At 41.2% G+C, this 113791-nt stretch overlaps 4 protein-coding genes across 4 annotated transcripts; 3 read left to right on the top strand and 1 right to left on the bottom strand.

Moving 5' to 3' along the window:
* Positions 1 to 39207: 39207 nt before the first annotated feature.
* On the bottom strand, positions 39208 to 49410 carry LOC124505217 (oocyte-secreted protein 3-like). Its single transcript, XM_047071092.1, has 5 exons — positions 49332 to 49410; positions 44623 to 44801; positions 42230 to 42327; positions 40084 to 40225; positions 39208 to 39282 (listed from the first exon to the last, which is right to left on the bottom strand). The coding sequence occupies exons 1-5, from the start codon at positions 49408 to 49410 to the stop codon at positions 39208 to 39210; spliced, it is 573 nt and encodes a 190-aa protein (XP_046927048.1).
* Positions 49411 to 58626: 9216 nt separating this feature from the next.
* OOSP2 (oocyte secreted protein 2) lies at positions 58627 to 66137 on the top strand. Its single transcript, XM_047072082.1, has 4 exons — positions 58627 to 58690; positions 62934 to 63112; positions 64016 to 64119; positions 65939 to 66137. The coding sequence occupies exons 1-4, from the start codon at positions 58627 to 58629 to the stop codon at positions 66135 to 66137; spliced, it is 546 nt and encodes a 181-aa protein (XP_046928038.1).
* A 15143-nt stretch (positions 66138 to 81280) lies between these two features.
* LOC124505484 (membrane-spanning 4-domains subfamily A member 3-like) lies at positions 81281 to 95414 on the top strand. The gene is made up of 7 exons (XM_047071448.1): positions 81281 to 81449; positions 85987 to 86158; positions 86808 to 86942; positions 89629 to 89685; positions 91851 to 92009; positions 94257 to 94358; positions 94980 to 95414. The coding sequence occupies exons 2-7, from the start codon at positions 86003 to 86005 to the stop codon at positions 95007 to 95009; spliced, it is 639 nt and encodes a 212-aa protein (XP_046927404.1). The 5' UTR covers positions 81281 to 81449; positions 85987 to 86002; the 3' UTR covers positions 95010 to 95414.
* A 9525-nt stretch (positions 95415 to 104939) lies between these two features.
* LOC124505741 (high affinity immunoglobulin epsilon receptor subunit beta-like) lies at positions 104940 to 111951 on the top strand. The gene is made up of 7 exons (XM_047071766.1): positions 104940 to 105091; positions 106147 to 106270; positions 106806 to 106940; positions 108967 to 109023; positions 109795 to 109950; positions 110296 to 110394; positions 111258 to 111951. Exons 1-7 carry the CDS (start codon positions 105030 to 105032, stop codon positions 111354 to 111356), a joined length of 732 nt encoding a protein of 243 aa, XP_046927722.1. The 5' UTR covers positions 104940 to 105029; the 3' UTR covers positions 111357 to 111951.
* The last annotated feature ends 1840 nt before the right edge of the window (positions 111952 to 113791 follow it).

The following is a 113791-nucleotide window of genomic DNA, read 5'->3' on the forward strand; positions in this document are numbered from 1 at the left end:
TCTGTGCTGACAGCTCAAAGCCTGGAGCCTGCTTCGGATTCTGTGTCTCCTTCTCTCTCTGCCCCCCTCTCTCTCTCTTTCTCTCAAAAATAAATACACACACACACACACACACACACACACACACGCACAAAGAATAAATTAAGTGAGTATTTTCCTCTTTTCCATTCCAAGTTGGTGGTGTTTTGTTTATATCTCTTGAGACAGTAGATTTGATGGGGCAAGAACTTGAAATGTGTAAAAATGAGAGAAGTTGTAACTCTGAAATTGGATCAGACAAGATGGTGGAGCCTTGTACCTGAGGATCTTTGGGATAGTAGTTTTTGATGTACAGTTTTCTTCTAAGTAGGTGCTCTGAGAGTTTCATAACCCAGGAGAAAAACCACAGAGATACACATCAAATGTGGATTTTTGCTATGCCAGGAAAGATGCTACAAGTTACACGTAAGAAGTGTTGTCTATGAGTTCCTCCAAGAACTATCAGAGAATACGATCAGTTTGTCCTTAAAATGTTTGCTCTGGGTCAGCAAGATGGCAGAATAAGAGGCCCCCTACTCATATCCCCCCACAGCAGCAATTTTAATAGCCATCTGTGGACAAAAGTTTTTTTATGTGGGAGCTTTGGGTTCCAAGCAAGAGGTTGTGAAACCTCAGTGGAGCCACCGAGGAGAGCTTATTGAAAAGGCACAACAAAGAAGAAAGACTGTATCCACACAAGCTAAAGCACAGACTTTGCCAACTCTCATTTTTCTTTCTGGCCTTTTTCCCTGTTGCACCCTGAGAAGCCATGCTCACTGTCCATGGTCCTGGATACAGGCCAGAAAACAGCCTTGTCCCCTTGCGGACTTGTCTACAGCCCTGTTTGGCATTGGTCCTGCGAATAGTACCATCAGCCAAGGGACCCAGGAAGAGTCATGCCCATCTGAGCCTTCGGTGATAGGCCTGCTGACTTTGTTTAGGGCTATGGACCCTGAAGTAGCTGTGACCTGGCTCCAACATCACTTATGATCTGGGAGCAGTCTTGCCCACCCAGGGACCTAGCAGGAGACCCATCTATCAGTGCCTAGGAGATAGGCTGTCTGACCTTGATCCAACTATGGATCCTGAAGTGACCCTGTGACCTGGCTCCATCTACTCTCAGCTGTGGTTCAGGGACAGTCCTGCCTGTGCAGGGACCTGTACTATGACCCAGCAGGAGCCAGGACCGTCATGCACCTGATAACAGGCTTGCTGTTTGCAGACCCGCTGGGGACCCAGCAGCAGCCAGATGATCCAGTTCCAACCCTGCATGACTATGATCCCAGAGGTAATCCCATCAGTTCAGGCGCCTGACAGGAGAAGGTCTTTACCTGTCAAAAACAGTTTATAAAGATGGAGAGGTGTTTGCTCCTTCAAACACGCAGACACAAACGTAAGGCCATACAGACCACAAGAAGCAGATAAACATGACATCACTGAAGAAAACTAATAAATAGACCTAACAGACCTATGGAAGGAAAACTTAGCAAAGAAGCTCCTTGACATTGGTCTTGGCAAGGATTTTTTTGGATAGGACACCAAAAGCACAAACAACAAAATCAAAAATAAGCAAGTGAGGCTACTTAAAACTGGAAAGCTTTTGCATAGCAAAGAAACAGTAAACCGAATGAAGAAGCAACCTATAAAATGGAAGAAAAATATTTATCAGATGCCACATATCAAACAAGGTATTCATATCTAAAATATATAAGGAAATCCTACAACTCGATTGGAAAATAGGCAAAGGACGTGAATAGACATTTTTCCGTGGAAGACACACCAATCACCAACAGGCCCATAGAAAGGTGGTTAGCACCACCAGGGAAATGCATATCAAAACCACAGTGAGATATCACCTCACACCTGTTAGAATGGTTGTTATGAAAAAGTGATAATGAGTGTTGGCACTGGTGTGGAGAAAAGGGAACCATTATGCGATGTTGGTGGGAATGTAAATTGGTGCAGTCATTATGGAACACGGTATGGAAGTGCCTCAAAAATTAAAAATGGAACTACCGTATGACCCAGTCATCCCACTCTTGGGTATCTATCCGAAGGAGTGAAATCAGTATCTCAGATAGCTACACTCTCATGTTCTTTGCAACGTTATTCATGACAGCCAAGATATGGAATCAATCTAAGTGTTTTGTCAGCAGATGAATGGATGGAGAAAATGTGGTATGTATGTACAGTGCGAGATTGATAGTCTATCTAGCTAAATCTGACACATTTGCTGACCCATAGATTTGTGCGAAAATGTGTTAAGCTGCTAAGTTTTGTAGTGGTTCATTTTGCAGCAGTAGATAACATAAGTGATATTGAGAATTTTTTTCCAGTTATATATTATGAGCAATACTTTAGTAAGCTGATCACCCATTTCGTGCCTAGGTACCTCATGATTCATTTAGCTGATGTCAGAGATCTCTGTGGGCTAAAATTATTCAGCCATGAGAAAGAAGGAAATCCTGTTATTTGCAACAACATGGATGGACCTTGAGGATTTTACGCTAAATGAAATAAATCAGAGACAGACAAATACCATATGATATCACCTATACGTGGCATCTTAAAAAAGTCAAACTCATAGATGCAGATGTTGGAATAGTGGTTGCCAGGGGCTACAGGCTGGAGAAGCTGGGGAAATGTTGGTCAAAGGGTACAAATTTTAGCTCTAAGATGAGTAAATTCTGGGGATCTAATGAACAGCATCATAGTTATGTTTTATTTATGTCTCCTGAGAGATTAGATTTGATGGGGCAAAGGCTTAAAACATAAAAATGGAAGTAGAAGTTGTAAGCCTGAAATTGAACCCTTCCACTAAAACTGATCTTATCAGGATCACTAGTCACTTGCACACTGCTGCTTTCAATGTTGCTTTAAAATTCTCATTTATCTTGCCTGACATTCATAACTCTTTTCTCCTTACTTACTTACTTACTTACTTTGCTTGGCTGGAACACCATCCTCCCATGAAAATTTTTTTGTTATTTTTTATTTCTTTTTCCTTTTTTCTACTGTCCTACTGATCCTTTTCGGTGTTCTCTCTTGCTGGTTCCTCCTAATGCATCTAAGTTTTCTAAAAGTTGTAATATTTGAAGATTCAATCTCTAAAACTCTTCTTTCTCCTTTAGTAATCACATTAAGTTTCAAGACTTAATTAAAAAAAATTTTTTAATGTTTATTTATTTTTGAGAGCCGAGAGAGAAAGAGAGAGACAGAGTGTGCGTGGGGGAGGAGCAAAGAGAGGGAGACACCGAATCCAAAGCAGGCTCTAGGCTCTGAACTGTCCGCACAGAGCCCGATGCAGGGCTTGAACCCATGAGCCATGAGATCATGACCTGAGCCAAAGTCAGATGCTCAACTGACTGAGCCACCTAGGTGCCCCAAATCTCAAGACTTTAAATGATACCTACATGCTAGTGTTTTTTTAAATTTATATCTCCATACAGGACATATCTTTAATTTTAGTCTGGAATTTGGCCTTGGTCATGTGATTTACTTGGGTCAATAGGAAGTTAGCAAATATGATGTAAGAGGAAGTTTGAAAATTGCTTTTGCATTGAATTCTGTGGTTTGAATCCTGAGACCCATCACATGTATGAACCTGAGCTAGCCTTCTGGAAATGCCACACAGAGAACACAAGCATTCTAGTTGTCATCCTGATGTTGTGTGAGGAGATTTTAGATCGTTTAGCATTGGTTGAACCCCAGGTGAATAAAATAATGTGAATGACCCTGGTCAAGATTGATAGACTATCTAGCTAAATCTAGCCCAAATTGCCCACCCATAGATTTGTGAGAAAATGTGTTAAGCTGCTAGGTTTGGAGTGGTTAGTTTTGCAGCAGTAGATAACTGATATGTGATCCTTAGAATTTTTTCCAGTTATATAGTATAAGCAATACTTTAGTAAGCTGATCACCTATTTCGTGCTTAGGTACCTCATGATTCATTTAGTTGATGTCAGAGACCTCTGTGGGCTAAAATATTCCTATTGTTATGCTGATTCTGTTGTCAATTACAGTCATTGCTCCAAGCTTGTCTTGGATGATTAAGTACTGTTATCTAATCTGGCTAATTTAGGGTGACATTTATACTGACTGAGATCATTGTAATGACCAAATCTCTCACTATTATTCCCAACCATTTCCTCTCACTCATTGTTTTCCTAATTTCATCGTGGAGAAAGTATTCTCTGGACCTTCATGTAGGTCACTTTTGAGTCCAGGTTTCATATGATCAACCAAGAAAAATGTTGGAGCCACTTGCTGTTGTTCAAGTTAGCATATTTCATAGTCTCTGGTAACGGCATCTATATTGACAAGTTTGGCATCATCCAACATTATATTCTGTTTTCTTCGGTCTAATATACCAAGAATCCAATCCCACACGTTTTTTAAGTTTATGCAAATGTACACTAGGAAGGTCTTGTAATTATTTTTGTGTTTAAGACTCTGTAATTATTTTGTGTTTAGACTCTGTTGGGTCTAACTTTGCCCTTGTCTTCTTGGGTCACACTGGGATCTGATAATAGTGATGGTTCTTGAGGCAATGAATGATCACAGGCCCAGGCTTTAAAGAGAACAGGGATGTCCTTGCAAGAAAACTGCATCAAATTAGATTAATACAGGATCTTCAAGCAAAGGAAGATCAGTCAGGATAGGAAATGCTAATTATACTAAAAAAAAAAAACCCAGCTTCAAAGTGATTGGTCCAAGATTCTCAGATTCTTTGAAGTATATTCAAAACACTCATCTTGATTCTCAGAATCTCACTCCTTGCTAGTCAATGACCACATCTTTACAACAGGGATTTTGGTGGGTGATATGCTAAACTTTCATTGTGATTCTGCAAGCTGTACAATTACATTTTAGCTTTAGTTCTCCAATTCCCCTGGCCTGTGGGCATAATGAATATTTACATCTAGTCAGGCTTGTATAGAAGCTGTCTGGTTTTCTGACCATTAGCTGAACAGAGAGGTGAAGATATTGGATTTATAATTTTATCCCTGTAAGCTGACCCATGATGATAGAAACAGCCATCTTACCACATATTCCCTTTAATCATAATTACTGCAACCACAGCCAACTGCAGAAGCTGACTGATCTCCAGAAATCTTGCCTTCAATGGGCCCATCACCCTAAGAAACAATAGATGACAGGGAAACCGATGTAATGCCACCATATGCCACCGATTATTAATGTGTCATTTTCTACTAACAACGAGGCGGTACTGCAGTCCTACCAAAATAAATGAGCATTCAATTCCAAAATTCTAACTTAAGGCTTTATTTTGTAAGACCACTCCTGCTTTGAATTGTGTCAGTCAGGGTCCAGTTAGGAAAGCAGAAAACACACCAGGTAGTTCAATAGACTGATTTAATATGGGGGGTTAGTTTCTAAGGTTTGTGGGAGCCGAAAGAGGAGATAGGAGAAGATGGGGCAACTCAGAGTTTAGCAACTGCAGAGAGACACCATTCCAGCTGTGGAGGGGCCAATAGAGGCGATGGACCCATGGAAAGGAGGGCTGCCTGTCAGGAGGTAGACCCACTGGAGATATCTCAGGAAAAGAGATTCAGGGGGAGAAACACCCTACATCCTCCTCCTCTCCCAGCCTCCAGTCTCCTGTCAGTGCCTCAGCAATGTCTCCTCTGTTCTTCCAGCAACAGAGAGGTTGAATGTAAATTTACAATCAAACTCATGAGGCACAACAGACTTCAACCAGGATCAAGTTTCCTGAGCCATAAGAAAGGATTCAGGGCGTGCACAGTATCAACACAGAGATGTTATGACTCCCAGGCACAGCTTCTGATGTTCCCGTCATTCTGCACTTGAGAGTGCTGGGTCTCATCACCTTTTACACCTACCTAGTTAGTTACACAGCCCCTCAGGTATATGTGAAAAGTCCTCCTCCTCTGGAACAGCAGCAACAAAACAGTGCCTAGTCTTTCTCTAGATTGTCATTTATTTTGCATCTGCTGTAGGTAAATTCATAACAATTCCGAGTTAATGTTAGGAGAATTGACCGAGGGGTCAAATCCCCAGGCATCCCTGAAAGCTAGATTACAGACCATGGAACCAGCTGTAAATGCCCACCATCCAGCCTTATTTCCATTACTCTTCCATAGGAGCCAGTTAACAGAGGGGTCTGGGGACGAAGTTTACAGGGATCAGTCCTCTGATTCAGAGCGGAAGAGAGAAAGGGTGGGGAATAGCTCTTACACTAGTCAAATGGCTGGCAGACTTTTCTAAACTTCTGTAGTTGTCTTCTACCTTCCACCGTTGTATCAAACTCCTCATGTGACGTTGCCAACCAGCTGTTTCCAAATGTAGTGGACAGCTCCTGGTTTTCACCCTCACTTTTGAAGAACCAGCTTTGGTGGGATATAATTCACATTCTATACGATTTAGCTGGATAACATGGTTTCAATGGGTTTTGGTTCAATGGATTTTTGTGTGTCCACAGATAAGAGCATTCACAGATACGTGCAACCATTGCTGCAATTAGTTAGGGCACATTTTCATCACTCCAAAAAGATTTTTGCCCATCTTTAAATTGGGTCATTTCTCTTTTATTTCTCTTCTATTATTTATTATTTATTTCTCTTCTATTGCTGAGTTATAAGAGTTCTTTATATATTCTAGAGCCAAGTCTCTCATTGGATACGTGATTGGCAAATATCTTCTCCCACTCTGTGGGTTGTCTTTTCTAGCAGAACTCTTAAGAGCACTTAGTGTAGTTAATTCTCCAATTTGAGACACACTTTCCCCTTCTGTGACAGTACCATCAACCTTTACCCCCTGATAGTTTCCCCAGCTTTTTTGACTCCTCCTTTGTCTTCACTACCAATATATATATATTTTAACTTTAGATGTTGTATGTCTTCAGGACTTTGCATTAAACTATTATTGTTTCTCATGCTACACAGTCTAGGTGTTCTCCAATCCAGTTTGAAGCCTACAAATATACCAACATTTCCCACATTTTTACTACTAGCATAGATTTCCTTCTGAGTCCCAATGTATAGCCAATGGCTTCCTCTATATTCCTACTTGGATGTCTCATAGGAATCTCAAAATTAGCATATGCCAAATTCAAAGCTCTTCCTTCTATTGCTAACTTGCTTCATTGGTGATTCTTTGCTATTTAATAGCTGTGTGACCTTAGGGAAGTCACTCAACCTGAGTCCCAGTTTATTAGTAAAATGTACATACAAATAATTCTTAACTCCTAAGTTTCTGTGAGAGTTTGATGAGTTACCACAAGATTGTTTAGAGTAGGAACTGGTCCATAATAGGTAGTTCATAATTTTTAACTTGTAGTATCTCACTAATAACCATCATTTCAGTTGTATCTACCTGAAGTCTGGTTGTCAGTCCTGATACCTCTGTCTCCCTCCATCACTGATCTAAGTAATCACCAGTGTCAAGCATTCTACCTTCTGGAACCAGTCTGCTTTTTTTTCTGCATTTACTGCTACTACTCTGGTCTACATTACCAGGAGTTCTGCACCCCCATCATAACTTCCAAATCTTTGTCTTGGCCCCTTGGACCCCTTCCAAAGCATTCTACATGCAACTCTTAGAGCAGCATTTCTCAAACTTGATTAATACATAGACCCTATTTAAAGAAAAGGAATTCTCAAGGAGCCGAGTTTGACATAGACTGCTCTAAGACTTTTAATCTCTAAAAATGTCAGTTTGCACTTTCCTTGCAGAAGAGGTATTTCACTGTTGTAGCTGGTAGTGTTTTTAACGATTTATTGAAATCCTCATAGAATTGAAAATATGTCTGTGACTCTTGGGGCTGAGTATTCAGTTCTTCTCCTACAGTGATCTTCAAAACCATGCTTATGATTTTTTGCTTCTTGGTCAAAACCTTGAAGGCTTCCATTGCACTTTGAAGAAGACTCCTTATTTTATTTTATTTTATTTTATTTTATTTTATTTTATTTTATTTTATTTTTTCTTATTATTACTTATTTATTGTATTAATTTTTTTTTTTTTGAGAGAGAGAGTGAGCCAGGGAGGGGCAGAGAGTGAAGGGGGACAGAGGATTCAAACTGGCTCTGTGCTGACAGCAGAGAGCCTGATGTGGGGCTTGAACTCACAAACAGCGGGATCATGACCTGAACCAAAATTGGACATTCAACCTACTGAGCCACCCAGGCTCCCCAAGAAGACTCCATATTTTAAATGTGATTGCTCAGGACCTGTACCCTTTGATCCTTGCCTGTGTGTCCAGCGTTACCTCATTATCTTGTACATTATGCTCCAGCCTCACTCATTCTTATTCTTCTTTTGTGCAAGTTTCTTCCCCCCCCCCCCCCCAAGGCTTATGGGCACATATGGTTTTCCTCTTGAAGGCTTGCTTTGGAGTGGTGCCATTTCACGTCCCCTGGGACGTTCTATCTGCACCCCCCCCCCCCAGACCAGGTTATTTTCCCCTGTTATCTACTTTCTTGACACCCTGTACTTTCCTTTGTAACACCTGTGAGAATTGCAATTCTCTACTTGCAGAATTATTTCTTAACTGTGTTTGTTTAGCATACTTGTCCCTGCCAGATTGTAAGTTCCTCAAAGGTAAGGATAAGTCTTTCTTGTCAGCTGTTGTATTTCCTGCCATATCATGAGGTCATCAAATATTTGCTGAAAGGAACCACCTCAGATCCTTAAGGCAAATGATAAATTGGTAACACATTTTGGTAGATAATCTCAGAATAAATATTAGAAGTTTAGACAGGAGAAAACCAGAAACTAAAAGTAAATAATTAGCATGACTTCCATTAGGATTGAGAGTGAATTCAAGATTTAAGCATCTGGGTTTGGAGTCAAGGTCGCCCAAGTACTAAGTATGCTAGAATCATCTATTTCTTTATCTAATCAAGCAGATCCATTTTGAGATAATCTCTGTTTCTTTTGTTTCACCTCTTTCTGAGCCGATAAGCAAAAGTTATGTCATTCTGGTTATTTGCTGGATTTATTGAAGGTGAACATTGAGAAGTGAACCAAGAACCATGATGTCTAGTAAAGCCCAGTTCCTTCAAGGCTTATCAGCAGAACAAGACAAGGTTCTAAGAGCTTCCATGGAGATCAGAAGATATGTAGCACAAGTCACTCTGAGCTGGGCACCAAGGGCTGCAGGTCTGTTTCTACCTAGCATGTTTGGGGATGGGGGCAAGGGTACAAGGGGAGGCATATCTACCATATCTATAAAAGTTATAAATCAATTGAAGAAACTTAATCAAGATAAGTTCTGCCCTCCTGTTTTGACAAACCAGCTTTCATAATGAGATAGAACGATGTTTAATTTAGCATCCTTAGCCCTTAGAGTTCCATGCTGGACCACTGCAGTGTGGTACAAGATACCATCTCTCACCACTCTACTTCACTCCCCATGGCCCATGGCCTCATTTCTCCTCTCTTTCCAGCCCCACTTTAACCTGCATTGTAAGGAGCATCCAATTCATGGAGTACATGTGTGTGGATACTACAGATGACTTTTCTAAGCTCTGTCCATATTACCAGTAGACAACTGCCCCTTGGCCACCCTCTGGGCCTGGTTGTATATACACCTGGGAAGGTAGACTCTGGAAGGGACTCACGCAGATCTTGGATGTGACCTCAGGGCCATTTGGGCAGGTAATTCTGGAGGAGTGGGTTCTGGGGGGCCTGTCCCCTTGGTCTCACAATCTTTTGCTCCAGTCAAGAGGCACAGTGGAGAGGACCAGAATGAGGTTGTTCCCTGAGCGGAAATCCCTCCTGGCAGATCTTGGGGTGACACAAAATGCCATGTGGCAAACGAATTTATCCCATCTCTTTTCCCTTGTTATAATGTGATGTCTAGAAGGAGCTAAAGCTGAAAGGGAGGTGTGAGATCCTACAATGGGTGAAGGTTTCCCCCTCCTCTTTTGGAAAGGCTTTGTTCAGACTGCTGGTTCTAGCACTTGGCCCAATGCCATGCTTGTTGGACTTGGTTTCTCTGTTTTCCTTTAGGTCATTCCTGAGTCTCAAAAGACCTCAACCACCAGCACAAATAGCATCAATGTTTTACAATGTTTATATTATATAGTTGCTGGAAAGACCAGGAGAATATATGAAGAGAGGCAGGATTTCGATTCATTTTTGTATTCCTCATTGATTTGGCAAAGATGATGTTTATTGAGTAGTTCTTAGATACATCTGATTCCTTATTTATTTATTTTTAATGTTTGTTGATTTTTGAGAGAGAGAGAGAGGGAGAGAGAGACAGAGTGCAAGCGGGGGAGAGGCAGAGAGAGAGAGGGAGACACAGAATGGGAAGCCGGCTCTAGGCTCCACAATGTTAGCAGAGAGCCTGATGTGGGGCTCGAACTCACCAACCGTGATATCCTGACCTCAGCCAAAGTTGGATGCTCAACCGACTGAGTCACCCTGGTGCCCCAATTTCAGATGATTTTGATAAAGTTTGGGAGCCATTGAACAGAGTGCTCTCCAAAGTGACTGAGAGTCAGTGTTCTGAGTAACTGAGTAACTGAGTCAGTGTTCCTGGGATCAGGAACAAAGTGTAGTCCTGGGATCAGCTGAATCAGCAAGACCTGAGAACTTTCAGAAATGCAAATTCTTGGGCCCCATAAGAATCCAAAGAAGAATCTCCTGGAGCACAAGCCCAGTAGTCTGTAGTTGTGCAAGCCCTGGGGGTGATTCTGATGCCACTCAAGTTTGCAAAACACCCTAAATGCCATTCCCCAACAATTCGGCAAGCACCCATCGACACTCCCTGAATATTTTGTTTTCCCAGGAACTTCAGAGGGCCAGGAGAAGTCATGGTTCTCAAAGAGACTTGCTGGGGGCACTTGATTTTCACCCCCGATGTCAGTACTGGAGTGATCAGGAGCATGTCAGGGTTCATGAGGCAGAATGAAGTTTTTCTTTGAATACAAAAATAGTGGTTTGTATAGAGTTTTTCTTTTGTTCTTTGTACTTTTTATATTTTTCCAAATATGAGGCAATTTGGATCAGCAATAACACAATACATATATTCCTGAAAAGTAAAAGCAATCAGCAGAGCGATTTGTAAGTGCACCCTGTGGGTGCTGACAGTGGCTGTAAAATTCCCTGCAACAGGTCAGGTGCTTCTGGGATCCCGTGTTCGGAGTGGACATCACGAAGGATTTTGTGGGGTCACAATCATTTTTAGTTTTGTGCATGATTTTCGCTTTTATTGAACAGGATACAGGTTCAAGAACAACCCTCATGCTTTGTCGTTTGGAGGTTAAAGGTGTAGTTTCTTACAGGTTGCTGGCCCTTTTCTTGTTTGCTATTTCGAGCAGAAGTGACTTGTCATTCTATTTTCTGACTTCTGTGGTGATACTGCTGTCTCTCTTTTGCCCTCTCCTTCCCTCCAAAGCAAGTGCTTTATCTAGTTTATCCTGATGCTTGGGAAAGAGCTGCTTTCTATTCTTTCTTCCAGATGTGGGTATTTCCCATTGTGTCCCTCCCCCTACCATCCCCACTCACCCTACCTGGGGGAGAAGATTTCCCTACTTACAGTTTCAGCTGGCTCATCCGTGTCCCACGCTGACCTACTGGTCTACTCCTAACCCAGCCATCTGCCTCTGGTCGTCTCCTGTGCCCTCCTGAAGTGACTGTGTCATTTTTTCTCTTCTCACTTATTTTCCTGGTCATAAAGCTAACTTTTAACAGCTGTTGTTTTATTTGCCTTGCTCGTGTGTCCATCTGTGGCTTGTTTTGCGGCAATCTTTTCTCACCAAAACTACGTATATTTTTCCTTTTTAAAAAAAGTCACCGGATACTATGTAGAAAGTAAACACTTTGTTACTTCTAGTATTTCCTTATCATGAAAACCTAGGGATGGATAGCTTTATCTGCAGGACCTATCTTTGCATATCTATTAAAAACCTTCCTTGGGGGGTGCCTGGGTGGCGCAGTCGGTTAAGCGTCCGACTTCAGCCAGGTCACGATCTCGCGGTCCGTGAGTTCGAGCCCCGCGTCGGGCTCTGGGCTGATGGCTCAGAGCCTGGAGCCTGTTTCCGATTCTGTGTCTCCCTCTCTCTCTGCCCCTCCCCTGTTCATGCTTTGTCTCTCTCTGTCCCAAAAATAAATAAACGTTGAAAAAAAAATTTAAAAAAAAAAAAACAAAAAAAAAAACCTTCCTTGGGATCTAACCCTGGTAGTCGCACGAATGAGGCACCACAACTGTGGATAACAGACTCACGAGACATAAACAGGCTTTAATCTAAGATCTCTTCCTGTCACTGTCTAGGAGGACACAGGGCAGGGGACACAGTAGGTACAGATCTTTATGCCATCGGCAGATCCAGACGCTGCTCAAATATGTGGTTTCCTTTGTCCCTTCATCCACAAAAGGAGTGTCTGGCTGCTATGGAGGAGGGACAGAAGCTACAGAGAAGCTGCGGCTTTGGTATTCCACTGATGATTTACACTGGCCTGGTCATGCCGACCCAAGGCCGCACCCCTGTTTGAGGCTCCCCCAGTCCAGGAGAACGTCCACACGGCAAACAAAGCAGAGACAACATCCCACATTTAACTTAACTCTGTAGTTTTTTTAAAGTTTATTTATTTTTGAGAGACAGAGAGAGAGAGAGAGAGAGAGAGAATTCTGAGCAGAGCCCCACACAGGGGCCTCAATCTCATGTACCATGAGATCATGACCTGAGCCAAAATCAAGAGTCAGATGCTTAACAGACTGAGGCATCCAGGAGCCCCTTAACTGTGTAGTTTTTAAGGAAGTGCTGCTGGGAGGAGGAGATGATGGAGATTGTCCCCAGAGAGGCCTGCACAAGCCTAACCTGATGTTAATTTTTCACTCACAACTGTTATGACTTCATATGAATGATTGCATTGCATCTCTCAAGGATGTTCTGGTGTGTGTGTGTGTGTGTGTGTGTGTGTGTGTGTGTTTATTAACTAGCTAACTAATTAGTTTATGAGATGCTAAGCTCAAATCTTCTCTGAGTGCCCTCTGGGACAAAACTTTCTTTTTTTTTTTTAATTTTTTTTTTCAACGTTTATTTATTTTTGGGACAGAGACAGAGCATGAACGGGGGAGGGGCAGAGAGAGAGGGAGACACAGAATCGGAAACAGGCTCCAGGCTCTGAGCCGTCAGCACAGAGCCGACGCAGGGCTCGAACTCACAGACCGTGAGATCATGACCTGAGCCGAAGTCGGACGCTTAACCGACTGAGCCACCCAGGCGCCCCATGGCATCCTGACTCTTGATTTTGGCTCAGGTCATGATCTCAGGCTTCATGAGATGGAGCCCCACATTGTGCTCTGTGCTGATAGTGTGGAGCCTGCTTGGGATTCTCTCTCCCTCTCTGTTTGCCCCTCCCTTGATCATACGTGCATGCTCTCTTTCTCTCTGTCTCTCTCTTAAATAAATAAACACTGAAAAAAATTTAAGTGTACAGTATAGTGGTTTAGTATTTTAAGACGTTGTGGGGTATCTGGCTGGCTCAGGTAGTAGAACATGTGGCTCTTGATCTCAGGGTCACAAGTTCAAGCCCCATGTTGAGGGTAGAATTTACTTTAGAGTATGTGCTGCTGAAGCAAGCATTAGAACTTACTTCTTTTTTTAATGTTTATTTTTGAAGGAGAGAGAGAGACAGAGCGTGAGTGGGGGAGGGGCAGAGAGAGAGGGAGACACAGAATCCGAAGCAGGCTCCAGGCTCCGAGTCATCAGCACAGAGCCCGATGCGGGGCTCGAACCCACGAACCTTGAGATCATGACCTGGGCTGAAGTAAGATGCTCAACTGACTGAACCACCCAGGCACCCCTAGAATTTACTTTTTAAAAAGTTGTGGAACCATCTAATTATGTGATTGTAGGACATTTTAGTCACCCCCAAAAGGCACCCCATACACATTAGCAGTCACTACCTAGTCTCCCTTTCCCCTCGCCAGTGGCATCCACTGATCTAATTTCTCTTTCTATAGATTTTCATATTTTGGACGTTTCATACAAATGGTATCAGGTAATACATGGCCTTTTGTTACTGGCTTCTTTCACTTAGCATGTTTTAAAAGTTTATCCATGTTGTAGCATGTATCAACACTTAATCCTTTTTAGGGCTGACTAATGTTTTATTGTACGGGTATACCGCGTTTGGGTTGTTTCCGCTTTATGACTATTATGAAGAGTGCTGCTCTGAACAACTGTGAGCAAGATTCTAGGTTTCCAATTGTCTTGGGTAAATGCATAGGGGTAAAAGTGCAGACCCATACAGTAACTCTATATTTAAAGTTTTTGAGCAGCTGCCAGACTGTTTCCCAAAGTGACTGTCTCATTTTGCATGCAGTGTAGGAGGGTTCAATTTCTCCACAACCTTGACAATGCCTGTAATTTTCTTTCTCTTTTATGCTAGTAATCATGGTGGGTGTGGAATGGTATTTGATGGAGTTTCAATTTGCCTTTCCCTATTGACTATGGTATTGAGCATCTTTCCATGTACCTGCTGGCCATTTGTATATCTCTTTGGAAAAAGGCCGTTCAGATCTTTTACCTATTTTTTTTTTAATGTTTATTTATTTTTGAGAGAGAGACAGAGACAGAGTGCAATTGGGGTAGGGGCAGAGAGAGAGACACAGAATCTGAAGCAGGCTCCTGGATCTGAGCTGTCAGCGCAGAGCCCAACGCGGGGCTTGCACTCACAAGCCGTGAGATCATGACCTGAGCCGAAGTCAGACGCTCAACCGACTGAGCCACCCAGGCGCCCCTCTTTTACCTATTTAATTGGGTTATTGGGTCTTTTTTTTATTGACCTGTAAGAGTTCTTCTTCTGTCTGGATACAAGTCCCTTTTCAGATAAATATTTTATACCATTATATGGGTTGTCTTTTCACTTTATTGACAGTGTTTTCAAAAGCACAGAACTTTAAAATTTTGAAATGCAATTCATCTTTTTTTTTTCTTTTCTTTTCTTCTTTTTTGCTGTATCTGCTTTTGGTGTCCTAAGAAACAATCACTTAATCCAAGATAAGAAGATTTGTGACTTTCCTGTTTTCTTTTTTCTTTTTAATTTAATTTAATTTAATTTAATTTAATTTAATTTAATTTTTTTTGAGAGAGAGAGTGAGAGTGAGTGCACAAGCAGGGGAGAGGGGTAGAGGGAGATCTCACCACCCTGAGATCATGACCCGAGCCACAATCAAGAGTCATATACTCAACCAACTTAGCCACCCAGGCGCCCCATGACTATGCTAAGAGTTCTATGGTTGTAGGTCTTTGCATTAGCAATTTGAGAAATTTTTTTTGTTACTTTCTTTATTGAGATATAATTGACATATAACATTCTATTACATTTAAGCAAAAAAAAATCTAACAATTTCAAATTTGTCTCTGTTGTGAAATGCTCACCACAAGCCTACTTAATATCCATCACCATATAAGGTTATAATGTGTTTTTCACTTGTGATTAAAACTTTTAAGATTTATGCTTAGCATCTTCCAAATATACAGTACATTATCATTAACTATAGTCACCATGCTGTGCATTACATCCCTATGGCCCATTTATTTTATAACTGGAATTTCGTAGCTTTTGACCACTTCTACCCATTTCACTCTCCTCACCCCTGCTTCTGGCAACCACCAATCTGTTCTCTGCATTTGAGTTCACTGTTGTTATTTTAGGTTCTATGCTCAAGTGAGATCATACAGGACTTGTCCTTTGTCTGACTTATCTCATATAGTGTTATACTAAGTGCTCAAAGTCCATCCATCTTGTGAATGGCAAGATTTCCTTCTTTTTTACGGCTGAATATTATTCCAGTGTGTGTGTGTGTGTGTGTGTGTGTGTGTGTGTGTGTGTGTTTATGCGTATATCACATCTTCTCTGTCCATTCATCCCTTGATGGATACCTGGGTTGGTTCTAAATCTTGGCAATTGTAAATAATGCTGCAGTAAACATAAGTGCAGCTATCTCTTTAAGATATTGATGTCATTTCCTTCGGATAAGTACCCAGAAGTGGGATTGGGTCATATTGTAGTTGTATTTTCAATATTTTGAGGAATCTCCATACTGTTTCCCATAGCAGGTGTACCAATTTGCATTCCTACCAAGAGGGCACAGGGTTCTCTTTCTTTTTACAAACACTTGTTATCTTTTGTTGGTTTTTTTTTTTTTTTTGATAATGGCCATCCTAACAGGTGCTAGATGATATCTTATTGTGGTTTTGATATGCATTTCTCTGATGATTAGTGATGTTGAGCACCTTTTCATATGCCTGTTGGCCATCTGTATGTCTTCTGAGAAATGTCTTATCAGGTCCTCCACCCATTTTTAATCGGTTATTTGTTTTCTTGCTATTGAATTGAGTTCCTTACATAGTTGGATATTAACCTTAATCAGATACATGGTTTGCAAATATTTTCTCCCATTCTGTAGGTTTTCTCTGCACTCTATTGTTGATGGTTTCCTTTAATGTGCAGAAGCTTTTTAGTTCAATGTAGTTTGTTGCTTTGTACTTCAGGGGTCCTATCCAAAAGATCATTGATCAGACTAATGTCAAGGAGTTTTTCCCTGTTTTCTTCTATGGTTTTATTGTTTCAGATCTTACATTTAAATCTTGATTCCTAATACATTTTGAGTTGACTTTTATATATGGAGTGAAATAAGGGTCTAGCTTCATGTTTTACGTTGAAAACCAGTTTTCCCAACACTACTGGAGACTGTCCTTTCTCAACTGTATGTTCTTGACAACTTCATGGAAAATCAACTGACTATAAGTGGGTGGATTTATTTCTGGGTTCTCTATTCTGTTCCTTTGGTCTATATGGGCCTGTTTTTATGCTGGTACCATACTGTTTTGATTACTGTAGCTTTGTAGTATATTTTGAAATCAGATAGTTTGACTTCCAGCTTTGTTATCTCTGTTGCTTTGGCAACAAAGCAATATCATATGGTATTTTGTGATCCCATATGAATTTTTAGTTAGCTTTTTCTATTTTTGTGAGATACCATTGGAATTTTTATGGAGATTGCACTGATTCTGTAGATTGCTTTGGTTAGTATGGACACTTAAATAATATCAATTCTTCCAACCCATGAACATGAGATATGTTTCCATTTATTTATGTCATCTTTGATTTATCAATATTTTATAGATTTCAGTGTAAAGATCTTTCTGTCTTACTGATTAGATTTATCTGAGTATTTTGAATCTGAAATACTGGAGTATTTTATTATTTTTTATATGTATATATTCAGACAGAGGATCTGAAGCAGGCTCTGTGCTGACAGCAGAGAGCCCAATGTGGGGCTCAAACTCATGAACCATGAGATCATGACCTGAGCTGAAGTCAGACACTTAACCAACTGAGCCACCTGGGGCCCTGCATATTTTATCAATTTTGATGCCATTATAAATGGAATTCTCTTTTCTTTTCTCTTCTTTTCTTTCTTTCAGAGAGAGAGAAAGAGAGAGAGAGAGAGCGCAGAGGAGAGGGACAGAGTGAGAATCACAACAGGCTTCACACTCAGCACAGAGCCCACAACCCTGGGATCATGACCTGAGCCAAAATGAAAAGACGCTTAACTGACTGAGGCACTTAGGCACCCCAGAATTATTTTCTTAATTTCTCTTTCAGATAGTTTGTTGTTAGCGTATAGAAACACAATTGAATTTTGCATGTTGAATTTGTACTCTGCAACTTTACTGAATTCATTTATTTGAACAGTTTTTTGGTGGAGTCTTTAGGGTTTTCCATATAAAAAATCACGTCATGTGCAAACAGAGACAGTGTTATGTCATCCTTTCTTCCTTCTATGTGCCTTTATTTCTATTCGTATGCTACTTCCTGCAGGGGTGAGCTTGAGCCTGAGTCTCAGGGGGTTGGTATGGAGACTGGGGTGGGCTGGGAGCCTGGGTCCTTGGGAGCCATCTTGGAGGCTGGGTCTTCAGGGGCTGTCCTGGTGGTGGTACGGACATGGTGCTGGGGTCCATGGTAAAGTCTGGTTCTCACTTCACTCTCTCTTCCCCAAAGGGAGGGTGCCTCTGTGCTGGCTGCATGGGCTTTATGGGGTGGGTAATGGGGTAATGTGATATTGTCTTCTCTACTCTCTTAAATGCATCTTCTTATTTCTGTGTTGCACACAGGTGCTATACTCCCTATCTGGAATCTTTAGTTCTTGTGATAGCATTTTTGCTATTATACATGGAGCTGTTTTCTTACTTTCATTCCCAGATTGTTCAGTTACACAAAAATCAATTGCATTTCTATAAACTATCTTCTACCATGCAACATTTGTGAATGTGTTTATTCGTTCTAATAGATTTTTTGGTACACATCTTACAGTTTCTTATATACAAGATGTGCAAGGATTTTGCATTTACTAGGGCTAAAGGTGGTTATAGTTTGTATCTTCTCTCCCTCATATCTAGCATTCATTTGAGATGAATCCATTGCCTTCGTACAAAAAATATTTCTACTTACTATTTCCATCATTCTTTAAAAGTCCAAAGCCCACTACCTCCTGAATGGGAACCAGAGGCAGACAGTAGTGATCCTGAAATGAAAATGAAAAAAAAAAAAAAAAAAGCTTTTCCGTGGATTTTTTTCCCCTCCCCAAATGGTCTGCTTTGTCAGGAAGTTGTCTAAATCTTATACATTTCCTTACATATTTTTTAGTTTTTGGAAGATAGTGTTATAAAAGAATACAACTTTTATAAATAAGTAGGGTCTAGGTAGGTAACATAAATCAGTAAGTAAGGAATGATGAAAATGGAGTCATCCTGGAGAGCCTAACCTAGTTTTTGAGGGTATATTCCATACTTGACCCAAACCCAAATGTTGTAGATCTTTTGGTTTTCAAGAGAACGCAAAAGTTTTCAAGTTTAACATGAAGTTTCCTGCTTTTTAATGTTGGCTACTAATTAATACATTAAAAAAAAAGTAATAGTATCCAGATCAAGCCAAGTTAATCTCAGTGGGTCACCAGCATTTGATCTTTGATCTGCACTGCTTTCCCCCACACTCAGCTCCACTCTGGGAATGTTGGCTTCTTTGGGCATCTTGAAGATTCCATTTCCCTAAGGAGCTCTAGGAGTCTATGACCTTTCTTAAAAGAACATGTAACACACAACATCACATCCCTTGCCAATCATTCACATTGTAACTTGCAATTTCTAATGCATAATTCTTTTAAGAGATTGGTCATGTATGGAAATGGAATTCGGTTTGTTTACTTTTCCTGACCTATTACCCCAAATATACATATAAGGAGCTCTAAATACTACTCCAGATAGGGCTCACCTTTGGAATCTTCCAGGAGATTGGAAGTCCCCATGCCATTCTGGCTTGTAGCTTGCTCATAAAGGACATTGCATTACTTAGGGAAAAATGTAGTCAGGCATACTTCAGAAGCATCTGATTTAGGTATCTAATCCCTCCAAACACTGGCTGACAGAGTTTAGTGACAGGAAGCCATCAGCTAATATTTGAGATAATGTCTCTCTTAAATTTAAAAAGATGGGACAAAATAATTTTTTTCTGGTGGTAGGCTTAATATCTGAACCCTTCAAAGGAATTGGCTTTGAATAAGTAAGAGAAATTTAAATTAAAAATCGTAAGAGAAATCAATAAGTTGTCCTATTAAAAGTAATAAAACTCACTAAAATTAATATATTTAACATATATCCGTATGGTCAGTCCAATCAGGCTGCCATAACAAAATGCCATAGAGTGGGTGGCTTATAAATAACAGAAATTGATTTCTTACAGTTCCAAGGCTGGCAAGACCAAGGTCAAGGTGCAGACAGAATTGGTCTTTGGTGAAGGTCCAATTCCTGGCTCACAGATGACCCAGATGTGTTTTGACAGTGTCCTCACATGCGAAAGGGGGAAGGGAGTTCTCTGAATCTCTTCTATAAGGGCAGTAGCCCCATTTACGTGGGCTCCACCCTCATTTACCTAATCACCTCCCGAAGATCCCACCTCCAAATATTATCATATTGGGGATTAGGTTACAACATATGACTTTTGGGGGAACACAAACATTTATTTATGATACATATTAGACAAAATACACAATATGCATGATATTTACTATATATAGTATGCCAATACACAAAATAATCATAGGCATAATAAATACATATCCTGTTATCAGGAGTTACAAATAGCAGAAGTTCTGGTCACAATAGCAAACAAATACACAGTGGAAAATAAATATGCTGCACCTTTAATCAGGAAATCTTGAAAATCTGTAGAATATAACATGAGGCTTGATTAAAGAGAGAATGCGTTGCTACTGGATAAGAAACTGTAAATATGCCAATTTTCCTTTAACAAATCTGAAAATTTTGTGCAATTTCAATCGAAATACTAATAGGATTTGGGGGGGGGAATCTAATAACATGATTATAAAGTTGATCCAAAAAAACAAACATGGTAGAAGTTCCAGGAAGCAGCCATTAAGGAAAGGAATGGGCATGCCTGTGTTTTGATAACATTTTACTTACGGGATATAGATTGCCAACCCCTGATGTCTTTTATTTTTTAATTTTTTTTGACATTTATTTATTTTTGACAGAACACGAGTGGGAGAGGGGCAGAGTGAGAGGGAGACACAGAATCCGAAGCAGGCTCCAGACTGTGAGCCATCGGCACAGAGCCCGACATGGGGCTTGAACTCACGAACCGTGAGATCATGACCTGAGCCAAAGTTGGCCACCTAACTGACTGAGTCACTCAGGCACCCCTGCCAACCCCTGATTTCTATCTTTCCTTATTTCATGCATATTTCTGTTAAGGATGAAGCTTGGCATTACAAATTGAGAAATTAGGCCAGGAAAGAATGCTCTGAATTCAGAAGTCAAAGAAGTATTGGTTCCTGATGCTGATTATTTTTACTTAATGTTTAAATTGCAAAACATTAAAAAAATGTTTTAGAGAATTAAATTCTCAAGACACATTTTTAAAATAAAATCCAAGGATGAAAATTGGATGAGATTTTATTTTTGATTGGTGTGCTAATAGTTAAAAACTATTTTATCAAACCATGTCATGAATAATTCAAAATGTAGTCAACCCTTATTCTGTCTTATAAAGTGTTTAACAATTGTCTCTTCTACTTTGCCAGAGATTGCTCAAATGCTTATTAATCTCGTTTGTTCTTTTTTTTTTTTTAATTTTTTTTTCAACGTTTATTTATTTTTGGGACAGAGAGAGACAGAGCATGAACGGGGGAGGGGCAGAGAGAGAGGGAGACACAGAATCAGAAACAGGCTCCAGGCTCTGAGCCATCAGCCCAGAGCCTGACGCGGGGCTCGAACTCACAGACTGCGAGATCGTGACCTGGCTGAAGTCGGACGCTTAACCGACTGCGCCACCCAGGCGCCCCTAATCTCGTTTGTTCCTGTTGGCCATACAAGAAAACCTTATTTTCCAGTTTTGGGATTACATGACAAATCTAAGTATGTGCTATGGGCTGAATTGAGCCATTTCCAAATTCATATATTCAAGGCCTAACCTCCAGTATCTCAGAATGTGGTTGTATTTGGAGATAGGGTCTTTAAAGAGGTAATTAATGGAAAATGAGGTCATGTGGATGGGCCCTAATCCAATATGACTGGCATCTGAAATGAAAAGGAGAATAGGACGCAAACATACACACACACACGCAGGGCCAAGTGTGAACACACAGAGAAGATTGCAAGCCAAGGAGAGAGGCCTCCAAAAAAAAAAAAAACCCAATCTTGCTGACACTTTGTTGTCAGAATTCTGGGATTCATTTTTTTTTAATTAAAAAAAATTTTTTTTAATGTTTATTTATTTTTGACAGAGAGAGAGAGACAGAGCGTGAGCTGGGGAGGGGCAGAGAGAGAGGGAGACACAGAATCCGAAGCAGGCTCCAGGCTCCGAGCTGTCAGCACAGAGCCCGACGCGGGGCTTGAACTCACAGACTGTGAGATCGTGACCTGAGCCGAAGTCGGACACTCAACTGCCTGAGCCACCCAGGCACCCCTGGGATTCATTAAAAAAAAAATTTTTTTAATGTTTATTTTTCAGAGAGAGAGAGAGAGAGAGAGAGAGCGCATGTGCAAGTGGGAAAGTGGGAGAGGGTCAGAGAGAGGGAGACAAGGGATCTGAAACAGGCTCTGCACCGAAGGCAGTGAGCCCAATGTGGGGCTCGAACCCATGAACTGCGACATCATGAACCCGTGCCCCCCGAATTCTGGGATTCTACAGGATAGGCCAATAGAGCTGTCTGTGGTGAACATGTGTTATCCCTTCAAGAAAAGGGAAAAATGACCCTGAAGGTGGTTTGGAGTTTGGCAGGGCTGACACTGCCACCACAGGGCCCAGGGCCAATGAGCCAGGCTCATTGGCCCTACTCCTGGTAGGCCCTGAGTACAGAGCATAGAGCCAAAGAGGATTATTCCTAGGCTTTAAAATCTAAAAGGATTTTTTTCCTGCTAGCTTTTGGACTTGCTTGGGACCTGTGATCCCTTTCTTCTTTTCAATTTCTCCTTTTTGGAATAAGAATGTAAATTAGGTACCTTGGGCCAATTCCTGTCTGTGTATAAGTGTGTGTATATAGGCTTCTCCATGCCAACAAGCAATTCTTGGACACCACCAGGATGTCCGAGAATTCAACGCAACTCTGACATTCTCTACTGGAGATAAAATCAGATTCCATGGGTAAAGAAAGGACTCAGTCCCACAGGCCTGTCCTCCATTTCAGGTACCAATTGCAAGCCCGGGGTACCAGTGTTTCTGACCAACTGGCTACAAATTGGAGGCTCTAACGACCCCTTCCTTGTGTTTGATTAATTTGCTGGAATGGCTTTCAAAACTCAGGGAACCTGTTTACTCACTAGGTTACTGATTTATTACAGAAATATTAAAGGATTCAAATCAGCAGCCAGATGGAGAGCTACACAGGGCTAAGTCCTGAACAAAGGACCTCTGTTCTTGTAGAGCCCGGCTCAGTGAGGTGGAATAGGGAAGCGTTTTAGTTCTTCAACCCAGTAGCTCTCTAAACCCTCTCCCTTTAGTTTTTTATGGACGCTTCATTACATAGGGATGATTGATTAACTCCCTGGCCATTGGTGATTGATTCAACCTCCAGACCCTCTCCCTTCCCCAGAATTCAGGAGGTTGGACTGCAAGTCCCAATCCTATAATCATGATTGTTTCCCCTGGCAACACACCTACATTCCTAGGTGCTTTGCAAGTCACTTCTTTAACAGGAACCCAGGTATGGTGGTTAGGGGTTTTTTATGAATAACAAGACACCTATGCCACCTTTCCTTCTCTGAAGGGATTTCAGAACCCAAGGACCAGAGACCAAATATTATAACAAAAGATGCTCCCATTGCCCTTATTGTTCAGGAAATTCCAAAGGTTTGGGGAGCCGTGAGTGGGTAACTGTGGATGAAGTTCAAATATATATGAGAAGTATATTTTGGTCATCTGAATGGCCAAATATATAATTCTTCTAATCACATTATTGCAGAAGGTCTATCCTATGCCTGCCCTACTATTGTGTTTTGGAAGCAGATAACTCGTTTGGTTTCACAGGTTTGAAGCTGGAGAGGAATTTTGCTTCAGGATCAATGTACCTCAAGTCTCACCCACACCAGATTTAGATGATGGTCAGATACAATTTTGTACTTAGAGCTGATGGTTGAATGGTTTAAGATTTGGGGGGGGGTGGCTGTTGGGCTGGGATGAATGTATTTTGCATGTGAAAAGGACATATACTTTGGGGGTCAAATGCTGAAGTGTTACAGCCTGAACTGGTTCCCCCCAAATAATATATTTGACTGTATTTGGAGATAGAGTTTTAAAGAGGTGATTATGGTTAAGTGAGGTTGTTAGGATGGCCCCAATGCTCTATGGCTGGTGTCCTCATAAGAAGAGGAGATTAGGACACACACACACACACACACACACACACACACAAGGGCATGTGTGAAGATAGCCATCTACAGGACAAGGAAAGGGGCCTCAGGAGAAACCAACCCCGCCCACACCTTGATCTCAGACATTTAGCCTCTAGAATTATGACAACATAAATTTCTGTTGGTTAAGCCACCCAGTCTACGGTACTTTGTCATGGAAGTCCTAGCAAACTAATACAGTATGAGACTAATATTTGCTCTGCTCTGGGATATTTGGCTCTATTATTATGTCCACGGCTCAAAACATCTTTTTTTTCCCCTTTCTATTCTGATCCATAGTATGTATGTATGTATGTATGTATGTATTTAAAGCTTATCTATTTTGAGAGAGACAGAGTGAGTGGGGGAACAGCAGAGAGAGAGAGAGAGAGAGAGAGAGAGAGAGAGAGAGAGAATCTCAAGCAGGCTCCATGCTGTCAGCACAGACCCTGATGTGGGGCTCGAACTCACGAAACTGAGATCATGACCTGAGCCGAAACCAAGAGTCAGATGCTTGACCGACTGAGCCACTCAGGTGCCCCCTGATCCATAGTATTTAGACAGGGGGGTAGTGAAAGATTTGAGGAATCCTGGAGAATGGGTGAAATGGAGCTATGTATATTATAGTGAACAAATGATATCTGGAAAGGGTTCCAAATACTACATATGATGGGGCATATCCTAAATTCAGAACCAGTTCTGTTCAGAGAACATTAGAAAGATTTTAGTTTAATTGTGGGCTTGTTGGTCATGTTGGACCAGTAGTCAACAACCCAGCTGATAGCACCGGCTTTGATAGTCTAGGACTAAACCTTCCTCCTTCTTGGCCACCAGGAGCCCCATTAGTAAAATGAAAGCACTTGCAATGGTTTTTCCTCTCCTTTCTTTGGAATGGAGCCATGTGAGCTGAAGTAGGAAACTTTCCACCCACAACACTAACTTCATTCGTTTCCAGCAGTTCTTTAATTTACTCTAACAGTCCCAAATAGATTAGCTGGATTTCTAGGCTCTATTATTCAGCCTCACTAGCATTAACCACCGACTACAGACCCTGAACAACCAATGCACACTCAGCTTGCATGTAACAAGTTTTAAGGATGATGAGGCACCATAGCACCGTGTATTAAGAAATACTTAATCCACGAAAAGAAAACACATTTTATTATGATTCCTTCTGAAGTTAAAAGCAGAGGCAGACCCTTCTAAATAAGGGATCGTAAAACAACAAAGGGCCATTCCATTAAAAACCAAGCCCTCTAAAACATTTAAAAATGTATGAGAACACACAGGATCCTCAGACAGGATTCCAGCTGCTCCCATGCAGTGTCCCCGGCACAGCTATAGGGATTTATATCTGCTTCCAAGTTCTCGGGTGGAGAGAGACAAGCTGTGTGATTTTTTAAGCAGCAAAACTGCACATGAAGGTAGTTCTGCAAAGAGAAAAGGAGCCAGAATCTGCTCCAGTGTCATTCTCTACCATTTGCCCCAAAAGGCCTAACATTCCCAAGTCACAGGGAGGGATGGTGAGGGTAGGAAGAAAAGAGGTAATGTTTGGGGTCATGTCCTAAAAAAATTAATATAGGAGTTGTATATGTCTAAAGATGTAAGTATTTTTGCTTTTTTTATCAGTGGAATATATCAGAGAAATGTGGTATATATCTTTTTTAAAATAGCATCTGTAACCTATCCCATTAAATTTTTTTTAATGTTTATTTGTGAGGGAGAGAGCACACACGTGAGAGTGTGGGGGAAGGGCAGAGAGAGAGGGGGACAGAGGATCCATGATGGGCTCAGCTCAGTGCTGACAACAGAGAGTGCAACGCGGGGCTTGAGCTCATGAACCGTGAGATCATGACCTGAGCCGAAGTGTGACACTTAACTGACTGAGCCACCCAGGTGCCTATCCCAAATTTTAAAAAGTGCTCACCACCTCTAGCTTATAGCTTTTTCTCTTCATGGAGAGCTACATCCCAGGTTAGTAACACATACTAATGTATATATTCAGGATTTTCCTCCTCTGCTGTCTGGGAAGGAAAATCCATATAATTTAGGAAATGTCCTCCCTGACAGCCATTTAATCCTTTCAGGACAGAGTCCGAGCTTAAGATATTTCTGAGTGCACATTCTCATGGATTATCACCTCATTAAATTCCACATTCTATGATTTTCGTATTAATTTTAAAACATGTATATTTAAAATTCTATTAATACTGATTTTGGTAAGGATGTTTCCTCCATTGCCTCATCCTGCATGGATGAGTCACATGGCTAATGCCAGTTAATATGCCAGTTAATGCCAGACAGACAGCGGCTGCCAGAAAGATCAACACCTCTAGTAAGCAAGGAAGCATGAACCAGCCTTTCCTGAACTGGAAGCACAGGCATTTACACAATTTCCCTGTAAAAATCTTATTGTTTGTGGTTACAGAATATCCGTGGACAGCATTAATCTATGTGCTTTAAGTAAGCTCACCTTCCCTTTCCTGTTGACTGTCTCTCCAATGTATAAATTTGCTATTCCTGATCTTTTCTTGAGGCCACCTTGTTTATTTGCATCGTTTCCTGTGGTTATTCCTCTAGGAGCTGGGCGGCTATAGAAGGGAAAAGCAGATAAAGAGAGAGGGATGGAATTAGGGTCCTTGCAAGTCCTGGTGACTGAGGTTGAGAACCTGAAGCCAGGCCCTTGACCCTTACTTTTCCTCCTTTGGCATCAGTATCCTTATCCCCTGATGGGCGAAACAGTATGAAATGTTTACATCCTGTTCCGTTTTAGAAAGTGAATTATTGGGGCGACTGGGTGGCTCAGTTGGTTAAATGTCCAACTCTTGATTTTGGCTCAGGTCATCTCATGGTTTGTGAGTTCGAGCCCCTCATCAGTTCTGCACTGGCAGTGTGGAGTCTGCTTGGGATTTTTCTGTCTCCCTCTCTCTCTGCCTCTCCCCTGCTCACATTCTCTCTCTCTCTCTCTCTCAAAAGTAAGTAAACGTTTTTTTTTTTTTTTAAAGAAAATAAATTATTAGTTTAAGGACTGAACCTAGTAAGCTTTATATAAAAGAGGGCCCTCCCAAATATGCCACCACATTTGCTATTACCTGATGAATAATCACTAATTCAAAACTTAACAATCTTAGATGATTGTAAATAGTAGAGTCTCAATGAGCCAATAGGAGTCCTATCCCACAGGTCACAGAGACATTTGAAATATTTAACATTTAAAGTCAAAACGAGTATTCTAGTAAGCTTCCCTTCTCTCCCCAGCCCATCAGTGTTCAGTACTCCCATCCCCTGTGGGTGAATCAGGACCTCTAATATTCCCCGTTGGTCTTGGCTAAGAGATAACATAGTTTGTAATTCGGACTGTAAATATAATGAGAACAAATTGATTTCTCAGTCTAAGAGCTTCTGGGTAGATGGTGAAGTCAGACCTAGTCCTACACGCAGCTCTACACACACTGTAGAGAATGAACAGATACAGTGATGGCACCAGCCACTGTGTCCTGCGTTCGTCTTATGAGCAAGAGATTTATGTGCATCGTCTCATTTAATCTTCCCTATAAGACGAGGAGGCTGAGGCACCGAGTTATAAAGTAACTTCCCCAAAGTCACACTGGTAACAAGTAGCACAGCTGAGAGGTCAAGAGCACAGAATAAGAGGGCATCAAGGGGGTAAGAGTCTCACGAGGGTCTGGTCCACCATGTCATAGTAACTTGGTCTCTCAGCTTCAGTGCTCCCACCCTGCCTCCCCTAAGCAGATAAAGGCAGTTGAGAGAGCCTGAAACCACTTGGGCATTCTAGACTTACTGGAAGACAATGCAGGCCACAGGTATGGAAGCTTCAAGATCTGAGAACTTTGACCTAAAGATGATTTCAGATACAAAAAGGATATGCTTTTCTGGGAGGACCTGAAGAGACAAAGAGAGAGTGTAAGTCAGCTTAAAGATCTTGTTAGGAATTCATGGCTCAGTCAACAGCTCTAAAAAGCAGACACATGCACGCAGAAAGGCATCTTCCCAATGGGGAAGAGGGCTTTTTCCTAAGTGGCCAGAAGAGTTAACACCTGGTATAGGGTTTGGCTCATAGGAGGCGGGAGCACCTGCTACTTGAATTTGAACCATATTGCCTCAAAGTTATTATCTATAATTATCAAGGAATGGTTTATAGAGGCGCCTGGGTGGCTCAGTCAGTTGAGCAACCAACTCTTGATTTTGGCTCAGGTCATGGTCTTGCGGTTGGTGGGATCAAGCCATGTCAGGCTCTGTGCTGGCAGGGCACAACCTGCTTGGGATTCTCTCTCTCCCTCTCTCTCTTTGCCTCTCCCCTGCTCGCATGTTTTCTCTCTCTCAAAATAAATAAATAAACATTAAAAAAAGGGTTTATAACCTCTTTTCTTGAGAAACTTTTCTCTAGATTCTAAGAAGCTTTGAGTTGCTGAGCATGAGTTGTGAATAGATGAGGAAGAGATACATCTAATTATAAAGAGTATTTTATGTATTTAAAAGTTTTTTTACATGTTTATTTATTTATTTTTTTGAGAGAGAGTGCATGTGCGTGAGCAGGGGAGCAGCAGAAAGAAAGGGAGACACAGAATCCGAAGCAGGCTCCAGGCTCAGAGCCCAATGTGGGGCTGGAACTCATGAACTGTGAGATCATGACCTGAGCCGAAGTTGGATGCTTAACCAACTGAGCCACCCAAGTACCCCTAAAGAGTACTTTAAGTAGGTTTATAGGTTCTTAACAAATAACTTTTTTCAAGAAAATATGAAAAATGTAGTATGGACAATATAAAGATTTAATCTCATCATCTAGAGATTGCTACCATGAGTATTTGTGCATTAAAAAAAAATGGATTCTCAATATTCATTTAATGTAATTGAAACTCTCCCATTAGCTTACCTGGACCCACCACTAACTGTCATCAACATCTTCAGATTTTTGTCAGAACATGAACATAATATCAAAATTTTTTTAAAAAAAGACACTAAGTCTTAGTTTCTTGGTTTTTGTTTTTTTAAAATTTTTTTTTTCAACATTTATTTATTTTTGGGACAGACAGAGACAGAGCATGAACGGGGGAGGGGCAGAGAGAGAGGGAGACACAGAATCGGAAACAGGCTCCAGGCTCTGAGCCATCAGCCCAGAGCCCGACGCGGGGCTCGAACTCACGGACCGCGAGATCGTGACCTGGTTGAAGTCGGATGCTTAACCGACTGCGCCACCCAGGCGCCCTAGTTTCTTGGTTTTTGAATGGAGGAGAGGACCTTCCCTCAGGGTTTCTCACAGGGGTTGGGTGGAATGAAAGGAGTTATGTGTGGTGGCAAGGCATCAAAGTTTTCTATGAGGCTTTCCAACTCTCCACACTCGTCCTTAGACTGATGCTCTTGTTCTGCCCATCCTGACCGCCCCCTCCCCCAGGTGGGGGGCCAGATTCTCTTGGGGGAGCTGAGACATCAGGAGATGGCTTGGGCAGTCATTTGTAGATACCAAATGTGTCAACCACTCACACCTTTCCTCGATTTGCCTGCAGCCAGGAAAGACTGGCTGTGTCTTTTTTTTTTAATTAATTAATTAATTAATTAATTAAAAAATTTTTTAAAATGTTTTTATTTATTTTTGAGAAAGAGAGAGACAGAGCATGAGCAGGGGAGGGGTAGAGTGAGAGGGAGACACAGAATCTGAAGCAGGCTCCAGGCTCTGAGCTGTCAGCACAGAGCCCGATGCGGGGCTCGAACTCACAGACTGTGAGATCATGATCTGAGCTGAAGTCGGATGCTCAACCGACTGAGCCACCCAGGCGCCCCTAGACTGGCTGTGTCTTAAGGCTATAAAAATGTAGAGGCATCTGAGGCCTCTTGGTTAGCTTTTATACTACAGAGCAGGGATGGACAAACTTCTCTAAAGGACCAGATAGTAAATCATTTTGGCTTTGTGGGCTCTGTGACCTCTGTCCCAGTGATATAGTGCGAGAGTAGCCAGAGATAGTAAGCAAATGAAAAGAGGTTGAGCTGGCGATGTTCCATCTGAATGTTCCAACTGAATGTATGGATGCTGAAATGTGAATTTCATATACTTGTTGCCTATCACAAAGTGTTATGCTTCTTTTGTTATTTTTTAATCATTTAAATTTAAATCTATTCTTAGCTCACAGACCACATAAAAGTAGATAGTGGGCCAGATCAGGCCTTTAGGCTATAATTTGCTAACCCCTGATATAAGGAAGGAGGGAGAGGAGGGAGAGAGAGGAGGGAGAGGAGGGAGAGAGAGAGGAGGGAGGGAGGGAGAGAGAGAGGAGGGAGGGAGGGAGGGAGAGGAGGGAGGGAGGGAGGGAGGGAGAGGAGGGAGGGAGGGAGGGAGGGAGAGGAGGGAGAGGAGGGAGACAGACGGGGGAGGGAGACAGACGGGGGGGGAGGGAGACAGACGGCGGGGGGAGGGAGACAGACGGCGGGGGGAGGGAGACAGACGGCGGGGGGAGGGAGACAGACGGCGGGGGGAGGGAGACAGACGGCGGGGGGAGGGAGACAGACGGCGGGGGGAGGGAGACAGACGGGGGAGGGAGACAGACGGGGGAGAAGAAAAGCCTGTCTCTAAGCTTAGGACAAATTCTATGTCTTGTTTAGTCACTGCTGACTGACAAGTAGAAACCGTTCCTTCTTCCCTTCTTTTACTTCCCAGGGCCTAGGTGACATTTGGCAAAATCAGCTCAGCTTATTAGTAGGGAAAAACTAAGAAAAATCCACAACATGCAGTTTGTGAGGCTGAAAGTCTTTAAGAGATTTAGTTAAGTAACCAGATACCTAATTACCTCAATCCTTATGTTGCAGTCCTTGGGATGGTATCGAAACTCATAAAATCCTGGATGAACTGAGGTGACAGGACATCGATCTCCCAGAAACACTTCATCAGGGGCCACAGGTAGATCGTTATGAAATGCAGTTGACTTAACCCTGGCCAAGAACAAAGAGGGGCTGCATCGTACATACACTGTTGAGAAGTAGAAAAGAAAAAGTGTCAGATGATATAGTGGTACCATGGAAGGTCAGGGAAGCTCAGAGTCAGTTAACAGTATACAAGGCATCCCTGTTGGTCGGGGAGAATATATTTTAGAGGGGATGATCATAGTCTTACCTTCTCCCTTGAAACACTACCACCAAGAAGAGTCCAGGTGATCCTATCCATGGATGAGAATTGACCCAAACAAGATTGTAGATGCCCCCTTGTGCAGTTCTAAATTAAAGACCATTTCCACTGTGGCATTTATATTAGTAATTACGGGCAATGGTCTGCCTACCCTAATTTCCAATTTAAAGTTCAAGAAAGCAAAGCCTATGTTCTAAATCTTAATATCTACATTTAATCTTGGTATTTTCTGAACCAAATACAGTTATTTGATCAAACTAAAACTAAGAAAATTGGTATAGAAACGTAGTGATTGTAGCTTAACCAGGTGTAACTTTTTGATACTACTTTTCTCTTACTACTAATTGGATCTAGTAATTATAATTGTTTCAAATATTGTCCTCTTTGCATAAGAATATAAGCTCCATAAGAATGAAGCTTTGGTCTGTTATGTTTACTGTTGTATTACTTAGATCCAAGAACAAGCCCACAATCAATTCTCAATATGTATTTGTTGAATGAATACATGAACAATACTACCTGTTACTGAGAAAGAGGGAGGATTGTGCAGACCCTCCCTGATCACAACGGGCTGTGTTTGTGGAGAACTGAAACGGAAGTAGAACTTAGGACGTGTGGTGAAGAGAGGTCCCCAAAGATGAAGTTGCCTGGATGTTGCTGATAAAGGATTGGAAAGAGCTGGTGACTTCAAGAGGTATTATGCCCAATCAGCCAAAGACAATTGATGCTATAATATTATTAGTTGAAGCATTAAAGGTCGCTAGCAGTCAAGAAGTTGGGTGGTGAAATATAAGATCTGGTAGTTAAATCCCAGAGTAATTTGAGACTGCTGATAATTTAGAGGATTAATTGGAAAATCTGAGAAAGGAATTATGTGCTTTCTTCAGGAGGCAAGCATAGAACCACTGGAAAGTTAACCTATAGTTAGGTTATAGTTATAGTATAGTGGAGTAAATTGTTCATCGTCTTAAAGCCATCTTTAGCTGCTGGCCATTTCCAACCACTGGAGAATCTCAGTACTAAAATCATAAACGTGAGTTAACACAAAACCATTGGCCTGTCCATTCTCCCTTTTTGGTTCATATATGGTGGGTAGACTAGATATTCTCTTTTTAACAGAGGGTGACTCAGGCATTAAGTCATTTGTCATTCTGGCCAGTGAGATTATTTCAGTTTTTTGGTTTTAAGTTGTCTATGTTCTTTATATATTTTGGATATCAACCCCTTATTGGATAAGTCATTTGCAAATATCATCTCCCATTCGGTTGGTTGCCTTTTTGTTTCGTTGATGATTTCCTAGGGAATATGGTCAGTGATATTGTAATAGTGTTGTATGGTGACAGGTGGTATCTACACTTGTGGTGAGCATGGCATAACATATAGAGAAGTTGAATCACAATGTTGTACACCTGAAACTAATGTAACATTGTATGTTAATGATATGTCAATAAAAAAAACAAAGAAATGTAAAGACACTGGTTGGTGACTTCCAAGAACAGAAAGATCAGTGTGGTTAGAACATAATGAACCATGGTGAGCACACTGTGGGGTAAGCAGGATCTGATTTATGATTTTAAAAGTTCATTCTAGTGGGTAGAAGGAGAGGAGGTTGTTGGAATGGAGTGTCATCAGGGAGAACAGTTACAAGGATATTCAAATAGACCAGGACTAGCTGCTGGCAGCTTGGACTTGAGTTTTTGTGGAAGAGATGGACAGAACCAGTGGGATTCTAGAAACATTTTGGATGCATGTGCATGTGGGGCTAGGGAAGGAAAAGTGAGAGTTCTAAGGGAATCTGGATAGATGGTACTACTATTAACTAAGATGCGGAAAACTGGAGAGAGGCAAGTTTGAGATTTTAAAAAAATGTGTGCATTTCATTTTAGATGTAAAAAATTAAAGATAAATATTGTATATCCAAGTTAATATGTTGTATAGATAGTTGGAAGAGTTCAAGGGAGATAATAGTAATAGTGGGAAGATCTCAGAGAGCTTAGCATATGGACGATATTAAAATGAACTCATGTGGTAGGAAAGAACTGAAGGATCTTGCCAAATTTTATGAGAGTTAATTTTGTCCACTATGAACATGTACATAAAGTGACTTCACATTGAGTCCCAATTGTGGTTAGAATCAGGTAGTTATAAAGTCACTGGCTCTTTACTAAAATGTTATTGTGGAGTCAACTACAGCGATTGTTAAAAAAACAAGTTCCTTGGCCAAATTCTCAGAATGCCAATTCTTTAAATGTGGAATGGGCCTCAGATGTCTACATTCTTATGTCCCCCTGATTCTCCCTATATAAAAACTCTTAAAAAACAACCGTGGGAGGGGTACCTGGGTGGCTCAGTTGGTTAAGCATCCGACTCTTGACATTGGTTGAGGTCACGATCTCATGATTTGTAAGATCAAGTCCTGTGTCAGGCTTTGCACTGACAGCATGGAGCCTGCTTGGGATTCTCTCTCTCCCTCACTCTCTCTGCCCCTCCCCTCCCGTCTCAAAAAAAAAAAAAAAAAACTTAAAAAAAAACTACTGTGGGATACAGGATCTGTGTCTATCAGAATTTTGAATTAGTCTCTGCAGCTGTGAGAGATCATTTATTTTTTCTCTAGAAATAGCACTAAGAATCTCCATCCCAAAGTCCTTATGTGTATTTCAAATAATTGGATTCTAGGGGTAGACTAGACTCTGTATCTTGAAAATGTATTGGGATATAACTCTCTTGGCCTCATTGTCAAAATTTCTGCTACAAATAATTCCAATTACTGGCATCTTGGTTCACCAAGCTGAAAAAGTAAAGGTCCCTCTGAAATAGCTAATGAATCCAGAGATAAGCATTTGATACGTATACATATACTGTGAATGTGTTTCTCTTTTCCAGGGTTCTGTCCAGGCATCTTTCTCCATGGCTAAAGCCAAGATAACCTTTCCATCTCAGATACATTGGAAACCTCTTCTATCTAATCAACCAACCCCATTTCCCTTATAGTATGATAAGGATCCTTAAAGGGGGAAAGGGTGTTGCAGGGCAAAGGACGCTACCTGTGGTAAAGCCAGCTGGGAGACAAGGCATCCCAAGCTCAGTCATCTAAAGCAGATCACTTAGCATAGACCCTTAGTTATTAGCAACGTAACAGCAGATTGAAACATTCAGATTTGGAAAGTCCAAGAATTAGCCTCCTCGTTGATCATCAGTTACCCACTATGTTTTCTATTACCCTATAAATACCTGGCTGTTCTCCAGAGCAAGTCCAAAACACAGCATAAAGGAGGTGCAGCCCTCCTAATGCCAGGAAAACCTTCATCTGGCCGGCACCCAAGGCAACATCGGTTTGGGGAACAGGAAGTTGTGAGAGGACCAGCTGCTTTGTGTTATTATAACTGAAGCCTGTCAGGTGTCCACAATAATCCATCACTTGGGGCAGCTTGAAGAGAGACTTTACTCATTATTATAAATAAAACCTCCTAAAATGTAGCATTTTATTATTGCAGGTACTAAAGATTCATAAGGCGATTAGAGTAAAATGTATTGTTTGTTAGCACTGAGGAAAATTTATGTAGCTGTGTATTAGGGTTCTCCAGTGAGGTAGAACCAAATGGTACGTATGTTTGTATGTATGATAAGGAATTGTCTCATGTGATTATGGAGGCTAATAAGTCCCAAGATCTGTAGTTGGCAAGCTGGAGACTCAGGAGACCTAACAGTGTGGTTCTAGTCCAAAAGCTTGAGACCCAGAGAGCCAGTTTTGGCTTGAGTCTGAAGGCAGGAAAAACCAGTATCCCAACCTGAAGGCAATGAGGCAGGAGGAGTTTCCTCTTACTCAGACTCTTTGTTCTATTGAGGCTTACCCACACTAGGCAGGGCGTTGTGCTTTGCTCAGTCTACAGAGTCAAGTGTTAACCTCATCCAGAAACACCCTCACAGACACCCAGAAGAACGATAAGCCAAATGTCTTTACACCGTGTGGCCCAGTCAAGATAGAATTCACCACCACGAGCTGCATGGTCACATCATAACATTGGTCTCTTCTCTAAAGATCAGGTGCCTTTTCTGTAGAATCTGTATGGTCTGCATATGGTATTGGAGACAGGTTATTTAAACAGCAGAATAAAAAGGTCATGAATGTTTTTCCCTGAAGTCCTTAGACCAGCAGGCATCAGACAGGGGGCTCTGAGTGAAGTTTATGTGCAAGGTGAAATACAATTTGAGTCTGTTTCACCAGGGTGGTTGTAGGCAAGCTCTGGAATTTTAAAGAATTGAACTAAGGAGTAGTTAAGGTTACATGACAGTGTTCTGGGGGTAGAGGGGAGGAGATACAATCAGATAAGGGACAGTAGTTGACGATATGTTGCAATGTGATTTAGCGTGAAGAGGTAAAAGAACAACGGAGGTACCATCTGCAGGAAGGGAGAGCAGATGGGCCATGGATGACTAAATGGGAGGAAATGAGGGATAAGAGGCAAAACCAGTTAATTCTGAGAACCCTCAGACTATATTTTCGAGAGAGAAGATAATGATGTGAGTTCATTGATTGTTCAACAGTATTAATCAGACCCAAGGAAAAGATAATATCTAGGGCCAATTGGAACCATTCATTCTCAGCTTTTAGCAACTAGCCTAGGAATTCCGTTGTGGCTGGGGTGTAGGGGTACAAGAGTGTGTGTCTCCAGGGGTCCCAAACAGGCTGGGTTTGCCACCCACTGCTGACAAAATCCAAAGGCAGAGTAATGAGTGGCCGTGAAGCAAGAAAGGAATTTATTTCAGTGAGGCCAACACCGCGAAGACAGCGGACTAAGGTCTCAAAGACTATCTCCAAAGTGCTAAAAATATTTCCAGGTTTATATAAGGAAAATGTGGGGCAAAGGTCAGTGGGTACGTGCAGGTGGGCAGTGAAGGTCAAATAGGTCACTGTCTTGGAGTCAATCACAGGTGTTGTCTCCCTGGCTCAGCTCAGTCCTTATTGCTTGAGGGGGTTGTTTCGGTTCCCATCAGGGGATGCTTTGCCCTTAGGGTCTTCTGCCTGAGCCAAGAGACAAGCTGGAATGAAGAACCCAACTAGAAAGGCTCAGGTCAAAATGGAGACAGGTGAAGCCATCTTTTACCATGACTCATGGTCATCGAGAAACCACCCTTTCAAACTATCAGCTAAACTGTACTCCTACACCTGAATCTTGCCCAGAACATGTCCAAATCAAGGAAACATGTAGAAGGTAACTCCACAAAGGCCTTCCTTTTGCTAGATCACAGGTTAAGCACCTCTTAAGCAACTGGAATTTGATAGAGCTGAGAAGCCTAAAGTCAGTTCATGCATAATGCTACACTGACATGTATATGATCGCTTCATTAATCTGGAGAACAAAGAGAAAGCTCTCCACACACTTGAAACTCCATATTCCTGAGACCTGGAGTATAGACCAAGGAAGTGGACGCATTTTGAGTCATCTTTAGACCATCATTAGGACTTTTGAAGATGTTGTCCATAGGGTAGCCTTCATCCTTATGTAGTGGTTCCCAAAATGTGGGCCCTGGAGTGGCAGAATCAGCATCACCTGGGAACTTGTTACAAATGCAAATTCTTGCTGTGTTTTAACAGGCTCCCCGGGTGATTGTGATTCATGATAAAGTTCAAGAGCCTCTTTACTTTGTGGAGGGCTACCCTGTGCGATGATTTTTAGGAATACTAAACACTCTGATTGAGCTGCTGAGGGACTAATTATTCACTGTTATATCTATCCATCTGGGAAAGCTGAGAGGCCTAGCTTCCTCTGTTTCCAATTTTTGACAAAATCTAACTTGGTGATTATACTTTTTAAAGAGATTTCAAGGGTCAAGTTAATCACACATTGTGATCATTGGCTGATGCAAGACCCCCCCCTCTTGATTTAACCGATGTAATCAATCAATCCTCCATCAAAGCTAACTGTTCTAATGTATTGGATGAATAGCTTTTGAGTCCAATGTGAAATGTGGGCTGTTTTGTTTGCATAAATCCCTAATTACTTTAAATGGCATTATTGTAGATACCTCATTCTGTCTCAGGGCTTTACCCTTCCTGTTATGTCTAGATATCCATATGGCTGGCTACTTGCTTACTTTGTCTCTCTTTTTTAATGTTTACTTTTTGAGAGAGAGAGAGAGAGAGAGAGAGAGAGCGAGCAGGGGAGGGGTCGAGATAGAGGGACACACAGAATCTGAAGAAGGCTCCAGGCTGTCAGTACAGAGCCCAATGCATGGCTTAAACCCACAAACCATGAGATCATGACCTGAGCCAAAGTCGAATGCTCAACTGACTGAGTCACCCAGGTACCCCTTCTTGTCTCTTTATTCACAACTATCTTTCTGTGAGTCCTTTTCTCTCCACCCTACCTAAAATTTCACACACATTAACATTTATATCCCCCTTCTTTATTTTTTTTCCTTCTTAGCACTAAACACATAGTATATATTTTACCTATTTTGTTTTTCTTATATATTAGGATGTCAGGTCAAGAATGGAAGAAATTTGTCTTTTTTAAAAAAGTTAATGTGTTCTTAAGGCATAAAACAATACTTTGCTCATAGTAATCTCTTAATATATACTTGTTAACTGAATGAATGGTATTGTGGCACTGTAACTCAAGTGCCAAATCACTGATGTTTCTATTTCAAATACAATTGTGTATAGAAAAATACCCATTTTGGGGGCTGAAGTCAATTGTTAGTACAGAATACTCTTGGAGTATACCTGGCCTGGGCCTCTTCAAATGTACAGCTTCTAGAAATTATGCATTTTTGTATTTGTCTGTCTACCTATTCATCCACACACATGTTTTTGGTGGGTGGAGGTTTATTTTAGAATCTTGGCTTCTGTGCATGATTTCCAGCAGATTTGGGGGGCGGGGATACAGAGGTTTGGACTGCTCCTTGAATGGCTCTTGTTTACATTGGGAAGAGCTGTAAAAATAAGATAAAGGATTGTTGCAGGAGAAGTTGGTAAGGGTGGGGAGATGGTGGGGAGTAATATTAGGAAGTGGAGTTTCACAGTTAGCTGGTAAAGTATCAGGAACTTTAGCCCTGGGAACATAGGGAGGGCTATGCAGGGGCATCTCTTTATAGGGGTTGCCGATGTTGCAGAGCCCAAGAAAGCACTTAACCCTGACATTGTAGCCTGCAATCCTATACACGCATAGCCCAGGAGAGACAATCAGAGGGAAGAGTCAGAGGTAGTGAGAAGAAAGCAAAGGAAAAGAAGACTTTTGAAATGGAAACGGCTCTACCTGCAAGGCAAAAAGGTGGTCACAAGAAATAATGCAAGGAAGCAGGCTCCCACACCCAATTTCTTAATGCCTCAGCTCTACCTAGGGAGGTTTGCGGATCTAGATCTTGCCCTGGTGGACTGAGATCAAGATGTCCTGTACCTTCGCTGAGAAATGCAGCTGTTCCTTGTGAAAACGACAGTGGAAAGAGCCTGGACCATGATAGCTTCAGAGAGGAGCTTTCTCTTGCATGAATTCAGACTAATTGGACGTGCAAATTGAAAATATAATATCACTTTTCTTTTTAGTGTTTTTATTCATTTTTGAGAGACAGAGAGATTCAGAGCACTAACGGGGGGAATAGCAGAGAAAGGGGGAGACACAGAATCCAAAGCAGGATCCAGGTTCTGAGCTGTCGGCACAGAGCCTGACATGGGGCTCGAACCCACAAACCGTGAGATCATGACCTGAGTCAACGTCAGAGGCTCAACCAACCGAGCCACCCAGGGTCTCACTTTCTATTCATTCTCTTCCATGTGATCTTACTAGCCATGTTACTGCACACAACCAGCACGCATGTTCAACAGCTGGGTGTTAAATAGCTACTGAGAACAATACTGGTCATAACCTTCCCCCAGGCTCCCACCTTCTTGGTAACTCAGCCCCATAGCATGGAATGCTAAATTAGAAATGCAGTAAACACAGATATACCATAAAATGTGTCAGTTTTTATTCATGGGTTTGTGGCCACATTGAAAGTTAAAAATACAAATGGCCTCTTCTCAAAGGCATCGTGAAAGGGATTACAAAATGAATTAAAAACATGTAAATATATAAAAACAAAATGCCACATGACTGGGCTGGGTTACTTCCGTGTTGCTGCTGAATGTCCAAGGGCAAAAGCTTCTAAAAGTCATCGGTGAAAGGATGGAAGAAATGCTCTTGAAGTGAATAACTGTGTGGTCCATAAAAAGGTGTGGACTGTGGAAAAACAAGGTCCATAATTAGCTGATATTTGGTGTTTATGAGCTGGGATATTGTTCAAAGGAGGGGGAAGATTCTCTTTGAGCTCAAATCCATGGGCTAAAATGGGCATGGAAACAGCTAAAATACATAAGATTAGCTTTAGGATATGATTTTCCTCTAACTCTCAGATAGAAGTTATATCCCAGATGGTCTTGAGATAGAATAGATTTTAAGACTGGGAGCAATGTAGAGCCTAATTCTTAGAGATTATAGGCAAAAAGGAAGACAAAATTCTAGGGAGTCTTCTACATGTTTACAATTTTGTTTGAACTGGACCCAGTGGGAAAACCCAAATGACTTAGCTCATTTGGTTCTTTTAAAGGGCCCTCTCCCACCTTAAGATATTTAATTGCCCCATAAAAGATAAGAAAGATGCTCTGATCTGGTAACCTCTAAACTTATCAACTCCTTCTCTTACAGTCATTGGTTTTGGACTCAGATATTTAGGCATGAAATTTGTAGAGTGAAACCCTTCCAGTTCAAGAAAAAAAAAAATCCTAGGGTGAGGAGAGAATTATAAGACGGGAAGGTAGAGGGTCTTCCTCATATGAATACCAAGTATGGTGTGCTCCAAGCACAAGAGAAAGAACCCAACGGGACTCTACCTCTATGTCTCTACTACGGAATTGTATGCCACTTATACTTCAGCGGGGATTTAGACTTTACCTGTTGTTACTTGCCCCAAATGCGGTTTTCTTTTCGTCATAGAGTACCTGATTGGGCACATTAAATATTGGCTTTTGCAAGTATCCTTACCCAGTGTTCTCTCCAGTGGGTATAGCCACATCTCATGCAGTATCTGTACTGTATCAAGAACCAGTGTTGAACAGGTGAGGATAGGAGGAAGCCATTGCTCACTTCAGTGTTGTTATAGGACTCATCAGGTGAGACACAGGAGCTTTCAAAAGGTTGGGGAAAAAGAATTAAAAAGGAATACAAAGACTTAAGATATCATTCTGAACTTTGGGATTGAACTTTGGACCCAGCTTTTGCCTGGCCTTGCTGTAACAGCTATAACTTTTTATTTTGTCTTAAGCTCAATGCATGATCATGTCCTTGTTCAACTCCCTAGACCCTCACCAAATCCCTCCTTGTTAGATAATAACTTAAGGACACAGAAACTATCCTCTGTTAAATTAAGAAAAACTATTTCAAGAATATATTCACTGTAATTTTTGCTGGAAGACAGTACTGGGTTTAAGGCAAAATGTTCCTAGAATGTCTTGAAGTTTATTAATACGTTAATCAAGATGGAATAAAGGTCTCTTCTTTTTGTTTGAAAGACAACATTGGTCAGGTTGGAAGCTGACACAAGAGCTTGCTAACCAATACAGACTTGCAGAGCCTAGGGATACAAGGCAGTGGTTTTCCAGCCATTCTACCTAGAGTTAAATTTAGGAGTCTCTAGCTGTGTGACGCTGCAAATCTTTAATGTGTCTGTGCCCAAGTTTCTCAAACATTAAATAGGGATGAGTGCCTTACCCATGGGGTTGATAATGATGATTAAAATGCCTAAAGTTCTTCTAAACTTGTGGCTGGCACATAGTAAGTGTTCAATAAACAAATTCATTAGCAATTAAGGTAATGAAAGTTCTCTCTGGCAAAGCAGAGTTACTTAATCTTATCAGAAAACAGAACAAAAACATATGGCAGAAGACTTTGAAAATCCAATAGCATGTTCACTCAAAAGCTGTGACCTGATAGACTCAATGCTTAACAAACTTTCTGATCCTGTCCCCACAATTCAATTCCAACTGGCTTAGAAGAAATTGTATACTTATGGCTTAAACCATAGAGTTTCCTTTAAATTTTTTTTAATGTTTATTTATTTATGAGAGAGAGAGAGAGAGAGAGAGAGAGAAACAGAATCCAAAGCAGGCTTCAGGCTCTGAGCTGTCAGCACAGAGCCTGATGTTGGGCTTGGACCCACAAACTGTGAGATCGTGACCTGAGCTGAAGTCAGATGCTTAACTGACTGAGCCACCCAGGGGCCCCTCTTTTTCTTTTTTTAATAAGTTGTTTGGTACTATTTTTCTTCTAATTTTCTGAAATTTCCAGAGAAGACAGGTATATATTATACTACTTTCCAGGACAGGAATCTATGGGAAAAACAACTTAACTTCTCTAGGTCCTGTCCCTTAATTTTCTAAGGAAGCAGGAAAGTATTATCTGATGGCAAATTTGGGAGAAGGAACTGGCCATACTTAGTTTAGGCAGAACACCATTCTCTTTGTGGAGTCCGACTTCAGAGGGCCGTGTTCTGGTCTGCTCCACAACCAGGAGGCCAACCTCTGCCAAAAGCACTTCCGGAGCTTTATAGGCAAGGCGGACACCTGTATTTTTCCAGCTCTTCCTTCCCCTGGGTCTGCAAGCTCATTTCAGGGGGACTTTCATGACGCTTTCCAGTTGTAGGGCTAAAGCTTCATTTGCCTGTGGCTTTACTATAAATAAAACTACATTCTGATTGACATCTTTCATAGCCTATGATTTATTAATGGATTTCGAATGCAGGAGGGGAAATGGATTATTATGTCTCTGCCTTCCCAAACCTCAACTTCCTGCCTTAGAAATCTCCGTAGATGCTGTGCGTCAAGTGTTGGTGCTGTGAGTTATGTTTGGCAGCAAGTTTCATGATCTGTGGGAGAAGGGATAGAAGGAACCCAAGGGTCTAAAACTAAGAAGCGAAGTCCACTCCCGGTTTTGTAATTCTGTGTAACTCACTGGTCCCGAGCTTTGACCTCTGAGTAGTGGGCTTCTGTAGAGGTTCAATAGCATTGACAGACACCCTGAGAAGCTATATAAAAACAGTCACGATTTTCAAGGTTTCCAAGTGGATAGCAGTGCATTTCAGCAAAGAGCTATCGGTATTGAAGGAAGGAGCCAATGGAGTTTTTGGACTGACCTGTGAACTGTACACTCCAGGTGAAGTTTAGCAGAAATGGATTGATTCTTTGGCACATAGGTGAGCCAGGAATGGAAGACGGCTCCATCACAGAAGACCTGGTGGGAAAAGAGGCCCTTGAAACAGGTGTTCAGTTGTCTCAACATATTTTAATATATTCGAATAAAAAATTGGCCACACAGTGTCTCCAGAGATCATGATATTTACCCCAGTTAGGGTAGTTAAATTCTCTTTGGCAAAGCAGAGGCATTTAGCTGCATCACACAACAGAACGAGAAGGGGTGGCAGAGGCTTTTGAATAGAACTGGAGGTTGAAGGTCATTTGACCCTGAAAGTTTTGCGTTAGACTCTTCAAATCAAGACTCTAGGGAGGAAAAATTTTCCACAGCTGCTGGGGAGAAAAGTTGTTCCACGAGAAGAGGACTTTTAAGATGACCCTTATCGAGGGGGATCTGAAATGCTTTCTCTGATCTCCGTATTAAAACGTGGTATTTTTTCTTTACTTCTGGTCTCCAGATCCTTGAAAAACACTTAGACCAAAAGGAAGACAGCTAACTGAAAATTATGTATTTGTGCTAAACAACTGAGTTTTCTGAATGGAAAACATGTACTCCTCTTAGGGAATTTTGAAGTGTATTTGGTGTTCAACAAATGAGATTTAATTCCTATAAGCAGATCAGCCTGTTTTCATTCTGTAACAATTTGCATGTATTTCCACCTAACATTTTTCCCCCTTTTTTTTTATAGTCAACATATACTATATACATAGTTAAAAAAAAAAAAAGATCTACAGATCTCTTGTTTCCCTACTTCAATAGAGGTTCTCAAGCTGTTGGATTATTGTATACATTTATTAGTTGCATAGTATCCTATTAGATGGGTGAAGCATATATTTCCTGGGGTCTCTTGATTTGTCTGGTTCAGTGATTCCAGTGAAGGGGTGAAACAGGAAAAAAAGCAGTTTTAGAAATGTGAAGTGTTGTCATCTGGTTTATGTAGCAATGAGGCTAAGAGTTGAGGCTGTGTTTGCTATCATGGTTCTAAGCTCCTTTAGCGAAAGGCTGCTCAGAGCACAAAGGTGGGGGAGAGGGCAAGTGTGACGGGTTAGGCCAGGTTGTTCAACTACGATGCTGTTGGCATTTCAGGCCACATAATCCTTTGTTGTGGGGACTGTCCTGTAGGGTGCTAACATCGTGTGTGGCCCCTACTCAATGCCAGTAGCACCCTACCACCTGTCCAGTTTTGACAACTAAAATTGGTGCTAGACATTTCCAAATGACCATGGGGTGGGGGGGGGGAGGCAAAAAATCATCCCTGCTTACTGATACCTGATCCCTGATCAATACTGAGTTAGGCTGTTGCCAAGGACTCTAGGAGTGGCAGGTGCCTTGAACCTCTAGAAGCATCTCAAATGCCTTTGGATCTCTCCAAGGCAGGTGTAGTGGAGTAGAGCTAAGTGACTAGCATGGCATTGTGGGGGGAATAAGGGCTGGTGCAAGGTGCTGGACCAGCATGAACTGTGCTTTCAGATCACGATCTTTATGGGTCCGGGAAGGGGGTCCAGTGAAGGAACTTCATGCTCCCATGTCCAAGTTTTCCTTTACCTGTGACTTGAAGGCCAGGTTCCTGGCAGAAAATATTTAGCCCCATGTTTAAAGCAACGCCCATGAAGATGAGATAAATTGGATGTATTATACTTACCTTTGGTGTGGTAGAAACCTCCTACATCGAAACCCTCCCAGAGCTTTCCTTATTAGGATGTTGGTACTCAGATTTTTGGTACTCTCTTGTGAGGAAAAGAACAAGTAAAGCAGATTGCTAGTTCAAGACCCTCCCAGATCTCCCTTTCCTCCAAATCCCCATGGTCTTAAAAAAAAAGTCATTGTCTTACATTCTATAATTAGAGTTGCTTATCCCAGAGTCATAACTGAAAACAAAATAAAACTAAGAGCTTATTAGCATAGGTGTCAGCAGACCTGGTTTCTGGCCCTGACTTCCCGAGTTTGGTTACATCACTGGCCCCTGTGCCTCAATTCCTTAATCTACGTAAGCATAGATGACATCAACCTCATGAAATTCTGAGGATTAGAAACTGTGTGAAAATGCTGGCTAATCTATCATGCTATCCATGTAATAATGGGTATGCTACACTTCCTAAGAGAAAGCTCTTTGAGTTTCTTATTCACTGTCCATGTCCTACACACGGTAGGTCTCTGGTGAATGAATGAAAACAAAATGTTCTTCAGGTTCTTTCTATGCATCTGCTCAGTCTGTGGTACCAATGATCAAGACCAGTAGCCTGTTATAATAATAATATATAATAAGAACAAACATAAAGCCGTGCTTCCAAAGACTGTACAGACGGTACCCGGGAAAACGATTCCTTCTCTTACCTGCATCGTAATTCCGCACAGACTAACAGGATAGTCAAATTCAAGTTTGTCCGGCCACACTCGAATTGCCTGACAGCCAGTCCCCAGAAATAACTCATCAGGGCCTACCAATTCATCTCTGTAAAACAGTGCTCTTTTAACTACAACGAGAAAATTCAAACGGCTGCATTCCACCAACACTGTTAAAGGAGGCAAAGAAAAAAGAAGACAGTTAGCAAATCTGTGTCAGTGAACAGCTCCAAGATGTTTGAGCAGGACTATTAGGTACCAAGAAGGAAGGCCATCTTCAACTACAAGAAATGGAACTTCGAGATCTGTGGAAAACACGATTCCCTTCACGACATTACATGGGGCTCTCTACCTCTCTCAGACTGCCACTCCCAGGTGACCAGAGTGAATTCACACAGCACTCAGAATTTTTACCTGAGAAAGAAGCGTGGTGATGTGTCTTCAAGCCTCCATCTTCGGTGGAGGAGCAGAGGACTGCATGTTTATTAGGGCATTCGTGCTAGGAACTGAGTTCCCCAGCACCTAGTATTAGAAAACTTGGACTTGGTGAAAATAGATCCCATGTTTTAACTTTTGCCCATGGCTGTGTGCCACACAGTAGCAGGTGTGCAGTAAATATGGTGAGAATTAAGGGACTTTTTCAGGGTCACAGAATACAGAGCTGGGACTGAAAAATCACACTGGGTCTTTGCTCTTTGGACTACATCACATTACCTTGGGGGATCCCATTGTCATGCCTGACCTAGACCTCTCTCCCAAGTTTGAGAGTTACCTCTATAATTAGCTGCTAGACATCTGAGTGGATATTTGAAGTAGTTCTCTCAAAGGTACGTGTACAATCCAGAAGCTCTGATTGACCCTACTCCTGGTTTGCTCTCCACCTCGGTCAACAGCACCACAATCCATCCAACTTCTAAGCCATGAAATGCTAGGATTTCTTCAAACTCCTTGTCCTTCATACCTGCATCTCGTCTATTCCTGAGTCTTCTCACTTTTACCTTCAAAATTTATCTCACTTGGGGTGCCTCGTGGCTCAGTCAGTTAAATGTCTGACTTCGGCTCAGGTCATGATCTCATGGTTCATGAGTTTGAGCCGACGACGCTCTGTGCTGACCACTCAGAGCCTAGAGCCTGCTTCAGATTCTGTGTCTCCCTCTCTCTCTGCCCCTCCCTTTCTAGTTCTCTCACTCTCTCAAAGATAAATAAACATTTAAAAAATTTGGATTCATGTGAATCCAATACCCTGGATTGGGTATTAGATTGGCCAATTGGTATTGGACTGGGTGTTGGGATTGGCCAAGACCCTGGCCCAAACTACCACTGTCACTATCCAGAAAGATAGAAGCTCTTTACTGCTATGCCTTTGCTGCTGGAAATAGTCAGGCCCACAGCAGGTAAATAGGCAAGGAAGGAAAATGTTAGACGGAAATTGAGGATTCTGGTGCCGCCTGTCCTAAATACCAGGAGGGGAGAAACAGAAGGATAACATGGACCTTACTTTCAGGAAAGGAGGCAAGGGCTTGATCGGATTCTAGCCTTTGTGGGGGACCTGAAGTATTGTGATGTTACTATAGTAACAGAAGTAGCCCAAATAAAGCTGCTGGAGGCTGAGTGCACGAGGGCAAGATTTAGTATCAAAGGTGAACTTAGTTAGGGCACAGGAGTCCTTGCTTATCCGTGGTTTCCCTTCCTGCAATTTCAGTTTCCTGCAGTCAACTGTGGTCAGGAAGCAGATGATCCTCCTCTTTGTTTTTTTTAAAGTTTATTTTGAGAGAGAGAGAGCATGCATGCGTGAGTGAGCATGGGAGGGGCAGAGAGAGAGAGAGAGAGAGAGAGAGAGAGAGAATCCCAAGCAGGCTCTGCACTGACAGCACCGAGCCCAACATGGGGCTCAAACCCACAAACCATGAGATCATGACCTGAGCTGAAATCATGAGTCGGACACCTAACTGACTGAGCCACCCAGGCGCCCAGATGATCCTCCTTCTGACTTCAGAAGGTCAGTAGCAGCGAATGGGGTGGTGTGGAACAGCACAACACCTGCGTCATTCACCTCCCTTCATCTCAACACGTGGGCATTGTATCATCTCACATCATCACAAGAAGAAGGGTGGTTATGGTATAATAAGGTATTTTGAAAGAGAGTGATAACTTTTATCACACTATATTATTATAATTGTTCTATTTTATTATCGGCCATTGTTGTTAATTGCTTACTGTGCCTAATTTATAAATTAACCTTCATCGTGGGTATGTGCGTATGGGAAGAAATATGGCATACATAAGGTTCAGTAGTACCCACGGTTTCCAGCAGCCACTAGGGGCCTTGGAATGTATCCCCCACAGAGAAGAGGGGACCACTCTAAAAATTGCACAGTTACTCATTGTCGGCTCTGAAGTACAAGAGACACTTGACCATGACAATAAATCCTAATAGCCTCATATGCCTCTTTGCTACCAGGCATTTCCAACCACTGGGACACAGACAGACACACACACAGTTTCAATTTCATGGTCCAAAACTTTGAGAGTGATTTATCTTTACAAAGCACCTGCGTATTCATTCTTTCCTTGGACCATCACATTTCTAATATTATTTTAAGTTTGAACTTCTTAATATCCTTGAGGAATTGAATGAGCGTCTTTGTGTTTGGCAGACTTGGAAATAGGGACTCAAGGGCCTGGCTGGCCAAGTGTACGAGCTGGTCAGGGGTCATCTTGACAGGCAAGCCCAGTCAGGCCAGGGCTCCACCACGTCACACAACTGGTTTACAAGGGATTACTTGTTGAGAAGTCATTCTGCCTGCCACAATCCTTCATCCACCTGACTTGGTTTTGTGACTGCTGAGAGCATTTGTGGGGTGGCTGAGACCCTAAGTCAAATGAATGCAATGGTTCTCAGCACACTATTCTCATCTTTATTACCTGACCCTGGTCTCCTGGTTGGGGTTCCTACAGTGAGTAGGAGAAAGACCAAAGTCCTTAACATGAGCTGCTCTAACCTGGCATCTGCCCCAGAAGTAAGCCAGGCCCTGTTTTTCAGGTTCTAGGGCCAGATGGGGTGGGGACAGATCCTGTGCTCTCATCGTGGGGAACCTGCACAAAGGGAGGCGGTCATGTTTGATTTTTTTTCCTCCCTGCCTCACTCCTGAGTCCTGATGTTTCCATCACAGAATCTTCTATCCCTAGCTTCCCTACAACTGGGACATTGTCCTTCAGCTCTCTATGAACGGCTGGGCCAGCACATCACCCCAGGCCTGGGGAAGGCTTGTTCTTAGAGCATGCCCTGTGCAGAGAGGATGGCCTTCTTGCTTACGATCCACACCCCCTCATCTTAGACCCCCCACTGCCCTTTCTACCCTCCCTTGTCTACTCAAGTCACCGTTTTCCACTTCACTGTGTTCCGTTCACATTGGTCACAGACCAACAGCCTACACACAGATCACCACTTCAGAAACAGAGACATTTTGCCCAACTCTTTTTTAACTTAAGCCAGAAAAGCAGAGAGTCATTCCCTGTTCTCAGTCCTACCCCAAGTAAAGATAGGACATCCCCAAGGTCCTACCTTACATAGGACTTCTTCAGGAAGGCTCTCCTGTTCCCTGGGAACCACATCAATTCTTCTTGTTACATGCACTTGTAATCTAACTTTCCCTTCTGAGCATTTAGAACAGTTTATAAATCTCTTAGTTTTTAAATTAACATCAGCTTCTTTTGATGTGACCCAATGTCTGTGATCTACATGGCTTGAATATGTTATGAGGTGTTCTGCACCAGATTTTCTCCAGGTACCAGAGTGGGACCTTGCAGTGCCTGTGGGGGAAACCAGCAGTCTGACAGCCCCTGTTTGGGGACGAACCAGACACACGGAATCAGAAGATGGCTTGAGGTCAGGCTTTATGGCATGCTGAAGGCCAGTTTACGCTTCATCCAGCTGGCTGCTGGGAAGCATCGGAATTAAAAAAAAATTTTTTTTAATGTATATTTACTTTTGAGAGAGAGAGAGAGAGAGAGACAGAGCACGAGCGGGGGAGGGGCAGAGAGAGACTGAGACACAGAATCCAAAGCAGGCTCCAGGCTCTGAGCTGTCAGCACAGAGCCTGACGAGGGGCTCAAACTCATGAATCGTGAGATCATGACCTGAACTGAAGCCGGACACTCAACCGACTGAGCCACCCAGGCGCCCTGAAGCACCAGAATTTTTAAGGAGGGGTTTGGTCAGAGTCACATCTTAAGAAACAGGCACTTGCATTGCATCTTGTGCAGTGATGCTCTGGATGGGAAGAGAGGCAGTTCGACGAGGCAGGCCAGTTAACGTGTGATCAAGGGGCTAAGGTTTAAAGTGAAAGAACAGAGGAGGTGCTGGGAAAGGGGAGAGAAAGCCACATGACAGAGCAGAAGGTCCAAGGACGGTTTGGTGGGAATTTCCAGCAGCTGACGTGTGGAAGAAGTGGGAGAAGAGAGACTAATTCCTAGAACCTGCAGAAAACACAACTCCTTGAGCTCAGTATTCCTTCACTCATTCAACAGTATCCGGCTGGACACAAGGGGAAAATAAAGTGTGGAGCCAGGAGAGTCAGAGTTTTTAAATTTTGGAGGGGGGAAGGGCAATCGAGTCTAAGCCACCAGAAGCCCCACGGCTTGTGGTGGTTGAGAAACTCCCCCTTCAAGGCACCAGCATTCGGGGTCACCTTTGATACCTGGCTCTTGCCCAGAACACGTCCAAATCAAAGAAGCGAGTAGGAGCAGCCATCCTCCCAAACCCACACAGGCCTTCATGATGCTGGATGCCGGGTCGAGAGCTCCTGGGGCAACAGGAAGCTGGGAGGGGCTGGGGGAGCCTGCAGTGTTTTTATACCTGAGGCCACACTCAGATGTGTTCAATTAAGCCACTTCAGAGAAGAGGGAGAAGGCCGGTAACCTGTTGTCAGCTCCAGATCCTGACGTCCCACTCTCTCTCGATCACTTGGGTATGGAAATCCACAGTGATATACAGAGTGAGCCCAACCAAGCATTACACAGTGTCCGGAGGACTGTCTTTGCTAGGACCTTTGTAGGCCAATTTTTGGTACTTTGTGGGATGAGTTAGGGATGCCACAAAGCTCTGATCCCAGGATGCATTTCATCCCCCACCACTGGAGCATTTCCCCACCCCCACAGTTTATGGTGTGCTTTCTTTTTTCTTTTCTCTTTCTCTCTGTTTCTTTCACTCTTTCTTTCTTTCTTTCTTTCTTTCTTTCTTTCTTTCTTTCTTTTGTTCGTTCGTTCGTTTGTTCGTTCTTTCTTTCTGTGTGCTAATAGGGGCTGCCCCAATAGCTGCGGGACTGGGCTGGATTTTATCAACATGGGAAGGAGAAGTCAACAAGGCCAGGAGGTCTAACCTTGACTACTTCTCTGTAAGAAATCAACCTTGACAGAGTCCCAGTATCTTGATTTACTGTTCTCCTTAGAGGCCAGACAGTCTAACCTTTGGTAAAACCAGGTTTGACATATTTCCAGAGAGACACAGCGGTAGACTAGCACTGATGGACGCTCATGGGTGAGCCATATGTATCTCCTGCAGAGTCTGTTTAATCAGAAGATTTTCAAAATTCCTATGGCCTGTGAAAAGCTATGTGTGTGTGTGTGTGTGTGTGTACTGTAGGTAAATATATACCTACTATATATATATATATATATATATATGCACCATGTACAGATATAATATATAAGTATAGTGAATATATATATGCTGTATGTGTAAAATTTTATTATTTTTTTTTTGAGAGAGAGAGAGAGAGAGAGAGCACAAGCAGGGGGAGGGGCAGAGAGAAGGAGAGTCAGAATCCCAAGCAGGCTCTGCACCATCAGTGCAGAGCCTGATGTGGGGCTGGAACTCACAAATCGTGAGACCCTGACCTGAGCCGAGATCGAGAGTCAGATGCTTAACCAACTGTGTCACCCAGGTGCCCCTGTGATAAAGTACAAATACTTTAAAGGTAATTAATATTTACTGCTAAATTTTCCCTGAAAGATGTGTCCATTTATCTTCATGAAGGGAGTAATGATATTGTCTGTTTTCTAAGGATCCATCACCACTGAAGGTGAATAGATCTCTTAAATTTTTTAAAAAATGTATTTATTTTTGAGAGAGACAGAGAGAAGGGGACTGACAGAAAGAGAGGGAGAGAGAATTTCAAGCAGGCTCTGTGCCGACGGCAGAGAGCCTGATGTGGGCTCGAGCTCACGAACCACGAGATCATGACCTGAGCCAAAATCAAGAGTTGGATGCTTAACTGACTGAGCCACCCAGGCACCCCAATAATGTTTCTTTCTATTGCCCAATGATATTCCCTGGTCTAGGTTACCACTGTTTGTTTGCTCACTCAATGAACGACATATGGGCTGTTGTAACATTCTGCCATCTGTGTATTTTTCTGTATGTTGTCATTGTGAATAAAGCTGCTAGGAACAATTCTACCTAGGTTTTTGTGTGAAAATCAGCTTTCATTTCTCTGAGACATGCACCTGTCCTATTAGGTGCTCAATAGATATCTACTAAAGAATTGAATGAATAGATCAATGAGAAAAAACATAAAACAAAGTATACCACATGTGGTTATCTTCATTCATTTTTTTGAGTTTATTTATCTATTTTGAGAGAGAGAGCAGGGGAGAGGCAGAGAGAAAATCCTAAGCAGACTTGTCAGCACAGAACCCGATGTGGGGCTCAATCTCCCAAACTGTGAAATCGTGACCTGAGCCAAAATCAAGTGTTGGATGCTTAACTGACTGAGCCACCCAGGCGTCCCTCTTCTGTAATTTAACAAGAAGCTTATTTGTGAGAATTTACTGTGCCATTAAAAGGGCCATTAACATGTCAGACTTTTCTACAGATGTGCAAAACTTGTCCTTAACTCCATGGTTCTTATACAGTGTCCTGGGAGCCCAGAGGCACTGCAGAGAAGTTCCAGGGCTACCAGAGAATACTTTAAAATTTCCAGGGACACAATGATGCTTGAAAGCTGGCAGGTGCTGTACAAATAGCTTGTTCAAGGTAACCCATAGTTCTGACATCTGATGGCACTATGTGCCTTTCAGTGAGGCCGTATCCTTGTGGGGCTGGTGGTGTTGTGGTTGCTGTAAAAAGCAGAAGCGGTCACTGTGGGAAAAGAAATGTGGAACAAAAAATAGAATGTTGATGTCCAACCTGATTCCAAAATTTGAGAAGCTATGTATTGTCAAACAGGCATACACATTCTGTTAGTAAGTAATTGTGGTTACTTAATCAATAAAGTAAGCACATTAATTTTTCTTTCAATGCATGTGTTCTAATGTTTTCAAATGGCTATGAAGTTGTTAGGGCATAAATATATACTAAATTATTTTTGATGTAACCACTTCATACATGAAGCCATTAGTATTTCTTTTGACCTACAGATACTGTAAAAAAAATTACTGAGCAATTAAGAGAGCTGTGTGAATATTGGGGACCCTCTGCTGTGAGTCATCCCTTATCCTGTAAATTTTACAAGAAAAACAATTCTTCATGTGAAAGAAAAAGCCTGGCAAATAGAAATGGAACTCTAAGCCCAAAGCAGCAAGAAGGAAAAGCTGTAGACATGTACAGGGGTTTCTTGACATGAATAGAAGTGTTCCTTTCAGAGGCTCTGAAAGACGAGGTTGGCTGAGCTGGTCCAGGGCTGACTGAGAGTAAGACCGAGCTGTCTTGGGGCGCCTGGGTGGCTCAGTCGGTTAAGCGTCCGACTTCGGCTCAGGTCACGATCTCACGGTCCGTGAGTTCGAGCTCCGCGTCGGGCTCTGGGCTGATGGCTCAGAGCCTGGAGCCTGTTTCCGATTCTGTGTCTCCCTCTCTCTCTGCCCCTCCCCCATTCATGCTCTGTCTCTGTCTCAAAAATAAATAAAAACGTTAAAAAAAAAATTTAAAAAAGACCGAGCTGTCTTGTTTCCCTTAGACAGAAGCCAGGTCTGTATGTGGGACCAGTGGACACCATAGCTAGAGAGATTTCTTCTTTTTTCTTTTCTTTCTTTTTCCTTCTTCCTTCCTTCCTCTTCTTTCTCTCCTTTCCTTTTCTTTCTTTCTTCCCTACCCTCCACTCCCCTTCCTTCCTCTCCTTCCCCCCCCCCTCCATCTGCACACATGTGTTAATGGGACAAACCTGAAATGTTTTAGTGTTACTAGCTACTTATCTGAGAGTTCATGTGAGTCAGTTAGGTGTCTTGGGGATCGCACTGGATACAAAAACACAAATGGCAGTGAACTACAAATGACAAAGGCAAATGATTCATTGGCCCTGGACTGACTTTCCCCTGGTCCTTGTAAAAAGCCCACTGTGGACTTAGCCGGCTGTGTTAATTATTTTGTGAACAGTGTAGAGGGAATCTGTTCTAATTACGACTCCTGTTCCAGAAGCAGTAAGTAAAATGCAGTCAAATACAATTTGAAAAAAAAAATTAAACAAATTTCAATGGCAACAATACCACAAATGAAGTCAAAAGACAAATGACTGCCTGGGAGGCAAATATTGTCGTCTTACGTCACAGATAAAAGCATAATCTCCCTGATACATAAAGAAATCTACAACATAATGCAGAAAAAGAAATTAGAAAAATGAGCAATGAGAAAGATCTGTAAATGTTCCTAACTTTATGAGATCTTCACTACAAGGAGACAACATCACCTATGATTCACTCTTGCAAAAAGGTTTAACTTGAGTCTAATTATGAGGAAATAATCAGACATATTCTGAATGAATATTGTGAAACATATTAAGACAGCTAGCTGTGACTCTTCTAAAAAGAAATCTTCATAAAAAAGAAGATTCAGGAGGGGTAACTCAATAAAAAGAAAACTCAGTAAGAATGAGCAAAATGTTTGGACAGAGAGATGGCAAAGAAGCACACAAAAAGTTGTGCAATGTCACTAATTACTAGCAAAATGCGCATTTAAAGGACAATGAGAGCCACACCTACTAGGAGGGCAAAAATTAAAATGACCCATAACACCAAGTATGGGTGAGCAATTAAAAATCTAAATTTCTGGTGAGATTTCAAAATGACACAATCGTTTTGGAAAAGAGATTTGCAACCTCTTAAAAAATGAAACATAGACTTTCCATAAACCCAGAAATTCCAATTCTGAGTATTTATCCAAGAAAAATTATTATATATGTCTATACAAAGACATATACACAAATATTTATAGTAGCTTTGTTCACAATAGCCCCAAACTGGAAACAGCCTCAATCTCTATCAATTCATAAATAATTAAACAACTAGTGGGACAGCCACACAATGAAATACTACTCAGCTGTAATGAGGAACAAAGTACCCTTACCGCTAACAACTTGAATGAATCTCAAAAGCGTTAGGCTAAAAGAAATATAGCAGGCACAAAGGCTGTGTACTGTATGAGTCCATTTAAGTCATTAAAAAAATTTTTTTTAATGTTTATTTATTTGAGAGAGGGACAGAGCATGAGCGGAGGAGGGGCAGAGAGAGAGGGAGACACAGAATCTGGAGCAGGGTCCAGACTCTGAGCTGTCAGCACAAAGCCTGGTATAGGGCTCAAACCCACGAACCCACAAGATCATGACCTGAGCTGAAATTGGACGCTCAACCGACTGAGCCACCCAAGTGCCCCTAAATGACATTTTGGAGAGGACAATATTATAGGGACTGAAAACAGATATGTGGTCGCCTGAGGCTGGGTCTCAGAGATCAGCTGACTGCAAAGAGGTATATGAGAACATTTTGGGGTAATGGAAATGTTCAATGTCTTGATTGTTGTGGTGGTGACCTGACTGTATACATTTATCAAGACTTACGGAACTGTAATATAAAAAGAGTGGATTTTATTGTCTGTAAAGTTTGCCTTATTTTTTTTAAATGTTTATTTTTGAGAGTGAGAGTGCGTGAGCAGGGGAGGGACAGAGAGAGGGGGGCAGAGGAACTGAAGTGGGGCCTCTGCTCTCAGCAGGGCTCGAACCCAGGAACCGTGAAACCGTGACCTGAGCTGAAGTTGGACGCTCAACCGACTGAGCCACCAGGCACTCCAAGTTTGCCTTAATTTTTAAAAAGGAAAAAATAAAAGAATTTAAACTGAAAAAGAAAGTTGAGGGTAAGATTTTAGTGTATGATAGAAGATTAAAGAGAGATAATAAAACCAATGCATCAGTCTTTATTGTACTCAGAATAAAGCAAATAGCAATATATAGCCATAAGAAGACAATACAGAGGACAACTGGGAAACCTCAAATTGGCCTGTACATTAGATGATCACCCTCAATAAGTCTGGAGGTTTCTAGAACCTCAAATACAGTAAGTAAAGAGGGAAAAATCCTATCTTGCATTCCTACTGCCCATACTGACAAAAATTGAAATGTATTTTCATTAAGACACACATTATTGGGACGCCTGGGTGGCTCAGTTGGTTAAGCATCTGACTCTTGATTTCGACTCAGATCATGATCCATGAGATTTAGCCGCTCGTGGGGCTCTCTGCGTTGAGTGTGGAGCCTGCTTGGGATTCTCTCATTTCCTCTCTCTCTCTCTGTCTACCCGCCGCCCCCCCCCCCCCGCCACCTTCCCCCGCACACATGCAGTGTCTCAGTTAAGCTTGACATTGTCATCATTTCCAGCACTGATATCTCCTTTCTGAAGAAAATTCAAATGGTCTCTTCTCCATGGACACTAGTACATGACCATTATGCTTTTTTTTTTTTTTCTTTTTTCCTTCTTATAGGCCGTCCAGATCATGAATGGAGCAACAATTCTGGCTCTGGGTGTTTTTCTAGGTGCCTTACAAAGCATATTTCGTCCCTTCCGCCTGTTTTTCTTGGTCTTCTACACAGGCTACCCACTATGGGGTGCTGTTTTTGTGCGTATTCATGTTCCCCTGACCATAGATCGTTTCTTAGATACCACTGTTAGAAATGTGTTAGATTATTAAAGTGTTGTTTTTAGGTTATTTGGAGATTGCATGCTGTGGGTTTGATTTGTAATTCCTTACACAACTTTTAAAAACAAAGTGCCTTCCTGAGTAAGAGAAATCACATTTGCTGAGTACAAATTAAGTCTCAAACATTAACTTGATGTATTCATGCATTAAATCCAGCTATTACATTTATGGATGCTAAGAAAATCAAATGAAAAATGAGTATTGGTGAATTGTCTTGTGCAGTCAAGAGGGTCCTGGTTTGGGAGATAAGAGATTTGCCTGCTGATTACAGTCTGGAAATCAGAAGACTGATTTCCCCTATTTGAGTCAAAATGGAATCAATAAAATAGGCTTTGGTTCTAGGTGGTTTTAAAATTTATTTGAATAAATAAATTTGTTATTTGATTATCAACTACCTGATGTTTTCTTTTTAAAAAGATGATTAGTTGGAACTATTTGCTAATCAGACACTATTTTTTTTTGTTTTTTTTTTTTTTGCTTGTCTATTCTGGTGGTAGACCTTTGAGAATTTATAAGTGTTTGGTCTCAGACTACCATGAAATCCAAGATGGGCAAGTTTAGTTGAAAATAGTAAATGGAACATGTAATTGGCAAATGAAGAAGATATAAATTTATAGCAAATCTGGGGCTCTAATTTATTCATGAGTTTAGTTTTTCAGAATCATCGACCTTCAGATCTTCTTTAAAACAAAATTGCTCATAATTTGTCAACAATCTCATATGCTGACAAAAGATGACATTCAGTTTCTGGATGCAGTATAAAACACGTCATTTGGATTTAACATTTCTGAAATTTTTAGATAGTTCCTACTATCATTTTGATGAAATACTTGGAGTCTGAATTTTTCTAGAAAACCTGAAGTACACATTTTCTCTGCATAATGAATCCTGACTATCTAAATGGAAAACTTCCATTTTAGGCCAGTATATTTGAAAGTGAAGATTAAATAAATAATTCTTTTTTTTTTGAGGTTTCAATGAATACTTCTTTAGTAAAATGTTAGCAGATGCTTTCAAGAGACAGAAAGTCTAAAGAGACAACTAGAGGACTTAGAAGTCATCTCACGTTTACAAGTAAAAAGCTATTGGGGTAGCATATATGACAAGCAAGTTTTTCTAAGTGTACACAGGTGAAAATTCTCACATTTCATAAGCAATCCTAAAGTCTTAAAAAAAAAAGATTCCCAAACTGTTGCCCCATGTATGAATACATATGCTTAGAAAAATATCGTTTACGAAACAGATTCAGAAATATATAGTATTGAAACACTGTGGTATTGAATCCAGCATCTTTAAAAATAATAATTGAGGATAAGAATTTAAGAAGTCCTTTGAGAGTCACAAATGCTGAACACCTACAGTTTTCTTCACTTAGTACTTTGAATATATTATCTTCCTCTTTCCTGGCCTGGAAGGCTTCCTTGGAAAAGTATATAAAACCTGAATTCACTGCACTCAGGTTTGAGGAAAATATATGTACTTTTGTACACTATGTACCTTGTTTATGTATATATATATATATTTTTTTTGTATGCTATTAGCTTTGGCTAGACTGCTTACATTTGTTATCCCTTTTAATAGTCACAATAAACTTACAAGGGAAATAGTATTATTACCTCCTTTTTACAGAGTATGAATATGAGCCTTAGCTTGTTTAACTAATTTTCCCAAACTTGTGTAAATTGAAAGCAGAGAAACTCTCTTAAGCAGTAGAAGCTCTTAAGCAGTAGACTCTGATGCCTTCTAGAACAATACTAGATGCTTCTACTGGAATGATTTAAAAGATAAACATATGGGGTGCCTGGGTGGATTAGTTGGTTAAGCATCTGACTTCAGCTCAGGTCATGATCTCACAGCTCATGGGTTCAAACCCCGCGTCGGGCTCTGTGCTGATGGCTCAGAGCCTGGAGCCTGCTTCCGATTCTGTCTCCCTCTCTCTCTGACCCTCCCCCGTTCATGCTCTGTCTCTCTCTGTCTCAAAAATAGATAAACATTAAAAAAAATGCTTAGCTGGAACTTTGGGGTGCATGGGTGGCTCAGTTGGTTAAACATCTGACTTCAGCTCAGGTCGTGATCTCATCGTTTGGGAGTTCAAGCCCCACATCAGGCTTGTGCTGTGTGGAGCCTGCTTGGGATTCTCTCTCTCCCTCTCTCTCTGCCCCTCCCTTGTTTGTTCTCTCTCTCTCTCTCTCTCTCTCTCTCTCTCAAAATAAATAAACTCTAAAAAAACAAAACAAAAACAGGATGGAAAAAATTATTTTAAAAATGCTTAGCTGGAACTTCTGAGTACTGGAATGAATATATATACTTATTATACATAAAATTATATATATGGCACAAAGGGACAAAATACATGAATATAAATGTTTCTTTTCTAAGAAATCTCAGCATGAAAAAAACATTATTCTCCCGTGTTATGAGTAAATACTTTTAAGGCTTGACCTGGCTAAACTAACTAAAACATTAATTTATGGACAAATCAATAAAGACAGATTTTTAGATTTCCTTGATGCCAAGAAAGATGGCTTTCTATAGGTCCCTGTCTCCTCCTGGGGATGTTTGTTTCTGGGCAAGTCACTTTATTATCCCTGATGCTGATTCTTCCAGCCAAAGTCAGAGAAAAGAAGAAATAATCATCTTTTGATTTCAAACGTATATGACTTAGGCTGTTCCACATATTAGCTGGACACCCAAAAATCAGCTGGTGCCAGTAATTTCCTACAATTTAGCATGTACTGGAAATGTCATGTGCCATGCTAGTCTCCCAGATGGTCTCAACAGGCCTCATGCAGACACCGTCTGTTATCAAATAGCACTTTTTGTGTGATATGCCTTTGGGAGAGTCAGTGTTTGGGAAATCTGGAGAGTTGCAGCTTTTAGGTGGTTGACATTGAGAGGGTGCCGCATGCCCTATCTAAATCAGTAGGAAAATGAAGACAGCTGAGTGTGGGATGCCGTATAAAATCACGTAAGGCCGCACGACTTCCTGTTTCCTGAGAAGTCCTGGCTGGGGGTCTGTCCAGATGAAGGTCTCTATGGCTTTAGGAGTCTGGTCGCTCCTTGCTGCCTTGATTTGGCCTTGCACTGAGAGCATCTATGGTAGAGGCCAGTTCTAAAGAACACTTTCTTGGAGGAGTTATGGTCGCTTTCCATGCAGGAACTCTCCTCCTGAAGAGTTCAGATCTTAACAAGCAGCTGGAAGGGAAGTGCTTTCGGGCCGAGGAGACTTGAGTCAATATACTGAGGCCATCTGGAGTGGGGGACTCAGGGAGTAAGGGCCCTCTGGGGTAAGGGGATACAGGGCATTGGGGCCATCTAGGATAGAGGGGCACATGGCATTGGGGGCACCTGGGGTGGGGAGCACAGGGCGTTGGGGTCATCTAGGGTGAGGAAGCAGGGCATTGAGGCCTGGCTGGGCTCTATGATGCTCAGGTGCAAGGAAGATTCTAGTTCAGCCAATTTGTGTAGCAGCTACATGTGTTCCTCGGGTTTTCCCTCAGATTTCTCAGATACTAGAGGCATGACCTCATAATGTCAGACTGACTAAGATTAGTATGAGAAAAATAAGTGACAACAGAAGCCTGGACTCCCTGTATGTCCATATCCACTTATCCTGTTGAATCCAACTTTAAACTGTTGCAATCTTTTTTCCTTTATGAAGGATCCTTCTGATACTCTTATCTAGGTGACAGTAGGATAATATTTCCAACCCATGGAGCAATTTGGAGGTGAAAGTCACTAATATAGAACACCTGCTTTCTCCAATGCCACTTTCCCCGCAAACCATCTCCCTGAATTTTCTTACTTTCTTGATGGTTTATCTGTAAAGAGCCAGAACTTACTGGCTTACGAAGTGTTGGAATCTCTTGCTCATTACATATGAATATTTTTTCACCCTGGGAAGACTTAGGTCCTCCAAAGTGTTTAAGAATATCCTGAATGTATTCCAAGGTCTACTGCTCCCTATTACTCTTTGGGGGAGCTTTCCTCGTCAAGGTTTGAACCTCTAGCCATTCTCTTCATTGTGTGATCCGACTTTCTATTATTACTTTGTAATGGGAATGTAATGGGAAGGGGAATGGGAAAGCACCAGTGCTTTAGGAAAGAAGATAATAAATAGACAGTTAGCCTCTTGACACAGGACTGGCTTGCTCAGAGTCATGGTAGACTTATTTGTCAGAAGTATGAAGTGAGAAGTAATAAATATTGATGGCAGATGGTCATTTTTAAAGTCGTTTGTTTGACTATTTCTTCCAACGACTACCTGTTGTCAATTCCTAAATTGATGCAAGAGTCATCTACTGGGAGGTAATTTAATGAGTTTTTGCTGTGGGAAGATCATCCTCCAGCTCTTAATATTTCTACAGCTACCATAGAGGGGCAGTTTACTCAGCACATCTGTGAAGAGTACAGGGTCAAAGTCAATCAGGTATATGCTTTGTGCTTCACGGCACAGGTAATTTAATTTTTAGATGATGTGCAGACTGCCATTATCATATGTGGCGTGTGGTATATTATTGAGATCGGCATAAATAATGGAAAACACCCATGACAGGTGATCCTAATTGCTTTAGGAAGGAAAATCTTCCTAACAATTTTTCTGACCACAGATCTGCTCACATATGCCTTCCAAAGGCAGCCTTTAAGCAAGACTTTCGATAAGGCCCTTATCAATTTACTCATCACTTTATGTCCTTTCTGCAGGAGACAATAGCCACTTATCACACCTGAGTATTAGTGAGCATACTCCTATTGTTGCTTTACTTTATTTAAAATTTTTTTTTCTTTAATGTTTATTTATTTTTTGAGAGAGAGAGACAGAGCATGAACAGGGGAGGGACAGAGAGAGAGAGAGGGAGTCACAGAATCCGAAGCTCCAGGCTCTGAGGTTCTGAGCTGTCAGCACAGAGCCCGATGCAGGGCTTGAACCCCATGATCTGTGAGATCAGACCTGAGCTGAAGTTGGACACTTAACCGACTGAGCCACCCAGGTGCCCCAATTTTTTTTTATTTTTCTTCTGCCTTTAGAGAGATGCTGGTGGGGGACAGGAGGCATTGATCGGACTTCAGCAGTGACTGAACTACTTATTTCTGGAATAAGAGGTCACTACTTTATTTACTTCCAGGTTCTGTTAGGCTCCAAAGCATGTAAGTGCTTTGGTTGTGGCTCTGTTTAGAACACCTACAGCTCCCAGGAGACCTCGGGAGTATGGGAAATTTGTCTTAAATGTCATCCCAAACCACTGTAGCTTAACTTTCCAGTTACTGGCTAGAATTGCCACCTTGTGGGCACATTCACTTGAACCAGTCCAGCCCAGTCCACTAACTGGACTGAGGCTCTGAGTACACTCCGTCAAACTGCCAGAACTTCTGTTCGTCCTGACTGTGAATCTTCCCATTCGGTGGCCTTCACTGACTCGTGAATAAATTGCATTGCAGTGTTAACCAGTTTTTTCAAAATCTAATAATTGGGTAGCTATAGAATTCAAGCCCAATCCAGCCAGCTGTAAGAAGGTTACCTTCCTATAGGTTGGATAGCCAGTCAGACTTTCACTCTCTCCCGCCCCTTCCCTTTGTTAAACAGTAAGGGCGAGGTTCTGTAATTTCTGTTCATCCGGAAGTTCTGCGTGCAGGTGGTATTATCAACAAGGGCTACAATTCAAACTATGTATATTCAACATTCCCTGGGTTCTGTGCAGCTGTGAACATAAAGATAATTACGAAATGAAATCCAAGTTCAAAGTACTTATCCTAGCTTGGATGACAGGTTGTGTTAGAGCAATTTATATTAGCGTCGAAATAGGAAGATAAAATTTAAACCAGGTTACTTCCACTTTTGCAAAACATGAGGAGGCTGTATCAGATGAGATGTGGGGTCATGTTCTGGGTTATGAGTCTCATGCCTTAAGTGTGGGGCAGGTACTGGCTACCGAAGAATAGTCTCTGGAAAAAAATCTTTTATAAAAAATGGTTATCTGTCATTTCAACTTTGTATCGTTAGATATATAAGGTTTGTGTTGTGACTTGCTTCTTTCTCATAACTTTTTTCAGATTGATACTTTATAATTATATTTGCCATGTTACCTAGAAGTTGATTATATAAATACATTATAATTTCTTCATTTGGCCGTTGGTCATTTGGCCTGAAGTATTTTGTTCATTTACATTTATTATTGTTGACATATACTTGCAGTTCATTTATTGCAATCATCTTATTGCTTACTTTTTTTTTTTTTAGTTTATTTTATTTATTTAGAGAGAGTGAGTGAGAGAGCACATGGGAGGGGCAGAGAGAAAGGGAGACAGAGACTCCCAAGCAGGCTGCGCACTGTCAGTGCAGAGCCCAATGTAGGGCTCGAACTCACAACTGTGAGATCATGACCCGAGTCAAAAGCAAGAGTTAGACACTTAACCGACTGAGCCACCCAGGATCCCCCTATGGCTTAATTTTTGTCCTTTTTGTTTGTTTGTTTGCTTTGATGTTTTGTCTCTTCCCCTAAGGCTTTTTTGCCTTCTTCTAAATTGTTTCAATTTGTTTTTCTCCATTCTCTTTTGTTCTCCACTTTGGAAGTTTTGTAACCTGTTTCATTAGCTTTTCCCCCCTACTACTAATCATGACTCTTTAAAGCCAATAAATCTGTGTTTTCTTTCTGAACACTAGTAGGATCCATGCAGTTCAACTCTGATCACCGCTCTGAGAAGCTCTGGTTACTGTCCGTCTTTACTTCTTCCACGGGATAAATGAGTCCATTAGAAGTAGTGATTATTCCTGACTGACTGAAGACTTCAATGTAAAGGATAAGAATAGGTTTTACATGGAAACCTTCACAGAACTGCCATCCCAGGCAGCGGATTTTCTCTCTTCAGAGTCTTTCCTCTGTGGCTCTGACTGTCTTTGGTAGGGACTGTTCCAGATCAGGATTCTACTCTCCCACCCTTTCCCCTTCTCCCTCTCCAAAGAGCATTCCTGGGAATACATCTCTCCTATTCGAATGCATTGCAATTTACTTCTGTGCCTTCTGTGTGGTCCCAGATACATCACCCTCTTTAGAATATAATCTCTTTTAGAGGAGGCAGGGGACTAGAAGATTATGATTTTCTTATGTGTTGATCTTCTTCCCTGTGAGATAAATGAAGCCTAGTTATTTGAGGATAATATGCAGATATTTTGGAAAAACCAGTAATGTGAAAACCCTTTATATGTTATTCTGTAAGCCTTGATTACCTTTGCCAGAGAAAGAAATACCTTTTATTTACTACGAAGGGCAGAGCTGAATATTCTTTGGTCTCTTCCTGGATGTAAATATACATCTGACACTTTCTTATATGATTCTTTCTGTAGTGACAGTAAGTTGTTCAATGGACCGGGTGATGATCTTGGTTAGCCCATGTGGGCACAACAGCGATCTGTATATATTTGCTGATGAATTGCACCTGGGATCAGGTTGCCCTGTGACTCAGATTCAGCCCTCTGCATATGATTTTATATACCCTGTACATGACCGTGGGATCAGAACAAAGGTGAGTACAGTACTATTTATAAAAATAACTTCTTAAAAAATTTTTTTTTAACATTTATTTATTTTTGAGAGATAAAGTGCAGGCAGGGGAGAGGCGATGAGAGAGGGAGACACAGAATCTGTAGCAGGCTCCAGGCTCTGAGCTGTCATCACAGAGCCCAATGTGGAGCTCGAACCTATGAACCGTGAGGTCGTGACCTAAGCCGAAGTGGGATGCTTAACCAACCGAACTACCCAGGTGCCCCTAAAAATACCTTTGAAGTAGTTTTTTAGATCTTTATACCTGGCTCTAAAATTATTGTCTTTTTTTGTTTGTTTTAAGGATTACATTTTGCTTCTAGTTATCGTTATTTATGGGCAGATGACAACATGGTCCCTTCCTTATCATTCACTGAACATTGGGCCATCCATGTGCATGGGACCCAAGAGCACAGGTTTCCTGACTGGTTAGGAAACCGATTTTAAATTGTCCTTCAGCTCCTCTTGTATTTCACCAAAGCTTAGCAGACAGTTTTAAGTTTCATTCGATGCTCCGAAGGGGAAAAGTCACAAATCCTGGGAAGGCTTATCCTATTCATTGGATCATTTGAACTGCCCTGAGGCAGTATTTTCACTGAAGAAGTATTTTCACTACAGAGAGAGACAGAGCACATGTTGGGGGAGGGGCAGAGAGAGAAGGAGAGACAGAATCCGAAGCAGGCTCCAGGCTCTGAGCCATCAGCACAGAGCCCGACGCAGGGCTCGAACCCACGAGCTGTGAGATCTTGACCTGAGCTGAAGTTGGACGCTCAACCGACTGAGCCACCCAGGCACCCCAGGCATAAATCTTAAACTAGAATACAAATGTATGTATGCCTCCCCTGTTACGAGAAGTACCTTCTGCTTAAATATTGTGCTCCTCTAGGTTGTTTCGGAGGATACCCTCCTTTTTCAAACAGAGATGTTCTTTAACCCTAGGATTGTGCATTGTGAGAGCCAGAAAATCCCTTTGGAATGTTCTGCCTCTAGGTCAGTCCAATAGACCAGACTCCTTTGGAAAGCATCCATCTTACCTTTACCAAATCAGATGCTTCTGCAAAGCATAGACTTTAGATTTGACTCACCCATAAGCGTATTTCCAAACAAGCATGAAATTGACATTTATCATAATATGGAGTATTTTTATTTTTTAACGTAATATTTATTTTAGAATCAAAACATATGCAATCTAGTGTAACTAGGTTATTTTACGGTAACTGAACTGCAAAGCAGAATCATTAGATACCCAGTCGCCTTAATAAGTGGAAGAGTCAAACCTGATGCTGTTTTTTAATGTCTTCTCCTTTATAATACCCTAATACATCTCATGGCTTAATTCCATGTGAATACAGTGAATGACTAAAAAGAGAAAACTAGTCCTTCATTTTAATACTAACTCATGGAAATGCATGAAAGGAAAGGTTTATCAGCCTAATCATTAGATGCACTTTGCTTGCAGTTTTGTGGAACTGAGATGCTGTATCCCAAAGGGACCCCACATAAACTTCGAGACCAAGTGGAATGGTGAATACTGAAACACTTTACCATGTCATTGTAATATTCACGTTGAGTTTTACGAGTTACAAATCTTGGAAAAGATTTCATCCTTGTTTGATATATGGAAATAGTTGACATAAAAAAAGAAGGTAGAGCTCAGAGCACGTGTATAGTATCTTATAACATTATCAGAATCCTTTTTGTGGGGGGGGAATTTTTTTTTTTAATTTTTTAATGTTTCATTTTTTGTTTGTTTTTGAGAGACAGACAGAGTGCAAGTCGGGGAGGGGCAGAGATAGAGGGAGACACAGAATCCGAAGCAAGATCCAGGCTCTGAGTTGTCGGCACAGAGTCCGATGCAGGGCTCAAACCCACGAACAATGAGATCATGACCTGAGCTGAAGTCTGGTGCTTAACCGACTGCCACCCAGGTGCCCGAGAATTGGTATTTTTTATTGTGGTAAAATACACATAAGATAAAATTTGTAACCATTTTTTTTAAATTTTATTTTTTAAAATTTACATCCAAATTAGCATAGAAAATTTATAACCATTTTTAAGTGTACATTACATACATTCTTATTGTTAAATACTTTGATCTTCTTTTAACTTATTTTCATAAGGCAAATCGAAGGCTGAGGAATTTAGCAATACTCTGGGGAGTAGCTGACACTAACACTGGATTCTGTAGACACACACACACACACACACACACACACACATTTTCATTCCTATATATTAGTCGATGCTTCCAGTAATATAAAACACTCTGAAATAATGCCCTGGAGCTATTGCCTCTCCGTAGGCCACCAGATTAATTATGATGACTACAGCATTTCTACTTCGATAGTAATTTTGATGTTGTTTGCAGCTTATCTTCCTTAGAAAAAAAATGAAAACAAGGCCAACAGATATATGATTAGGTTACTGGTGCATAATTGTTACTGCTGCACACACACGCGCACGCACACACACACATACACACACACACACACATACACATCCTTTACTACCACTGCATGGGGTCAGATTAAGCTTTTGACAGCTTTTACTTACTGTTCTTAGGAATCCACTTGTCTAAATCCATTCCACTGGGCACTTTGGTACTTTACTGAAGCAAGCATTACAAATCATCAGTTATGCAGAAGGTCTAGGCCTGTGCCACACCCCTAAATCATTATACTGAAAATGGCCACTGTGTTCAACAGTGGTAAAAAAATAACTTTGTCCCCACCTGTAGACTCAGAATGACCTGGTACCAAGTATACCAATAATATCTGCTTCTGTTTTTTTGTTTTGTTTTGTTTTTTAGGAAATCAGTATGGCTCACACCAGTTTCTGCAGATAATGAAATAAAATTGGACCCCAGTCCCTTTATTGCTGACTTTGAGACAACACCTGAAGAGCTAGGATTACTAAGTTCAAGTCAGACGGGTTCCCTCCTTAAGGAGAAATGGAGACTTGGAGTTGGCATCATGAATTTTGTTCGAAAAACTGTTTTTTTGTATTAAAAAAAAGTTAGTATAGATCTTTTCTTAGATATTACCCCTAAACATCCCTAATTCAGTAAAGGTCCTGATTCAGTGAAAGTATATTTTTCATTTTTTTATTCATTAGGGGTATAGCTGATTAATTTAATGTTAATAGGTAATTTATACTAGCCTTTTGAATTTTATTTTTTAGGGCCACCTGGGTGGCTCAATCGTCTAAGCATATGACTCTTGTTTTCGGCTCAGGTCATTATCTCACAGTCATGAGGCTGAGCCCTGTATTGGGCTCCTCATTGGGTGTGTAGCCTGCTTAAGATTCTCTCTGCCCCTCCCTCTGTCCCACCCCATGCATGCTCCCTTGCTTGCTCTCTCTCTGTGTCTCTGTCTCACAAAAATTTTATTTTCTATTCTATATGGTAGAACAATATGTCTTCAATGACAATAATTTGATCCAATTGATATGAACCTTCGAGAAATATGTTCTAAATATTTTTTTTTTTTAGTAGGGGCACCTGGGTGGCTCCATTGGTTAAGAATCTGACTTCAGCTCAGGTCATGATCTCCCAGCCTGTGAGTTCCAGTCCTACAAGATGCTCTCTGCTATTGATGGAGTGGAGCCTGCTTCGGATCCTCTGTCCCCCTCTCTCTGACCTTCCCCCACTGGCGTGTGCATGCTCTCTCAAAATTTTATAATATTTTCTTTTAGTAAAAGTAAAGAATAGAGATAGGTATCTAAATGTGCCAGAGAGTAAATTTGTGCAGAGTCTAAAATTTAACATATTCTCAGGAAAGACAAAGTCCTTTTGTGTGAAGATACTTTAACTTGTGTGGGCTTTCCTAATTAGTAAAATCAGTTCCTAAAAATAATTCCTAATTAGTAAAGTCAATTCCTAAAAGTATTCTATGTATATCATATTTGAGTAATTATTGCAGAAGGAAATTAGATTCATATTCTAGGATTTCAACAACCACTTTCTTAACTGAAATTTGATGTCACATTTTCTGTTCTCTCCCTGATGTGACTTTTCCACACTTGAAATAATCGACTGATTGAGGTGGTGAAAGGTTGGATCATCCTAAAACAGTATCATCCTCTTATAACCATTTGTCAACAGCTACCTGTGACCCCTTCTTTCCCCCAAGGAGGCAATTTTACCATGCAACGCACAAAAAAAGTCTCTTCTGACTTTTGGGATATTTCTTATATCATTTATGAGGATGGAGCTGTGCCATTCAATTGCTTATTAGATGTGTATTTGAATGTTATGTGAGTCTGGAATCTGATTTTGCCAAGGTATTTTTCACTGAGATATTTCAATTAAAAAAAAATTGAAGTGCTGCTATTATATCATTTACAATAAAATGCTGCTTATGGTTACTTGTCCAAGAATTTAAAGATTGTCACAGTGGGCATCTACCTTTGACAGTTCATATGAAGCTTAAAGGTAACGCTTCGGTGAGGCTTAACACGTGTCAGACAATGTTACTAGCACATACTAACAGCACACTTAATCCTGATAACCCCAAAGTTATGTATGACGATTGTACCAATGTTACAGATGAGAAAAGAAACATAGGTTAAATCATTTGCCAGCTTCTCTTAAAATTGGTGATCTTTTCCTAGTCTTAGAGGCAAAGCTTTCAGCTTCTCACAATTGGGTATTGTGTTCATTATGGGCTTGTCTGATACAGGCTTTACTATGTGAAGGGGAAATCCTTCTGTACCTAATCAGTTGACAGTTTTAATCATGAAAAGATGTTAAATTTTGTCAAACATCACCACTTCTATTCATAATATTGGAAATCCTAGCCAGAAAAGTTAGGCAAGAAAAAAAAAAAAAAGGCATCCAAATTGGAAAGGAAGAAGTCAAATTATTTGTTTGCAGATGACCTAATCTCATATATATATAAAACCAAAAAAGACTCCACCGGAAAACTGCTAGAGTAATAAGCAAATTCAGTAGAATTGCAGGATAAAAAAAAATCAACATGCAGAAACGAGTTGCATTTCTACACACAAACAAGGAACTGTATGAAAAAAAAATCTAAAAAATCCCATTTATAATATCAAAATTAACAAAACACGTATGAATACATTTAACCAAGGAGGTAAAAGATCTGCACACTGAAAAGTATAAAACCTTGATGAAAAGAATTGGAGAAAACACAAAATAATATCCTGAGTCAATGAGCTAGAAGAATTCTGTCAAGATACCCGAACTCCCAAAAATGATCTACAGATTCAACGTAATCCCTATCAAAATTCCAATGACATTTTTCACAGAAGTTAAAAAAAATCCTAAAATTCATATGGAACTAAAAAGACTGGATAGTTTAAGAAATCTTAAGAGCAAAGCTGGAGGCATCACACTTCCTGATTTTGAATTACATTACAAAGCTATAATAATCAAAACAGTATGGTACTGGCATAAAAACAGATATATAGAACAATGGAATGGTATAGAGACCAGATATAAACCCTCACCTATATAATCAACTAATCTTCAATGAAGATGCTTATTAGAAGGTGGAGGAGGGTCAGTAAAGTATCCTCCAGCCTGTGAGAGCACTTCAAGACCAAAAAATGAAGGAAGCCAGTCTATGCTATTTACATAGAGTTTTAGTCAGGGTTACTTACCGACAGGGAGGATGGGGGCAGGCAGGTGGTTATCCAGATAGTACACAGCTATTCTCCACCCCCGTTCTCTGCTGCTATTCTCTGCCCAGGCCAGACCCAGCTTTTATGGAAAGAGGGACAAAGTGGTGAGGTGACAGGATAGTTACCTAAAGTGAGACTTTCTGTATACGAGTCCTCTCTACTAGTTACCTAAAGTGGAGCCTTCTGGATGTCACTTTAGGGACCATCAAAACAAGCCTTCTTGCATTCCAGTCTGGGCACACATTAACCTTCTCTCCATGTGGAACACATAGCCCCAGTGGAGGTCATTGCTCAGGCATGAACAAGATAGAAGAACAAAGATGGAGTCAGTGATGGTGGCACTCCTACATTGCCAAAAATACACAATGGGGAGAGTATAGTCCCTTCAATAAATGGCTTTGGGAAAACTAGATTTGCACACACACACACACACACACACACACACACACAATGAAATTGGATTCTTATCTTACAGCCAAAAACTAACACAAAATGGATTAAAGACATTAAAAACTTGAGGCTGTAAAACTCCTAGAAGAAAACATAGGAGGAAAGCTTCATGACATTGGTCTTGGCAATGAATTGGATACAACACCAAATGCACAGGCAACAAAAGCAAGAACAAGTAGATTACCTCAAACTAAAAAATTTCTGCACAGCAAAAGAAACAAAATAAAAGGCAACCTATGGAATGGGAGAAAATATTTGCAAAGCATACATCTAACAAGGGATTACTAACCAAAATATATAAGGAACTCCTACAACTCAATAGCAAGAAAACAACCAGATTAAAAATTGGGCAAAGGACCTGAACAGACATTTCTCAAAATAAGACGTACAAAGGGCTAACAGGTATGTGGGAAGGTGCTCAACATCACTGATCATAAGGGAAATGCAACTCCAGACCCTGAGATATCACCTCACATCTGTTAGGCTATTATCAAAAAATCAAAAAATAACAAGTGTTAGCTAGAGTGTGGAGAAAAAGAAACCCTTATGCACTGCTGCTGGAAGTGTTACATTGGTACAGCTGCTATGGAAAACAATATGGAGCTTCCTCAAAAAAATTAGAAATGGGTCTCCCACGTGATGCTGCACTCCCATGTCTGGGCATATATCCAAAGGAAGTGAAATCAGCATCTCAAAGACATATCTGCACCCCCATGTCCACTGCAGCACTATTCACAACAGCCAAGATATGTAAACAAGCTAAACATCCATCGAGGGATAACTGGATAAAAATGTGTGTGTTATACATGACATATTATGCATATATTATGAATATAGATATTAGCCATGAGAAGAAGGAAATCTTGCCATTTGTGACAACATGGATGAACCTGAAGGGCATTATGGTGAGAATATCAGACAAAGAAAGACAAGTATTGCATGATTTCACTCACATGTGAAATCTAAAATAATGTAACTCATAGAAACAGAGAAACAGTGGGGAAGAAGTGGGAAGATGTTGGTCAAAGGATATGAATTTTCAGTTGTAAGATGAATAAGTTCTGGAAACAATATACAGCATGGTGACCGTAGTAAATATGTATGGTGTACTTGAAATCATCTAAGAGAGTAGATATTAAGAATTCTCATCACAGGGGTGCCTGAATGAGTTTGTCAGTTAAGCGTCCAACTCTTGCTTTTGGCCCAGGTCATGATCTCACGGTTCGTGCGTTTGAGCCCCACGTTGGGCTCTGTGCTGACAGTGGGGGGCCTGCTTGGGATTCTCTCTCTCCCTCTCTTTCTCTCTCTGCCCACCCCCCCTGCTTACTCTCTCTCTCAAAATAAATAAATTAAAAAAAGTATTCTCCTCACAAAAAAAGGTAACTATGTGTGTTGATGGATTTAATATAAAAATTAGCCTGATTGTCAAGCTATTTCATAATATATATGTATTTCAAAACATCACATTGGATACTTTAAATATACACATCTTTTTATTGGCTAATTATACCTCAAAAAGGTTGGAAAATAAAATATAAAATTAGAAAAATAAAAAAAAACAAAAAAAGTAGGTGATCTGGATCTCGGTCTTTCTGCCATTAGCCACTACCCCGTGCTGCCTCAAATAGTTTTATTTTATTTTATTATTTATTTAATATAATTTATTGTCACATTAGCTTACATACAACACCCAATGCTCATACCAACAAGTGCCCGCCTCAATGCCCACTCAAATCATTTTAAATTGCTGACCTTTAGTTCTCTAGAAAACTACTAAAGTGGTTACACAGCCCTCAGTAAAACTAAAAGAGTTCATACCTATGAACAGAGAGGGCCCTTTCCTCATCTGGAAATAAGAATATTTTATACTAACAGATTTGGGAGGATATAGAGGATGAATAATTGCTTGGGGTAAAAGAAATTATTGGGTGTGAGGCAACAAGTTTTTAAAGTATTTTTGTGCTACAAGATGAAGGTGATGCTGTGGCTGGATTTTAGAAGGGCCTCCAGTCCTGCCACTTGATTCCCCAGGCAGTGTCAGAAAGGGGAAGGCATCTTTCTTCAATTCACACAAACATTTAATGATGAGGCCAGAACAAATTCAGTTCCAATCTTCCCTTCACAAACTCTCCCATCATCTTTAATGATCATGAATTTAATGGCTTGTATTGTATTGTATTGTATTTTTAAGTTTATTTATTTTGAGAGAGAGAGAGCGAGCAAGTGGGGTCAGGACAGAGGAGAGAGAATCCCAAGCAGGCTCTGTGCTGTCAGTACAAAGCCCAATGTGGGGCTCAAACTCACGAACTATGAGATCATGACCTAAGCCGAAATCAGAAGTCAGATGCTTAACCTACTGAGCCACCCAGGTACCTCTGGTTGTTTCTATTTTATATGCAGTATCTGTATTATTTAAAAACTTTTGAAAGTAATTTTGACATATAAAACCATCCATTTCATGTGGTTCTATTAGAACTCATTTCAGATTCTCTCTCTTCCTTCCAAATAAAATAGGGAACATTAGATATTTAAGAGTAAAACAAGTCAGATATAAATCAAATCATATATAAATCAAATCATATATAAATCCACTACCCTTAAGGCTTTGTTAACATTTAATTATATACATCCTAGTTTCACTTCTACAAAAAGTAAATAAAATATCCATTAATTGTGAGAATTATACTGTGCTTTGTGCATTGTCTTTAATGATTTTATTATTCAGTCATTTACCAAAATAAGAAACAGATACCCATGTCCACAGAAATATATTATCATGGGGAATCTGTCTGGGCTACCGGCAGGAACATGTACTATTTGTTGTTGTTGTTGTTGTTGTTTGTTTTGTTTTGTTTTTATCTTAGTAAAGTGATAAGTCACTGCAGGCATTGTAAGCAGGGAAGTGATGTAATCTGATTTATATTTGAAAATCAGCGGTACCTCAGTGGCTGAGTTGGTTGAGCAACTGACTTGTTTCGGGTCATGATTTCATGGTTCATGAGCTCGAGCCCCACATTGGGCTCTCTGCCATCAGTACAAAACTCGCTTCAAATCCTCGGTCCCTCTCTTTCTGCCCCTCCCCCACTTGCCCTCTCTCAAAACAAATTATTAAAAATCAATCTTATTACCCTATAAACAATGGATAAGAGCAGTAGCTTAGAGGCATTGTAAGAATTTTATAAATAATTAAGGCAAGTGATGATGTTATGCCTTTGTGGCAGTAGAAATGGAAAATATATGGACTAATTTTCTATGTGTTTTGGAAATAGAAAAAAGAATTTCCAAATGGATTTAAAGTAGGTTTGGAAATAAATCATAATGAAGCATGACAACTAGATGTCTTGCTCAGGCAATTGTACAGATAGTAATAATATATACTAATAGTGGGGAGACTGAAGATCGGAAGGACATTTTTCCCATTTGCTGAGATGTCAAGGTAACCATTAACTGGATTAGTTGAAGACAACCTTGAATGCCATTTGAGAAAATAAAGCAGCGGGTAGAATATGATTGTGGGATCTCTTTTCTTAACCGAATTCCATCAAATGCCATTTAATTTTCTTCTTTCATTGTGCGCAAAATATATAAGAGCTTATTAAATCAAGTCTGTATTTCTAGAATTAATTTAAAAATATATGAACAAGTCCTTTGTTCCACCCTGCCCCCGCCACTGCTTTATGGATTTTTGTTGTTGTTGTTTGCTTATGTAATCTTGTGTGCTTCTTTTTTTTTAAGTTATTTAAGGAAAATCATCAACCCAGACTATTCTTGAATAATAGTTGAGAGTAACTTGACTGTTGTTGAACAGTTCGAATCTAGGAGTCAATGAATTCAGATTTAAGGTCTTACACTGCCGGTTGTACAAAACAGTATAAGCTTGTTTCTCCGCCGCACCAGATAGTATTGATTAGGTTCTGTTACAAGAATCTGACCTTCAATGTCAGTGGCTGAAATGAGCAAAAGTTTATTTCTCACTCAGGTGAACTCCACTGTGAGTCTTAAGACCCTCCCCCACCCAGGCATCAGGAGCCCAACATTTCAGTCTGTATCTATTTTATGACCTCACCCTATGTACCGATGCTTTCACCATCATTCAGGCAGGCAAATGTGTATAAAATCTACTGTGGGTTTCTCAAGTTGGGCAATATATCACAAGAGCTGGTGGGTTGAAAAGTCGAACATGCAAAGATTGCACAGTCTCAAAATAATTCTTTTGGTTAAGGTGTCCCTTAAATAATTGCCAGTCCTTTTTGGAAATCAAAAAATGGAAATAAAATCACAAGAATGTCTCTGTTGTTAAATGTTCCTCTTGTAAATTTGTAGCAGGTAGCCTGCCCTGAGTCTCCATAGCAATGTAAGGTTTTGTGTATATGTTCATTCTCTGCTTCAGAACATTTACAAAGCCAATATAATAATAGGTACTTTGTTTTTCAGTTCGGCCCCAGGCAAAGCTGGACTTAGCATAATTACAACTTATCAAAGAGTTAGTATTGATTAGCTCATATGCTTAAAAACTGCCGATTTCCCTTTTGCAAATGTATTCCTGCTTTCTTTGGGAAGTGCCAAGGGACAGGTGAGAGTAAGGCTTCTTTTTCTTAAGAAGTAGGTTTTAGTGACATGATTGAGTTCCAGATCAATTGTAGATAAAAAGAAAAAAGTTCAACATGCCAAGAATTAGTAGATGTGTAGCTGTTTTAGCTTGATTACAGTAGTGTTTATGCTTCTATGACGTTAGCTAAATGTAGAAGACTATACACCCGAAAAAGGAGGAAATTTACTGTATATAAATTACAGCTCAATGAACCTGACATAGAAAATATGCTAGCCTGACTACAAGGCACAATACCTCCATCCCATATGAACCCAACTGCATGGAGATACTTTTAATGTATATCAGTCAGACTTTTTGACTGGAATTTATTGTTTTATTAGAAAATGAAAATTGTTCAGGGTGCCTGGGTGGCTGAGTCGGTTAAGTGTCTGATTCTTGGTTTTGGCTCTGGTCATGATCTCACAGCTAGTGAGTTCGAGCCCCACCTCGGACTCTGTGCTGACACTGTGGAGCCTGCTTGGGATTTTCTCTCTCTCTCTCTCTCTCTCTCTCCTTTCTCTCTCTCTGACCCTCCCCTTCTCTCTCTCTCTCTCTCTCTCAAAATAAACAAATAAACTAAAAAAAAAGAATTAAAATTGTTCTATGAAATACACACTCTTAAAAGAAAAAGTATTGAGAAGGCCAATAGGGATTTTAGTGGAAAGATGGAAAGGAGATGGAAACACGAAGTGGGGGGAGAGCAATACAGATCTAAAGACGTTTGGACTGAGGCACCCAACATCTTACACTTGAGTAGTTCAATCACAGCCTATCTAGGGATGGACCCAGGTAAGCTCTTGATCACAGCTTGCAGGGAGTTCCCCAAATAGCCCATTAAAAGGCCCCCAAACTACCCAGTAAAAATCTGCAGGCTGATTCTGAGGAAGCAAGAGTAACTTGATGGCTTACTCAGAGAATGACTTACCAAGAAGCCACTGGAAGATGCTCAGAAGGTCTACTTGGCCAATAAGTTGGGGCAGATCCATCAGGGTGGGATCCCTGTAGATATGCTTCACTTGGGGCTTGCTGCCAACTCTTTTGCTCTTTCCTGAGGAGCCCCATAGCCACTTACAAACCAGAAGTCTAATACCATGGTGGGCTGAGAGGCAGAGTGGTAGCATAGAGCCTACAACATGTCTGGCAATAGGAATAATCCAAGAGAATCGAGTGGAATCTGTGCCCTAAGTAAGGTGTAGGATATTTAGCAGATCAGAATACAGGATGCCCAGTTAAACTTGGATTTCTGGTAACATTATTATTGTTATAATTATATTCCATGCAATACTTGAGACTTTATTTAAATAATCAAATATCATATGGAACATAGTTATATATATTTTTAAATTGTTGTTTTCCTGAAATTAAAATTTAACTGGGACTTTTGAATTTTATCTGGAAACTCTGGTCCCAAGGAATCCAGCCAGAGCAAAGCAGTGTTCTAGCAGTGTGAGTGAGTGATCACTACTCTGTTGGTTCTTATTTTTCTATTAGCTTTGGACTTTATTTCCTATGAATTGTCAACAGAATAATCTGACTAGAACAGCATAGGGTCTATTTCCTTCAGAAACAGCTTTTGGCCCTAAAATACCTTTTCAGTCTTCTCCAAAGAAGAAAAGCAGTAGACACTAAGGAATTCTAATGTTTATACACAATACAGAACCCTCCGACTTGTAGAGAGTGCAGGATCACTCTTTATTTATGGGGAGGACTTTTAACTATCAATACTTTTCATAGTTCAGGATCACTCTTTATTTATGGGGAGACCTTTTAAAATATCACTATTTTTCATTCTATTTCATTCAATGTGATCTTTTGATTTGGGGCTACTACGTTGGAAGAGTAGAAGAAATACAGGCTCTATAATCAAAATGATTGTGTTTTCATGTGACCCCTTTGCTAGCACTACATCTTGCCAAATTCATATCCTGATTAGAAATAGAAGTGGGTGCCTATGCATCTTCCAATTAGTCCTGAATATTGATTGAACATGTGTCTGCTGATGTAATAGGCTGGACCAAAGGCCTGTAGTCACTCACTTATGGGCCCTACCCAGGCCAGAAGCTCCTTCTTCTGCTACTTTTTTCCCACATTAGAGGTTCATGTCTAAGACCCAGGATCTTGTTCCAGACAAGGCCAGCAGCTGGTATGCCTTCCTGCATCTCAGTGTCCCCACTGCCCATGAAGACAGGGCTGGTTTCCAATGGGCGTGGTTTCTATGCAGAGACTGCTATGGACTTGGCTTTGTGCAGTAGACCTTCCTGCCCTTTCTCTTGTTCCTGGGATAAAGTCCCCACATAAAGTGCTTCATCTTCCACCCATAGCATTCTTCAGACAAGACTATCCCTTCTGTTGTAGGACTAAGGGTTCTTGCTCACAAGGTTTTATGCAAAGCCCCTGGTCTGGGCAGGGATTCACTGTGGCTTATATGAGGCTCCTAAACCTGGATCTTCTCCTCAATGCCCCCCTCACTGGTGTCTCCTAGGGTCCCCTCTCTCATCAACTGGCATGGAAATTAGACCTTTACTCTTCCTTGGGGCCTGAAAGATAGAGATCTGGGCTCCTTCTGACTAGGCTGCTCCCTCCAGCTTCCACATGGGCATCTGACACTTGAGAAGCAGCTATGCTCCCACCAGGCACCTGCCAGTGCTAATTCAGTGAGACCACTTTGATCCTTCAGTCAGCAGCATGCGGATCTTTAAGACTGTCCTGGACATTGATTACACAACATTCTTTTTTTTTTTTTTCTTAATTTGGAAACTTTTTAAAAAATGTATTTATTTAAACACAAGCTATTTAATACACAGTGTAGTGTTGGCTTCAGGAGTAGAACCTGGTGATTTGTCACTTACACATAACACCCAGTGCTCATCACAGGTGCCCTCCTTAATGTCCATCACCCATCTAGCCCATCCCTCTACCCACCTAACTTTCAGCAACCCTCAGTTTGTTCTCTGTATTTAAGATTTTCTTATGGTTTGCCTCCCTCTCTGTTTTTATCTTATTTTTCCTTCCCTTCCCCTATGTTCATCCGTTGTTTCTTAAATTCCACATGAGTGAAATCATATGATATTTATCTTTCTCTGCCTGACTTATTTTGTTTAGCATAATACACTCTAGTTCCATCCACGTTGTTGCAAATGGCAAGATTTCATTCTCTTTGATTGCTTAGTATTTGAATATGTGTATATATATATATATATGTATACATATATATGATATATATATATCACATTTTCTTTATCCATTCATTAGTTGATGGACATCTGGGCTCTTCCCATAATTTGGCTATTGTTGATAGCGCTGCTATAAACATTGGGGAGCGTGTGCCCCTTCAAATCAGCATTTTTGTATCCTTTGGACAAATACCTAGTAATGTAATTGCTGGGTCATAGGGTAGTTCTATTTTTAATTTTTTTGAGGAACCTCCATACTGTTTTCCAGAGTGGCTGCACCGGTTTGCATTCCCACCAACAGTGCAAAAGGGTTCCCCTTTCTCCACTTCCTCACCAACATCTGTTGTTTCCTGATATGTTCATTTTAGCCATTCTGACAGGTGTGAGGTGGTATTTCATTGTGGTTTTGAGTTGTATTTCCCTGAAGATGAGCATCTTTTCATGTGTCTGTTAGCCATCTGGATGTCTTCTTTAGAAAGGTGTCTATTTGTCTCTTCTGCCCATTTCTTCACTGTATTATTTGTTTTAGGGGTGTTGAGTTGATCAAACATCATTCTTGGTGGTGAGGGGGCCATTCCTCAGTCACCAGAGCCCCTAGACAAGTCAGACCCCTAGCTACCTTTTGGGAACCACCCCACTCATTGACTCTGAGGATATTCCCCAGTTGTGGCTTAGGATCTGAGGATTGCTCAGCTTTGAGTATCTCCTAAACCCTTTGGCCCTTGAACAAGTTCTTAAACCCATCTCCAGTGCTCTTTTACTACAGTGAGAACAACTGAGAATAGAGACAGTCCTTCTTTGGTGAGCGAGGCTCACCCAAATGATTCCACGAGATAGTTGTAAGTTGAGGAGGAACACTTTACTAATGTTTTCTATGTAGGCTATTTCTCTTTTTGCCAACAAATATCACGATAACTCTTCCTGGTTTCCTGAGCAACTCTAAAAATGCAATGCCTTCCTCCAAAGTCTAAGACTAGATCTGTACAAGTGTATTTCCCCGCCTTGTCTAAAAAAATAGCATGAGGCTAAAACAGGAAAGAATAAGGCTTGTTTCTGATCATTGGTTTCATTTTATTTGATGGCTCACTATTTCCAGACCCTAGTAACAGCAATCTTTGTCTACCACAACCTTTTATTGTCTTATGATTATACTAAGTAACGTCACACCTGGCAGGGCATGGTTTCCAAGCAGGGACTTAGAAACTTGCAAAGCTATAAACTAGTAAGCAATGAGCCAGACACATTGAACATATTTCAAAGTCAGAGATTTTAGATGGTTAACTAATTTTTTTTTCTTAACAAGAATACATATGCTTACTAAGATATATAAAGGTACTGCCCCAAGAAGCGCATGATTTTAGTAGGTATGTGCACACATTAGCGTGCACTTGGGTGTAGGGATAAAAGCAAGGATGCAAACAGTACTTAGTAACTGGATTAAGACAAACAAGGCTTGAGAAATGTATCACTTTTCAAGGTCTTAATGGGTCCCATGTGGATGAACAGCTGCAATATTGACTTCATTCAAATCAAGATTCATTTTTTTTTTCCTTTTGGAAATTAACAACTTGAATTTTGAGCTTGATTATTCATTATGTTCTTGCAGCACCAAAAGCTAGTCAGCATCCTTGAAAACATTTTCTCTTGAAATTAGGGACTATTGCACACCAGCAGAAGTCATCTGTGCAAATTGTGAAAGCAGTTTCTCATAATCTCTCTCTCTCTCTCTAAGGAACTGAAGAGCCTTCCCATTTTTATTCATTTATTTCCAATGCATGTAAAGATCTTGGTTGCTAAGACCTCTGCATGCATTCTGTCATTTAATCTTTATACGTGCTGTTCTCTAAGGTGGGTACTATGGTCTTATATTTACAAACGAGACAACTGAAGTCTTAGAGTTTAATTAACTTCCTTTCAGAGCTCTTTTTTTTTTTTCTACAGTTCTTAATTTAAAACGAGTATGTTAAAAGGAACTACTCCTTTCCTCACTTACTCATATTTCTTCCTCTCCTTCCCTGAGAGGACTTTCTTGTCTTTTCCCTTCTTATTCTTCCTCTTCCTTCTCCTCCTCCTCTCCCTCCTCCTTCTCCTTTTCTTCCTCCCTCACTTCCTCCCCCTCCCTACATCCCCTGTCCCTCCCCCCCCCACCCCCCCCCACCCCCCGCCTTCTCCTCCTGCTGTTTCATCAGTATTCCATTTGCAATGGCTCTGGCTAAAGTGAAACATGAGGAACATACCTTTTGCTGCCATCCTGTTAGCTATTTCCTTATGTTTAGAGTTTCTCTGTCATCCAAAGCGCCAGAGTCTCTACTCCAGGCTCGGGTACCAGCCCTGGTCGCAGAGCTCCTGCACACGATTACATTTTCCTGGCTGCCAGGCCTCCACTCACTTCATATTCAGAGTCCAAGTTCACCATGTCCCCTCCCAGAGCGCTCCTTCGGTCATGGTATCCGGCCTCTTTTTCTCTTTTCGTGACCAAGTTTCCCCTTCTCCAGTTTCTAGAATGAGGACCTCACCCAGTCATGGGCTGCCCCCTCCAGGCTCTGTCCTGTGACCTTCCTAAAGATTGCATTTTGAATCTCCACATGTGATTTATTGCCCTACTGCCTCTTGGCTCTGATCTTCCCATCATCTATTTAAGGGCACTTTATTTATTTAGGATGATTGTGGAATGTTAAGCCTAAAAATAAAACTGCCAGTCATTTCACCAGCAAAAATGGGTTGGTGCAGGAATAGTAGGGAATTGCAACGTGACAAAAGCAAGCTACAGCAAACCATAGGAAAATCCTCAAAAGGAAGGGGAGGACCACTCTTTTATCGAGAAACGGGTGGAGCTGGGGAGGGCTGTTAGAAACAAAAAGTCCATTGGGGGAAAAAGGGAATTCTAAGTGTAGGGGCTCCTTGTTGGCTGAGTGTGACTGTCTCTCATTGGCTGGGCTGTTGCCAGGAGAAGGTGGTGAGGTGAGAAACACCTTTCTTCCTTCTGCTGGGTATTAAAGAAGGCAAAATAGTATGGCTTGAGAAGGGAGGTCTCTTCCTGTGGGCTCTGCCATTCCGGGGAAGCAGTAGGGCATGAGAGTTGCCTGCTTTTGGCTTCCCAACACCATTTTCACAAACGAGGTTTCTTTTTATTCATTTTCCCAATAATGTATCTTCTGAGCTGGGGTACTTTTGAAAGTGAGGAGAGGCTTTATTAATTAATTAATTTGTTTATTAAATTTAAGGAAATGTATATTTATTTTTGAGACACAGAGACAGAGAATGAGCGGGGGAGGGGGAGAGGGAGAGGGAGACACAATCTGAAGCTGGCTCCAGGCCCCGAGCTGTCAGCATGGAGCCCGACACGGGGCTCGAACTCACAAACCTCAAGATCATGACCCGAGCTGAAGTCAGACACTTAACTGACAGAGCCACCCAGGTGCCCCTCTTTATTTATTTTCAACTTTATTTATTTTGAGAGAGAGAGAGCAAGTGAGGGAGGGGCAGAGAGAGAAAGGGAGAGAGAGAGAGAGAGAGAGAGAAAGAATCCCAAGCAGGCTCCGCATTGTCAGCACAGAGCCCGACGTGAGGCTCAAACGCACAAACCATGAGATCATGACCTGAGCTGACCTCAGATGCTTATCCGACTGAGCCACCCAGGCACCCCAGGAGGCATCATTATTTACAAATCATACTGGGAGTAGCAGGCATGACCCTGACCTCACCCTACCCAGAGCTTGAGGTTTGCACACAGCTTGGCCGAGCACTGGCTCCGGTTAGGAAAGCTGGTTAACGTTTCTATGCCATAGTTTTTTCTTCTGTGAGATTGGGTTACCCGTTGTACCTCGGCCTGGAGTCATCGTGAAGCTGAAGTGAGTTAATGCACGCAGGGCATTTAGAGTGATGACTGGTACGCAGCAATCATTCAATGCCATTAAAGTACAATTTGCCTAATTTTTGTATCTTTGACGTTGGCAGACGAACCAGCCTGTCTAAGCCTGTGAGAATTGAACGTAAGGATGCGTGTGACCACCCTCCCTCCTCCAGACGCTGCTCTTACTATCTGACTTCGTTCTTTTCTTACTGGGCAAGTGACTGTTCGACAACCCCCTTCCCACAACGCTTTCCCACCCATCTCCCTGTACTTCCTGCTTGCATTTCTTGGTCCAACCATATGTTAAGCAATGTCACAGGGCCAACAGACAGTTACTCCTGCTGCCAGTTTCTTAATCAATGGCAAGCCTTGGGGACGCGCAGTGAAAGCAGAGTCGTCCCAGGTGCCCGTGTGGTTGGCACACTCTTCAGTCAGCCAGCACCACATTTTCACCGACTCCTCTAGAGTGTTGCCTCAGGCAAAGGTACGTTAAGCCTGAGTCCGAAGAGGCTGCAGTTTTCCAGAAAGGACACCGTCGCTGTCATTACTGAGAGTCTCCTACTCGGCTTCAGAGGCAAGATGTCTTCCAACGCTTGAAGCCTCCAAGGTAAACCCTACAGATTCGCTGTTCAGAGAAAGCCCCCTTTTTTCTTGTCTCCTGGGTGCCACCCAGGAGAGTCAGTGGGCCGTGAGGATGTCTGCAGAGTGTTCTGGTTGGTTGTCACGTAGAGATTTGGAACTTTCAGCTGCGAGCATGGCTTCCCCTTAGAGTCTGATTGTTCCTCTGGTGTTCAAAATGTTAGACATAATTGTCTAGTTATTTCTTTGGAAAGACACGGGCGCGGACACCACCTACACACACACACACACACACACACACACACCTCTTAGATATATACAATCCAAGTGGCTGCCTCCAAATTCGGCTGCCGGCTGTGGGAATGAGGGATGGTCTGGACACATCTGAAGTAAGGATTTAGTAAATGAGTTTCTGCATGAGCTCAGAGGGACGGTAACGGTACTCTGAAAGCCAGATTGCCAGGTTCGGGTCTCCAGCTCCTGAAATTGCTGGCCTTGTGGGTTTTGGCAAATTACTTAAGTCTTCTGGGGTTCCACTTTCTCGCCTGCAAAATGGAAAGGATCATAGCAGCAGTACCTATTTATATGGATGTGTGAGACATATGGTGGTTAAATGGGTAAAGCATTTAGTGCAATGCCTGACACACACTAAAAGCCAGATAGGTGAACTTAATGGGTTCTCGGGAAATCTACACTTCTCCCATTAAAAAAAAAAAAGCTCAATTGACCACATTATTGAACATAGTTTATTTTGCCTGAAGTCTGAAAATTCTCCCTGATATGTATAGTTATTTTATTTTTATTTATTTATTCTTTAATGTTTATTTACCTTTGAGAGAGAGAGAGAGAGAGAGAGACAGAGTGTGAGCAGGGGAGGGGCAGAGAGAGACGGAGACACAGGATCTGAAGCAGGCTCCAGGCTCTGGGCCGTCAGCCCAGAGCACAACATGGGGCTTGAACCCATGAACGATGAGAGCATGACCTGAGCTGAAGTCAGAGGCTTAACCGACTGAGCCACACAGGCGCCCCATTTATAGTTACTTTAAAAAATCAAGAGGTACCTAGGTGGCTGAGTTGGTTAAGCATCTGACTCTTGGTTTCAGCCTAGGTCATGATTTCATGGCTCATGAGTTCAAGCCCCACATTGGGCTTAGCGCAAACAGCACGAGCCTGCTTGGGATTCTCTCCCCCCACCCCTCCCATCTCTGCCCCTCCTCTGTTTGTGCTCTCTCTCTCAAAATAAATAAATAAACAAAATAACAAAATAAAAAAGTCAAATTAAATGATGTGGCTAAAGGGGTGCCTGGGTGGCTCAGTCAATTAAGCATCTGACTCTTGAATTTGGCTCAGGTCATGACCCTGTGGTTTGTGGGTTTGAGCCCTGCATTGGGCTCTGTGTTCTTGGTGTGGAGCCTGTGTGGGATTCTTGCTCTCTCCTCTCTCTCTCTGATTCTCCCCCACTCCAGCTTTCTCTCTCTCTCAAGAAAAATAAATAAATAAACTTAAAAAACAAATGATAGATTTCCTCCTTCCAGAACTACTCGGGAGTTTCTCTGTATGAGAGGCTCCAATCCTCACAAACATATTTCACATTATCATTCATAAGGCATGGCTACATCAAGCTGGACCAAAAGTTCATTTATTTATTTATTTATTTATTTATTTTTTCAACGTTTTTTTTGTTTTTTGTTTTTTTGGGGGGACAGAGAGAGACAGAGCATGAACGGGGGAGGGGCAGAGAGAGAGGGAGACACAGAATCGGAAACAGGCTCCAGGCTCTGAGCCATCAGCCCAGAGCCTGACGCGGGGCTCGAACTCACGGACCGCGAGATCGTGACCTGGCTGAAGTCGGACGCTTAACCAACTGTGCCACCCAGGCGCCCCCAAAAGTTCATTTATTTATTAAGCATGTATTTGCTGAGTGCGCAGCATGTGACAGACACAGATCTAGGCCCTGGGGTTACCAGGATGGGAAGACATCAGATACAGGTGAACATCCAGTCAGTTGAGGTTCAGACACGTAAGTAGTAGGAAAAGGGAAGCAGAGGGCAGGGCGTTCTGAGGTAATAAAGGGGAGGCTTCCTCCAGACCCGGCCAGGACTCAAGATGGCTTCCCTCAGGAAAGTGTGGCATGTGGACTGAGAGTCAGTCTGGAAGAAGAGCAGAAATTTTCTAGGTGGAGCTTGAGGGAAAACGTGTTTCAGGAAGAGAGGAATAATACTGAGAAGGAAAGTTGAAGACTTTTGAGAACTTGATGCTTGGGGGGCATTAAAAGAAATAAAACATGGCTGGACAGAGCTGTGAGATAGGGAGGGGGAGGCGTGAAGCTAGACTAACAGGCAAGCAGGTATCTGATCATGAAGGAGCACCGCTCTCCACGTTAATACATTTTAGCGAGATAGATATCTTATGTAAAATATAGTTGTATTTCCCAGGGCATGTGGTTGGCTGTCAGTGAAGCATGCAACTCTTGATCTTGAGGTTGTGAATCTGGGCCCCATGTTGGGTGTGGAGATCACTTAAAAAAGAATAAAATCTTTAAAAAAATGTATATATATACATATTTCCCAATGGATAAATGTTAAGCCTGAGCTTTGCAAGGTGATGTTCAACATAGATGAGAGAGGGATTTGAGGGAATTAAAAAAATTTTGTTTTACGTTTGTTTATTTTTGAGAGTGAGAGAGACAGAGCACGAGCAGGGGAGGGGTGGAGGGAGAGGAAGACACAGAATCCAAAGCAAGCTCCAGGCTCTGAGTTGTCAGCAAGAGCCTGATGTGGGGCTCGAACTCATGGATCTCGAGATCATGACCTGAGCTGAAGTCAGACGCTTAACCGGCTGAGCCACCCAGGTGCCCCTGTGGTTAATCTCCTACTGTCCACCTCATCGGTTGTAAAAGCAGAGAAGCATTTTGCAATCACTTTGTGTTGGAGAAGGCTGTTATCAGTTATTTTACTAGCAAAAATGGGTTTATTCAGGAAGAGTAGAGAATTGCAATTTGGGACAAGCAAGCTAACACAAAATCATATGTGAGTCCAGACAACAAAAAGAAGGAACTGCTCTTTTATAGAGGGAAAGAGGGGAATTAGGAGTTACTGTTATGCACAAAAAGTCCCTTGCAGCAGACTGGGACTTGGAAATAGAGTAGCTTTTAGTTGTGACAGCCTCTTGTTGGCTGGGCTGCTCTTCCCTGGGATAGTAAAGTGGTATTGACTTGGAAGATGCCAAGTGCTTCTCTTCCTGTTGGGTCTGCAACTGAGGAGGAGGGACAGGGCACGAGAAGCCCCTGTTGTGGCTTCATCTGAAACAAGTTTCCCTTTATCAGTTTTCCCACTAGGAAGTTATATTGCTCAAGATTGAACATACTGTGTGTGTGTATATATATATATATATTTTTTTTTTAATTTAGTTTAGTTTATTTATTTATTCTGAGAGAGAGAGAGAGAGAGAGAGAGAATCCCAAGTCACTGAAAGTGCAGAGCTTGATGTGGGGCTTGAACTCATGAACCATGAAATGGTGATCTGAGCTGAAACCGAGTCAGACATTTAACCAACTGAGCCACTCAGGCGCCCCCAGTGTATATTTTAGCGACACATCTTTTTTAGGTGTAATGATTGAGGTGGTTATTTGGTGAACCTTATATACAATACTTTGAGTCTTTTTTTTTTTTTTTTTTTTGCCACAAGGCAGAGTATGAGTTAAAGTTAACATTTACCAACTGTCTATTAGGTTAGGGACTTCAGACCTTATCAAAGTTGCCTCTTGCCATGTTAATATGAAATTAAAATTATTTTCATTTTACATATGTGAACACTGAGGCTCCCATTACTAGATCACACAACTAATAAGTGGCCAAATTTGGATTTAGATTCGTCTCTTCCACGGTGCTTAAACTCTTTCCGCTGTACCGAACGGTGGCCCAGAACGGTATCTTCCATATAGTACTATATAGCATAACGATTAAAAAATGTTCGACCTTAAAGTAGAATGTCCCTAATAGAGCTGAATTCAGTTATGAGCTGTGTTAAGTGTGGGTAAGTTATCTGACCTCTCTATGCCTCAATTTTTTCATCTTTAAAATCAGAATAATAATATCGCAACATAGATTGTTGGGAGGATTAAATATGTTAACACGGTCACAGCAACCAGACAGTACCTGGCATGTAGTAGCAACTCAATAAATTATACTTCTTGTTATTATAGGGAGGTGACCAAAGTCATTTTCCTCAACCAAGAGATCAACTCTCAGTGAAACCATCTGTCTGGTTGTCCAGGATTGATTTGAAGAAAGAGGGGCTATGTAATGTATACATACATATAAAAATGAGAAAGGAATCACACTTCACTGTTTCAAAGTTATGTGAGGCACTTAGACTTACTACAGTAGTTTGATGGTGTCTACTACTCCAAGACAAAATGAAATTCAACAATGTAAATTGATGCTCCATTTGTGGAGAGTCATTTTGATGTATGGACGGAAATGAACCCTGCTGTTGCACTCAAAAAATTGTAGCTGGTGGGGAAAGGGAAAACATCAAACCTTTGGATTTCTTTTCTGTGATAGCCATCAATAACCCCAGATGGCCTCCCAAGGAGATGAGAATGCAGAACTGGAGGCAGCCTCAGCAGGTGGTACCCCAGCGAGCCAGGTGGAACCAGAGGTGGTGAATAACTCTGTCTACCAGCCCATTAATGGATCACAAAATCACCAGAAGGAGAAGTTACAGGCCCTTGGGGTAGGTCATCTTTAGTTTACAAATTGGTTTAAGACAGAAGAAAATAAATAGCATGTGGAAAACCTTGTCTATCCTCATCAGGAGAGATTTCTGAATTATTCATCACTAAGTCAATAATGTTGCTTCTTTAAGAAAAGACTGGGACCCATTTTAGACCTGGGGAGTAGGAACTGTCCTGTCAGCATTGGAGAATGGACTCCAGTCTGACCACCACCTCGGGAGGCTGAGTTCTTATGAATGCCTTCCGTATTTTAGATCTAAAAATTGGATTGACGAAAGCTTGGATGAACTGCTGTTTAATGTCTGAGTGCCTTCATCATACTATGGCCCCAAGGTGTGCTAGGAAGATATTTGACCCCGTCTGTGTTGCCAGCCATATTGCCTCTACTTTTCTACCACTGTCTGGAAGGAGTTTGTGAGAATGGACAGGAGGAGGGAGAGACGTGGTGATGAAGGGCTGCCATTGGGATCGGTGGGAATGGCATAGAACAAAAACCTCCCAGAATAAGGCCTTGCCCAGTTAAGCTTGACATTATCATCATTTCCAGCAATGATAGCTCCTTTCTGAAGAAAATTCAAATGGTCTCTTCTCCATGGACACTAGTACATGACCATTATGCTTTTTTTTTTTCTTTTTTCCTTCTTATAGGCCGTCCAGATCATGAATGGAGCAACAATTCTGGCTCTGGGTGTTTTTCTAGGTGCCTTACAAAGCATATTTCGTCTCTTCCGCCCATTTTTCTTGGTCTTCTACACAGGCTACCCACTATGGGGTGCTGTTTTTGTGCGTATTCATGTTCCCCTGACCATAGATCATTTCTTAGATACCACTGCTAGAAATGTGTTAGATTATTAAAGTGTTGTTTTTAGGTTATTTGGAGATTGCATGCTGTGGGTTTGATTTGTAATTCCTTACACAACTTTTAAAAACAAAGTGCCTTCCTGAGTAAGAGAAATCACATTTGCTGAGTACAAATTAAGTCTCAAACATTAACTTGATGTATTCATGCATTAAATCCAGCTATTACATTTATGGATGCTAAGAAAATCAAATGAAAAATGAGTATTGGTGAATTGTCTTGTGCAGTCAAGAGAGTCCTGGTTTGGGAGATAAGAGATTTGCCTGCTGATTACAGTCTGGAAATCAGAAGACTGATTTCCCCTATTTGAGTCAAAACGGAATCAATAAAATAGGCTTTGGTTCTAGGTGGTTTTAAAATTTATTTGAATAAATAAGTCTGTTATTTGATTATCAACTACCTGATGTTTTCTTTTTAAAAAGATAATTAGTTGGAACTATTTGCTAATCAGACACTAATTTTTTTTTTTTTTCTTGTCTATTCTGGTGTTAGACCTTTGAGAATTTATAAGTGTTTGGTCTCAGACTACCATGAAATCCAAGATGGGCAAGTTTAGTTGAAAATAGTAAATGGAACATGTAATTGGCAAATGAAGAAGATATAAATTTATAGCAAATCTGGGGCTCTAATTTATTCATGAGTTTAGTTTTTCAGAATCATTGACCTTCAGATCTTCTTTAAAACAAAATTGCTCATAATTTGTCAACAATCTCATATGCTGACAAAAGATGACATTCAGTTTCTGGATGCAGTATAAAACACGTCATTTGGATTTAACATTTCTGAAATTTTTAGGTAGTTCCTACTATCATTTTGATGAAATACTTGGAGTCTGAATTTTTCTAGAAAACCTGAAGTACACATTTTCTCTGCATAATGAATCCTGACTATCTAAATGGAAAGCTTCCATATTGTAGAACAGAGGATGGTGAAGTGTTTCAGTTATTCCATCAGGAAAGAGTTTTCTTTTCTCAGAAAGCTGGGGTCAGTATGTTGGAAAAATGTGGTCAGGAAGCCAGAGCTCATTCTTTGAAAGCATCCTCAGCATGAAGGTTCAAATCTGACCATTGGATTCCCATCGCTGGAAGCTTTGCCCCGGCTCTGTCTATCGCTGATGGAGTAAAGTCTAAGATCCACGACATTATCTGGCCTTACCTGCAACTACACCCCTGTCTCCCTCCCCTTCCCTCTGTATACAGGCCCTGCTGTTTATTGACCGTGTGATTCCTTCTATGAACCAATCTTCCTCTTACCCATCCTTATTGACCTTTGAGAAAAATATCTAAGTTCTTACCCTTTAGTTTCTTCAGTAAGATAGTAGAAATAACATGGGGGCCCTCTTTTTGGGCCATTTTTAAATGGGGAAAAAATACATAAAAACCTTAGCTATTGTTAATAATACAAGTGCTTTAGGTGTGCCGGGCCAATTTCCAAGACCTCATCATGTATCATTTCATTCCATCCCCATATAGCTATAAGGTCAGTAATATTAACATGGGGATATGCACATCTCTATTTTACAGAAAAAGAAGTAGGCAAAAACTGAGCCTAGGTGACTGAATGAATACAAGCTGAAGATAGGGTCAGGGTGCATATGCTCTCGACCATAAAGCTCTAGTGACCCTGAACTTTCTCGTGATAACCATCTTGTTATTTGACGTGGAATCTGAAGCCTGTTCCTTTGTGTTCAGGCAGAATATTCGAGAATTGAATCTATGGAGCCAGCTCTTGCTCTCCATGATTTTGGCAACTTTGCCCTCAAACCATAGGCGTGGCTCAGCAAATTGTTGTAAGAATTTGTGGGGTATAAAACAGCATGAAATTTTGAGAAAGCCATCAACTTGTAGAGAATTCACTTTATAAAATTAGAGTCATGAAAATAATAGCTTATCAAAATAATCATTTAAAATGAGTGGGTATAGCAATGTAGACAGACTTGCTGAAGTTCTTTCAGAACATCTAATCCAATAAATCAAACCCTCATCTGAAGCTTGAGTCAGAATATGAGAATGACGTTATATATGCATGTGTATGTAAATAAATATTATTTACATTTAAAAAAAATTTTTTTAACGTTTATTTATTTTTGAGACAGAGAGAGACAGAGCATGAACGGGGGAGGGGCAGAGAGAGAGGGAGACACAGAATCGCAAGTAGGCTCCAGGCTCTGAGCCATCAGCCCAGAGCCCGACGCAGGGCTCGAACTCACGGACCGCGAGATCGTGACCTGAGCTGAAGTCGGACGCTTAACCGACTGAGCCACCCAGGCTCCCCAATATTATTTACATTTAATATAAGTATAAGCATAAAGATAATTATATCACATTACATATATGTCTTAATCTTATGTTTTTAAAGTATGCACGCTCATATAATGTATAAAAACAGATGTAATAAAATATCAAGTTTGCTCAAAATTTTAACTAATTTAAAATTTTATTCATACGAAATGATGAGCAACATCGAGTATAATTCTCTGTGATAGAGTGTGAATTTTAGAAAGAAATTTTATGCAACCATTGCTAGATATCTACTAATTGACGGAGGACAAAATGAAAATGGTTGAGACTTAATGTTCTCTTATCTGTTTCATTTCCTGTGTTTAAACAGTTTATTGTTTCAGGATCCTTGTCTGTTGCAGCTGGGAGAAAGCCCACAAAAAAGTTGGTAAGTGGCAGTTCTTCCTGTATTCCTATGATTGTGGAACTAGAAATAAGTTACCCATTAATAAGAGAGTAGAGGTTGGTGAATTCAACTGAGACACCGAGTCTTGTGTAATGCACAAGAAAATTCTCTTAAGGCATTCAGATGGTAAATTATCAGAAAATCATGGAGATTGTGAATGATTCCTGGGATGGTTACTTTGAATATTTGATGAATCTGAAGCTCAGAAAAAGGCTTCTTGATTTTTGTGTGTTGTGAAACTTGACTAATTCTAACTACTTTGAGTGTACCCTTTCCCACCACTAAGTCCACACCCAAAAGCCAAAAGTTCTATTCCTTTAGTGATTCCTTATACACTTCATAAGTCCCTGTTATGTGTTCTCACTAAATCATCTCTCTGCCAGCTACACACCTTTCCTAGCTCATTCACTCTGCCTTCTCCATGGATGGCCACCTTGAACACCAATCCCTTTTCTTTTACCTTTATTCTCTGTTGATGACCTTGCTCCCTATTCTGAGAAACCCAAGCCCTTAGAAAAGAACATTCAGATGCCCTCTCTAACATCCACTTCACAGAACAGGTCTGAACCGATTCATTTTTTATTCTAACTTCTTACCGTAGATGACTCTGATTTTCTTCAAAGCTGTCATCCCTATTTGAATACTAGATTCTGTTCCTTTTTTTCCCACCTGAGTGCATCACTCCAAATGTCTTTCTGCTAGATTTTTTCAATCAGCCTATCAGCATCCAGTTACTAATCTAAGCAGAAAAAAAATACCTTGACCTTATTTTCTCCTGATAGCTATGGGCACAATTTCCTTTTCCTTCTGTAGTTAAACTCCTCAAAGGAATTATCTACACTCTGTCTCCAGTTCCAATCTACCCAGTAAGGGCTTTATTTTCCAATAAGGCTTTATTTTCTTCCCTACCTATCGAGTAAGAACTTCCAATCTACCCAGGAAGGGCATTGTTTTATTTTTTTTATTTATTTTTTTTATAAATTTTTTTTTTCAACGTTTATTTATTTTGGGACAGAGAGAGACAGAGCATGAACGGGGGAGGGGCAGAGAGAGAGGGAGACACAGAATCGGAAACAGGCTCCAGGCTCTGAGCCATCAGCCCAGAGCCCGACGCGGGGCTCGAACTCACGGACCGCGAGATCGTGACCTGGCTGAAGTCGGACGCTTAACCGACTGCGCCACCCAGGCGCCCCAGGGCATTGTTTTAAAATAAGGCTTTATTTTCTTCCCTGTTACATCTTTGTAAACACTCTCCTTAAGATCACTACTGATTTCTCTGTTGGCAACGCAGAGATCAATTCCCGGTCCTCATCTAACTTGATTCGTGGGCAGCATTTAGTACGCAGTGGATCATTCATTCCTCCTTCCAATAATTTCTTCATTTAGCTTCTAGATCACTTCCATTAGCTGGTTTCCTCTTGTCTTTTCAGTGTCCCCTTCTCAATCTCCTTTCCTTTGCTTCTCTCTGACCTTCAAAAGTTGGGGTGCCCCAGAACTCAATTCCTTGTTACCTGCCCTACTCACTCCTTTGGTGACCTCATCCATGCTCCTGGCTTCAAGTGACATTGCATGCCCACAACCCTGAAATAAACACTTCCATCCTAGATCTCCCTCTGGGCAACAGGCCGGTGGATCTCATTGCTTCCACTTAAGAGTTCTAAAATCTCCCAAACTCTATCCTAATCTTCCTCCTCCAACCTTCTCCCTCCATTTCCTCCCCATATCAGCTGATGGGCACTCCCTCCTTCCAGATTCCCAGGCCCAAACCCTGAGGATTATCCCTGACTTCTCTTTCTTTGACAATCTTGAATCCAGTTGATTCACACATCCTGTTGGCCCTATGTTCAAGCTAAATCTGACTTTGACTGTTTCTCATCCAGTCAGACACCATCTTTCTTAACCGGGTTCCTTGCTTCTACTGCTGGCCTTGTCTACACTAGTCCTGCTTGAGACCTCAGTGCTCCCATTAATCTAACTGCATTGCCCCTTTGCTCAAAATCCTCCAGGGACTCTATATTTTCCTCAGAGTAAGAACCAAAGTTCTTCTTAAGACCCGCAGGTCTTAGATGGGGGTTTAAATGAATTGCTACCAAAGGAAGGAAGCATGTGCTTCCTATATTAATTGAAAATTCCTGTTCTTTTTTTAGGTGGAACACAATTTTGGAATGAATATTGCCAGCACTACCATTGCTCTAGTTGGGTTTGTTTTGGTCTCGATCAATTTAGCAGTTAATAAGTATTCTCTCAAGGAATGTCCGTCTTCACAGTCACTGGACTTATGCATTTGCATGGACATCTTATCAAACGTATGTTTTCAAAAATTATGTTTAATTATAAAATATTCCAAATGATCTCAAATGTACAGAAGAATATCATATCAGGTATCATGCTACCTTGATTTGAATCTGGGCTTTGCCACTTATTAGCTCTACAATGAAGGGCAAATTAGATAGTGTTTCAATGTGCTCATCTTTTTTTTTTTTTATTATTAGTTTTTGAGAGAGAGAGAGAGAGAGAGAGAAAGAGTATGAGTAGGGGAGGAGCAGAGAGGGAGGGAGACACAGAATCTGAAGCAGGGTCCAGGCTCTGAGCTGTCAGCACAGAGCCGGATGCGGAGCTTGAACCCACAAACTGTGAGATCGTGACCCGAGCTGAAGTCCGATGCCTAACAGACCGAGCCACCCAGGCACCCCAATTTGCTCATCTTTGATATGAGGATGGTAATAGCATCAATCTCACAGGGTTGATGTGAGGGTTAAACAAGTTCATATTTGATGAGCAATTAAAACAGTGCACATTGGGGCGCCTGGGTGGCTCAGTCGGTTGAGCGTCCGACTTCGGCTCAGGTCATGATCTCGCGGTCCATGAGTTCGAGCCCCACATCGGGCTCTGTGCTGACAGCTCGGAGCCTGGAGCCTGCTTCGGATTCTGTGTCTCCTTCTCTCTCTGCCCCTCCCCTGCTCACACTCTGTCTCTCTCTCTCAAAAATAAGTAAACATTAAAAAAAATAAAAAAAAAAACCCAGTGCACATTGTGTTATAATATTAGTATTTACTGCTGCTGCTACTATTACACTCCCCAGAGAGATTAAATGAAATTTTTAAAATTTCATATCTTACTTAATAAAACTGACTTGGGAGGTTTACAGTGTTCTCTGTGACCTGGGATTTTTGAATCATGAGTCACCGAAGTTTGGAATGTGGTACTTCACGTTGGAATTTGGGGGGTATATTATTTTTAAAGGGAAGCTCCCTAAGAAACTTTTCAAATGATGTTGTTGTTTGCGTTAGATATTCTCCCTCTTCTGAGGTCAATTTAGAATTAAGGTTTTCTTTTAAATTTGCCTTTTTTTCTCCGTGATGACCTATTTGATGACCTATTTTTACTGCCTGACTCCCAGTCCTCCTGTTTGCTGACAAAGAAGTTTGTGCCTCATTTTTTTTCTTTCTGAAATGTATTGTTAATTATCTAAGTTTATATTTCTATGGGTCTGGGTTTTTTGTTGTTGTTGTTGTTGTTGTTGTTGTTGTTTTCAGGTGGGTTTTGTAGTATTTTCCTTCTGGAGCAATCTTGTGTTTGCTTCTCCTTCGAGGTGCCTCAGTGATAATAGCAGGATCGCTAGTCTAGTAATTTTGTGTTTAATATTTCAGTTTAGTGTTTAGTTTCTAGGGATGGCATAGACACATAAACCTTCTAATAAAATCCCATTAATGAAATGGTGGGGGGTCACTTTTGTCCATTGTTCTGAACTACCTACTCATTTCTTTAGTTGGCTATGACTCAGATTCCTAGACGTTAGCAAGAATATCAGAATTTTGCCTTTACAGCCTCTTCAGCTGTGACCACTTCACGTGGTTGATAAGAAATGCAATGTATCTCTCTCTCCAGGTAAATTTTTTCCATTTATCTATTTATTATTTACTTATTTTAAAAAATTTTTTTTAACGTTTATTTATTTTTGAGACAGAGAGAGACAGAGCATGAACAGGGGAGGGTCAGAGAGAGAGGGAGACACAGAATCTGAAACAGGCTCCGGGCTCCGAGCTGTCAGCACAGGGGCCCGATGCGGGGCTCGAACTCACGGACCGCGAGATCATGACCTGGGCCGAAGTCAGACGCTCAACCGACTGAGCCACCCAGGCGCCCCATTATTTACTTATTTTTAAAGTTTATTTATTTATTTTGAGAGAGAGAGAGAGGGTACGCAGGGGAGAGGCAGAGAGAGAGAGGGGGAGAGAGAATTCCAACCAGGGCAATGCTGTCAGCAGGGAGCCCAACATGGGGCTTGATCCCACGAACCGTGAGATCATGACCTGAGCCAAAATCAAGAGTCAGATGCTTAACCAACTGAGCCCCCCAGGCCCCAGTTTCTATGTTTTTAGGTTGATGAGGTGTCTCTTAAAGAATGTTGGTGTGTGCCTGTGTCTTAAACCTAATCTATGGTTCACTTTGTTCTGTTTTAAGGGAGGGAGATGTTATATTTGGTTTCTTGATGACATGTTTTCCCTCTGAATGTTTGTACTATGTGTCATATGAGGCATCATATCTCCTAGGGCATCATGTCTCTAATGCTCATCCTTACCTTGCTGGAATTATGCATCAGCATCTCTGTTTCAGCCATGTGGTGTGCAGAAAATGCATGTAATTCCAGAGAGGTGAGTTTGTTTCCATGACTAATAATTCACATGGTCTACTAAGGTTTAAGGTTCTCTCCGACTTCCAAAGTTGAAAAGATATACTTTTATGTAGTAAGGATTTGTGGGGTCCCTGGAGTTAGAGATTGTATGAAAGTGAGGGATGGAATGAAGGCTGGAAAAGGATTCTGATGTGAAAATCTAACCGGAAACAATATATTTAAAATAATATTCAATACATTTATAACATCACAGTATGATCTTATAGTAATATAATTAGTGTGATAATAAATGACAATATAAATAATAATACAGTTACTACAATATAATAAATATAATAATATTTAACATATTTTTATACAGATATAATTAAGTTCAATAATTTCCATGTAACCTGTCAGTTTCTAACTGTATACCCAGGAAAAACCATGAATTCTTTCTAGATTTTAGGTAACTCACCTATAAGATGAAAACATTTTCATTGTCTTCTGACATTGGTTGGGAGGACTATGTATATAAAACTTTAGCATAGTAGTAATCAGTGAACACATATTATTGACGATAATCATGATGATTAAGGAAGGGATGGAAGGAGAGGGAGATGATGATCCTTTTCTTGGAAACTGATGTTTTATTTTCCAGGCGATTTCCTCACCTGGTAATTCTGTGTAAGCAGAAATGCCTCCTGATGAAACTAAATCTGAGAGCAAGGAAGTTCAACCTCAACTCTCCAATGAGTCAGAGCTTCATCAAAGACTTCAGGAAGACAGGAGCCTCCTCTCTTTACAGCACGAAGCATGAGAAACTTGAATATCTGACTCAACTTTTTTGTTTTTGTAAATTCTGTGCTCTCCACTCCAAAGTTGTTCCCATAATCAGTGCTCTTTCTTCTTACCCACCTACTCCATTGCCTTACAAGGTTTAAAGGAAGCAGGCAGAATAATTCCCGTTTTATGAATTCTCTCTAAATCCAACTCCGAACCACCCATTGAGAAGGAAAATGAGTCAGATGTTTTTTGCATTGCAGAAAAATGCTTCTTGACTTTAGCTGACGTCAGCATTGTAAAACCTCAAATAAAAAATCATTATCATCATTAAGATCATTTTTTCTCACATTTGAGGGGGGTAGGGTCATGTCTCAGAGGTTTTATTTCGGTCAGCTTCTGAGATTCCCACAAGCCCTGCTACGTAAACGATGGTGTCGATGGGGGACTTTGAGAGCAATATCAATCAACATTTGTTCTTCAAAGGATGGCAAGAAACTGTAAAACGGAGAAGTAAGGAATAAGGGCTTTAGATCCTTGCAGATCTGGGTTTAAATTGTGATACCGTCACTTGTTACCTGTGTGAAGTTGAGCAAGTTACTTAAGCTCCCTGACCTGTTTTTCCTCATCCATAAAATAGGTGTAATATCAATGGACTACCTCATCGGTTGTTATAAGGCTTCAGCCCTTGTAAGTGGTACGTAGAACCGCAAGTACTAAGTGGCCGTTGTTGGTGCCGCCAATGCTGTTAAGGCTGGGGTGGGACGGTGGTCAGATGTGCAGGGAGGATGGCAGAAACCCTCACTTCCATTGTGGCTCCTCCCATCCCCCTGGTGACATCAATGGCTGTCTTTTTAAGGTGGCAGTTTGATGTTAAGTCTCCTCCTGATATATCTGGTTCCCGATTTATCTTCTGCTGAAGTGCTTATGTTTCAGATTTAGAAGTTAATTCCCCTCTCTTGATACTGAGCTGAGTCATTCATAATGTCTGTAAGTTCATACCCATAGGCTATTCTTAGCATCATGTTTACCACATGGGCAAAAATTCTTTCATACTCTTCTCTACTAATTGTTGCCTCTCTTCTTCAGAACACACACACACACACACACACACACACACACACACTCATTGTATATATAATATATTTTGTATTATAAATTTAGAAGACTTTTCTTCTAAAATGAGGTCTTAACGATTACTAGAATTTGCACGATGAAGGGGGATTCATGCAAAAGTCTTTCAGCTGAAGAGAATTGGGGATATCCAGGGAACTAACAGGAGAGTTTAGTGTATCTAACTTTGATGTGTGTGGGAAAGATGGCAAGGTAAAACTTTGGACAGAGAAAAAGCACACGCTTCACAGGAGACCACAAGACAGAGCAACTCTAGGAGTCTTCAGAAGCAGTTGAAAATTTCTGCAGTGGTGTTGAGCTGGCTTATATCGACTTGTGAGAGCTGATTTTAAATTTGCAGGGACCGCAAGTTAACATATTTTTCGTAGCTGACAATTGGCTATGGTGGTAGTATTTACACCTCAGAGATTGGTAGAAGCCACAAGTCACATTCCCACCCCACCCTCTAGCTTTGGAAAGCCAGTTGTTGAATATCCACCAGCACACCACTGGATAAATATGGACAAGCCATGCACTTACTTGAAATTTAGAGATCTCCTTTGGAAGGAGTTAGTGGAGGAAAGGTTGGTTAGGAATCTGATACAGTACACAAGGCAAAAAACTTCAGTTGAAGGAAAGGTATTTGTAGTAACATTTGTATCAACATTTTCATTATTTAATTCTATTTTTCTCCTCTAATATGTTATAAATAAATCAATCATTTCTTTGCATTTTGCCAAAGATAACGGCTAACAAATTTTGATCAAAACAGGATCGCTACAGGATTTTGACATCCTGTAGTGGATATTGTGATTGACTAGCCAGCATTCATTCTAGCTATCCCCAGATTGATGGCAACCTTGAGATTTTGGGGGAGTTAACCTCACCCTGGGCTCCACCATGATAGATCCAGATCCATCAGAACACTTCCATTTGTGACTCTATCAGCCCATAAAATGTTCCTGGACCAAGGCTTGATTCAGTTGTGGAACTATCATCATTAAGTTGGAGTCTTTGTTGACAAATGTAAAATATGAGCAATGTATTTGTGAATTAAGATGCAGCTGGAACTAGTAGCTACTAGTGGTCGTGGCAAAAACTAACCTCAGTATTAAACTGAAGGCGATGTAAGAGAATTTCAGAAAATAGAAATCGAACTCTCACCTAACCACCTCTGAAATTTAGCCTATTTCTGGAACTGAAAGTCTCAGGAACACATACATTGTTTGTATTGTTCAACAGCATTTGTTGCAAATATCTACTCCCATTCTGATTTTGTTTTGTTTTATTTTGATGTTTTTGTTAGCTCTTGTTACGTTTCCACCCCACGTTTTTGTTGTAGTTGTATTTACTCAACGTTTCATCATGATTTATGCCTTTCGTGTTTTGTGCAAGAAACCCTTCCTTACCTCAAGTCCATGGAGACATGATTATTTAATACATCTGTAATTTACTTTTATAGAGAATGACATCATCATCATCATCATCTTTTTAGAAAGCTAATAATTCTAGAAATTTATGTACTATATTGTAGCACACAAACATTCAAGCATCTATCCAGAACTTCCTCTTTGAGGAACTTTGTTGTTGTTGTGAAAATACCACATTGTTTTAGTTGCATGGTATAATTATTTTGGGGTAGTACAGACATTTGACGGTATAATTCTTTAAGTCCATGAGCATGGAATATATTTCTATTAATTTTGTCTTCTTCAATTTCTTTCATTAATGTCTTATAGTTTTCAGTTATTCTCCTTAATTGTATGATTTTTCCTTTCAAGATCTTGCTCATTTTTTCACTATATGTGCATCTACAAGTGGGGGAAATTTTCTTTCCTTTTTAAAGATCAGTATAGATCCTTAGTCTCTCTCTCTCTCCCTCTCTCTCTGCCCCTCCCTGACTTGCTCACTCTCAAAGTAAATAAATAAAGTTTTAAAAACCTTAAGAGATAAAATTATAAGTTGTAGAGTCACTTTGTCCCTATTTCCACTGAACAATAATTCATGAAGTCAAACATTTAAAATAAAGCCACAACCCAAGAAAGGGTTAGATAAATTGTCACAATTTGATGCTGATTAAAAATGAACTGGAGTAGTCCATAAAAGTGTTTGCCTCTAGATGAATTGTCTCACCATATCTGATGTAGATGTTGCTTAGCTGAGACTCGGGACTTAATGACGTGGCTTGAAGTGTTGGGATTCGGCGTCGATGGCCAAGAAAGAATTCTTGAGACGTCTTTGGTGCAAAAAAGGTGTTTGTATTAAAGCATGGGGACAAGACCTTGGGCAGGAAAAGCTGTACTGGGTTTGTGATGGGTGACTGATTATATACATTCAGGTTGGGAAGGGGTTAGGGACAGCCTAAGTCTCTAAGGAATTTTGGAAACAAGGTTTCCAGGACCTTGAGGGGGCTAGCTATTGTTAGGAAAAGATAATTTATTACTGTTTAGTAAAAACTCAGTCATGAGACACTTCAGATGTTTATCAGGGGACCATAAGCTTGGAGTATGATTGCCAAAATATGTCTTGGGAGGGGGTAGAGATAAAGAAGTTTTCAAAGGCATTTTTATATGTTAAAGTAGACTTGGGATCCTGGGGGGTCAGGATAATGTTAAGCTGAGATTCCCTTTTGCCCTTAGCAAAGTGTCATCATTAAGACAGCTGAGCTCCCAAAGGTCACTCTGCCTCTCTTAAGGACTTGTCAATGGCTGTAAGTTGTGAGGAAAATTAATTTTTTCCTTCTGCCTTGGTTTTCCACATCATTAAGATTTTTGAGTTGATGCTGGAATGAGTTAAGCCATTGGGCTGGAATGAGTGTATTCTACATGTGAGAAGGACATGACAATAGAGACAAATTCTGGATGTCTGCCATCTCCCTAATAAGTGGCCCACAAAGATGAAAGAAATAGACTTTTTAAATGAGGAAGTTATCAAAAAAGAATACATGGATAATTTTTTTTTTATAACAAAGTACACGGGTGGGTCTCCAGTTCAAAAATGGCCCCTGACTATCCAGTAAAATTAATGTGTAAGATTTACATTAAATCCAAACATTATGTATTTTCACCTCTATGGGTGAAGAGATATTATACAAATCTCTAGAAAGAAAATACATGGCACATACAAATATTTGTAATTAAAAGTTACATTGGAATTGCTAAAATGAACTATAGATGAAGAAAATAGAGTGAATGATTCTGAGCAAAAGAATATTTTCCCGTTCAAACTCTATGCCTCTTTAGAATTCAATCAAGTACAAGGATGTAAAACAGGAAATGTTCAGGCTAGCAAAATCCCAAAAACCCTTTCCCAGCTCGTAACTGGAGAGTGTGTTCTACCCTGACCATGAGTAAATTGAAAACGGAGCTAGGGAGCCCTGCAGGGGGCGCTCTCACACACATACCACTCACCCCCCCCCCCACTCCCCACCCCCACCCCAGCCTGCCTGACCAGCAGGAGGAAGGAAGATAAAAATTATTTTAGCAAGAGAGGATATTTTCACATAGGATTTTATCTTCTGGGGCGCCTGGATGGCTCAGTCGGTCAAGTATCCTACTTCGGCTCAGGTCACGATCTCACAGTTCGTGGGGTTTTTTTTTATTTTTAAAAAAAAAATTTTTTTTTTCTTTTTAGCGTTTATTTATTTTTGAGACAGAGAGAGACAAAGCATGAACAGGGGAGGGTCAGAGACAGGGAGACACAGAATCTGAAACAGGCTCCAGGCTCTGAGCTGTCAGCACAGAGCCCGACGCGGGGCTCGAACTCACGGACCGCGAGATCATGACCTGGGCCGAAGTCAGCCACTTAACCGACTGAGCCACCCAGGCGCCCCATCACAGTTCGTGGGTTTGAGCCCCGTGTCGGGCTCTGTGCTGACAGCTCAGAGCCTGGAGCCTGCTTCGGATTCTGTGTGTCCCTCTCTCTCTGCCCCTCCCCCACTCGCACTCTGTCTCTCTCTCTCTCTCTCTCAAAAATAAACATAAAAAAATTATTTTCTGCTTTTAAGAAAAAGAAGAAAGATTTCTCCTTGTCCATGCAACGACGCACTCACCTCCACCTGCAGGCAGTGAAAAGCCACCACAACCTCAAATCCTTGTTTTTCACCAATGAACTCTTGTACAGAATAATCCTCCTTATTTTCCTTCTGAAATCTAATAAAAGCTGAGCTTCCCTGGTCTCTTTGGACTCGCCTGCAGGTTGCCATACTTTGCTTGTCTCAAATTGCAAATTCCTTTGCTATTCCTGAGCAAACTCATTTTGCTGTTAAAACAACTGGCTGTTGTTTTGTCTTTGTTTTCGGTGTTTTTGTTCTTTAAGGTTAACACTACCGACCTGCAATGGTACACTAAGCAAGAGAAACACACGGGATCAAGGAAATAGGGAACCCAGTGTCAGACAGGGCAATGGAAAGTACTATGATGACCGCAGTGTGACATGCTTAGAGGCAACCAGTCCAGACTGGAACAAGGGCAGACAGGTGATCCGGGAAATAATCTGTGCTACCTTATTCTCCAGGGTTAGCAATGGGAAAAAGAGGATTGACAGGCAATTTATATCACACTTGGAAGGTACTGGGAGATAAAATTACGTTTGCTGGGCACCTGGGTGGCTCCATCAGGTAAGCATCCGACTCTTGATTTTGGCTCACTCAGGTCATGATCTCCCGGTTCATGAGCTTGAACCCCAGGTGGGGGTCTGCACTGACAGCACGGAAACTGCTTTGGGATTCTCTCTCTCTCTCCCTCTCTCTCTGCCCCTCCTGTCCTCAAAATAAACAAACATTAAAAAAATTACATTTTCACCAATAAGCCGATAAAGAATAGGAAATTGTGGAAAGTTTGGAATAATACTGAAAACAGTAAAAAATGAATATGAGCAAATATCCCAATATAGTTATTTTAGGAGGGCAGCGGGAAAGGCAGAGGATTCAGGAAATCTCACAAGCTCGTCATCCATACGAGGAATACGAGTTGATGTCTGCCCCTTGCCCATGATTCTAGGTGTCTCGTATTCTCCCCACTAAGCAGATGTTTTTGGTCACAAGAGAACAAATATATTACATGCGTATGATTTTCCCTGTGAAAGTGCCATTTGGGGAGCTGGAAGGAGTGTGAGCAGATAAAGAATGAACACGTGCAGGACCTTGGCAGTTCAGTGGCCCAGAAGATAAGCTCCAATTTCAAAGAAGGGTTCAAGGAGATTTTAAGCACCTGAGGCAGTCTGTGTCAATCTTTCTCTTCCCATTTCTGGAGTCATGTACATGAAGAGACAAAGGTTTTCTTTTTTTTTAGAGCCACCTGGCCTGTTTTTCTTTTTTAAAAAGAACAATATTTTCTTATTTCCTTCCTTCCTTTCCTTCCCAGTTTCCCAGGGATTCCTGGAGTTTGGTGTCAGTTTGGGCCTCTCTGGGCCTCTCACCCTTATTTATTTATTTAAAAAAAATTTTTAATGTTTATTTTTGAGAGAGAGAGAGAGACAGAGCGTGAGTGGGGGAAGGGCAGAGAGAGAGGGAGACACAGAATCCGAAGCAGGCTCCAGGCTCTGAGCCAGCAGCACAGAGTCCGACGCAGGGCTCCAACCCACGAACCACGAGATCATGACCTGACCCAAAGCTGGACGCTTAACCGACTGAGCCACCCAGGCATCCCTCTGTTGTATTTATTGAACCCATACTCTGGGTTGTAGAAACCAGAGGGTGGGTAGGGGGAGACAGAGAGAATAAGGCTGTAATAATTCCTTTGGGAGTATCAGAAAATACCCGCTAAGAGATAGCAACTTTCCATTTGTAACATGCAAACTGGTGCCTACTTATCTCAAGGAAACTGAGCATTCAGTTTGAGAAAACAGTTGTTCAGATGGGATCTGAAAGCAAATTTGTTCTGAGTTTGGAAAGACAAATCCAGTGTGTAGTGTGTACCTGGAGAAGAAGCTTCGCTCGTGGAAAAGATGTCGCATGGATGGAAAGTGCCTGCAAATACACTGCCCGGAGGAGGAAATACACGGCCTTCGGGAAACCTTTAACTATTATCTCTTCCTTTCAGGCAGAGGCATGATTAAAACTCATCTGGACGATTTTGCCTCCACCAAAACAGGAAAGTCATGTTGGCCTAGGTTTCAGTGTTCGAGATTGTGAAAGACAACAGTGCGTGCTGAAAGGACCCACATGTGGGTCCAGGAGAGGGTAGGCCTCTCAAGAGTGGTGGGAAGAGGGGGCTGGTGAAACCCACATATGAAACAGTCTGGAAGCCCGAAGATATGTCTTCCGTTTCTGATCTGCATTTTGCTATTGACAATTCTTGCAAACGAGTATCCTGTCCGAACACCAAAGACCATCCTCCATTTATTTCCCGTCTAAATCTCAAGCCTAGTCTCTAATTTTTTGCTGCATGCATCATGCACTATTCCGGGCTCCCAGGAAACACCATCAACAGGCATTTCTTCAGGCAATTTGCCAGCAGATGTGGTCTCATTTCACTGAGGGAGAGGTGAGCAATTTTAAATCCTGGCTCAAATGATACTTGGCTCAGGGAATCTCTTCCTTGAACGCTGCGTAGCCCTTATCAGGTAGAGTTGTTACAATCTCCTGTGTTTCCAGCGGCATCTGACATATTGGAGACCTGATCTCATTTATCTACGTCCTACTCTGCTAGCTTGTGAGGGTGAGTGGGGCCAGTGCTGGGACCATGGTATCCACCCCTGCATGCTCGGTGACAGAGCAGTGCCTGACCCAGAGCCTGATGTCCTTTTTGGATAAATATGTAAGTAAACGAGTGTTCTTTCTTTTCTTTCTTTCTTTCTTTCTTTCTTTCTCTCTTTCTTTCCATTTGCAAAACATTTATTATTTTAATTTAATTTAATTAATTAAATTAAATTTTATTTTATTTTATTATGAATATAATTTATTGTCAAATTGGCTTACATACAACACCCAGTGCTCATCCCAACAGGTGCCCTCCTCAATGCCCATCACTCACTTTCCCTTCTCCTCCCCCATCCCCCCTCAGTTTGTTCTCTGTATTTAAGAGTCTCTTGTGGTTTGCCTCCCTCCCTCTCTGCTTGTAACTGTTTTTTTCCCCTTCCCTTCCTCCATGGTCTTCTGTTGAGTTTCTCAAGATCCACATATGAGTGAAAACATGGTATCTGTCCTTCTCCGATTGACTTATTTCACTCAGCATAATACCTTCCAGTTCCATCCATGTTGCTGCAAATGGCAGGATTTCATTCTTTCTCATTGCCAAGTAGCATTCCATTATATATATAAACCACATCTTCTTTATCCATTCTTCAGTTGATGGACATTTAGGCTCTTTCCATAATTTGGCTATTGTTGAGAGTGCTGCTATAAACATTGGGGTACGTGTAAGGAGTGTTATTTCTTACTTCCAATAAGACATTGGTTAGGTCCACAAGTTCCCAGAGGCACAGTGGGAAGATGGCACATGGGTTAGTAAATTTCTGTCATGAAAGGTATGCTTATATATCATGTAATGTCCTCTGTTCACACACATATCTCAGTTTCCTGGAGAATGAGGGGGAGTTTTATCACATCTCAGAGACACATTGCAGGTGACTGACTAGAGGTGCAATTTGTAGTATCTCATAGTTTAAGGAAGAGCCACTCTGGGTTATGTCTGTAGTTAAACTCAAATAAAACAATCCCAGATCTGTGAATCTTAACCTGTGTATTCATTTTTCTAGCTAGTTATGCTATTAAAATGAGCACCTTCATTAAGCTGGGACCCTAATTTAGATACCTTGCTCGGTCCGATGCTGCTTCGATCGGCCTATAAGATTTATTACCAAGTTCACGCCCCTTATTTCTCCATGGCCGCATCCTCACCATCACAGAAATCAAAGCAGCAGAGTCAGTGTAACATTTAGCAGCTCGTGGAGTCTTTCGTGTGAACACTTAGCTGCCACACTCTATCAGGAAAGGCCCACGGCATTCTTCCTGTCCAGTCTTGGAGCCTGTCTGCTGCAGACTCATACATATAGTGTCCAAAAGTCAGGAAGAGAGAGAAAGACAATAAATATTGAGTCAGAGACCAATTCAGAAATCCAGAGGCTAAGACACACTTGCAGACAGTGTTTCAGCCTTTGTGCGTGAAGGCAAGTACACTTTAAACAGGGAAGACGGGATGCCTGGGTGGCTCAGTGGGTTAAGCGCCTGACTTTGGCTCAGGTCGTGATCTCACAGCTTGTGGGTTCAAGCCCCGCATCGGGCTCTGTGCTGACAGCTCAGAGCCTGGGGCCTGCTTCGGATTCTATGTCTCCTCTCTCTGCCCCTCCCCTCTCTGTCTCTCTGTCTCTCTCTCAAAAATAAACATTTAAAAAATTAAAAAAATAAACAGGGAACACAGGCTTCTCAAGGGTACCTTTGGAAAACTTCTGGCACAGAAATGGCCAAGTAGAGAAAGCTCCGGAAGAGAAGAACATCTCTTTCTGTCCTGTGGTTCTCTCTCACCTCCTCAGTCTCCACTCAACTGTTTTTGTTTTTTGTTCTTTCTGGTTCTGTAAATGGTCCGGGTCGCAGGCAGGTCTATTCTCCAGGAGTCTCAAATTTCCTCATTCCATACTTGTCCCTGTTCAGTCCCTCAGTTTTGTTCTTCGATATAACAAAACCACAAACAAACCTACTGCTCTTTATCAGCTGGGAAGCTTATCTGTGGGACACATGCCTTGAGTATGAAGATAGTCATCAAGGTCATGAGACAACCCATCCTCACTGACCATCTGGAGCACACGGCGAGAGGAAGCCCACCAAGGCTCATCGTAACAGCATTCTTCACGGGTCGCTCGTTCCGCTCGTGAAAAAATGGACACAGAAAGTAGTAGCAGGGCAGGTCTTGCTTTCCCAATGCCACAAAGCCCCTCCAGGTAGGTACAGGCTACTGTTTTCTTTCTGTTCCCAGTGGGCCAGTGATAGTGACAGTGCCAGGGAGATGCCAATTCATGGATTTAGGCACAGACCCATCTGGTTTAATGAATACATCGAGTATAAAGAAGCTATCTGCTATACTTTGCCAGTAGTTCGTTCTCTCTGGGTGATGGGGAGGAAGGTTTGCGCTCAGCTTGGGAACTGGGAATAAAGTGAACTTCCTCACAGAAGGACCTTATATTGTGGGGTTAGGTAGGGGAGTTTCGTACTAACGAAGATTGAGATTTCTTGCCTCTGCATCTGAGGTGTGTTCAGGGAGAGAAAGTTTTCAAAACAACCCTGGGCTCATCCCTGGTTTAATCTTTGTGAATCTCCTTCCACGGAATCCTGTCCCACTGTTTAGAGAGAAAACAGGGGGTGGCGGGGAAGGTGCATAATTCAGTTTTCCTTTGAATACTGAAGATGGGCATGTTATTAAGACTTTCCTTTTAAAGATTTTAGGAGAGGCTGATGACAGAGCTTTGGGAATCAATATTGGACTGAATATTATTGCAAAATGTTAAGTATATTCCAAAGTTTTAGAAAGGACAGTAGCTCTAGTTAGCCTCCTCTGAGGCTGAAAACAAGAATAGAGATTTAACCAACCCTTAAAAGCCATTCCTTTGTGCACATGAAGGTGAGTGTGTCGTTGGCAAAATATATTCAGGTCCATTTCTGGGTTAAAAAGACTGAGAGACACATAGGTAAACGCGTCTGTTTGCTTTTATGTTTATTTATCAGCGTAGATCACTGAGAAAGAACTTGGTAGTGACCCCACATCAAGAATAAGAAGACTTGGCTCATTTTTTGTTCCATTTTGTTCATCTAATCACTAGCCAGACAGTGATCTTGGCCACTAACTTTGACTCAGTTTCTTATACATTATAAATGAAGACTTTCACTGAAAGATTGTTTTTGAAAAAATAGTCAATCCCCGCCCCCCCCATTCCTGTCAGTTGAGAACTTCACAGAGAGAGAATTTTCTCACGGCTAAATTTCTGCTTAAACTATACAGCGTGCCCCAGATCGAACTTTCGGAAGTATCTCTCCATGATAACGCCTTACGGGAGGAGGCTGCCTCAGCCCCACCAAGCCGTACCTGGCTGAGGTTTTTGAGGAGGGAGCTGGAATTCCTGGGGGTGAGTGAGCATCTTCCCACATCAACAAGAGTAGAACTGGCTCTACTCTGAGCCAGAGTATTTGGGTGTATGAACAGTTTCCCCACTTGGATTCATGAGGCATGAAAAATCTGGTAGATGAGGAGGCAACATGGGGCCCGGTTGAGTAGAGAGAAGCATTTCCTCATGAAGACTAGGGGAAGAATGGCAAAGAGGATCTGCCAACACTGGTCAGTTGCTGGTGGGTTAATATCACGAATATCAAATTAATAATTGTTGTCTGCACCTCGATGGAAAGAACAATTATTGATGTCTACCATGACTATGTAAATAAAGGCACATGAGAAATGCATTGGCCATCCCTGCATCAGGTCATGCCTGTATCCATTCTTAGAGGGGCCTGATGATTCTAGAAAATATTGCATTTGAATTCTGTCTCAGGACGGCTTAAGACACCCAAGCAATTTCTCATGTTTGGCCTTCATCATAAGGACTTTGATGCAGTCTTGAAAAAATACCTTCTTATTTTACAAAACATATGCATCTTTTTCTACAGGTAACACAAATTCTGATTGCTTTGATATGTCTTTGTTTTGGAATAATCGTCTGCTCTGCGATCAATGTTTCCGAATTTAAGGAAGATTTTTTTTCATCATTTAAAGCAGGCTACCCATTCTGGGGAGCAATGTTTGTGAGTAAACATCTACAATTGCCTCTGAGATAACACTGCATGTAGCTTTTCTCTTGCCCACATCAGATCTAACCAACTATTCTAGTATTTAGAGTATATATATATATATATATATGTATTGCAGTTTACAAAGCACTTGGGGTAAGCACATTAGTATACTTTTATCAGATGAGAAACCTGAGATTAATAAAAGTGAAATTAATTGCCCAAGGGACATTTAGCTAACAAAAAATGAATCGAAACTTTCAGAATCCAGGGGCGCCTGGGTGGCTCAGTTGGTTAAGCGTACAATTTCAGCTCAGCTTGTGATCTCATGGTTCCTGGGTTTGAGCCCCGCATCGGGCTCTGCGTAGGCACCTCTGAGCCTGGAGCCTGATTCAGATTGTGTCTCCCAATCTCTCTCTGCACCTTTCCCTCTTGTCTCCTCTCTCTCTCAAAAATAGAGATCAACATCAAAATAAATAAATAAATAAATAAATAAACGTTCAGAATCCAATTCCAGAAAAATATCCCTCACACTATTTGTCAGTCAAGTTATCTTCGTGACGGCAGGAGGAAGAGACTGAGGAGGTGAGGAGGGCAAGGTCAAACAAGGCCAAGGGCATCTGATAAACTCATACTATGTCCTGGAAACTCTTTTAGGTGCTTTCTCATTGTATCTCCTTTTAAAAAAATATTTATTTATTTATTTATTTAGAGATAGAGAGCACAAGTGGGGGAGAGGGACAGAGAGAGTAAGAGAGAGAATCTGAAGCAGGCTCCATGCTCATGACCCTGGGATCATGCATGACCTCAGCCAACATCAAGAGTCAGATGCTCAACCGACTGAGCCACCCAGGCACCCCTTCATGACTCTTTTTGAACCTTTGCCATATTTTATTTGACACGTCTCTCTACTGTCCTTCATTCCATACACTTCGCTTATTAGGTGTCTCTCTACCCATCATACACTCTGAACCTTTGAAATTGTTTTGAATTTGTGCTATTGACTTATATTTTCAAGAAATCTTTACCCATGTACATCTTCATAATTACTTTATGTCTACATGACCTATGTGAGACCCCAGATATGCATGCCACAAACACACGCTTCTTGCCCAAAGGGGCTGACACTCTAACACACAAGATGCTCATACAAACAAGTAATTACAACAAAATGAGAGCCATTTTACAACAGTCATGTACCAGGTCTGCTGGACCTTGCTACTCCAACAGTGACTCACGGATTGTCAGGATCAGCATCACTTGGGAGCCTGGTAGAAATGAAGAATCTCACGCCCCCTCCAGGACCTACTGGATAAAAGTCTGCATTTTGCAACAGACCCATAAATACGGACAACAAACTGGAGGTTGCCAGAGGCGAGGGGTGTTGGAGGATGGTCAAAATGAGTGGAAGGGAGTGGGCAATAAAGACTTCCAGTTATGGAAGGAATCAGTCGTGGGAATAAAAGGCACAGCACAGGGAGTATAGTCAGTGGTATTGTAATAGCGTTGTACGGGGACAGATGGTAGCTATCCCTGTGGTGACCAGAGCGTAATGGATTGACTTGTCGAATCACTATGTTGTATGCCTGAAACTAATGTATCATTGTGTGTGTGTCACATATACTTCAATTAAAAAAAGTAATCTGGGAATGCCTGGGTGGCTCAGTCAGTTAAGTGTCCAACTTCGCCTCAGGTCATAATCTCGTGGTCCATGGGTTAGAGTCCCATTGTTAGCACAGAACCCACTTCAGATCCTCTGTCCCCCTCTCTTTTCCCCTTCCCTGCTCTTTCTCTCTCTCAGAAATAAGTAAACATTAAAAAATAATAATCTGTATTTTAACAAGACTGTCACATGATTCATATGCACACTTAATTTTGAGAAGCACCCTATAGGACAAAAATGATGAGCTTATGGGAAATATTAATACATAGCTTTATAGAGTACCCACAACTTAACCTTACATTTGGAGGATAGGGGAGAAAGGGGAAGTAAAGACAGACAGAGACTCACTTTATTTCTCCCTTCCTTCCTTTTGAACAGTTTGCTATTTCCGGATTTTTTCCAATTCTGTCTGAAAAGAAATATGCCATATATCTGGTGAGTTGCAATTCTGTCTTTATCCATCTGTGAGAAAATAAGAAAAATGGAATTTTAGGAGTCTTGAGGGAGATGTGCCATCATCTCCCCTATAATGAGTGAATGTGGATGTGGGTTTTTTTTTTATCCAATCTACTTTGTGTTGGATATAATCATTAAAAATATAACCATTACAATATCAATCGTCTTCTTAAAAAGACAGTAAAGCATCAGTACCTTGACACTGGTTTTAAGAAATATCCCCACACTGGGCCTTGTCCTTGTGAGTACAGTCATATGATCAAATGGGTGATTTCTTTTTTTTTATTTCCTTTTTTTTTAACGTTTATTTATTATTAAGAGACAGAGAGTGAACAGGGGAGGGGCCGAGAGGGAGGGAGACACAAAATCGGAAGCAGGCTCCTGACTCTGAGCCGTCAGCACAGAGCCTGATGCGGGGCTTGAACTCACGAACTGCAAGATCGTGACCTGAGCCGAAGTCGGGGGCTTAACTGACTGAGCCACCCAGGCGCCCCTGATTTGTTTCTGATTAAGGAGACTGCTTGAGGAGAGATGATGTGTGTCCACAAGGGCCTTCCTGACTACAGTCCTAGCAAGAAGGTTATAGATGCTTAGTAAACAATGAGTACACTGCCAAGATTTCCTTTTTCAATTTACATTTGGAACCAAGGCAGAATTTACTGGATGCAACCAGCCGTAAGAATGCAGGGAGGTCTACTGAATGCGCTGGCAGATGGAGGCCCAGGTCTGAGTGTTGTCCTTCACCATCAGGTGTGGGGAAGCCTGGGAGCAAACACCGTCAGCAGCATTGTTGCAGGAATAGGAATCTTCATCCTGACCATCAACTTGAAGAGTTGCTGGCCTCATATCTACAACTGCCCGGAAGCTCATGGAGATGACTTCTGCTTTGTGGCTTGGTTTTCCACCGTATGTATTTCTTGTGGAAGTGCTAAGATTCTGACTCCCAATCCAAGTAAGAGCTCTCTTTCCCTTTTCCGTGAACCCCATCCTCTGCTGTAACCTCTATCACATAACGTAGTGTTCTGGGGGTGCATGTATGGAGATGCTGGCTGCCGACCCCTTCCCAGCTGAATTCTGTGAGGTTGGAGTCACCTGCCTGGACGACCATCGTGTGGTGTCCCCATGCGTATGTCACTTCATTGGGACTGATCACGTTGAGGGGGTGATGAAATCAGGGGCTGCTATAATGGAGCATATTTTCAGGGCACCTACCTTGTGACTCCACTTGTCTTGTTGGTTATTGTTCAACAGGAGATCGTGGCAATGATCCTGTTTCTCACCGTCCTGGGGTTTTGTAGTGCTGTGTCACTCATGATCTATGGCCTTGGAGAAGTATTCCAGGAAAAGAAGGTAGGTAGAGGCCTGATAATCCTGAATGACAAACTGAAGAATTTGAGCTTCATCTTAAAAGTATGGCCTGGATCTCTGGGAACATTTCTTCTAGAAAATTATTTCTTCACGTTTCAGTATTTTGGTTCCCAAATCTCGTATTTTAAATCACATTTTTCCACTTGTAAAAGCCCCAATCTCCGGGTATATCCTCATGACTGAGCATGAGGAAAGTAGAGTTTTCATAATTTTAGAAAAGGCTGTGGGTTGAGCATGAGAGACAAATGTGAAAGTAGCATGTGATGGAACCTCCCAGGTATCTGGGCTTGTTTTCTCTTCCAGAATAGGTCCCTCATATGTGTTCCTACTCTCTCTTTTTTCTTGGCTTTCACCTTCTTACTTGCTCTGAAGGCTCAATTTTCTTTCCTTCCTAATTCATGATTACCAACTACATTTCTGCTTGCCTTACCCATCCATTATACCTTTGATGTATGAAAAGGACTCACCAATACTTGCACAAGCACTGACTCAAATCTTCCAGATGATACACACTCCCTTCATCTGTCCATTTGCCAAAGCATTCAAGTCTGGTGGCCTTTTTTTTGTTTTGATCACTTGCCTCCAAAGATAAATAAGACAGCAGATATATCAAAGTTCAGACACAGTAGTCTCACCAGCTTGTTATTGACTGATGTAATTTCCCCTGGGCCCACTTGGCCAGCCAGTCTGGCATGGTTTATTGGAGATGGAAGTAATAATTACAGTGTAATGAGAAAGAGAGTGACACTCAGAAAGTCAAAAGAGATGAGATAGATCTCTCGAACAAGTCATCTAGTGGTGGAAAATTCCTGGTGATTAATATTAAATCATTTTTCCCTCATCAGATTCCAGAAGATCGTCTTTATGAAGAATTAAACATATATTCGCCAATTTACAGTGAGTTGGAAGACAAAGGGGAGACATCTTCTCCTGCTGATTCATAAGAATTATGTGTTCAGAACATTCTGACTCACAGCAAAAAGTTTAGAAAAAACCAAGATCTTTGTTTAAGGGGCTACCGACAAAATTTCAATTCTCTCTATGGTCTGCCAGTTTTACATTAAGATTTATTCTCCAGATGGTAATACTCTATCTGTTGTTTCTGCTCACCTAGACTCCCCCTGCCTCACCCATTTTTAGATATGATTGACTCCTATTTTTCTTGTTTTCTATTGCTGTCTCGTACCTACTTTTGTGGGAAGTCAACAAATAATCAGTTAGCATTTACTCTGTGCCTATAATGGTGCAAATAGAGGAAACAAGAGGAAGTCTGGTTGAGAGATGAGTTAAACTTTGACAGTTCGGTCATGTTTGGTTCTTAGCCCTTTTCAGAGTTCGTAAGGGCTACAGATGTGCGTGATATATGTCCCCCTACTGGACTGTAAGCACCTAAAGGACAAAGCCCATTCAGCAAATATATACTGAGGACCAAATAAGTGTTCTAAGTTTTCCACACTTGTCTCTTTCACTTCATGTTTCCCAGTTTCCTGTATCATGGGAGCTCAAAGTGTATTTATGGAGTGGATGGGGGAACATTCTGAGAAGATATACCACTGGGTCAGGTGCCAGGTTGAGTTGCGAAGAAGAAAGAAATTACTTTAAGGTGAATTTGGAGGTGAGGAGACCAATTGGCAGATAATTAGCAATAGGAGTATAGTCAGATGGAAATTTGAAAAGAATTCTATTCTATTAATCATTTTGGTGGATGTTTATCACATCAGCTTAGCAATGGATGCTTCCTGCTTATGTTTGATCTTATGTGGAGAGTCCAACATGGAATGTTAGAAGGATCACAGATCTTAGAAAACGCATTGGAATCCCAGGCCTATTGCTTATTAGTTGAGTGGGTTGTGGGAAGTTATTTAAATTTTTTTTTTTACTTAATCTGGTTTTTCTCATATGTAAAATTAAGACATTAGGAATAACTTACCTGCCAGGATTAAAGGTCTATTGTGGGAACACACACACACACACACACACTTAAAACTAACTCAAATGGTCCCACTCTCTAATTCCACTTCAATTTTCTCTCTTAAATACACTGTGTTTGACCATCTCGCATCAGCACCCCAACTTGAAATGTTCTGTCATCTCTTCTGTGCTTGCTTGAATTTCTTCTTTCTTCAATCCCTACTTTAAGTCCCTCCTCATTCTTTAAGGTTTTCCAGTCAAAATTGTTCTTTTCTCTAAATGATAATGTTTTTTCAAACCAAATACTCACACACACACACACACACCTTACACTATATATAACTTCCACATGCAAATATTTTTAATGGTTATTTATTTTGGGGAGAGAGGGAGTGAGAGAGAGAGAGAGAGTGGAAGGAGTATAGAGAGAGGGAGAGAGAGAATCCCAGGCAGGCTCTGCATTGTCAGCACAGAGCCCAACATGGGGCTCAAACTCATGAACCTGAGCAGAAATCAAGAGTCAGATGCTTAACCGACTGAGCCACCACCCAGGTGCCCCTCCATATGCAAATACTTTACATCCCCTTAATGATCATACATTTTTTTCAAAGACACAAAGTCTCACAAAAATCTGTATATTTTCTGAATCATTCATATTTCACATTCACTGACACAATTTTGTTCAATAATGTTTGCAGAATGATGAGTGAGCAGTGGGGACTTTTACTAGGTTACTCAGTATCTGGTGATATGGATGGGTAAAAAAACAGGAAAACCATAAATGGAAAGATCATTTAATGAGGAATTTGAAATGAAAGAAGAATAAATGAATGAGGACTTGAGATTAAATGGAGTCAGTGGGGATGGAGAGAAATGGTCATACCTAAAACATGGAGTGAAAGAGAAATTGGTAGACGTTGTTAACAAGTTGAATTAAAAGACAAGATTTGATAAGCGATTGGTTGATAAACACATTCCGTCACTGGGTCTAAGGTCAAAGGAGAATACCTGGTAAGTGTGTGTGAAACATGGATTGTCAGAAATATGAATTGATGAATCTGATGTAGGAAGTCAGAAATATGAATTGATGAGGGGTGCCTGGGTGGCTTAGTCAGTTAAGTGTTTGACTTTTGATTTTGGCTCAAGTCATGATCTCATGGTTGTGAGATTGAGCCACGAGTTGGGCTCCTCACTGGTGGAGCCTGCTTAGAATTCTCTCTCCCTTGCCCTCTGCCCCTCCCCCACTTATGCTTTCTCTCTCTCTCTCCCTCTCACAAAAAAAAAAAAAAAGTATGCATTGATGAGGGAGGAGCACCTATAGACCTAAATTAAGCTCAGTCTTAAGATTTTATTTTTAGGAGACAAAAAAGAAATGCAGTAGAGAGAACCTGATGGCATCTAATACAGAGTTTTGGTCAAAATGAAATTTGGTGTCATTATTGGAGAGATCATTAATGAAGCAGATTAA

This window comes from Lynx rufus, unplaced genomic scaffold, assembly GCF_022079265.1.
Source record: "Lynx rufus isolate CCGP_SWC_20201006 ecotype Redwood Valley unplaced genomic scaffold, mLynRuf1.p SCAF_9, whole genome shotgun sequence".
In the NCBI taxonomy this organism is placed as follows: domain Eukaryota; kingdom Metazoa; phylum Chordata; class Mammalia; order Carnivora; family Felidae; genus Lynx; species Lynx rufus.

Coding starts and splice junctions, on each gene's coding strand:
- LOC124505217 (XM_047071092.1), bottom strand. CDS start 49,410: ATGAAGGCCTGTGTGGGTTTGGGAGGATGGCTGCTCCTACTCGCTTCT. Junction 42,328..44,622: donor TGTGCGGAATTACGATGCAG/GTAAGAGAAGGA, acceptor TTTTCCCACCAG/GTCTTCTGTGATGGAGCCGT. Junction 40,226..42,229: donor CTGGAGTGTACAGTTCACAG/GTCAGTCCAAAA, acceptor ACCTTTTGAAAG/CTCCTGTGTCTCACCTGATG.
- LOC124505741 (XM_047071766.1), top strand. CDS start 105,030: ATGGACACAGAAAGTAGTAGCAGGGCAGGTCTTGCTTTCCCAATGCCA. Junction 106,271..106,805: donor GGGAGCTGGAATTCCTGGGG/GTGAGTGAGCAT, acceptor CTTTTTCTACAG/GTAACACAAATTCTGATTGC. Junction 109,951..110,295: donor TTGTGGCTTGGTTTTCCACC/GTATGTATTTCT, acceptor ATTGTTCAACAG/GAGATCGTGGCAATGATCCT.
- LOC124505484 (XM_047071448.1), top strand. CDS start 86,003: ATGGCCTCCCAAGGAGATGAGAATGCAGAACTGGAGGCAGCCTCAGCA. Junction 86,943..89,628: donor CACTATGGGGTGCTGTTTTT/GTGCGTATTCAT, acceptor GTGTTTAAACAG/TTTATTGTTTCAGGATCCTT. Junction 89,686..91,850: donor GAAAGCCCACAAAAAAGTTG/GTAAGTGGCAGT, acceptor TTCTTTTTTTAG/GTGGAACACAATTTTGGAAT.
- OOSP2 (XM_047072082.1), top strand. CDS start 58,627: ATGGCTTTAGGAGTCTGGTCGCTCCTTGCTGCCTTGATTTGGCCTTGC. Junction 63,113..64,015: donor ACCGTGGGATCAGAACAAAG/GTGAGTACAGTA, acceptor GTGCTCCTCTAG/GTTGTTTCGGAGGATACCCT. Junction 64,120..65,938: donor TTGGAATGTTCTGCCTCTAG/GTCAGTCCAATA, acceptor TTTGTTTTTTAG/GAAATCAGTATGGCTCACAC.